We start from the raw sequence: 103,595 nt of genomic DNA, 5'->3' as shown, positions 1-103,595 counted from the left end.
TCTCCCAGTCTACCTTGTGGTGGCCCTTGCACTTCATTTGTCTACCTGCATTGCATTTTCTCTGTAAGTGTAACACTATATTCTGCATTCTGTTTCCTTTTTCCTACCCTGATGTACTTATGTATGGAATGATCTGTCTGGATGGCACACAAACAAAAGCTTTTCACTGTATCTTGGTACATGTGACAATAATAAACTAGGGTATAAATGCCGTGAAAATTAGCTTTATACAGCAGCACAGTATATTACCAACATGACAAACATAAATTTCATAAACTTAACTTAAAATAAACTATACATAACTTACACAACAAAAACAAAAGTAAGCATAACGACGTTAGTGCAAAGCCGAAGGAAATATAGTCCGAGGTAGAACTAGGGTTTTTCAGGTCAGTTTAAGAACCTGAAGGCAATGGGGAAGAAGCTGTTGTGGAACTTTCAGGTGTGTGTCTTCAGGCTTCTGTACCTCCTGCCTAATGGCAGTAATGAGAAGGAGGCATGGCCCATTTGGTGGGGTCCTTAATAACGGATGTCACCTTTCTGAGACTTCACCTCTGGTAGATGTCCTTGATGGTGGGGAGAGCTGTACCCAGTCCATCATTCTCTGTAGCCTCTTGTGTTCCTGTGCATTGGAGTTTCCATAATAACCAAAATCTTGGACAGATTGGTAGCATTTACGGAATGTTAAAGGAAGAGAGGAGTGGATTGTTTTAGGGAGGGATTTCCAGAGCTCAGTCAACTGAGTGCATGATTGTCAATAGTTTAAGAAATGGCAGGTAAATCAGCCAATTCAGTTCATGTGATGTCAAGAAATTCTGAGTCTATTGGTAAGCAAAGACAATGGACCCTGAAAATATCTGGCTGTGGTGCTAATGACATGCTTTATCTAGCCAAGCTGTTCCAGTACAGTTACAACATGGTATATCAAATGCACAGGTATGTGCTGTTCACAAAATACTCAATAAATCCAAAGCAGCCAGTTACCACCCCATCAGTCTGCTTCAGTCATCAGCAAGTGGATGGAAGATGTTGTTGACAGTGCTAACAAGGATCACTTATTCATTTGAAAAAAAATCTGTTCACCAATGCTCAGTTTGGGTACTGCTAGGACAGGTTTATTTTCAACCTCATTATAGCTTTGGATCAAACATGGACATAAAAGATGAATTTCAGAAGTGAGGTGAGGGTGACTGTTATTGATATCAAGGCAGGATTTGACCATGTATGGCATAAAAGAGAGTTAGCAAAGTAAAAATCATCAGGAAGCAGTTGGAAAAATCAAAATTTGATTTAAGTAATACTTCACATTTAAAGAAACTGATTATGATTGTTGGTGGCCAATCATCTCATCCCTAGGAACATTGTTTCTGGTGTTCCCCAGAGCAGTGTTCTGGATCCAATCATTTTTAGCTGCTTTATCAGTAATCTTTCCATCGTAAAGTCAGAAGCAGGGACAGATTCTAATTACGCAGTGTTCAGCATAAGTGCAGCTCCTTGGATAATGAAGCAATTCATGCCTGTACCTAGAACATTTAGATAAGTGCCATGTGACATTAGCATCACACAAGTTTCAACAATGGCATCTATCCAATAATGTGGAAAATTATCCAGGTATGTTTTGTTCACACAAAGTATGTTAAATCCAATCTGTCTATTTATTATTCAATCAGTCCACTCTTAATCATCAACAAAGTGATGAAAGGTGTCAGTGAGGGTGCTATCAAGCAAAACTAACTCACCAATAATGGCCAGTTTGGATGTTGCAAGGACTGTTCAGCTCCAGACTTCATCACTGGCATGGTCCAAACATAGACCAAAGAGTTGAATTCCAGAGATGAAGTGAGAGTGACTGCCTTGTACATCAAGGCAGCATTTGACTGAGTGTTGTATCAAGGAGACCTGGTAAAGATGATGTTATTGGTGGTTAAGGGAAAAAAAGCACTCCAATGGTTGGAGTTGTATTTTGCACAAAAGCTGGTAGTTATGATTGTCAGAGGTCAATCATTCCAGGCCCAGGACATCACTGAGGTAGTTCCTTGGGGCAGTGTTCTAGGCCCAACCATCTCAGCTGCTTCATCAATGACCTTCCACCATAAGGTCAGAAGTGGGAATGTTTGGTGATGATTGCACAATGCTCAGCTCCATTTGTGACTCCTCAGAAAATGAAGTAGTCCATAGCTGCATGCAGTAAGACACATACAATATTCAGGTATTGGCTGATAAATGATAAGTAATATTTGTGTTGCAAAAGTGCAAGAATATGACATTTCCAACAAGTGAGAACCTAATCAGCTAGCCTTGACATTCAGTGACATTACCCTGTCTGAGTCTCCCTCCATTAACATCCTGGTGGTCAAATGGACCAGCCACATAAATACTGTGCCAAGGAGCAGGTCAGAGGCTGGTGTCTTGTGGCATGTGAGTCACCTCCTGACACTCCATGGCCTTCTTAGCATTTACATGGCACAGGTAAAGAATGTGGTGAAATACTGTCTGCATGCTTAGGTACAGTAAGTGTGGTGAAAGGCTGTCTACATGCTTGGGTAAGTGCAGCTCTGGTAACTCTCTGGAGGTTCAACACTATCCAGGATAAAGCAGACTGGAACTCCTTCAACCATCCTAAACATTCTTTCCCCCTACCACCAGTGCACTATGACTGCAGTGGGGACAAGCTAGAAAGTGCAGTGCAGCTACTTGCCTAGGTCACTCTAACAACACCTCACAAGCCTTTACCACCAATGGCAGCAGGAACATGGGGATAACACCACCCTGCAGGTTCACCTCCATGTTGAACAATATCTGATTTGGAAATATATCACTGATCCATCATCGTTGCTGGGTCTGAATCCTGGAATTTCCTTCTATTCAGCACTGTGGGAATGCCTTTACTGAGTGGAGCGCAGCGGTTCTTGAAAGCAGCTCACCGTCACCTTCTTAAGAGCAATAAGGGCAATAAATGAACAGGTCTTTGGCTAGTTGGTCAGCTGCTCTCAGTCAGACTACCTATAGGACCTCCACATGATTCTACCCCTCTCTAATGACCTATCCTTACCATGTTATCTAACCCCACCCTATTAGCTGAATCAATTATCATTGTGTGCCTAGAAGTAATTTTGGTTTTGGTGGCCAAAAAAGAAATGCTGAAAAATATCTCCTTATGTTACAGTAAATATAATTCAACATCAATAATGCATAAAGATTCAACAGTAGTAGGAGATGAAAAGGTTACTTTTGGCCATAAACCAACCTGACTTGGCATAGTATACAGTAAACACTGTGGTACAGGGAACCATGCTGAATGAGGCTCCATCATGGCAGATTCCTGCAGTTCAACTTGAAAGTGAGCCTTATTCTCTGTTTCATAACCAGGTTAACTCTATTCTTAACCCTGTTCCACACTTTTTGATTCACATTCTTGCAACCTAATAGCAAAGTCTTCTTATCCTGACTACTTATCACCCAGCTGGTCAGTAAGAAAAACTTGTGTTCATATAGTTCCTTCACTGAAGCAAAACTTTCCATGGTGTTTCACAAGAGAGTTATCAACAAAATTTGATAGCGTGCCACATAAGGGATGGTAGGGCAGAGGACCAAAAGGAGTGGGTTTAAGGTGTAGAAGTAGGAATAAGCCATTTGACCTCTTGTGCTCTCTCTATCAAGGCTGATCTTTTACCTCTGCTGTTTTTTTTTTGCACTAACTCAATGTCCCTTGATTCCCTTAATATCCAAAAATCAGTTGATCTCTGACTTGAATATATTGATTGACTGAGCTTTCACTGCCATCATGAAGAGAAAATTTCAGAGATTCACTACTGTCTGGCTGAAGGAATGTTTTCATCTCAGTTCTGAATGGCCAACCCTTTACTTTGAAACTGTAAACCCTGGTTCTGAACATCCCATCTGGGGATACATCAATTTTGCAAGTAAACTGCCGCTTCCCATGAGAATGGAACAAGATGCATTTGCTAAGAAGCAGCTTAACATGGAACGGAGAGCTGGGGAAGCAAAAGGTTTTAGGAAATGAATTCCAGAGCTCAGGCTGTTTGTAGCTGAAGGCATGGCTGGCAATGATGGAACAATTAAATATGAGATCAACTTAAATGCTAGAAATGAAGAAATGTGGATTTCTTGGAGTCATATATATAGGGCCAGAGGAGATTACAGAGATAAAGACAGGCAAGCCTATTGAGGCTAATGAAAGCAAGGATGAGAATTTTTAAATCAAGTCTTTGCTCAGTGAAGGATCATTACAGGTCAGTGAATGCTGTGGGTGCTGTATTAAAACAGGACTCAGGTTCTTTTGGGTTCCTTTCGAATGACAGAATTGGTAATGAAAGACATCACAATTTCACGAAAAGTTTGAGTAACTTTATTTAACACAACTAAAAACAACTAAACACAAAGGAAACTACAGCTCTAACCACAAATCTAATCTAACCCAAGTTAAAAGAAACAAGACCAAAAATCCAAACTCTCACTTAACACTTCCCTGGTAAAATCGAGCTCACGTTTGCATGCAGTAATCAGTGATACTTATCGGCATCCAGTACTTAGCAATGTTGCATTCTCTGCCACTCAGTCTACCGCTGAAGTGGAACCCCGGAGTACTTCAGCAAGATTTTTTTTATAATTCAAAATAAACTTTACTCATAATAAAAGACAAACTATATACAATTACAAAACAGTGCAAACCTTTACATTCTTGTACAGATCATTTATTAGTGTTACCTTTTTATATATATAAAAAAAAGCACCAATGCCACACATGTGGCTTCTTGGGGGGGGGGGGGGGGGGGGTGGCTACCCGGTCCCGTATTTACAATATTTAGGGGCTTTCTCGCCTGTCCCCGCCCCTCCCTCTCCATTGGCAGAAGAACCCTAAACTGTAGCCGTTCCCCACCAAGTCTTTGCGTTGGCTGCACCCAGCTTCAGTGTGTTCTTCAGCACGTACTCCTACAGCCTGGAATTTGCCAGCTGGCAGCGTTCCCCTACGGACATCTCGAAGTGCTGGAAGACCAACAAGTTTCGGGCAGACCAAAGAGCGTCTTTCACCGAGTTGATGACCTTCCAGCAGCAGCTGATGTCCGTCTCTGTGTGTGTCCCTGGGAACAGCCCGTAGATCAGAGAATCCTCTGTTATGCTGCTGCTGGGGATGAACCGTGACAAGGACCCTTGCATCTTTTGCCACACCCTCCTCGCAAACCTACAGCCTGCAAAGAGGTGGGCGACCATCTCGTCCCCAGCGCAGTCCTCCCGGGGGCAGCGCGGGCTGGGATTGAGGTTCCAACCATACAGGAAGGATCTGACTGGGAGGGCCCCTCTCACTGCCAGCCAAGCGAGGTCTTGGTGCTTGTTGGTGAGTTCTGGCGATGAGACATTCTGCCAGATGGTCTGGACAGTCTGCTCAGGGAACCACCCCACAGTATCCATTGAGTCCTTCTCCTGCAGTGCCTGCAGGATGTTCCGTGCTGACTACTGCCTGATGGACTTGTGGTCAAAGGTATTGGTCTGGAAGAACTTTTCCACGAAGGACAGGTAGCGCGGCAGCGTCCAGCTGACTGGGACGCCGTGTGGCCATGGGGCCAGGCCTATTCTTCGCAACAGCAGGGACAGGTAGAACCTCGGTACGTAGTGACACTTGGTGCTCACATACTTGGGTTCCACGCACAGCCTGATGCAGCCACAGATGAAGGTGGTCATCAGGAGGAGGGCGACATTGGGGACACCTTTACCCCCATTGTCCAGGGACTTGTGCATGGTGGCCCGTCGGACCCGCTCCATCTTGGATCCCAAGATGAATCGGAAGATGGCGCGAGTGATTCCCAAGCCAGAGGAGCGAGGAACAGGAAATACCTGCGCCAAGTACAGCAGCCCTGAGAGCACCTCACACCTGATGACCAAGTTCTTCCCAGTTATCGATAGGGAGCGCTGTTCCCACAGTCCCAGTTCCTGCTTCACCTTCCCAATCCGTTCCCGCCAACGTGAAGGGGCTTGATAATCACCAGATGTTGGCTGCAAACCAACCCACTGGAGAAGCTCCAAAGGACTCTCTTGCGGGGCACATCTTTAAAGTCAAGGAGGGCTTTGTGCCCCATTTGGTCCCAGCATAACAAAGGATTCCACACCTTTGCTAAACTTTCCCGTTGTCTTCTAGAGTCTCATCAGTCATTAGTGCAGAAAAATTCCACTGTTAATGAACAAATAAAAATTCTGATCTTCTAGAGGGCGGGTGGCTCCATGAGTGTGCAGCCGAGAAAGGTTTGTGACAAAGCCCTGGGATCTTGTCTGATGGGGCAAATTAACAGTCCCCATTGTCTTGCTTGGCTGAAGCAAACCCTGATTGTTTTGCAAAGCTGTCCGTTTAACTGCACCCGATTAATGCTTGGGGCTACCTTCCACATTGATGTCTTGCTGTTTCACACGGTTTCAGTAACTCCTGGGAAAAACAAATAGTCCCAACAGAGAAAGATGCTTCGTTAACCCTTTGGTTACATCCAACAATTAGTAGCTGTTGCAACAGGGAAATAATTGATTATTTTTCATCTTACCACAGGTGCATGGGGCAGCAGAGTTTTGGGTGACATGTTTATGTAGAATGGAGGAGGATGGCTATGTTTGTTCTGGAGTGGTGAAGTGTAGTGATAACAAAGGCATGGACAAGGGTTTCAGCAACAGATGAGCTTTGAAGTCGAGGAGTTCAGAAATAGGTGGTCTATATAATGGTATTATGGTCCATTATCATTACTGGGACCTTGCACAGCATCAAACTTGCTAATGTTGCCAGGAAGATAGGTGGAGTTGGTGGTTAATGGATGGAATTAATGGAAGGAACTGTAGAAAATGACTTAGGTATTATCTGTTACTATGAACCTCACAACTTTTTGAGATCTCTGCCTTAAATTATGTATTCCTTTCAGCATTCGCGCGTCAGTTCTTAGCTCTCTCTCCACTGTAGTCTCCTCGCACGGGGTATCCCTGGAATGTCAAGACAAAAAGTGGACTTGCTGTTATCCAGCTTTTTTTTATTGTTTCCATTTTCATGGGAAAGCTATCAGTTCCACATGCACAATTATAATGTGCTTCTTTGTTCTGGAATGTTTCTCTTTGGAAATCACTTCATGCTAACATGCAAGAGCTGAGAAACAGCATTTCTGCATCTGCTTGGTAATTACTAATAAACTTTAATAAACCAACTCTAGTTCACCAGCTGGTCCCCTTGTTATCCTGTACTTTGCAAATGTTAATCACCTTCCCTATTACGCATGTGAGAAACTTCCCTAACTGTATGATCTCCAAATTTAGTGTTTTTTAAAGGTGTACAAGTAAGAGATTATGGCAATTAAAAAAGAGCTTTTGGCAACCGAGACGATCATCATATAAAATCTTCCTATTCCAAAACCTCTAACAAAGCTATAATCCCCACTGAAAATCTAAGAACCTCTGCTAACTACGGATGTGTGTCCGTTTGGATTGACACTGAAGCCATTGTTATAGAGATTGCGGTAATCATATTTTACTGATATTCTGCCCCACAATGTTCATTTTTAAATAAAATGTATACTTTTTTTTTGCTTTGCAATCAGTTCATCCACAGTTATCCCTGGATTCATTTTTACTGTTAAAATAGCAGATTCGACGTTATAATTCCAGTAAAATGTTAGAATTATTCGAACAGTCAATCACAATTTTTGACAGCTATACTGTCCCACTAAGCCAGTGCAACATTTTGAAATCGGGAACAGAAGCATAAAATGCCGGGAGTACTTAGCAGGTCAGGCAGGATCACTGGGGAGCGAAAGGAGTCAACGCCTTGCAATCAGTTCAAACGCGCGTTTGGTAGGGGGGCAATCTGACACCTGGATCTCGAAAAAGTTATATTCAATTCAAACACGTAACAGGGACCCAGGAGAACAATCCGACATGTAGCACTGAAACCACTCAGAAAGTACTCATAAAAAGTGAAGACAAATAAATTGGGAAAGTGAATAAAAAGTTACTGTAATGTTGAATAAAAATAATTTGACATTCAAAGTAAAATATTCCTGCTAGTTATAATCACACATCATGTGCGGGCCACATAGCAAGTTGAATGTGCTGGTAGCTGTATGAGAAAGCAATTGGGCCGAACAGCCGCGCACACTGCTGGAGGGTTTGTGCAAGTGACATCTCACACACATCTTCTACTGCGCCTCCTGCAGCCGGAGCAGTACCACAGTGGGATCTTCCCACACAGTGACCATGTCAACCAAAAGCAGAGCGGTTTTTCTGGCACTTCTGCTGTTCTTTTCCGCAAGGAGTCCGGGCCCAGAAGCTGCCAGGATCCTCGCCGTCCCCACGGACTGGAGCCACTGGATCATCATAAAATCCCTGCTCCTGGAACTGGTGCAGAGGGAGCACCAGGTCACGGTGCTGAGGAACAACGACTCGCTGAGGATTGAGGCGATCTCCGAAGATTTCACCGTGGAAACGATCCGCATTCCCGCAGGTCAGGCACGTAAAGCCCTTAGTCAAAGCGAAATCCATGACATTGTCTTCAACTATCTCTACGTGGAAGATGGTTTCCTCTCCAGTATCTCCGCTCTCCGCAGTTTGTGCGCCTTATTCTACATCAATATTGGAGTGACTATTCCGGCCGTTCGGGCAATGTTCGAGGATCGCGCACTGATGGGTCGACTCAAAGCTGGAGGTTTTGATCTGATTTTGGCCGATCCTTACCATGTAGCCGGTGTCATGATGGCCCATGTACTTGAGAAGCCGTTGGTGCTTTTTGGCAGGTGGATGATAGCCGGGGACCTCCACTTTAATTTAGCCCCGTCGCCACTTTCTTTTGTGCCCATGATAAGTTCACGCCTGAGCGACAGGATGTTGCTTTTGGACAGATTGAGGAACGTGTTGATATATGGAATATCGAGATACATGAACAACTTCCACATTTACCCAGTTTACAACAAACTGTGCCAGCTTTACCTCAATAGTGACATTACGGTGGAAGAACTTTATCAAAAGGCTGATATCGTGCTAATGAAGGTTGACTTTGCCTTTGAGTATCCTCGGCCGACCGTGCCAAACCTGGTTTACATCGGAGGTTTTCAGTGCAGCCGGGGTCGACCGCTCCCTGCTGAACTGCAGCGGTTCATGGACAGTTCTGGCGAGGATGGCGTGGTGATCTTCTCCTTAGGAAGTGTGGTGGGCTTCCTTCCACCAGAGCTGGCGAGTGAAGTCGCGGCGGGACTAGCCCGACTCCCTCAGAGGGTGATCTGGCGGTTTACTGGAAGACTGCCCTCAACCTTAGGGAACAACACTAAGATAATGAGCTGGCTTCCTCAAAATGATCTGCTGGGTCATCCGAAGACAAGAGCGTTCATCAGTCACGGTGGGGAAAATGGGATTTATGAGGCCATTTACCACGGGGTCCCCGTGGTTGGCATCCCAATCTTATTTGATCAATATGATAACCTTCTGCGTCTCAAAACCCGAGGAGCTGCGGTCATGTTAGATTTGGCTCACTTGAAAAGAGACGATGTTTTCCAGGCAGTCAAGACCGTCATCGAGACCCCTTCCTATGGGGAGAACATGAAACGAATATCTGCCTTGCACAGAGATGTTCCAGTGGAGCCAAAGGAGCTGGCTGTTTTCTGGGTTGAATACACAATAAGGCACCGAGGGGCTGCTCATTTTAGATCCGCGGGTAATGAGCTGCCATTCTATCAGTACTACTTACTGGATGTGTTTGTCATTGTTCTGGTTTTCGTGGGGCTTTTCCTTTATCTTGCATTTAAATTGCTAAAAACTTTACTTGTCAAAGTGTGCTCGGGGAAGAAGAGGAAACAGGACTAAATTAAAGAATGATTTGCACTAAGAATGAATTCGTTCGTTATGGGCAGCCCCTTTTACATCGCACCACACCTTTTTCTCTAATATTAATAGCCAAACACAACTTAATCAACAACCTCTCCCATCCACTGAATGTATCATAATCCTATTTCCAAGCCACCCACGTGTCACCTTAGTAAATGCATTTTGAAAATTGCTGATCACATGCTGTTCTCCAAGCATGTCTAAGATTTTCCTCAAATTGTCATTGGGAATAATCCTGCTGAACTCCGGGAAAATAAAAATCAATGAATTTTGTGGGTGTGAGGAGGTCCCTACCATTGCCACTCACTTACGCAATAAACCTGCCCTTACCTTGAGCAACTCTCACTGTGACAACTTCCTGACCAAAGCTAGTTCAGAAGTGATCACCAAGAGTTTATGTAGGACATGACCTTCTGGCTGCAGATCCAACAGAAATGCACCGGTACCCCAGCCAGTGCATCGCAACAGAATGACAATTCAGTGTAGCACTCTAAGTCTTCCAGTCCAAGCACTCACAAGCACAAGCCCCTGTTCTTTAACGCAGACATCTGCTCAGGCTGCACGCTACCAGATAGGGACCCAGAGCAAACCCTGTCCTCCCCTGGTGCTCTCACAGCTATGAAGTACCCACGGCTCGGTGTGGGGAGGCTGTCTGTGAGGCTGGGGTCGGGCAGTCTATGGGGAGGTGGAGCAGCAGTGCAGCACTAACGTGTGTGGCTCAGGCCTGCCCCTGGCTGGCACAGGCTATTGTTCGGTTTGGCAGTGGATGTTCTGCATGTTGAAAGACTGCCCAGATCCTACAGGCTCTCTCATCGCCCTCTGCTGGATGTGATGGGAGCTGCCTTCTCCTCTTCTCACTGTTCATCTGAACATTCTCCCCGGTCTGAACATTTCTCTGCGGTAACAAGCTTAAACACCAGTGTACATGTTTTTGGCAGAGCAACAGAGAGGGCAGGGTTCACGCCAGATTCCTGGCACAGCATCACAGTCAGTAATGCATCTCTCTTTATGTAATCCTGTGATATCCCCTTTTAATGTTGATTTTATTCGTGCCCTAGTTCCTGGCCATACACCCTGAGAACTAAGTGAGCTCCCAATGTACTTTGTCTGCCAGTTAAGCCACGCCTCGGGCTGAACTCGTGGTCAAATCTGTCAAACAGATTTACTAAAAACAAATAATAGAAACATCTTAAAAGCAATTTAATACGCTTAAAAGGTTTAAATCAACTATTAATTATTAAAAACCTGAAACTTTCCTCTCTCCCTTGCACCTGTTCCTCTCTATGCCAATGAAAGCGGTCACTGACCCTGAGAAGCAGTTCAGTCCCCAAATTTTCCACCATAATTGCTGAAAGGCTTCACCAGGTGGAGCCTAATGTTGGACAATTTGAATGGCAGCAGCATGGACCTATCAGGAAGCTGGGATTTCTGTGTTAGTCCTGAACTTTCCAACAGTTACATGGGAAAATTCCAACAGTTATATATGGAACTTTGGCATTTCTCAGGAAATCCAGGACATTATTACCTTGCGTACCATAAGAGGGAGGAACAGATCTCTGTCACTCAGGCTTTTGTTTATAGTGACCACCACAAAAGTATCCAAGATTGAAGAGGATGAGTGAAGGATTATGACACCAAAGCATTAAAGGTTAAACTTGAAAATAGCTTGCTTGCCTAGACTTGGTTTACATTGTTTACCATATGGAGGGTTAAGAAGTAATGTACTTGATAGTTCACATATCGTAGTCAATGGTGAGCCAACGGCGGTTGTTCCAAATGGAAAGAAAAGCTGCAGATGTTGAAAAGTTGAAATAAAAACAGGAAACATTCAGCAGGTCAGGCAGCATCTGTGGAAAAAGAAACAGAGTTGACATTTCAGGTCTGTGACCCTTCATAGGAGCTGGACAGATTGAGGTTGCTCAAAACCTCAATTAAAAGTTGCACACTTACCTTCAGCAATTCTCCAGCATGATCTTGGAAAAAAAGTCGGTTGACTATCTTTGATGTTGTTGTCCCGGGGGATTAAAAAAAGTAACATTATGTGTGGTGGTCAAATTAGCAACACCCACAAATTTATAATATAAAAATATTTGGATATATTTCAGAAACTTTATAAGTATTAAACATTTGCAAAAAAATTCTAATAACTCCAAATTAACAACCAATCAAAAAAATGTAAATAAATAAATAAGATGTAGGAAGATTATTAAAAAGGTCCTTTCAAATTAAATGCCAAGGGGAAAGATTTTTTTTAGGAAATCTCATTTAAATTAACAATGCTTTTTAAACAAAATCTTCTACCTGCAGCTGTATTGTTCCATTAGAAGCTTCTTCCTTTGTGGGAAAACACCTCTTGTGCCTTCTTTAAAACTGGGGCAAGACCTTTGTGTGATCTACTTTTGTAAATACAAGGAAAATGATGCAGGTTCTTGCTCCCTTGTTGATCATCATGACTATTTCAATGTCAGAGTACAGCCAACAGGTGGCGTGTTGAATCACTGATGGCAAATTCAAGATTTATGCATTGGGACTCATGGAAATCCCAAGTTGCTGACAATTTTAGGAAGTGATGAGAGCGAACACTAATTGTTTTTCTTCATTCTTATCACAAAATCCTGTCTGATGTGTTGAAGATGATAAAAGGATTTGATAGATAAGGCAAAATTGCTCCTTCACGTGGGTATCCAGACAAGGAACCCTGGCCACAAAATTCCAAATTCCAAATAGCAATCGAGAAATAATTTCAAGAAGCATCCCTTCATGCAGAGGCTAATTGGAATCTGGAAGTCTTTCCCCAGAAAAAAACTGTCGGAAATTTCAAAATTGAGATTGATAGATTTTTATCAAGCAAAAATATCACGAGAATTGGAATTAAGCGGGATAAAGGGAGTTAAGAGAGACACCTGTCAAGATGTAGTGGAACACAAAGCAGGCTTGAGATTCTGAATGAACCACTCTCCTTCCTTTGTTCTTATGTTTTGATGGCCATGAGATTGACAATCCTTGACCTTCCTTGGCTTCATTGTTGTAGTATTGATAATAAAAGGAAACAAATTCTCCTGGCTCTTATTTGAGATATATTACTGCTGACTGACCCAGCCCAGAAAGATGTGCAATTTCATTCGCCCATTCTTTTTAACTTTGCTTGATAATTAAGAACGTGTTCATTATATTTAATTTATTCACTAAATCAGAGTACATAGAACAGTACAGCACAGGAACAAGCCCTTCAGCCCACAATGTCTGTACTGAACACAATGCTAAATTAAACTAAATCTCTTTTGCCTGTACATGATCCATATCCTTCCACTCCCTGCATATTCATGTATCTAATAGCCTCTTAGATGCCACTATCATATCTGCTTCCACCAATCCCCCGGCAGCCTGTTCCAAGCACCTACCACCCTTTGTGTAAAAAACTTGCCCTGCACATCTCCTTTAAACTTCCCACCCCAACCTTAAATGAGTGACCTGTCGTGGGAAGATGATTCTGACTGTACATCCTATCTATGCCGCACATAATCTTATAAACTTCTATTGGGTCTTCCCTCAGCCTCTGCCGCTCCAGAGAAAACAACCCAAGTTTGTCCAACCTCTCCCAATAGCTCACACCCTCTAATCCAAATGGCATCCTTGTAAACCTCTTCTGTACCCTTTCCAAAATCTCCACATCCTTCCTGTAATGGGGAAACAAGAATTGCACACAATACACATAGTGTGGCCTAACCAAAGTTTTATAGAGCTGCAACATGACTTCCTGACTCTTATACTCAATGCCCCTACCAATGAAGGCAATCATGCCTTCTTCACCACCCTATCTACTTGCTTGGCCACTTTCAGTGAGCAATGGACTTGAATCCCAAGATCCTTCTGTACATCAATACTGTTAAGGGTCCTGCCATTCCAATACTCACCCCTTAGATTGGACCTCCCAAACTGCAACACCTCACACATGCTTAGATTAAATTTCATCTGCCATTTCTCTGCTCATATCTGTAACTGATATATATTCTGCTCTATCCTTTGGCACCCTCTGCACTGTCCTCAACTCTACCAATCTTTGTATTGTCTGCAAACTTACTAACCCACCCATCTACTTTGCATCCAAGTCTTTTATGTGTAATCACAAACAACAGAGGTCCCAGCACTCATCCCTGCAGATCATCACTGGTCACAGAGCTCCAATCAGAATAGCACTCTGCCACCACTACCCTCTGTCTTCTATGGGCAAGCCAATTCTGAATCCAAACTACCACGTCACTGTGGAACCCATGCATCTTAACCTTCTGAATCAGCCTACCATGAAGGACCTTGTCAAACATGTTACTAAAATCTGTGTAGAGAACATCCACTGCCCTACCCTCATCAATCACCTTTGTCAACTCCTCAATAAACTCAATGAAGTTTTTAAGACAGGACCTGCCCTACACAAAGCCATCTGACTGTCCCTAGTCAGGCCATGTTTTTCCAAATGTGCGTAAATTCTATCCTCTCCAGTAGTTTCCCTATCACTGAAGTGAGGCTCGCTGCCCGATAATTTCCTGGATTATCCCTATTTCACTTATTGAACAAAGGAACAACACTGGCTACTCTCCAGTCCTCCTGGACATCGGCTGTTGCTAGTGAGGATACAAAATCTTTGTCAAGGCCCCAGCAATCTCCTCTCTTGCCTCTTTCATAAATCTGGGATATATCCCATTGGGATCTGGGGACTTATCCACCTCGATGCTCTTCAAGTTCTTGTCACTAAATAAAGAAATCCTTTGAAAAAATAAATGGCAAGCAAATGTTGGAAAATATGAATGTAAGAAGTTGGAGTAGAAGTGAGCCACCCTATCCTTAAATCCACTGCACTTCTCATAAGGTCAGAGCTGAAGTTATGTGCTGTGTCCACATTCCCATATTCTTTGATTCCCTTTGAGCCCAAACTTGCATTGATTTTGAATATTCTCAATGCCTGAACATCCACTTCCCTCTGTGGTTCACACCTGAGTAAAGAAATTTCTTATTCTAAGAATGTACTCCCTAGTTCTACATTCTCAGCACCTACCCGATGAAGCCCTCACAGAATTTTATGTGTTTCATTGAGATCACTTATTCCTTTAAAATTGAGCAAGTATTGGCTCATCCTACCAATTTCTCCTACACTGTTTCCAAAACAACCATACCTTTCCCTTGGCACAAGGGTCCCCAAAAACCTTTACAATTGCAGCGAGCCTTCTTAACTTACGGGCATTATTCTCCATGTAATAGAGGCTGATATATCATGTACTTTCCTTACTGTGTGCTGTATGCGAGATATGGTGCTTAAAGTGCAAGGATAGCCAGATCTCTCTCAACACCAACATTTTGTTTCTATAATTCCTGCCAAAATGAATAGTGTCCTATTCCCCAACATTATACTCCATCTACCAACTTTTTCCCACTCATTTGATATGCCTAGACTCCATTGCAAACTTTATGTGTCCCTCATCCATCTTACTTGCCTACTAACTTCATTGTCAGTAAACTTGGATACTATATCTCAATAAAGACGTTAGTTAATAACTGATATTCCATAAGTAACAGGCAGCCAGCCAGTAAACGATCCACTTGTTATTGTTCATTGCTAGGGAATTGAATACAAAAGTAGGAAAGTTGTGCTTTTTAGATAAAATGTTGGTGAAGTCACATACAGAGCAATGTCTACATTCCTGACTGGCTTATTTGTAATGGAAGCATTTCAGTGGCATGGGTGGCCTGTCTTCAGAAGAAAGGTTGAACAGGCTAGGTTTGTAGCTGCTGAAGTTTAGAAGAGTGAGAAGGGTCTTGATTGAAACATAAAATCCTGGCAGGGCTTTTTGGGCGGATGTGGAGAGGATGTTTCCTCTTCTAGGAGAATCTAGCACTGGGGGTGACTAAGTAAAAATACAGGTTTGCCCAATTAAGATAGAGATGAGGTGAAGCTTTATCTCTCCGAAGGCTCTGACTCTTTGGGACTCTCTTCCTCAAAGCACGGCGGAAACAGAGGGAGATAGATATTTGATAAATGTGGTTAGTGGAGCTGAGGTTACCACCAAATCTTCCATAATCTTCTGCATATAAGCTCTTGCTCCTAATTCATATGTATTCCTGCTCTCTGTTTTACGTTTATTAACCATTCCTTATCTATGCCAGCACATTGCTCCAAGTCAATGAACCCGTAATTTATATAATTTAAGTTGTTTGGAAGTATGGATAGAGTCATAAGAGTCATAGAGCACTACAGCACAGAAACAGGCCCTTCAGCCCATCTAGTCCATGCCAGCCTGGTTTTCTGCCTAGTCCCATCTACCTGCACCCAGACCACAGCCCTCCATACCTCTCTCTCATCCATGTACCTATGCAAACTTCTCGTAAATATTACAATTGAACCCGTATACTCATTGGTTCCCCTTCATCAACACTATTTGTTCCATCCTCAAAAAACTATACTACGTTGGCCTAGAATAGTTTCCCTTTCATAAAAACAGGACGACTCTGCCTGATAATAATATATTCTGAATGCACATTGTCCTTCCCTAACAATCAACGCTAGAAACTCTTTGACAGTTGAGTTCAGATAACTTATCAGCAGTTCCATATTTTATCTCCGTCTCTTGCAGGATCATTACTAATACATCCCTTGGATAGTGGAAATGAGGTCCAAAAAATTGTGGGTTTTTAATCCCATTAATTTCTCCAATACATTTTCTTTACTGCTAATAATAAACTTCCTCCCTTTTACTTCGATCCTTGGTTCCTAATTTATCTTACTCAAAGAATTTTTCTTGTATTTCACTTTGTTCTTTATTCCCTTGTCTTTCCTAATATTCACTCAGCTATGCTGATGGAGGTGATCACCCTATTCATATTGCAATCAATGGATCCCCGACTCAGTGTGAATCCCTGTGCTACTGGTGCTGCACAATTCCGTGATCCTTGTCACTACCAACTGACTTCCAAGGGCATTTAAGCATTTGGTTGCTTAGTAGTGTCAACCTTCCATAACAGACTGGCCAGCAAACTGGTTCCTCCACTTCCTCTGCAGCAGAGCTGGCAGACGACCTCTGACTCCAACCAACTGTCACCAGCCCTGTCCACTTCACGCTCCAGTGAAGATTACTAATCATGATTTAAGACATAATGGCAGGACTGTGAGATATCGTGGGATATAATTGCAAGTTTGTTGTTGTAGGATTTGAAAATTAAGAAAGTAAAACGTGGGAACTTCAAAGCGATCAAACCTCAAGAGTTGAGGGATCAGCAGGAAGGCTGAAGGTAGAGCAGAGTATGCTATATCTCCCAGAAGAATGGAAAGCAGACAAGCTCAGGTTGATGAGCAGAGTAGCAACACTGGTGAAACCAGTGGGTCCTGGCAGAAGATACACCGTGGCTCAAGCCCCTCCCCCCCGAGAAGCAACAAAGGAGAGTCCGTAATGTCAAAGAGAGCAGGTGTGTAGTAATTACGAAGAATAAAGGAGCTAGGGAACTGAAAGTAGCAGCTACATGACTAAAAGAAGCCTCGGGGACAGACCTCACAAGGCCATACTTGAGCAATAGTTCCAAAACTGGCATCTGTTGTCCTTCACGATTATGCTGAAGCATCCTTTGTAATCCTAGGGTTTATCTATGTAAAGATGCTTTGCACAAAACTTATTTCTCTCTCTTGTATAAATGAGAGGACTTTGAGAACTCCTCAGAGTCCGCGGGTAATCCGATTTCGGCCTGTTGGACTCTCCGTGACATCACGAATAAAACCTCTTTGCCTGGAAGTCTGTATGGTGTGAGTTAGTTTTCTCTGACAATCTGGCAGGATCTCTATTGTACGGGATCCGAACATAAATGTTGAGTAAAAGTAAAGGAGAATTTGTATTAAAAGAGAGCACAGTGTTCCACCCGGCCGCTGACCCGCGTTGAGACGCCCTGATCCGATCCCGGAGAGACGGGTGGGCAAGACCACGCGAGGAAGAAGGAACCTGAAAATACCCTCCAGATAAAGTAACGATAAATGAACTGAGGACTTCGAGGACAGAGGAATAAGAGCTCTAGGGAAAAGGAATAGTGTTGTATGTTAAGTAGTAAAGTTAATCATTAGAATTTATGGTTTCGCGGTAAGAGGGACTATACGGAATTAACAAACTGTGAGAATGGGAAATAAGAATTCTATTCCAGATAAAGAGGAATTTCCGGTAAAATTGCAAAAGGAGAGCATCATGAAATTATCAAAGAGACACAAGTTAAGAAACAAATTGGGAGATCCTCTCGTGCCACCCGGATCACCCGCTGATAAGGTTTGGTTGGAAACCGGAGACAGCAGGTCCTCAGTAACAGTTTCCAGTGATCTCTACGGATGGTCCAACGGGGAATGGCCCCTGGGGGGTGGGGGTGGGGGGGGGGGATCGTTTGATTTAAAGAAAATCCTGTATTGGAAGAGCGATACCGAGTCGGGAGGGGAGACCCCACATGGGATTATAATTACATGATTAGTTGTTTTAATAAATGGCTGGAAATGGCGAAACGACACCAGCCTCCAAGAGAGAAGCCCAAAAAGAGCAATTTGGAAAGCGGAAGGACTGCTGGAAGCAGCAGTACTCCCAAAGAGCTATCAGCCCCCAGCGCCACCCCCCCCCCCCCCAACCCGGTGGGATTATATCCCAAACTCGAAACTCATCATACCGATCGTTCGTTTGATGATATTCTGGTGGCCACAGCAGTAAATCCTCCAGAAAGACCTCCCCCTGTATGGAAAGGGACCGCAAGTCCCGCAAACTTCGGGAGAAACAGGGGAGCCTAGTTCGAGCTCCCAGTTAGAGCTAAGGTCCCATATAACAAGCAGCAAGGTCAAGCAGACTGTTGAGGCTCACACCTGCTTCACCTGACTGCGCCATTCAACCTGAGGGCTTCTCAATCCATCGAATGGACCCTACGGAATCGTCAGGCAAAGTTAGGAGTGGAGGGGTCTGCTTCTTAAACAACAACTTGTGGTGCTCCGAGGTGACAGTCCTGGAGAGCTCCTGCTCACCCAGCCTGGAATATCTAATGGTAAAGTGTTGACCATTCTACCTGCCAAGAGTGTTCACTTTAGCTGTCCTGATGGCAGTCTACATCCCACCACAGACGGACATGAAGCCTGCACTCAATGAACTATACTCCGTGGTCAACAACCTTGAGACAGGATACCCTGAGGCCCGCTTCATTATAGCAGGTGACTTCAAACAGGCCAACCTCAAGAGTGTGTTAACAAAATACTACCAGCACATCTCCTGCTCCACCAGGGACCCAAACACCCTTGACCAATGCTATACAACCATCAAAGATACCGTCCGAGCCACCCCTCGTCCTCACTTTGGGAAATCGGACCACCAGGCTGTGCTCCTTCTCCCTGCATACAAACAGAAACTGAAACGGGAGGATCCAGTACAGAGAGTCGTGCAGTGCTGGTCTGAGGAAACAAATGAGTTTCTACGTGACTGCTTTGAGTCAGTGGACTGGTCCATGTTCAAAGACTCAGCTGCCAGCCTAGATGAGTATGTCACCACCATCACGCACTTTATCAGCAAGTGTGTGGAGGACTGTGTGCCGAAGAGGACAATACGGGTGTTCCCAAACAGGAAACCGTGGATGAACCGGGAGATCCACTCGCTACTGAAGTCAAGGACTACTGCACACAAGTCTGATGATCGTGACCTGTACAAGAAATCGAGATATGACCTTCGGAAAGTTATCAGGAATGCCAGGAGACAATACCGACTCAAAATAAAGTCCCAGTCCAGCTGTCAGTTATGGCAGGGCTTACGTGCCATAACAGGCTACAAGACGAAGATGGGCTGCGTAGTTAACAACAATGCATTCCTTCCTGATGAGCTTAACGCATTCTGTGCACATTTTGAACAGAAGGAAAGTGGATAGTCACCACGATAGCCTCTAATGCAACTGAACCCGTGGTCACCATTGAGGACTTAAGATCAGTCTTCCGGAGAGTGAACACGGGGAAAGCACCTGGCTGTGGTAGGAAAGGCCAGGGGTCAGATGACAGTGACAACACTACTGACCCCCATGTTCGGATGATAGCATTGCCTATCAGGTCGGAAGCTATACCACTGTCAATCAGGGGTCCGGCTCTGCCCCATTAGGTAAACACCTTTGTCTTGCTGGACCACTCGGATTGGCCTGTTTAAAGCACCTTTGTCCTTGCTGGGCTACCCAGCCCCCCAGCAGCATAAAAGTGCTGCATGTTTGGTTTTTCTTTCTCTTTTTCTGTGTCCTAGGATGTTGAGGTAAGCTGTGCACTACTTCAGGGCAGTTAGTTAAGGACTCCCGAGACCAAAGAGCCAATGTTTGTCCAGAATCAGGGTGTCCAAACATTGTATAGTTTATTCCTTGATCATTTGTACCCAGTTATTGTGTGTGTGTGTGCGCGCGTGCGTGCGTGCGTGCGTGTGTGTGTGTGTGTGTGTGTGTGTGAACCTCACCCTCTGTCGCGATTTCCCTCCACATTCATGATCTCATGCTTGAGAGTGTGTGTGTGCACCTGTTCCCATTCATTCTGTCCCGCTTTGTCTTTGATAATAAACCATTTTTAAATTACAAGGACTGTGTGTCCAGACCTTTATCTTTAAGATACCAAAAGAACCTTTCTCACAACACTGGCCCAGATGGTGTCCTTGGCTGTGTGCTCAGATCTTGTGCTGCTCAGCTGGCGGAAGTATTTGCAGACATATTTAACCTCTCCTGCTTCAATTACAGGTTCCCACCTGTTTTAAGAAGACCATTATCATCCCGGCCTATTGCCTAAACAGGTCTACAGCGGACACCATCTCCCTGGCCCTACACTCAGCTCTGGAGCATCTGGACAGTAAAGACACCTACATTAGATTATTGTTTATTGACTACAGCTCTGCCTTCAATACTATAATTCCAAGCAAACTCGTCACCAGACTCGGAGACCTGGGACTCAACACCTCCCTCTGTAACTGGATCCTTGACTTTCTGACCAACGGAACTCAGTCAGTGAGGATAGGCAGCAATACCTCCGGCACGATTGCTCTCAACACTAGTGCCCACAAGGCTGCGTCCTCAGCCCTCTACTCTACTCCCTATATACTCATGACTGTGTGGCCAGATTCTGCTCTAACTCCATCTACAAGTTTGCAGATGATACCACCGTTGTAGGCCGTATCTCAAACAACGATGAGTCGGGTACAGAAAGGAGATAGAGAGTTTAGTGGCATGATGTCATGACAACAACCTTTCCCTCAATGTCAACAAAACAAAAGAGATGGTCATTGACTTCAGGAAAGGGGGCGGTGTACATGCACCCGTCTATATCAACGGTGCTGAGGTCAAAAGGGTTGAGAGCTTCAAGTTTCTGGGAGTGAACATCATCAATAGCCTGTCCTGGTCAAATCACGTAGATGCCATGGCCAAGAAAGCTCACCAGTGCCTCGACTTCCTCAGGAGGCTAAAGAAATTTGGTATGTCCCCTTTGACACTCACCAACTTTTATCGATGCGCCATAGAAAGTATCCTATCTGGATGCATCACAGCTTGGTACAGCAACTGCTCTGCCCAGGACCGCAAGAAACTGCAGAGAATTGTAGACACAGCCCAGTGCATCACGGAAACCAGCCTCCCTTCCTTGGACTCTGTCATTACCTCTCGCTGCCTTGGTGAAGCAGCCAGCATAATCAAAGACCCCACCCACCTGGGTTATTCTCTCTTCTCTCTTCATCCATCAGGTAGAAGATACAGGAGCCTGAAGGCACATACCACCAGGCCTAAGGACGGCTACTATCCCACTGTGATAAGACTATTGAACGGTTCCCTTATACTTTGAGATGGACTCTGACCTCACGATCTACCTTGTTGTGATCTTGCACCTCATTGTCTACCTGCACTACACTTTCTCTGTAGCTGTGACACTTTACTCTGTACTGTTATTGTTTTTACCTGTACTACCTCAATGCACTCTGTACTAACTCAATGTAACTGCACTGTGTAATGAATTGACATGTACGATCGGTATGTAAGACAGGTTTTTCACTGTACCTTGGTACGTGACCATAATAAACCAATACCAATACCAAGGGTGACGAGGGCGGAAGTGCAGACAGTTCCTGGGACCGCCAACGGTGGTTTAATACAAGCACCGTGTATAATGGTAGGAAATGTTCCTGTAATCAAGCCTTGGACCCCTTTTGAGCTGAGCTCCAAACCCCCTTAAGAAACCTCTAGCCTTCCATAACTGGCTAGGACAGACATGTCAAATCTATAATTAATTACCTGGAGATGTAAATCTGCTCCTAAAGGTTGCCTACGGCACCTCATGAAACACGGTTACGCGTGGGTTCCAAGTCCTGGATTTGATGCGACGGGGGATTGGCGGTCCCCGGCGGTCAGAGAAAATGGCTAGCAGGACAGGGACAGGAAGCCATTCTACAAGCGGCAAGGCAGCATAATGAATTTGGGGAGGTGACTAGGTGTGTACAGAAGAGGGGCGAAAATGTAGTGGATTTTTTGGCTAGATTCAGGGATACTTGGGAATCTTCGGCCAGAATCGAGCTGAAGCAAAATTCACGCTTAGCCATTCAAACTTGCCTCGAACCTTCTGCTGTCCATGCCTACAAGTTGGCAAATTTGACCTGGCAAAGAAATGATTGGTCGGAAATTGTTACCTCCCTTGTTAACATGGACAGACAGGGACTTTTTACCCGAAGAAGTGACCCCAAAGGACAATTTCTACAGATGGGGAAGGGATAGTGGGGTGAGGCCGCGAGAGGTGAAGGGGACCTGGAGAGACAAGCAAAATGATGCTTGATGGAAGAAAGGACATTGGGCGCGGGAATGTCGATCAGAGGCCCCTGCTCAAGGCCCACCAGAATGAGCACCAGCGATCCGGCGCCCATTCTCTGTAAACAACCCTTTCCTCAAAACGAATAGGGGTGCCAGGGAGGATAGCGGTGCAGGCGGCCATGATCAGACTCTCGACCCAGCCAGAGGATGACCCTATAGTAATCATTTGAGGTGGGTGGAAGACTAGTGGACCTGTTGATCGATTCTGGAGCAACTCTTTCATCTGTACCCCCTTCATGACACTTTCATTTGAGCTCCCACAGGGTTTCTACCATTGGAGTTGCCGGAATCCCCGTGGTGGAACCTCTCTCCCAACCAGTCCCCATTACACTAGGGGGATTGGTAGTAGATGAGTTATTTGTGATAGCAGAAAATTCGTCTGTTAGTCTCCTTGGAAGACAGGCCCTCTGCAAATTGGGAGCCACAATTCACTGTACCCCACAAGGATTGTACCTCCAGCTGCCCGAGGCTTCCGTAGGAAGAGCGCACCAGATGTTGAGGCACAAAATAACGGCCCTGGAACAAAAAGCCGCAGTGCTCTACTCCTGGCAGTTGCCCTGTAATCCATTTGAGCGCGGCCTGATGTGGCTATCTGTCGCCTTCGGCAACTCTGCTGAAGGGTGCCTTTGCTATCTGCTCTACTTGATCCTTACGTGCAGGCTGTTGCAGCGTGTCCATTGTACCGCATCGTTTACCAACACCCAGGAGACCGGCGCATATGTATCCAAAGCCCATTCCTGCCTGAACATAACAGTAAGTTCAGCGGATGGATCTTCTTCTTCAGTCCCTTGGGAGTGGGGGCTGAGGTGGAGTTAATGCCAACCCAAGAAGCATTGTTCGTCATGGGACTAAAATCAGTCCCTCATGTCACCCTCGCCGTCATGCCACCAGCCACCCTGAGCAGATAAGCCCTATGGTAGAGTCCCTGCAGAAAGAGACGCCTCTCTACCTCACTACTGCGGGGACCCAGGCAGGCTCCTTTCACACAGGGGTGCTGCCTGCACACTCTGGATTTATTCAGAAAGCCCAAGGAGAGTGGGAGACAGAATTTTTGGGGTTCCAACCTCCCCCACCGACTGCTCCCCGCTCCTCCCCCGGGAATTACCTGATACCCTATGGGCAAAGCATAAAAACCATGTCGGCCTACTGGTCTCTGCAGCTCCACACCGGGTTAAAATGAAACACTGTGCGCCGTTGCCATGCATAAAACAGTATCGCCTGTCGGAAAAGGCTGAGGCAGGAACTAAACCGGTTATAACCGCCCTGCTAGAACAAGGCGTCTTATATCCAACCCAGAGTCCATGCAACACACCTATTTTGCCCATTCCCAAACTGCGACGCAAAGATGAATGGCGTTTCATCCAGGACCTTAGAGCCATCAACCAGATAGTGGTCCCGGTCACCCCTGTAGTCCCTGACACTAATTTTATTCTTTCCTCCCCTCCTCTGCTGATTTGACGTACGACACAGTAATTGACCTCTGCTCTGCGTTCTTCTCCATTCCCCTGCATTCGGCCAGCCAATATCTTTTTGCTTGCACCTACGGTGGCGGGCAGTACACACGGACCAGGCTTCCCGAGGGGTACACTGAGAGTCCGGGTGTTTACACTGCAGTGGTCCGGAGGGACTTGAGTGAGATCACCCTCCCAGGCAAAAGCACGGTGCTCCAGTACGCCGACGATCTGCTCATAGCCTCCCCGTCATATGACGATGGCCGGCGTGACACTGTAGCCCCGCTATGCCATCTAGCCAAGAAAGGACACCGGGTCTCTGCCGCCAAACCACAGTCCAGTGCTTGGGATATATCCTCGCTGATGGCACTCGCAGATGCCAGCCTCAAAGGGGTTAACGTTATACTACACTCAGCTCGACCCAAAACAGGAGAGAAATGCTGTCCTTTCTGGGTATGATGAACTATTGCCGACAATGGATACCCAAGTACCGCCAGATGGACTCTATCCTCCGACAGTCCACGCTCCAAATCGGGCCGACCAACATAGTATGGACCAAGGAGAGGGTCCAAGCTTATGGACTACTAAAGGAAGCCATTATGAAGACACCAGCCCTTGGAATCCCTGATTACAGAAAACTTTTTGCGCATTATGTGGGCGAAAAGGAGGGATTCGCCACTGGCATATTGACACAGGAGCACGGAGGCCGAAAGAGACCGGTAGCCTACTATTCAGTGCAACTTCTGCCAGTGGTTAGGGGAATGCCTGCGTGCCTTAGGACTGTAGCTGCCACCGCTGTAATGGTAGAAAAATCCACTCCCATTGTTCTGGGCCATCCCTGTGTTATTTGGGCACCACGTGCGTCTTGCTGCTACTCAATTCAGCAGCCACACAACATTTCACTGCTCTGCAAGACGAACAAGTATGAGGTCACGCTGTTATCCAAACCTAAACTTTCCTTCTGCCAAGCACCAGCCCTCAACCCCGCCACTCTCCTCCCCGAGTGGGAAGAGGAGAAGGAAGGAGGACATGTTGATTCTTGTTGATTCGGCCTCTTCCCCTCTCCTGGATGTTCAATCCACCCCCCTGGATAACCCAGACCTTGTGCTTTTCACTGACGGTGCTTCACATCGTCCCTATGACACCGCCACTATGGCCGGATACTCAGTGGTCACTCCATTCTGGAAGCTTGCGCACTGCCCCCCCAGAACATCCGCCCAGGCTGCGGAGATTTTGCACTCACCCGAGCATGTATACACTCCAAGGATAGAACAGCAAACATATATACCACTTCACAGTATGCCTTTGGGGTGGTACATGACTTCGGGGCTTCGTGGCAACATAGGGGGTTCATCACCAGTCCCGGGAAACCCATACAACATGTGGCCCTGTTTGCTAACCTGGTCAGTGTTAGAGTGGCCAGTGTTAGAGTTAGTGTTGGAGTGAGGAGTTGAGGCTTTGGTTTGAGAGGCTTTGGGGAGAAGAGGCGAAGGTAAGTCTCTGGTAAGTTTCTTTCTTTCTTTGATTTGGTGTTGCCTGTAGTGCAGAGCAGTGAGAATGGCTCCAGGGTCAGGTGTGTGTTCAGCTTGTGGGATGTGGGAGTTCTGGGAGACATCAGTCTCCCTGATAACTAGATCTGCACGAGGTGCATCCAGCTGCAGCTCCTTACAGACTGTGTTGGGGAACTGGAGCTGCAGCTGGACGACCTTCGGCTCCTACGGGATACCAAGGAGTACATAGACAAGAGCTACAGGGAGGCAGTCACTCCAAAGCTGCAGGAGGCAGGTAGCTGGGTGACTGTCGGGAGAAGGACGGAGAATAGGCAGGTAGTGCAGAGTACCCTTGTGGCCATTCCCCTCAATAACAGGCATACCGCTTTGGATACTGTTGGGGGGGGAATGGCCCAGCAGAGGAAAGCCGCAGAGACCAGGTCCCTGTCACTGAGCCTGGTCGTGTGGCGCAGAAGGGAAGTGGGGGGGAAGAGAAGGGTGGTAGTGATAGGGGATTCCATAGTAAGGGGGGCAGACAGGAGATTCTGTGGACGTGAAAGAGACTCCCGGATAGTATGTTGCCTTCCTGGTGCCAGGGTCAGGGACGTCTTGGATCGGGTCCACAACATTCTGAAGGGGGAGGGTGAACAGCCAGAGGTCGTGGTACATATTGGTACCAATGACATAGGTAGGAAAAGAGATGAGGTCCTGAAGAGGCAATATAGGGAATTAGGTAGGAAGCTAAAAAGCAGGACCTCAGGGTAATAATCGCTGGATTGCTGCCTGTGCCATGTGCCAGTGAGGGTAAGAATAGGATGATTTGGCAGATGAATGCCTGGCTGAGAAATTGGAACTTCAAGGAAATTAGCAATGGGGTCCGCACGCCTGTGGACTGTGCTCCTGATTTTTGGACTGATGGATTCTACTATTCCTTTCTGCGTCTCAGTTACGAGTACGCGTTGAGAACAAATCAGTCGAGCTGTTGGGTCTGTGCAAGGGGGCCCTCCCATTCTGGTGAAGATATCCCTCCTGAGCCAGCCCCTTTCACCTTCCCTGAGATGGAGGCTTGGAGGAAATTTAATAACGGATCAGGTAGAGTACAACAACGCCCCGTAAGAAAGGACGGGAATGGCGGAATGAGGGCCAGGGAGGGGAGGGGTGCAGGGACACCAAAAAGGTCGGTACCCATGATGGTCCCATGGCGAGCTAGGTCTATTCAGATACAAAAGAAGGATGATCCAAGTATCATTCGTCGCCAGATGGAGACCACCTTTGATGGGTGGTATCTGCCCCGGTACCTGGGATCCCCCCAACCTAGGAAAGGCCATGAGTGCATGTGTCAGCCAGACAGCCCACATGCTACACCCATGGGAAGCAGTAAGTATGAGTTTAATAATACCCGACCTAGCACCCTGCTGTGGGCATTTCATGAAACGTACTGAGTATGTGGTACTAAGGCCTATCCTTGGCTTCCCACGAACTGGACCAGTTGTTGCTATCCGGCCTATGTGGTACCCCATATGTGGTTTGTCTATGTAAAGATGCTTTGCAAAAAACTTGTTTTTTTCTCTTGTATAAATGAGAGGGTCTTTGAGAGCTCCTTAGAGTCCCCAGGTAATCCGATGTTGGCCTGTTGGACTTTCCGTGATATTGAGTCATATAGCACTGAAACAGGCCCTTTGGACCGACTGGTCCATACTGACCAAGATGCCCCATCCAAGCTAGTCCCACTTGCCAGCATTTGGCCCATAACCTTCTAACCCTTTGCAATCTATGTACCTGTCCAACTGGCTTTTAAAAGTTGTTACTGTACCTGCCTCAGCCACTTCCTCCTGCAGCTCGTTCCACATACGTACCACCCTTTGTGTAAAAAAGTTGCCCCTCATGTTCCTCTTAAATTTTTCCCCTCTCACCTTAAACCTATGGCCTCTAATTCTTGACAACCCAACTCTGGGAAAAAGACTGAATGTATTCACCTATCTATGCCCTTCGTGATTTTATACACCTCTGTAAGATCAATTCTCAGTCTCCTACACTTGAAGGAATAAAGTCCTAGCCTGTCCAACCTCTCCATATAACTCAGTCCCTCAAGCCCTGGCAGCATCCTTGTAAATCTTTTCTGCACTCTTTCTAAATTAATAATATCTTTCCTAAAGCAGGGTGACCAAAACTGAACACAATACTCCACGTGTGGCCTCACCAGCACCCTGTACAACTGCATCATGACCTCCCAACTACTATACTCAATGCCCTGACTGATGAAGGCCAGTGTGCCAAACGTCTTCTTGACCACCCTGTCTACCTGTGACCCCACTTCCAGTGAACCATGTACTTGTGCTCCAAGGTCCCTTTATTCTACAATACTCCCCAGGGCCCTGTCGTTCTGTGACAATGTGGCATTTCTTTAGTACTGGCCCTCTGACACTGAGGCACCCCTTCAGTACAGCTCCTCTGACAGTGAGACACTTGTTCAGTGATGACTCTCCAAGAGTGAGGCTCTCCCTCAGTACTGCCCCTCCAACAGTGAGGCACTCCCTCAGGTCCACCCCTCTGACAATACAATGCTCCTTAGACCTCCCCATTCCCACACCGACTTGTCTGTCCTTGGCCTCCTCCACTGCCAACTTGAGGCCAAACACAAACTGGAGGAACAACACCTCATATTCTGCCTGGCTAGTCTCCAACCTGGCGGCATGAACATTGAATTCTCCCTCCAACTTAACTGCTCCCCCTCTGTCCCTTTTCTCTTTTCCCTCTCCCAGGGGTGTGTGAGTGATGGGCAAATGGAGAAGGAGGGGGGATGGGAAAGAGACACAGTGATGGGGGCCAACTGGATCAGGAGGTGAGGGAAAAGTGGACAGACAGGTCGGTGCGGGAATGGGGAGGTCTAAGGAGCATTGTATTGTCAGAGGAGTGGACCTGAGGGAGTGCCTCATTGTCAGGAGGGCAGTACTGATGGACAGCCTCACTCTTGGAGACATCACTGAACAATTGCCTCACTGTCAGAGGAGCTGTATGAAGGGGTGCTTCGCTGTCAGAGGGCCAGTACTGAGGAAATGCTACATTGTCACAGAATGGCAGGGCCCTTGGGGGGTATTGTAGAATAAAGGGACCTTGGAGCACAGGTACATAGTTCCCTGAAAGTGGCAACACAGGTAGACAGGGTGGTGGTGAAGGGGTTTGGCACACTGGCCTTCATCAGTCAGGGCATTGAGTACAGGAGTTGGGACGTCATGGTGCAGTTGTACAGGGTGCTGGTGAGGCCGCACTTGGAGTATTGATATCACGAATAAAACCTCTTTGCCTCAAAGTTTGTATGGTGTGCATTAGTTTTTTTCTGACAGCACAACACTTATAGATTTCCATGGATGTATGGCAGAGATCATTCTGACTGGTTCCATCACTGCCTGGTATGTAGACTCAGCCAGCTCCATCACGGGCACAACCCTCCCAACCATCCAGGACATCTTCAAGAGGCGGTGCCTCAAAAAGGCAGCATCCATCACTAAGGGCCCTTACCATCCAGGACGTGCCCTCATTACTACCATCAGGGAGGAGGTACAGGAGCCTGAAGACCCACACTCAAAGTTTCAGGAACAGCGTCTTCCCCTCCCCTATCAGATTTCTGAACGGTCCATGAACCCATGAACACTTCTTCGTCATATCTTTATATTTGCACTTTAGTTATTTTGCAAGTTATGGTAATGTTATGCCTTTGCACAGAGCTGCTGCCGCAAATCAACAAATTTCACGTCATCCAAGTCAGTGATAATAAATCTGATTCTGATTCAGTTGCGTGATCTCGGTAAACTTAACAAATCGAAGTCTAAACAGGGGTATGTATTTTTAAGTTATGTCAGCCAAAAGCCACTGGGAAACACAACAAGGAAACCAGGGCGCGCATAATAGCACAAAACTTGTAAATACACTTGTACTTACAACTGTGAAGGTCAAATTTTTCTGTCAGAACGAAAAAGCATCCTGCCAGACATCAGAGTGTGAAAGATTCATGGGTCTGCTGGAGGGGATGGGAGGTGCGGCCTCCTCCAGGTTATCATAAGTGACAATCTCAGCAGTGACGATGCAGACCCCATTATTGGGCACAGAAGGCCCGAGGGTGCATAAGAAAATCACAAGAGGAGCAAGGTTCGCAGTAACGTTTTTGGAGTGACTTTCTCACAAGTAACTGGCATTGGCAGAAAATCAAGCTATTTTAATCTTTGCCTCGAACAAGTTTCGATCAGGTAGCTATTCAAAAGTAAATCGTGAGCTCATCCTTTGTACATTGGCGGGTGAGAAGCGACACACGAACAAGTCAGTTCGCCAGATGTGCATCATGAGAGCAGAGGACCACTGGCGAGCGCCGCTCCTCCGGAACCACGGTCTGTATTTCATTGTCGCCAGAGTAACTGAGGCCGCACGTTCCAAGAAACTGCAAAGACAATTGTCAGCTGGATCGTCCAGAATGAATCCATAATGCCGTTAACTTCCAAGGACATATGAAAAAACACACCCCCAACGCAGCTGTAGCGCCAAGGAATTTTTCTGTCTCGCCAGAGAACCGGTTTTAATGTATAAAACAACTCGTCTAGAATTTCCGTTAAACCTTTCATTTACATAACAACAAAAGTGGTTTTATTGACAGTTCAAATGTGAATTGTTTAGTGGTAGTCAACAAGAATATCTGATCAGGTAGTGTCATTTTACCCAAGCACTGTAAGATTCAGCATCGGGAAACAACCATTATTCTGGTTGAGATTCGTGGCCGAAAATGTCAACTAAAAGCAGAGCGGTTTTTCTGGCACTTCTGCTGTTCTTTTCCGCAAGGAGTCCGGGCCCAGAAGCTGCCAGGATCCTCGCCGTCCCCACGGACTGGAGCCACTGGATCATCATGAAATCCCTGCTCCTGGAACTGGTGCAGAGGGAGCACAGGTCACGGTGCTGAGGAACAACGACTCGCTGAGGATTGAGGCGATCTCCGAAGATTTCACCGTGGAAACGATCCGCATTCCCGCAGGTCAGGCACGTAAAGCCTTAGTCAAAGCGAAATCCATGACATTGTCTTCAACTATCTCTACGTGGAAGATGGTTTCCTCTCCAGTATCTCCGCTCTCCGCAGTTGTGCGCCTTATTCTACATCAATATTGAAGTGACTATCCGGCCGTTCAGGCAATGTTCGAGGATCGCGCACTGATGGGTCGACTCAAAGCTGGAGGTTTTGATCTGATTTTGGCCGACCCTTACCATGTAGCCGGTGTCATGATGGCCCATGTACTTGAGAAGCCGTTGGTGCTTTTGGCAGGTGGATGATAGCCGGGGACCTCCACTTTAATTTAGCCCCGTCGCCACTTTCTTTTGTGCCCATGATAAGTTCACGCCTGAGCGACAGGATGTTGCTTTTGGACAGATTGAGAACGTGTTGATATATGGAATATCGAGATACATGAACAACTTCCACATTTACCCAGTTTACAACAAACTGTGCCAGCTTTACCTCAATAGTGACATTACGGTGGAAGAACTTTATCAAAAGGCTGATATCGTGCTAATGAAGGTTGACTTTGCCTTTGAGTATCCTCGGCCGACCGTGCCAAACCTGGTTTACATCGGAGGTTTTCAGTGCAGCCGGGGTCGACCGCTCCCTGCTGAACTGCAGCGGTTCATGGACAGTTCTGGCGAGGATGGCGTGGTGATCTTCTCCTTAGGAAGTGTGGTGGGCTTCCTTCCACCAGAGCTGGCGAGTGAAGTCGCGGCGGGACTAGCCCGACTCCCTCAGAGGGTGATCTGGCGGTTTACTGGAAGACTGCCCTCAACCTTAGGGAACAACACTAAGATAATGAGCTGGCTTCCTCAAAATGATCTGCTGGGTCATCCGAAGACCAGAGCGTTCATCAGTCACGGTGGGGAAAATGGGATTTATGAGGCCATTTACCACGGGGTCCCCGTGGTTGGCATCCCAATCTTATTTGATCAATATGATAACCTTCTGCGTCTCAAAACCCGAGGAGCTGCGGTCATGTTAGATTTGGCTCACTTGAAAAGAGACGATGTTTTCCAGGCAGTCAAGACCGTCATCGAGACCCCTTCCTATGGGGAGAACATGAAACGAATATCTGCCTTGCACAGAGATGTTCCAGTGGAGCCAAAGGAGCTGGCTGTTTTCTGGGTTGAATACACAATAAGGCACCGAGGGGCTGCTCATTTTAGATCCGCGGGTAATGAGCTGCCATTCTATCAGTACTACTTACTGGATGTGTTTGTCATTGTTCTGGTTTTCGTGGGGCTTTTCCTTTATCTTGCATTTAAATTGCTAAAAACTTTACTTGTCAAAGTGTGCTCGGGGAAAAGGAAACAGGACTAAATTAAAGAATGATTTGCACTAAGAATGAATTCGTTCGTTATGGGCAGCCCCTTTTACATCGCACCACACCTTTTTCTCTAATATTAATAGCCAAACACAACTTAATCAACAACCTCTCCCATCCACTGAATGTATCATAATCCTATTTCCAAGCCACCCACGTGTCACCTTAGTAAATGCATTTTGAAAATTGCTGATCACATGCTGTTCTCCAAGCATGTCTAAGATTTTCCTCAAATTGTCATTGGGAATAATCCTGCTGAACTCCGGGAAAATAAAAATCAATGAATTTTGTGGGTGTGAGGAGGTCCCTACCATTGCCACTCACTTACGCAATAAACCTGCCCTTACCTTGAGCAACTCTCACTGTGACAACTTCCTGACCAAAGCTAGTTCAGAAGTGATCACCAAGATTTTATGTAGGACATGACCTTCTGGCTGCAGATCCAACAGAAATGCACCGGTACCCCAGCCAGTGCATCGCAACAGAATGACAATTCAGTGTAGCACTCTAAGTCTTCCAGTCCAAGCACTCACAAGCACAAGCCCCTGTTCTTTAACGCAGACATCTGCTCAGGCTGCACGCTACCAGATGGGGACCCAGAGCAAACCCTGTCCTCCCCTGGTGCTCTCACAGCTATGAAGTACCCACGGCTCGGTGTGGGGAGGCTGTCTGTGAGGCTGGGGTCGGGCAGTCTATGGGGAGGTGGAGCAGCAGTGCAGCACTAACGTGTGTGGCTCAGGCCTGCCCCTGGCTGGCACAGGCTATTGTTCGGTTTGGCAGTGGATGTTCTGCATGTTGAAAGACTGCCCAGATCCTACAGGCTCTCTCATCGCCCTCTGCTGGATGTGATGGGAGCTGCCTTCTCCTCTTCTCACTGTTCATCTGAACATTCTCCCCGGTCTGAACATTTCTCTGCGGTAACAAGCTTAAACACCAGTGTACATGTTTTTGGCAGAGCAACAGAGAGGGCAGGGTTCACGCCAGATTCCTGGCACAGCATCACAGTCAGTAATGCATCTCTCTTTATGTAATCCTGTGATATCCCCTTTTAATGTTGATTTTATTCGTGCCCTAGTTCCTGGCCATACACCCTGAGAACTAAGTGAGCTCCCAATGTACTTTGTCTGCCAGTTAAGCCACGCCTCGGGCTGAACTCGTGGTCAAATCTGTCAAACAGATTTACTAAAAACAAATAATAGAAACATCTTAAAAGCAATTTAATACGCTTAAAAGGTTTAAATCAACTATTAATTATTAAAAACCTGAAACTTTCCTCTCTCCCTTGCACCTGTTCCTCTCTATGCCAATGAAAGCGGTCACTGACCCTGAGAAGCAGTTCAGTCCCCAAATTTTCCACCATAATTGCTGAAAGGCTTCACCAGGTGGAGCCTAATGTTGGACAATTTGAATGGCAGCAGCATGGACCTATCAGGAAGCTGGGATTTCTGTGTTAGTCCTGAACTTTCCAACAGTTACATGGGAAAATTCCAACAGTTATATATGGAACTTTGGCATTTCTCAGGAAATCCAGGACATTATTACCTTGCGTACCATAAGAGGGAGGAACAGATCTCTGTCACTCAGGCTTTTGTTTATAGTGACCACCACAAAAGTATCCAAGATTGAAGAGGATGAGTGAAAGGATTATGACACCAAAGCATTAAAGGTTAAACTTGAAAATAGCTTGCTTGCCTAGACTTGGTTTACATTGTTTACCATATGGAGGGTTAAGAAGTAATGTACTTGATAGTTCACATATCGTAGTCAATGGTGAGCCAACGGCGGTTGTTCCAAATGGAAAGAAAAGCTGCAGATGTTGAAAAGTTGAAATAAAAAACAGGAAACATTCAGCAGGTCAGGCAGCATCTGTGGAAAAAGAAACAGAGTTGACATTTCAGGTCTGTGACCCTTCATAGGAGCTGGACAGATTGAGGTTGCTCAAAACCTCAATTAAAAGTTGCACACTTACCTTCAGCAATTCTCCAGCATGATCTTGGAAAAAAAGTCGGTTGACTATCTTTGATGTTGTTGTCCCCGGGGGATTAAAAAAAGTAACATTATGTGTGGTGGTCAAATTAGCAACACCCACAAATTTATAATATAAAAATATTTGGATATATTTCAGAAACTTTATAAGTATTAAACATTTGCAAAAAAAATTCTAATAACTCCAAAATTAACAACCAATCAAAAAATGTAAATAAATAAATAAGATGTAGGAAGATTATTAAAAAGGTCCTTTCAAATTAAATGCCAAGGGGAAAGATTTTTTTTAGGAAATCTCATTTAAAATTAACAATGCTTTTTAAACAAAATCTTCTACCTGCAGCTGTATTGTTCCATTAGAAGCTTCTTCCTTATGTGGGAAAACACCTCTTGTGCTTCTTTAAACTGGGGCAAGACCTTTGTGTGATCTACTTTTGTAAATACAAGGAAAATGATGCAGGTTCTTGCTCCCTTGTTGATCATCATGACTATTTCAATGTCAGGTACAGCCAACAGTGGCGTGTTGAATCACTGATGGCAAATTCAAGATTTATGCATTGGGACTCATGGAAATCCCAAGTTGCTGACAATTTTAGGAAGTGATGAGAGCGAACACTAATTGTTTTTCTTCATTCTTATCACAAAATCCTGTCTGATGTGTTGAAGATGATAAAAGGATTTGATAGATAAGCAAAATTGCTCCTTCACGTGGGTATCAGACAAGGAACCCTGGCCACAAAATTCCAAATTCCCAAATAGCAATCGAGAAATAATTTCAAGAAGGCATCCCTTCATGCAGAGGCTAATTGGAATCTGGAAGTCTTTCCCAGAAAAAAAACTGTCGGAAATTTCAAAATTGAGATTGATAGATTTTTATCAAGCAAAAATATCACGAGAATTGGAATTAAGCGGGATAAAGGGAGTTTAAGAGAGACACCTGTCAAGATGTAGTGGAACACAAAGCAGGCTTGAGATTCTGAATGAACCACTCTCCTTCCTTTGTTCTTATGTTTTGATGGCCATGAGATTGACAATCCTTGACCTTCCTTGGCTTCATTGTTGTAGTATTGATAATAAAAGGAAACAATTCTCCTGGCTCTTATTTGAGATATATTACTGCTGACTGACCCAGCCCAGAAAAGATGTGCAATTTCATTCGCCCATTCTTTTTAACTTTGCTTGATAATTAAGAACGTGTTCATTATATTTAATTTATTCACTAAATCAGAGTACATAGAACAGTACAGCACAGGAACAAGCCCTTCAGCCCACAATGTCTGTACTGAAACACAATGCTAAATTAAACTAAATCTCTTTTGCCTGTACATGATCCATATCCTTCCACTCCCTGCATATTCATGTATCTAATAGCCTCTTAGATGCCACTATCATATCTGCTTCCACCAATCCCCCGGCAGCCTGGTCCAAGCACCTACCACCCTTTGTGTAAAAAACTTGCCCTGCACATCTCCTTTAAACTTCCCACCCCAACCTTAAATGAGTGACCTGTCGTGGGAAGATGATTCTGACTGTACATCCTATCTATGCCGCACATAATCTTATAAACTTCTATTGGGTCTTCCCTCAGCCTGCTGCCGCTCCAGAGAAAACAACCCAAGTTTGTCCAACCTCTCCCAATAGCTCACACCCTCTAATCCAAATGGCATCCTTGTAAAACCTCTTCTGTACCCTTTCCAAAATCTCCACATCCTTCCTGTAATGGGGAAACAAGAATTGCACACAATACACATAGTGTGGCCTAACCAAAGTTTTATAGAGCTGCAACATGACTTCCTGACTCTTATACTCAATGCCCCTACCAATGAAGGCAATCATGCTTCTTCACCACCCTATCTACTTGCTTGGCCACTTTCAGTGAGCAATGGACTTGAATCCAAGATCCTTCTGTACATCAATACTGTTAAGGGTCCTGCCATTCCAATACTCACCCCTTAGATTGGACCTCCCAAACTGCAACACCTCACACATGCTTAGATTAAATTTCATCTGCCATTCTCTGCTCATATCTGTAACTGATATATATTCTGCTCTATCCTTTGGCACCCTCTGCACTGTCCTCAACTCTACCAATCTTTGTATTGTCTGCAAACTTACTAACCCACCCATCTACTTTGCATCCAAGTCTTTTATGTGTAATCACAAACAACAGAGGTCCCAGCACTCATCCCTGCAGATCATCACTGGTCACAGAGCTCCAATCAGAATAGCACTCTGCCACCACTACCTCTGTCTTCTATGGGCAAGCCAATTCTGAATCCAAACTACCACGTCACTGTGGAACCCATGCATCTTAACCTTCTGAATCAGCCTACCATGAAGGACCTTGTCAAACATGTTACTAAAATCTGTGTAGAGAACATCCACTGCCCTACCCTCATCAATCACCTTTGTCAACTCCTCAATAAACTCAATGAAGTTTTTAAGACAGGACCTGCCCTACACAAAGCCATCTGACTGTCCCTAGTCAGGCCATGTTTTTTCCAAATGTGCGTAAATTCTATCCTCTCCAGTAGTTTCCCTATCACTGAAGTGAGGCTCGCTGCCCGATAATTTCCTGGATTATCCCTATTTCACTTATTGAACAAAGGAACAACACTGGCTACTCTCCAGTCCTCCTGGACATCGGCTGTTGCTAGTGAGGATACAAAATCTTTGTCAAGGCCCCAGCAATCTCCTCTCTTGCCTCTTTCATAAATCTGGGATATATCCCATTGGGATCTGGGGACTTATCCACCTCGATGCTCTTCAAGTTCTTGTCACTAAATAAAGAAATCCTTTGAAAAAATAAATGGCAAGCAAATGTTGGAAAATATGAATGTAAGAAGTTGGAGTAGAAGTGAGGCCACCCTATCCTTAAATCCACTGCACTTCTCATAAGGTCAGAGCTGAAGTTATGTGCTGTGTCCACATTCCCATATTCTTTGATTCCCTTTGAGCCCAAACTTGCATTGATTTTGAATATTCTCAATGCCTGAACATCCACTTCCCTCTGTGGTTCACACCTGAGTAAAGAAATTTCTTATTCTAAGAATGTACTCCCTAGTTCTACATTCTCAGCACCTACCCGATGAAGCCCTCACAGAATTTTATGTGTTTCATTGAGATCACTTATTCCTTTAAAATTGAGCAAGTATTGGCTCATCCTAGACCAATTTCTCCTACACTGTTTCCAAAACAACCATACCTTTCCCTTGGCACAAGGGTCCCCAAAAACCTTTACAATTGCAGCGAGCCTTCTTAACTTACGGGCATTATTCTCCATGTAATAGAGGCTGATATATCATGTACTTTCCTTACTGTGTGCTGTATGCGAGATATGGTGCTTAAAGTGCAAGGATAGCCAGATCTCTCTCAACACCAACATTTTGTTTCTATAATTCCTGCCAAAATGAATAGTGTCCTATTCCCCAACATTATACTCCATCTACCAACTTTTTCCCACTCATTTGATATGCCTAGACTCCATTGCAACTTTATGTGTCCCTCATCCTCTTACTTGCCTACTAACTTCATTGTCAGTAAACTTGGATACTATATCTCAATAAGACGTTAGTTAATAACTGATATTCCATAAGTAACAGGCAGCCAGCCAGTAAACGATCCACTTGTTATTGTTCATTGCTAGGGAAATTGAATACAAAAGTAGGAAAGTTGTGCTTTTAGATAAAATGTTGGTGAAGTCACATACAGAGCAATGTCTACATTCCTGACTGGCTTATTGTAATGGAAGCATTTCAGTGGCATGGGTGGCCTGTCTTCAGAAGAAAGGTTGAACAGGCTAGGTTTGTAGCTGCTGAAGTTTAGAAGAGTGAGAAGGGTCTTGATTGAAACATAAAATCCTGGCAGGGCTTTTGGGCGGATGTGGAGAGGATGTTTCCTCTTCTAGGAGAATCTAGCACTGGGGGTGACTAAAGTAAAAATACAGGTTTGCCCAATTAAGATAGAGATGAGGTGAAGCTTTATCTCTCCGAAGGCTCTGACTCTTTGGGACTCTCTTCCTCAAAGCACGGCGGAAACAGAGGGAGATAGATATTTGATAAATGTGGTTAGTGGAGCTGAGGTTACCACCAAATCTTCCATAATCTTCTGCATATAAGCTCTTGCTCCTAATTCATATGTATTCCTGCTCTCTGTTTTACGTTTATTAACCATTCCTTATCTATGCCAGCACATTGCTCCAAGTCAATGAACCCGTAATTTATATAATTTAAGTTGTTGGAAGTATGGATAGAGTCATAAGAGTCATAGAGCACTACAGCACAGAAACAGGCCCTTCAGCCCATCTAGTCCATGCCAGCCTGGTTTTCTGCCTAGTCCCATCTACCTGCACCCAGACCACAGCCCTCCATACCTCTCTCTCATCCATGTACCTATGCAAACTTCTCGTAAATATTACAATTGAACCCGTATACTCATTGGTTCCCCTTCATCAACACTATTGTTCCATCCTCAAAAACTATACTACGTTGGCCTAGAATAGTTTCCCTTTCATAAAAACAGGACGACTCTGCCTGATAATAATATATTCTGAATGCACATTGTCCTTCCCTAACAATCAACGCTAGAAACTCTTTGACAGTTGAGTTCAGATAACTTATCAGCAGTTCCATATTTTATCTCCGTCTCTTGCAGGATCATTACTAATACATCCCTTGGATATGTGAAATGAGGTCCAAAAAATTGTGGGTTTTTAATCCCATTAATTTCTCCAATACATTTTCTTTACTGCTAATAATAAACTTCCTCCCTTTTACTTCGATCCTTGGTTCCTAATTTATCTTACTCAAGAATTTTTCTTGTATTTCACTTTGTTCTTTATTCCCTTGTCTTTCCTAATATTCACTCAGCTATGCTGATGGAGGTGATCACCCTATTCATATTGCAATCAATGGATCCCCGACTCAGTGTGAAATCCCTGTGCTACTGGTGCTGCACAATTCCGTGATCCTTGTCACTACCAACTGACTTCCAAGGGCATTTAAGCATTGGTTGCTAGTAGTGTCAACCTTCCATAACAGACTGGCCAGCAAACTGGTTCCTCCACTTCCTCTGCAGCAGAGCTGGCAGACGACCTCTGACTCCAACCAACTGTCACCAGCCCTGTCCACTTCACGCTCCAGTGAAGATTACTAATCATGATTTAAGACATAATGGCAGGACTGTGAGATATCGTGGGATATAATTGCAAGTTTGTTGTTGTAGGATTTGAAAATTAAGAAAGTAAAACGTGGGAACTTCAAAAGCGATCAAACCTCAAGAGTTTGAGGGATCAGCAGGAAGGCTGAAGGTAGAGCAGAGTATGCTATATCTCCCAGAAGAATGGAAAGCAGACAAGCTCAGGTTGATGAGCAGAGTAGCAACACTGGTGAAACCAGTGGGTCCTGGCAGAAGATACACCGTGGCTCAAGCCCTCCCCCCCGAGAAGCAACAAAGGAGAGTCCGTATGTCAAAGAGAGCAGGTGTGTAGTAATTACGAAGAATAAAGGAGCTAGGGAACTGAAAGTAGCAGCTACATGACTAAAAGAAGCCTCGGGGACAGACCTCACAAGGCCATACTTGAGCAATAGTTCCAAAACTGGCATCTGTTGTCCTTCACGATTATGCTGAAGCATCCTTTGTAATCCTAGGGTTTATCTATGTAAAGATGCTTTGCACAAAACTTATTTCTCTCTCTTGTATAAATGAGAGGACTTTGAGAACTCCTCAGAGTCCGCGGGTAATCCGATTTCGGCCTGTTGGACTCTCCGTGACATCACGAATAAAACCTCTTTGCCTGGAAGTCTGTATGGTGTGAGTTAGTTTTCTCTGACAATCTGGCAGGATCTCTATTGTAACGGGATCCGAACATAAATGTTGAGTAAAAGTAAAGGAGAATTTGTATTAAAAGAGAGCACAGTGTTCCACCCGGCCGCTGACCCGCGTTGAGACGCCCTGATCCGATCCCGGAGAGACGGGTGGGCAAGACCACGCGAGGAAGAAGGAACCTGAAAATACCCTCCAGATAAAGTAACGATAAATGAACTTGAGGACTTCGAGGACAGAGGAATAAGAGCTCTAGGGAAAAAGGAATAGTGTTGTATGTTAAGTAGTAAAGTTAATCATTAGAATTTATGGTTTCGCGGTAAGAGGGACTATACGGAATTAACAAACTGTGAGAATGGGAAATAAGAATTCTATTCCAGATAAGAGGAATTTCCGGTAAAATTGCAAAAGGAGAGCATCATGAAATTATCAAAGAGACACAAGTTAAGAAACAAATGGGAGATCCTCTCGTGCCACCCGGATCACCCGCTGATAAGGTTTGGTTGGAAACCGGAGACAGCAGGTCCTCAGTAACAGTTTCCAGTGATCTCTACGGATGGTCCAACGGGGAATGGCCCCTGGGGGGTGGGGGTGGGGGGGGGGGATCGTTTGATTTAAAGAAAATCCTGTATTGGAAGAGCGATACCGAGTCGGGAGGGGGAGACCCCACATGGGATTATAATTACATGATTAGTTGTTTTAATAAATGGCTGGAAATGGCGAAACGACACCAGCCTCCAAGAGAGAAGCCCAAAAAGAGCAATTTGGAAAGCGAAGGACTGCTGGAAGCAGCAGTACTCCCAAAGAGCTATCAGCCCCCAGCGCCACCCCCCCCCCCCCAACCCGGTGGGATTATATCCCAAACTCGAAAACTCATCATACCGATCGTTCGTTTGATGATATTCTGGTGGCCACAGCAGTAAATCCTCCAGAAAGACCTCCCCCTGTATGGAAAGGGACCGCAAGTCCCCGCAAACTTCGGGAGAAACAGGGGAGCCTAGTTCTAGCTCCCAGTTAGAGCTAAGGTCCCATATAACAAGCAGCAAGGTCAAGCAGACTGTTGAGGCTCACACCTGCTTCACCTGACTGCGCCATTCAACCTGAGGGCTTCTCAATCCATCGAATGGACCCTACGGAATCGTCAGGCAAAGTTAGGAGTGGAGGGGTCTGCTTCTTAAACAACAACTTGTGGTGCTCCGAGGTGACAGTCCTGGAGAGCTCCTGCTCACCCAGCCTGGAATATCTAATGGTAAAGTGTTGACCATTCTACCTGCCAAGAGTGTTCACTTTAGCTGTCCTGATGGCAGTCTACATCCCACCACAGACGGACATGAAGCCTGCACTCAATGAACTATACTCCGTGGTCAACAACCTTGAGACAGGATACCCTGAGGCCCGCTTCATTATAGCAGGTGACTTCAAACAGGCCAACCTCAAGAGTGTGTTAACAAAATACTACCAGCACATCTCCTGCTCCACCAGGGACCCAAACACCCTTGACCAATGCTATACAACCATCAAAGATACCGTCCGAGCCACCCCTCGTCCTCACTTTGGGAAATCGGACCACCAGGCTGTGCTCCTTCTCCCTGCATACAAACAGAAACTGAAACGGGAGGATCCAGTACAGAGAGTCGTGCAGTGCTGGTCTGAGGAAACAAATGAGTTTCTACGTGACTGCTTTGAGTCAGTGGACTGGTCCATGTTCAAAGACTCAGCTGCCAGCCTAGATGAGTATGTCACCACCATCACGCACTTTATCAGCAAGTGTGTGGAGGACTGTGTGCCGAAGAGGACAATACGGGTGTTCCCAAACAGGAAACCGTGGATGAACCGGGAGATCCACTCGCTACTGAAGTCAAGGACTACTGCACACAAGTCTGATGATCGTGACCTGTACAAGAAATCGAGATATGACCTTCGGAAAGTTATCAGGAATGCCAGGAGACAATACCGACTCAAAATAAAGTCCCAGTCCAGCTGTCAGTTATGGCAGGGCTTACGTGCCATAACAGGCTACAAGACGAAGATGGGCTGCGTAGTTAACAACAATGCATTCCTTCCTGATGAGCTTAACGCATTCTGTGCACATTTTGAACAGAAGGAAAGTGGATAGTCACCACGATAGCCTCTAATGCAACTGAACCCGTGGTCACCATTGAGGACTTAAGATCAGTCTTCCGGAGAGTGAACACGGGGAAAGCACCTGGCTGTGGTAGGAAAGGCCAGGGGTCAGATGACAGTGACAACACTACTGACCCCCATGTTCGGATGATAGCATTGCCTATCAGGTCGGAAGCTATACCACTGTCAATCAGGGGTCCGGCTCTGCCCCATTAGGTAAACACCTTTGTCTTGCTGGACCACTCGGATTGGCCTGTTTAAAGCACCTTTGTCCTTGCTGGGCTACCCAGCCCCCCAGCAGCATAAAAGTGCTGCATGTTTGGTTTTTCTTTCTCTTTTTCTGTGTCCTAGGATGTTGAGGTAAGCTGTGCACTACTTCAGGGCAGTTAGTTAAGGACTCCCGAGACCAAAGAGCCAATGTTTGTCCAGAATCAGGGTGTCCAAACATTGTATAGTTTATTCCTTGATCATTTGTACCCAGTTATTGTGTGTGTGTGTGCGCGCGTGCGTGCGTGCGTGCGTGTGTGTGTGTGTGTGTGTGTGTGTGAACCTCACCCTCTGTCGCGATTTCCCTCCACATTCATGATCTCATGCTTGAGAGTGTGTGTGTGCACCTGTTCCCATTCATTCTGTCCCGCTTTGTCTTTGATAATAAACCATTTTTAAATTACAAGGACTGTGTGTCCAGACCTTTATCTTTAAGATACCAAAAGAACCTTTCTCACAACACTGGCCCAGATGGTGTCCTTGGCTGTGTGCTCAGATCTTGTGCTGCTCAGCTGGCGGAAGTATTTGCAGACATATTTAACCTCTCCCTGCTTCAATTACAGGTTCCCACCTGTTTTAAGAAGACCATTATCATCCCGGCCTATTGCCTAAACAGGTCTACAGCGGACACCATCTCCCTGGCCCTACACTCAGCTCTGGAGCATCTGGACAGTAAAGACACCTACATTAGATTATTGTTTATTGACTACAGCTCTGCCTTCAATACTATAATTCCAAGCAAACTCGTCACCAGACTCGGAGACCTGGGACTCAACACCTCCCTCTGTAACTGGATCCTTGACTTTCTGACCAACGGAACTCAGTCAGTGAGGATAGGCAGCAATACCTCCGGCACGATTGCTCTCAACACTAGTGCCCCACAAGGCTGCGTCCTCAGCCCTCTACTCTACTCCCTATATACTCATGACTGTGTGGCCAGATTCTGCTCTAACTCCATCTACAAGTTTGCAGATGATACCACCGTTGTAGGCCGTATCTCAAACAACGATGAGTCGGGGTACAGAAAGGAGATAGAGAGTTTAGTGGCATGATGTCATGACAACAACCTTTCCCTCAATGTCAACAAAACAAAAGAGATGGTCATTGACTTCAGGAAAGGGGGCGGTGTACATGCACCCGTCTATATCAACGGTGCTGAGGTCAAAAGGGTTGAGAGCTTCAAGTTTCTGGGAGTGAACATCATCAATAGCCTGTCCTGGTCAAATCACGTAGATGCCATGGCCAAGAAAGCTCACCAGTGCCTCGACTTCCTCAGGAGGCTAAAGAAATTTGGTATGTCCCCTTTGACACTCACCAACTTTTATCGATGCGCCATAGAAAGTATCCTATCTGGATGCATCACAGCTTGGTACAGCAACTGCTCTGCCCAGGACCGCAAGAAACTGCAGAGAATTGTAGACACAGCCCAGTGCATCACGGAAACCAGCCTCCCTTCCTTGGACTCTGTCATTACCTCTCGCTGCCTTGGTGAAGCAGCCAGCATAATCAAAGACCCCACCCACCTGGGTTATTCTCTCTTCTCTCTTCATCCATCAGGTAGAAGATACAGGAGCCTGAAGGCACATACCACCAGGCCTAAGGACGGCTACTATCCCACTGTGATAAGACTATTGAACGGTTCCCTTATACTTTGAGATGGACTCTGACCTCACGATCTACCTTGTTGTGATCTTGCACCTCATTGTCTACCTGCACTACACTTTCTCTGTAGCTGTGACACTTTACTCTGTACTGTTATTGTTTTTACCTGTACTACCTCAATGCACTCTGTACTAACTCAATGTAACTGCACTGTGTAATGAATTGACATGTACGATCGGTATGTAAGACAGGTTTTTCACTGTACCTTGGTACGTGACCATAATAAACCAATACCAATACCAAGGGTGACGAGGGCGGAAGTGCAGACAGTTCCTGGGACGCCAACGGTGGTTTAATACAAGCACCGTGTATAATGGTAGGAAATGTTCCTGTAATCAAGCCTTGGACCCCTTTTGAGCTGAGCTCCAAACCCCCTTAAGAAACCTCTAGCCTTCCATAACTGGCTAGGACAGACATGTCAAATCTATAATTAATTACCTGGAGATGTAAATCTGCTCCTAAAGGTTGCCTACGGCACCTCATGAAACACGGTTACGCGTGGGTTCCAAGTCCTGGGATTTGATGCGACGGGGGATTGGCGGTCCCCGGCGGTCAGAGAAAAATGGCTAGCAGGACAGGGACAGGAAGCCATTCTACAAGCGGCAAGGCAGCATAATGAATTTGGGGAGGTGACTAGGTGTGTACAGAAGAGGGGCGAAAATGTAGTGGATTTTTTGGCTAGATTCAGGGATACTTGGGAATCTTCGGCCAGAATCGAGCTGAAGCAAAATTCACGCTTAGCCATTCAAACTTGCCTCGAACCTTCTGCTGTCCATGCCTACAAGTTGGCAAATTTGACCTGGCAAAGAAATGATTGGTCGGAAATTGTTACCTCCCTTGTTAACATGGACAGACAGGGACTTTTTACCCGAAGAAGTGACCCCAAAGGACAATTTCTACAGATGGGGAAAGGGATAGTGGGTGAGGCCGCGAGAGGTGAAGGGGACCCTGGAGAGACAAGCAAAATGATGCTTGATGGAAGAAAGGACATTGGGCGCGGGAATGTCGATCAGAGGCCCCTGCTCAAGGCCCACCAGAATGAGCACCAGCGATCCGGGCCCCATTCTCTGTAAACAACCCCTTTCCTCAAAACGAATAGGGGTGCCAGGGAGGATAGCGGTGCAGGCGGCCATGATCAGACTCTCGACCCAGCCAGAGGATGACCCTATAGTATCATTTGAGGTGGGTGGAAGACTAGTGGACCTGTTGATCGATTCTGGAGCAACTCTTTCATCTGTACCCCCTTCATGACACTTTCTTTGAGCTCCCACAGGGTTTCTACCATTGGAGTTGCCGGAATCCCCGTGGTGGAACCTCTCTCCCAACCAGTCCCCATTACACTAGGGGGATTGGTAGTAGATGAGTTATTTGTGATAGCAGAAAATTCGTCTGTTAGTCTCCTTGGAAGACAGGCCCTCTGCAAATTGGGAGCCACAATTCACTGTACCCCACAAGGATTGTACCTCCAGCTGCCCGAGGCTTCCGTAGGAAGAGCGCACCAGATGTTGAGGCACAAAATAACGGCCCTGGAACAAAAAGCCGCAGTGCTCTACTCCTGGCAGTTGCCCTATAATCCATTTGAGCGAGGCCTGATGTGGTTATCTGTCGCCTTCGGCAACTCTGCTGAAGGGTGCCTTTGCTATCTGCTCTACTTGATCCTTACGTGCAGGCTGTTGCAGCGTGTCCATTGTACCGCATCGTTTACCAACACCCAGGAGACCGGCGCATATGTATCCAAAGCCCATTCCTGCCTGAACATAACAGTAAGTTCAGCGGATGGATCTTCTTCTTCAGTCCCTTGGGAGTGGGGGCTGAGGTGGAGTTAATGCCAACCCAAGAAGCATTGTTCGTCATGGGACTAAAATCAGTCCCTCATGTCACCCTCGCCGTCATGCCACCAGCCACCCTGAGCAGATAAGCCCTATGGTAGAGTCCCTGCAGAAAGAGACGCCTCTCTACCTCACTACTGCGGGGACCCAGGCAGGCTCCTTTCACACAGGGGTGCTGCCTGCACACTCTGGATTTATTCAGAAAGCCCAAGGAGAGTGGGAGACAGAATTTTTGGGGTTCCAACCTCCCCCACCGACTGCTCCCCGCTCCTCCCCCGGGAATTACCTGATACCCTATGGGCAAAGCATAAAAACCATGTCGGCCTACTGGTCTCTGCAGCTCCACACCGGGTTAAAATGAAACACTGTGCGCCGTTGCCATGCATAAAACAGTATCGCCTGTCGGAAAAGGCTGAGGCAGGAACTAAACCGGTTATAACCGCCCTGCTAGAACAAGGCGTCTTATATCCAACCCAGAGTCCATGCAACACACCTATTTTGCCCATTCCCAAACTGCGACGCAAAGATGAATGGCGTTTCATCCAGGACCTTAGAGCCATCAACCAGATAGTGGTCCCGGTCACCCCTGTAGTCCCTGACACTAATTTTATTCTTTCCTCCCCTCCTCTGCTGATTTGACGTACGACACAGTAATTGACCTCTGCTCTGCGTTCTTCTCCATTCCCCTGCATTCGGCCAGCCAATATCTTTTTGCTTGCACCTACGGTGGCGGGCAGTACACACGGACCAGGCTTCCCGAGGGGTACACTGAGAGTCCGGGTGTTTACACTGCAGTGGTCCGGAGGGACTTGAGTGAGATCACCCTCCCAGGCAAAAGCACGGTGCTCCAGTACGCCGACGATCTGCTCATAGCCTCCCCGTCATATGACGATGGCCGGCGTGACACTGTAGCCCCGCTATGCCATCTAGCCAAGAAAGGACACCGGGTCTCTGCCGCCAAACCACAGTCCAGTGCTTGGGATATATCCTCGCTGATGGCACTCGCAGATGCCAGCCTCAAAGGGGTTAACGTTATACTACACTCAGCTCGACCCAAAAACAGGAGAGAAATGCTGTCCTTTCTGGGTATGATGAACTATTGCCGACAATGGATACCCAAGTACCGCCAGATGGACTCTATCCTCCGACAGTCCACGCTCCAAATCGGGCCGACCAACATAGTATGGACCAAGGAGAGGGTCCAAGCTTATGGACTACTAAAGGAAGCCATTATGAAGACACCAGCCCTTGGAATCCCTGATTACAGAAAACTTTTTGCGCATTATGTGGGCGAAAAGGAGGGATTCGCCACTGGCATATTGACACAGGAGCACGGAGGCCGAAAGAGACCGGTAGCCTACTATTCAGTGCAACTTCTGCCAGTGGTTAGGGGAATGCCTGCGTGCCTTAGGACTGTAGCTGCCACCGCTGTAATGGTAGAAAAATCCACTCCCATTGTTCTGGGCCATCCCTGTGTTATTTGGGCACCACGTGCAGTCTTGCTGCTACTCAATTCAGCAGCCACACAACATTTCACTGCTGCAAGACGAACAGGGTATGAGGTCACGCTGTTATCCAAACCTAAACTTTCCTTCTGCCAAGCACCAGCCCTCAACCCCGCCACTCTCCTCCCCGAGTGGGAAGAGGAGAAGGAAGGAGGACATGTTGATTCTTGTTGATTCGGCCTCTTCCCCTCTCCTGGATGTTCAATCCACCCCCCTGGATAACCCAGACCTTGTGCTTTTCACTGACGGTGCTTCACATCGTCCCTATGACACCGCCACTATGGCCGGATACTCAGTGGTCACTCCATTCTGGAAGCTTGCGCACTGCCCCCCCAGAACATCCGCCCAGGCTGCGGAGATTTTTGCACTCACCCGAGCATGTATACACTCCAAGGATAGAACAGCAAACATATATACCACTTCACAGTATGCCTTTGGGGTGGTACATGACTTCGGGGCTTCGTGGCAACATAGGGGGTTCATCACCAGTCCCGGGAAACCCATACAACATGTGGCCCTGTTTGCTAACCTGGTCAGTGTTAGAGTGGCCAGTGTTAGAGTTAGTGTTGGAGTGAGGAGTTGAGGCTTTGGTTTGAGAGGCTTTGGGGAGAAGAGGCAAAGGTAAGTCTCTGGTAAGTTTCTTTCTTTCTTTGATTTGGTGTTGCCTGTAGTGCAGAGCAGTGAGAATGGCTCCAGGGTCAGGTGTGTGTTCAGCTTGTGGGATGTGGGAGTTCTGGGAGACACCCAGTCTCCCTGATAACTACGTACATCTGCACAAGGTGCATCCAGCTGCAGCTCCTTACAGACCGTGTTAGGGAACTGGAGCTGCAGCTGGATGACCTTCGGCTCCTACGGGATACCAAGGAGTACATAGACGAGAGCTACAGGGAGGCAGTCACTCCGAAGCTGCAGGAGGCGGGTAGCTGGGTGACTGTCAGGAGAAGGACGGCAGGTAGTGCAGAGTACCCCTGTGGCTGTTCCCCTCAATAACAGGTATACCGCTTTGGATACTGTTGGGGGGGGAATGGCCCAGCAGAGGAAAGCCGCAGAGACCAGGTCCCTGTCACTGAGCCTGGTCGTGTGGCGCAGAAGGGAAGTGGGGGGGAAGAGAAGGGTGGTAGTGATAGGGGATTCCATAGTAAGGGGGGCAGACAGGAGATTCTGTGGACGTGAAAGAGACTCCCGGATAGTATGTTGCCTTCCTGGTGCCAGGGTCAGGGACGTCTTGGATCGGGTCCACAACATTCTGAAGGGGGAGGGTGAACAGCCAGAGGTCGTGGTACATATTGGTACCAATGACATAGGTAGGAAAAGAGATGAGGTCCTGAAGAGGCAATATAGGGAATTAGGTAGGAAGCTAAAAAGCAGGACCTCAGGGGTAATAATCGCTGGATTGCTGCCTGTGCCATGTGCCAGTGAGGGTAAGAATAGGATGATTTGGCAGATGAATGCCTGGCTGAGAAATTGGAACTTCAAGGAAATTAGCAATGGGGTCCGCACGCCTGTGGACTGTGCTCCTGATTTTTGGACTGATGGGATTCTACTATTCCTTTCTGCGTCTCAGTTACGAGTACGCGTTGAGAACAAATCAGTCGAGCTGTTGGGTCTGTGCAAGGGGGCCCTCCCATTCTGGTGAAGATATCCCTCCTGAGCCAGCCCCTTTCACCTTCCCTGAGATGGAGGCTTGGAGGAAATTTAATAACGGATCAGGTAGAGTACAACAACGCCCCGTAAGAAAGGACGGGAATGGCGGAATGAGGGCCAGGGAGGGGAGGGGTGCAGGGACACCAAAAAGGTCGGTACCCATGATGGTCCCATGGCGAGCTAGGTCTATTCAGATACAAAAGAAGGATGATCCAAGTATCATTCGTCGCCAGATGGAGACCACCTTTGATGGGTGGTATCTGCCCCGGTACCTGGGATCCCCCCAACCTAGGAAAGGCCATGAGTGCATGTGTCAGCCAGACAGCCCACATGCTACACCCATGGGAAGCAGTAAGTATGAGTTTAATAATACCCGACCTAGCACCCTGCTGTGGGCATTTCATGAAACGTACTGAGTATGTGGTACTAAGGCCTATCCTTGGCTTCCCACGAACTGGACCAGTTGTTGCTATCCGGCCTATGTGGTACCCCATATGCGGTTTGTCTATGTAAAGATGCTTTGCAAAAAACTTGTTTTTTTCTCTTGTATAAATGAGAGGGTCTTTGAGAGCTCCTTAGAGTCCCCAGGTAATCCGATGTTGGCCTGTTGGACTTTCCGTGATATTGAGTCATATAGCACTGAAACAGGCCCTTTGGACCGACTGGTCCATACTGACCAAGATGCCCCATCCAAGCTAGTCCCACTTGCCAGCATTTGGCCCATAACCTTCTAACCCTTTGCAATCTATGTACCTGTCCAACTGGCTTTTAAAAGTTGTTACTGTACCTGCCTCAGCCACTTCCTCCTGCAGCTCGTTCCACATACGTACCACCCTTTGTGTAAAAAAGTTGCCCCTCATGTTCCTCTTAAATTTTTCCCCTCTCACCTTAAACCTATGGCCTCTAATTCTTGATAACCCAACTCTGGGAAAAAGACTGAATGTATTCACTCTATCTATGCCCTTCGTGATTTTATACACCTCTGTAAGATCAATTCTCAGTCTCCTACACTTGAAGGAATAAAGTCCTAGCCTGTCCAACCTCTCCATATAACTCAGTCCCTCAAGCCCCGGCAGCATCCTTGTAAATCTTTTCTGCACTCTTTCTAAATTAATAATATCTTTCCTAAAGCAGGGTGACCAAAACTGAACACAATACTCCACGTGTGGCCTCACCAGCACCCTGTACAACTGCATCATGACCTCCCAACTACTATACTCAATGCCCTGACTGATGAAGGCCAGTGTGCCAAACGTCTTCTTGACCACCCTGTCTACCTGTGACCCCACTTCCAGTGAACCATGTACTTGTGCTCCAAGGTCCCTTTATTCTACAATACTCCCCAGGGCCCTGTCGTTCTGTGACAATGTGGCATTTCTTTAGTACTGGCCCTCTGACACTGAGGCACCCCTTCAGTACAGCTCCTCTGACAGTGAGACACTTGTTCAGTGATGACTCTCCAAGAGTGAGGCTCTCCCTCAGTACTGCCCCTCCAACAGTGAGGCACTCCCTCAGGTCCACCCCTCTGACAATACAATGCTCCTTAGACCTCCCCATTCCCACACCGACTTGTCTGTCCTTGGCCTCCTCTACTGCCAACTTGAGGCCAAACACAAACTGGAGGAACAACACCTCATATTCTGCCTGGCTAGTCTCCAACCTGGCGGCATGAACATTGAATTCTCCCTCCAACTTAACTGCTCCCCCTCTGTCCCTTTTCTCTTTTCCCTCTCCCAGGGGTGTGTGAGTGATGGGCAAATGGAGAAGGAGGGGGGATGGGAAAGAGACACAGTGATGGGGGCCAACTGGATCAGGAGGTGAGGGAAAAGTGGACAGACAGGTCGGTGCGGGAATGGGGAGGTCTAAGGAGCATTGTATTGTCAGAGGAGTGGACCTGAGGGAGTGCCTCATTGTCAGGAGGGCAGTACTGATGGGCAGCCTCACTCTTGGAGACATCACTGAACAATTGCCTCACTGTCAGAGGAGCTGTATTGAAGGGGTGCTTCGCTGTCAGAGGGCCAGTACTGAGGAAATGCTACATTGTCACAGAATGGCAGGGCCCTTTGGGGGGTATTGTAGAATAAAGGGACCTTGGAGCACAAGTACATGGTTCACTGAAAGTGGAGTCACAGGTAGACAGGGTGGTGAAGGAGGCGTTTGGCACACTGGCCTTCATCAGTCAGGGCATTGAGTATAGTAGTTGGGAGGTCATGGTGCAGTTGTACAGGGTGCTGGTGAGGCCGCACTTGGAGTATTGATATCACGAATAAAACCTCTTTGCCTCAAAGTTTGTATGGTGTGCATTAGTTTTTTTCTGACAGCACAACACTTATAGATTTCCATGGATGTATGGCAGAGATCATTCTGACTGGTTCCATCACTGCCTGGTATGTAGACTCAGCCAGCTCCATCACGGGCACAACCCTCCCAACCATCCAGGACATCTTCAAGAGGCGGTGCCTCAAAAAGGCAGCATCCATCACTAAGGGCCCTTACCATCCAGGACGTGCCCTCATTACTACCATCAGGGAGGAGGTACAGGAGCCTGAAGACCCACACTCAAAGTTTCAGGAACAGCGTCTTCCCCTCCCCTATCAGATTTCTGAACGGTCCATGAACCCATGAACACTTCTTCGTCATATCTTTATATTTGCACTTTAGTTATTTTGCAAGTTATGGTAATGTTATGCCTTTGCACAGAGCTGCTGCCGCAAATCAACAAATTTCACGTCATCCAAGTCAGTGATAATAAATCTGATTCTGATTCAGTTGCGTGATCTCGGTAAACTTAACAAATCGAAGTCTAAACAGGGGTATGTATTTTTAAGTTATGTCAGCCAAAAGCCACTGGGAAACACAACAAGGAAACCAGGGCGCGCATAATAGCACAAAACTTGTAAATACACTTGTACTTACAACTGTGAAGGTCAAATTTTTCTGTCAGAACGAAAAAGCATCCTGCCAGACATCAGAGTGTGAAAGATTCATGGGTCTGCTGGAGGGGATGGGAGGTGCGGCCTCCTCCAGGTTATCATAAGTGACAATCTCAGCAGTGACGATGCAGACCCCATTATTGGGCACAGAAGGCCCGAGGGTGCATAAGAAAATCACAAGAGGAGCAAGGTTCGCAGTAACGTTTTTGGAGTGACTTTCTCACAAATAACTGGCATTGGCAGAAAATCAAGCTATTTTAATCTTTGCCTCGAACAAGTTTCGATCAGGTAGCTATTCAAAAGTAAATCGTGAGCTCATCCTTTGTACATTGGCGGGTGAGAAGCGACACACGAATAAGTCAGTTCGCCAGATGTGCATCATGAGAGCAGAGGACCACTGGCGAGCGCCGCTCCTCCGGAACCACGGTCTGTATTTCATTGTCGCCAGAGTAACTGAGGCCGCACGTTCCAAGAAACTGCAAAGACAATTGTCAGCTGGATCGTCCAGAATGAATCCATAATGCCGTTAACTTCCAAGGACATATGAAAAAACACACCCCCAACGCAGCTGTAGCGCCAAGGAATTTTTCTATGTCTCGCCAGAGAACCGGTTTTAATGTATAAAACAACTCGTCTAGAATTTCCGTTAAACCTTTCATTTACATAACAACAAAAGTGGTTTTATTGACAGTTCAAATGTGAATTGTTTAGTGGTAGTCAACAAGAATATCTGATCAGGTAGTGTCATTTTACCCAAGCACTGTAAGATTCAGCATCGGGAAACAACCATTATTCTGGTTGAGATTCGTGGCCGAAAATGTCAACTAAAAGCAGAGCGGTTTTTCTGGCACTTCTGCTGTTCTTTTCCGCAAGGAGTCCGGGCCCAGAAGCTGCCAGGATCCTCGCCGTCCCCACGGACTGGAGCCACTGGATCATCATGAAATCCCTGCTCCTGGAACTGGTGCAGAGGGAGCATCAGGTCACGGTGCTGAGGAACAACGACTCGCTGAGGATTGAGGCGACCTCCGAAGATTTCACCGTGGAAACGATCCGCATTCCCGCAGGTCAGGCACGTAAAGCCCTTAGTCAAAGCGAAATCCATGACATTGTCTTCAACTATCTCTACGTGGAAGATGGTTTCCTCTCCAGTATCTCCGCTCTCCGCAGCTTGTGCGCCTTATTCTACATCAATATTGAAGTGACTATCCCGGCCGTTCAGGCAATGTTTGAGGATCGCGCACTGATGGGTCGACTCAAAGCTGGAGGTTTTGATCTGATTTTGGCCGACCCTTACCATGTAGCCGGTGTCATGATGGCCCATGTACTTGAGAAGCCGTTGGTGCTTCTTGGCAGGTGGATGATAGCCGGGGACCTCCACTTTAATTTAGCCCCGTCGCCACTTTCTTTTGTGCCCATGATAAGTTCACGCCTGAGCGACAGGATGTTGCTTTTGGACAGATTGAGGAACGTGTTGATATATGGAATATCGAGATACATGAACAACTTCCACATTTACCCAGTTTACAACAAACTGTGCCAGCTTTACCTCAATAGTGACATTACGGTGGAAGAACTTTATCAAAAGGCTGATATCGTGCTAATGAAGGTTGACTTTGCCTTTGAGTATCCTCGGCCGACCGTGCCAAACCTGGTTTACATCGGAGGTTTTCAGTGCAGCCGGGGTCGACCGCTCCCTGCTGAACTGCAGCGGTTCATGGACAGTTCTGGCGAGGATGGCGTGGTGATCTTCTCCTTAGGAAGTGTGGTGGGCTTCCTTCCACCAGAGCTGGCGAGTGAAGTCGCGGCGGGACTAGCCCGACTCCCTCAGAGGGTGATCTGGCGGTTTACTGGAAGACTGCCCTCAACCTTAGGGAACAACACTAAGATAATGAGCTGGCTTCCTCAAAATGATCTGCTGGGTCATCCGAAGACAAGAGCGTTCATCAGTCACGGTGGGGAAAATGGGATTTATGAGGCCATTTACCACGGGGTCCCCGTGGTTGGCATCCCAATCTTATTTGATCAATATGATAACCTTCTGCGTCTCAAAACCCGAGGAGCTGCGGTCATGTTAGATTTGGCTCACTTGAAAAGAGACGATGTTTTCCAGGCAGTCAAGACCGTCATCGAGACCCCTTCCTATGGGGAGAACATGAAACGAATATCTGCCTTGCACAGAGATGTTCCAGTGGAGCCAAAGGAGCTGGCTGTTTTCTGGGTTGAATACACAATAAGGCACCGAGGGGCTGCTCATTTTAGATCCGCGGGTAATGAGCTGCCATTCTATCAGTACTACTTACTGGATGTGTTTGTCATTGTTCTGGTTTTCGTGGGGCTTTTCCTTTATCTTGCATTTAAATTGCTAAAAACTTTACTTGTCAAAGTGTGCTCGGGGAAGAAGAGGAAACAGGACTAAATTAAAGAATGATTTGCACTAAGAATGAATTCGTTCGTTATGGGCAGCCCCTTTTACATCGCACCACACCTTTTTCTCTAATATTAATAGCCAAACACAACTTAATCAACAACCTCTCCCATCCACTGAATGTATCATAATCCTATTTCCAAGCCACCCACGTGTCACCTTAGTAAATGCATTTTGAAAATTGCTGATCACATGCTGTTCTCCAAGCATGTCTAAGATTTTCCTCAAATTGTCATTGGGAATAATCCTGCTGAACTCCGGGAAAATAAAAATCAATGAATTTTGTGGGTGTGAGGAGGTCCCTACCATTGCCACTCACTTACGCAATAAACCTGCCCTTACCTTGAGCAACTCTCACTGTGACAACTTCCTGACCAAAGCTAGTTCAGAAGTGATCACCAAGAGTTTATGTAGGACATGACCTTCTGGCTGCAGATCCAACAGAAATGCACCGGTACCCCAGCCAGTGCATCGCAACAGAATGACAATTCAGTGTAGCACTCTAAGTCTTCCAGTCCAAGCACTCACAAGCACAAGCCCCTGTTCTTTAACGCAGACATCTGCTCAGGCTGCACGCTACCAGATGGGGACCCAGAGCAAACCCTGTCCTCCCCTGGTGCTCTCACAGCTATGAAGTACCCACGGCTCGGTGTGGGGAGGCTGTCTGTGAGGCTGGGGTCGGGCAGTCTATGGGGAGGTGGAGCAGCAGTGCAGCACTAACGTGTGTGGCTCAGGCCTGCCCCTGGCTGGCACAGGCTATTGTTCGGTTTGGCAGTGGATGTTCTGCATGTTGAAAGACTGCCCAGATCCTACAGGCTCTCTCATCGCCCTCTGCTGGATGTGATGGGAGCTGCCTTCTCCTCTTCTCACTGTTCATCTGAACATTCTCCCCGGTCTGAACATTTCTCTGCGGTAACAAGCTTAAACACCAGTGTACATGTTTTTGGCAGAGCAACAGAGAGGGCAGGGTTCACGCCAGATTCCTGGCACAGCATCACAGTCAGTAATGCATCTCTCTTTATGTAATCCTGTGATATCCCCTTTTAATGTTGATTTTATTCGTGCCCTAGTTCCTGGCCATACACCCTGAGAACTAAGTGAGCTCCCAATGTACTTTGTCTGCCAGTTAAGCCACGCCTCGGGCTGAACTCGTGGTCAAATCTGTCAAACAGATTTACTAAAAACAAATAATAGAAACATCTTAAAAGCAATTTAATACGCTTAAAAGGTTTAAATCAACTATTAATTATTAAAAACCTGAAACTTTCCTCTCTCCCTTGCACCTGTTCCTCTCTATGCCAATGAAAGCGGTCACTGACCCTGAGAAGCAGTTCAGTCCCCAAATTTTCCACCATAATTGCTGAAAGGCTTCACCAGGTGGAGCCTAATGTTGGACAATTTGAATGGCAGCAGCATGGACCTATCAGGAAGCTGGGATTTCTGTGTTAGTCCTGAACTTTCCAACAGTTACATGGGAAAATTCCAACAGTTATATATGGAACTTTGGCATTTCTCAGGAAATCCAGGACATTATTACCTTGCGTACCATAAGAGGGAGGAACAGATCTCTGTCACTCAGGCTTTTGTTTATAGTGACCACCACAAAAGTATCCAAGATTGAAGAGGATGAGTGAAGGATTATGACACCAAAGCATTAAAGGTTAAACTTGAAAATAGCTTGCTTGCCTAGACTTGGTTTACATTGTTTACCATATGGAGGGTTAAGAAGTAATGTACTTGATAGTTCACATATCGTAGTCAATGGTGAGCCAACGGCGGTTGTTCCAAATGGAAAGAAAAGCTGCAGATGTTGAAAAGTTGAAATAAAAACAGGAAACATTCAGCAGGTCAGGCAGCATCTGTGGAAAAAGAAACAGAGTTGACATTTCAGGTCTGTGACCCTTCATAGGAGCTGGACAGATTGAGGTTGCTCAAAACCTCAATTAAAAGTTGCACACTTACCTTCAGCAATTCTCCAGCATGATCTTGGAAAAAAAGTCGGTTGACTATCTTTGATGTTGTTGTCCCGGGGGATTAAAAAAAGTAACATTATGTGTGGTGGTCAAATTAGCAACACCCACAAATTTATAATATAAAAATATTTGGATATATTTCAGAAACTTTATAAGTATTAAACATTTGCAAAAAAATTCTAATAACTCCAAATTAACAACCAATCAAAAAAATGTAAATAAATAAATAAGATGTAGGAAGATTATTAAAAAGGTCCTTTCAAATTAAATGCCAAGGGGAAAGATTTTTTTTCGGAAATCTCATTTAAATTAACAATGCTTTTTAAACAAAATCTTCTACCTGCAGCTGTATTGTTCCATTAGAAGCTTCTTCCTTTATGGGAAAACACCTCTTGTGCCTTCTTTAAAACTGGGGCAAGACCTTTGTGTGATCTACTTTTGTAAATACAAGGAAAATGATGCAGGTTCTTGCTCCCTTGTTGATCATCATGACTATTTCAATGTCAGAGTACAGCCAACAGGTGGCGTGTTGAATCACTGATGGCAAATTCAAGATTTATGCATTGGGACTCATGGAAATCCCAAGTTGCTGACAATTTTAGGAAGTGATGAGAGCGAACACTAATTGTTTTTCTTCATTCTTATCACAAAATCCTGTCTGATGTGTTGAAGAAGATAAAAGGATTCGATAGATAAGGCAAAATTGCTCCTTCACGTGGGTATCCAGACAAGGAACCCTGGCCACAAAATTCCAAATTCCAAATAGCAATCGAGAAATAATTTCAAGAAGCATTCCTTCATGCAGAGGCTAACTGGAATCTGGAAGTCTTTCCCCAGAAAAAAACTGTCGGAAATTTCAAAATTGAGATTGATAGATTTTTATCAAGCAAAAATATCACGAGAATTGGAATTAAGCAGGATAAAGGGAGTTAAGAGAGACACCTGTCAAGATGTAGTGGAACACAAAGCAGGCTTGAGATTCTGAATGAACCACTCTCCTTCCTTTGTTCTTATGTTTTGATGGCCATGAGATTGACAATCCTTGACCTTCCTTGGCTTCATTGTTGTAGTATTGATAATAAAAGGAAACAAATTCTCCTGGCTCTTATTTGAGATATATTACTGCTGACTGACCCAGCCCAGAAAGATGTGCAATTTCATTCGCCCATTCTTTTTAACTTTGCTTGATAATTAAGAACGTGTTCATTATATTTAATTTATGCACTAAATCAGAGTACATAGAACAGTACAGCACAGGAACAAGCCCTTCAGCCCACAATGTCTGTGCTGAACACAATGCTAAATTAAACTAAATCTCTTTTGCCTGTACATGATCCATATCCTTCCACTCCCTGCATATTCATGTATCTAATAGCCTCTTAGATGCCACTATCATATCTGCTTCCACCAATCCCCCGGCAGCCTGTTCCAAGCACCTACCACCCTTTGTGTAAAAAACTTGCCCTGCACATCTCCTTTAAACTTCCCACCCCAACCTTAAATGAGTGACCTGTCGTGGGAAGATGATTCTGACTGTACATCCTATCTATGCCGCACATAATCTTATAAACTTCTATTGGGTCTTCCCTCAGCCTCTGCCGCTCCAGAGAAAACAACCCAAGTTTGTCCAACCTCTCCTAATAGCTCACACCCTCTAATCCAAATGGCATCCTTGTAAACCTCTTCTGTACCCTTTCCAAAATCTCCACATCCTTCCTGTAATGGGGAAACAAGAATTGCACACAATACACATAGTGTGGCCTAACCAAAGTTTTATAGAGCTGCAACATGACTTCCTGACTCTTATACTCAATGCCCCTACCAATGAAGGCAATCATGCCTTCTTCACCACCCTATCTACTTGCTTGGCCACTTTCAGTGAGCAATGGACTTGAATCCCAAGATCCCTCTGTACATCAATACTGTTAAGGGTCCTGCCATTCCAATACTCACCCCTTAGATTGGACCTCCCAAACTGCAACACCTCACACATGCTTAGATTAAATTTCATCTGCCATTTCTCTGCTCATATCTGTAACTGATATATATTCTGCTCTATCCTTTGGCACCCTCTGCACTGTCCTCAACTCTACCAATCTTTGTATTGTCTGCAAACTTACTAACCCACCCATCTACTTTGCATCCAAGTCTTTTATGTGTAATCACAAACAACAGAGGTCCCAGCACTCATCCCTGCAGATCATCACTGGTCACAGAGCTCCAATCAGAATAGCACTCTGCCACCACTACCCTCTGTCTTCTATGGGCAAGCCAATTCTGAATCCAAACTACCACGTCTCTGTGGATCCCATGCATCTTAACCTTCTGAATCAGCCTACCATGAAGGACCTTGTCAAACATGTTACTAAAATCTGTGTAGAGAACATCCACTGCCCTACCCTCATCAATCACCTTTGTCAACTCCTCAATAAACTCAATGAAGTTTTTAAGACATGACCTGCCCTACACAAAGCCATCTGACTGTCCCTAGTCAGGCCATGTTTTTCCAAATGTGCGTAAATTCTATCCTCTCCAGTAGTTTCCCTATCACTGAAGTGAGGCTCGCTGCCCGATAATTTCCTGGATTATCCCTATTTCACTTATTGAACAAAGGAACAACACTGGCTACTCTCCAGTCCTCCTGGACCTCGGCTATTGCTAGTGAGGATACAAAATCTTTGTCAAGGCCCCAGCAATCTCCTCTCTTGCGTCTTTCATAAATCTGGGATATATCCCATTGGGATCTGGGGACTTATCCACCTCGATACTCTTCAAGTTCTTGTCACTGAATAAAGAAATCCTTTGAAAAAATAAATGGCAAGCAAATGTTGGAAAATATGAATGTAAGAAGTTGGAGTAGAAGTGAGCCACCCTATCCTTAAATCCACTGCACTTCTCATAAGGTCAGAGCTGAAGTTATGTGCTGTGTCCACATTCCCATATTCTTTGATTCCCTTTGAGCCCAAACTTGCATTGATTTTGAATATTCTCAATGCCTGAACATCCACTTCCCTCTGTGGTTCACACCTTCTGAGTAAAGAAATTTCTTATTCTAAGAACGTACTCCCTAGTTCTACGTTCTCAGCACCTACCCGATGAAGCCCTCACAGAATTTTATGTGTTTCATTGAGATCACTTATTCCTTTAAAATTGAGCAAGTATTGGCTCATCCTACCAATTTCTCCTACACTGTTTCCAAAACAACCATAACTTTCCCTTGGCACAAGGGTCCCAAAGAACCTTTACAATTGCAGCGAGCCTTCTTAACTTACGGGCATTATTCTCCATGTAATAGAGGCTGATATATCATGTACTTTCCTTACTGTGTGCTGTATGCGAGATATGGTGCTTACTGTGCAAGGATAGCCAGATCTCTCTCAACACCAACATTTTGTTTCTATAATTCCTGCCAAAATGAATAGTGTCCTATTCCCCAACATTATACTCCATCTACCAACTTTTTCCCACTCATTTGATATGCCTAGACTCCATTGCAAACTTTATGTGTCCCTCATCCATCTTACTTGCCTACTAACTTCATTGTCAGTAAACTTGGATACTATATCTCAATAAAGACGTTAGTTAATAACTGATATTCCATAAGTAACAGGCAGCCAGCCAGTAAACGATCCACTTGTTATTGTTCATTGCTAGGGAAATTGAATACAAAAGTAGGAAAGTTGTGCTTTTTAGATAAAATGTTGGTGAAGTCACATACAGAGCAATGTCTACATTCCTGACTGGCTTATTTGTAATGGAAGCATTTCAGTGGCATGGGTGGCCTGTCTTCAGAAGAAAGGTTGAACAGGCTAGGTTTGTAGCTGCTGAAGTTTAGAAGAGTGAGAAGGGTCTTGATTGAAACATAAAATCCTGGCAGGGCTTTTTGGGCGGATGTGGAGAGGATGTTTCCTCTTCTAGGAGAATCTAGCACTGGGGGTGACTAAGTAAAAATACAGGTTTGCCCAATTAAGATAGAGATGAGGTGAAGCTTTATCTCTCCGAAGGCTCTGACTCTTTGGGACTCTCTTCCTCAAAGCACGGCGGAAACAGAGGGAGATAGATATTTGATAAATGTGGTTAGTGGAGCTGAGGTTACCACCAAATCTTCCATAATCTTCTGCATATAAGCTCTTGCTCCTAATTCATATGTATTCCTGCTCTCTGTTTTACGTTTATTAACCATTCCTTATCTATGCCAGCACATTGCTCCAAGTCAATGAACCTGTAATTTATATAATTTAAGTTGTTTGGAAGTATGGATAGAGTCATAAGAGTCATAGAGCACTACAGCACAGAAACAGGCCCTTCAGCCCATCTAGTCCACGCCAGCCTGGTTTTCTGCCTAGTCCCATCTACCTGCACCCAGACCACAGCCCTCCATACCTCTCTCTCATCCATGTACCTATGCAAACTTCTCGTAAATATTACAATTGAACCCGTATACTCATTGGTTCCCCTTCATCAACACTATTTGTTCCATCCTCAAAAAACTATACTACGTTGGCCTAGAATAGTTTCCCTTTCATAAAAACAGGACGACGCTGCCTGATAATAATATATTCTGAATGCACATTGTCCTTCCCTAACAATCAACGCTAGAAACTCTTTGACAGTTGAGTTCAGATAACTTATCAGCAGTTCCATATTTTATCTCTGTCTCTTGCAGGATCATTACTAATACATCCCTTGGATAGTGGAAATGAGGTCCAAAAAATTGTGGGTTTTTAATCCCATTAATTTCTCCAATACATTTTCTTTACTGCTAATAATAAACTTCCTCCCTTTTACTTCGATCCTTGGTTCCTAATTTATCTTACTCAAAGAATTTTTCTTGTATTTCACTTTGTTCTTTATTCCCTTGTCTTTCCTAATATTCACTCAGCTATGCTGATGGAGGTGATCACCCTATTCATATTGCAATCAATGGATCCCCGACTCAGTGTGAATCCCTGTGCTACTGGTGCTGCACAATTCCGTGATCCTTGTCACTACCAACTGACTTCCAAGGGCATTTAAGCATTTGGTTGCTTAGTAGTGTCAACCTTCCATAACAGACTGGCCAGCAAACTGGTTCCTCCACTTCCTCTGCAGCAGAGCTGGCAGACGACCTCTGATTCCAACCAACTGTCACCAGCCCTGTCCACTTCACGCTCCAGTGAAGATTACTAATCATGATTTAAGACATAATGGCAGGACTGTGAGATATCGTGGGATATAATTGCAAGTTTGTTGTTGTAGGATTTGAAAATTAAGAAAGTAAAACGTGGGAACTTCAAAGCGATCAAACCTCAAGAGTTGAGGGATCAGCAGGAAGGCTGAAGGTAGAGCAGAGTATGCTATATCTCCCAGAAGAATGGAAAGCAGACAAGCTCAGGTTGATGAGCAGAGTAGCAACACTGGTGAAACCAGTGGGTCCTGGCAGAAGATACACCGTGGCTCAAGCCCCTCCCCCCCCGAGAAGCAACAAAGGAGAGTCCGTAATGTCAAAGAGAGCAGGTGTGTAGTAATTACGAAGAATAAAGGAGCTAGGGAACTGAAAGTAGCAGCTACATTGACTAAAAGAAGCCTCGGGGACAGACCTCACAAGGCCATACTTGAGTAATAGTTCCAAAACTGGCATCTGTTGTCCTTCACGATTATGCTGAAGCATCCTTTGTAATCCTAGGGTTTATCTATGTAAAGATGCTTTGCACAAAACTTATTTCTCTCTCTTGTATAAATGAGAGGACTTTGAGAACTCCTCAGAGTCCGCGGGTAATCCGATTTCGGCCTGTTGGACTCTCCGTGACATCACGAATAAAACCTCTTTGCCTGGAAGTCTGTATGGTGTGAGTTAGTTTTCTCTGACAATCTGGCAGCATCTCTATTGTACGGGATCCGAACATAAATGTTGAGTAAAAGTAAAGGAGAATTTGTATTAAAAGAGAGCACAGTGTTCCACCCGGCCGCTGACCCGCGTTGAGACGCCCTGATCCGATCCCGGAGAGACGGGTGGGCAAGACCACGCGAGGAAGAAGGAACCTGAAAATACCCTCCAGATAAAGTAACGATAAATGAACTTGAGGACTTCGAGGACAGAGGAATAAGAGCTCTAGGGAAAAAGGAATAGTGTTGTATGTTAAGTAGTAAAGTTAATCATTAGAATTTATGGTTTCGCGGTAAGAGGGACTATACGGAATTAACAAACTGTGAGAATGGGAAATAAGAATTCTATTCCAGATAAAGAGGAATTTCCGGTAAAATTGCAAAAGGAGAGCATCATGAAATTATCAAAGAGACACAAGTTAAGAAACAAATTGGGAGATCCTCTCGTGCCACCCGGATCACCCGCTGATAAGGTTTGGTTGGAAACCGGAGACAGCAGGTCCTCAGTAACAGTTTCCAGTGATCTCTACGGATGGTCCAACGGGGAATGGCCCCTGGGGGGTGGGGGTGGGGGGGGGGGATCGTTTGATTTAAAGAAAATCCTGTATTGGAAGAGCGATACCGAGTCGGGAGGGGGAGACCCCACATGGGATTATAATTACATGATTAGTTGTTTTAATAAATGGCTGGAAATGGCGAAACGACACCAGCCTCCAAGAGAGAAGCCCAAAAAGAGCAATTTGGAAAGCGGAAGGACTGCTGGAAGCAGCAGTACTCCCAAAGAGCTATCCGCCCCCAGCGCCACCCCCCCCCCCCAACCCGGTGGGATTATATCCCAAACTCGAAACTCATCATACCGATCGTTCGTTTGATGATATTCTGGTGGCCACAGCAGTAAATCCTCCAGAAAGACCTCCCCCTGTATGGAAAGGGACCGCAAGTCCCCGCAAACTTCGGGAGAAACAGGGGAGCCTAGTTCTAGCTCCCAGTTAGAGCTAAGGTCCCATATAACAAGCAGCAAGGTCAAGCAGACTGTTGAGGCTCACACCTGCTTCACCTGACTGCGCCATTCAACCTGAGGGCTTCTCAATCCATCGAATGGACCCTACGGAATCGTCAGGCAAAGTTAGGAGTGGAGGGGTCTGCTTCTTAAACAACAACTTGTGGTGCTCCGAGGTGACAGTCCTGGAGAGCTCCTGCTCACCCAGCCTGGAATATCTAATGGTAAAGTGTTGACCATTCTACCTGCCAAGAGTGTTCACTTTAGCTGTCCTGATGGCAGTCTACATCCCACCACAGACGGACATGAAGCCTGCACTCAATGAACTATACTCCGTGGTCAACAACCTTGAGACAGGATACCCTGAGGCCCGCTTCATTATAGCAGGTGACTTCAAACAGGCCAACCTCAAGAGTGTGTTAACAAAATACTACCAGTACATCTCCTGCTCCACCAGGGACCCAAACACCCTTGACCAATGCTATACAACCATCAAAGATACCGTCCGAGCCACCCCTCGTCCTCACTTTGGGAAATCGGACCACCAGGCTGTGCTCCTTCTCCCTGCATACAAACAGAAACTGAAACGGGAGGATCCAGTACAGAGAGTCGTGCAGTGCTGGTCTGAGGAAACAAATGAGTTTCTACGTGACTGCTTTGAGTCAGTGGACTGGTCCATGTTCAAAGACTCAGCTGCCAGCCTAGATGAGTATGTCACCACCATCACGCACTTTATCAGCAAGTGTGTGGAGGACTGTGTGCCGAAGAGGACAATACGGGTGTTCCCAAACAGGAAACCGTGGATGAACCGGGAGATCCACTCGCTACTGAAGTCAGGGACTACTGCACACAAGTCTGATGATCGTGACCTGTACAAGAAATCGAGATATGACCTTCGGAAAGTTATCAGGAATGCCAGGAGACAATACCGACTCAAAATAAAGTCCCAGTCCAGCTGTCAGTTATGGCAGGGCTTACGTGCCATAACAGGCTACAAGACGAAGATGGGCTGCGTAGTTAACAACAATGCATTCCTTCCTGATGAGCTTAACGCATTCTGTGCACATTTTGAACAGAAGGAAAGTGGATTGTCACCACGATAGCCTCTAATGCAACTGAACCCATTGAGGACTTAAGATCAGTCTTCCGGAGAGTGAACACGAGGAAAGCACCTGGCTGTGGTATGAAAGGCCAGGGGTCAGATGACAGTGACAACACTACTGACCCCCATGTTCGGATGATAGCATTGCCTATCAGGTCGGAAGCTATACCACTGTCAATCAGGGGTCCGGCTCTGCCCCATTAGGTAAACACCTTTGTCTTGCTGGACCACTCGGATTGGCCTGTTTAAAGCACCTTTGTCCTTGCTGGGCTACCCAGCCCCCCAGCAGCATAAAAGTGCTGCATGTTTGGTTTTTCTTTCTCTTTTTCTGTGTCCGAGGATGTTGAGGTAAGCTGTGCACTACTTCAGGGCAGTTAGTTAAGGACTCCCGAGACCAAAGAGCCAATGTTTGTCCAGAATCAGGGTGTCCAAACATTGTATAGTTTATTCCTTGATCATTTGTACCCAGTTATTGTGTGTGTGTGTGTGTGTGTGTGTGTGTGTGTGTGTGCGCGTGCGTGCGTGTGTGTGTGTGTGTGTGTGTGTGTGAACCTCACCCTCTGTCGCGATTTCCCTCCACATTCATGATCTCATGCTTGAGAGTGTGTGTGTGCACCTGTTCCCATTCATTCTGTCCCGCTTTGTCTTTGATAATAAACCATTTTTAAATTACAAGGACTGTGTGTCCAGACCTTTATCTTTAAGATACCAAAAGAACCTTTCTCACAACACTGGCCCAGATGGTGTCCTTGGCTGTGTGCTCAGATCTTGTGCTGCTCAGCTGGCGGAAGTATTTGCAGACATATTTAACCTCTCCCTGCTTCAATTACAGGTTCCCACCTGTTTTAAGAAGACCACTATCATCCCGGCCTATTGCCTAAACAGGTCTACAGCGGACACCATCTCCCTGGCCCTACACTCAGCTCTGGAGCATCTGGACAGTAAAGACACCTACATTAGATTATTGTTTATTGACTACAGCTCTGCCTTCAATACTATAATTCCAAGCAAACTCGTCACCAGACTCGGAGACCTGGGACTCAACACCTCCCTCTGTAACTGGATCCTTGACTTTCTGACCAACGGAACTCAGTCAGTGAGGATAGGCAGCAATACCTCCGGCACGATTGCTCTCAACACTGGTGCCCCACAAGGCTGCGTCCTCAGCCCTCTACTCTACTCCCTATATACTCATGACTGTGTGGCCAGATTCTGCTCTAACTCCATCTACAAGTTTGCAGATGATACCACCGTTGTAGGCCGTATCTCAAACAACGACGAGTCGGGGTACAGAAAGGAGATAGAGAGTTTAGTGGCATGGTGTCATGACAACAACCTTTCCCTCAATGTCAACAAAACAAAAGAGATGGTCATTGACTTCAGGAAAGGGGGCGGTGTACATGCACCCGTCTATATCAACGGTGCTGAGGTCAAAAGGGTTGAGAGCTTCAAGTTTCTGGGAGTGAACATCATCAATAGCCTGTCCTGGTCAAATCACGTAGATGCCATGGCCAAGAAAGCTCACCAGCGCCTCGACTTCCTCAGGAGGCTAAAGAAATTTGGTATGTCCCCTTTGACACTCACCAACTTTTATCGATGCACCATAGAAAGTATCCTATCTGGATGCATCACAGCTTGGTACAGCAACTGCTCTGCCCAGGACCGCAAGAAACTGCAGAGAATTGTAGACACAGCCCAGTGCATCACGGAAACCAGCCTCCCCTCCTTGGACTCTGTCATTACCTCTCGCTGCCTTGGTGAAGCAGCCAGCATAATCAAAGACCCCACCCACCTGGGTTATTCTCTCTTCTCTCTTCATCCATCAGGTAGAAGATACAGGAGCCTGAAGGCACATACCACCAGGCCTAAGGACGGCTACTATCCCACTGTGATAAGACTATTGAACGGTTCCCTTATACTTTGAGATGGACTCTGACCTCACGATCTACCTTGTTGTGATCTTGCACCTCATTGTCTACCTGCACTACACTTTCTCTGTAGCTGTGACACTTTACTCTGTACTGTTATTGTTTTTACCTGTACTACCTCAATGCACTCTGTACTAACTCAATGTAACTGCACTGTGTAATGAATTGACATGTACGATCGGTATGTAAGACAGGTTTTTCACTGTACCTTGGTACGTGACCATAATAAACCAATACCAATACCAAGGGTGACGAGGGCGGAAGTGCAGACAGTTCCTGGGACGCCACCGGTGGTTTAATACAAGCACCGTGTATAATGGTAGGAAATGTTCCTGTAATCAAGCCTTGGACCCCTTTTGAGCTGAGCTCCAAACCCCCTTAAGAAACCTCTAGCCTTCCATAACTGGCTAGGACAGACATGTCAAATCTATAATTAATTACCTGGAGATGTAAATCTGCTCCTAAAGGTTGCCTACGGCACCTCATGAAACACGGTTACGCGTGGGTTCCAAGTCCTGGGATTTGATGCGACGGGGGATTGGCGGTCCCCGGCGGTCAGAGAAAAATGGCTAGCAGGACAGGGACAGGAAGCCATTCTACAAGCGGCAAGGCAGCATAATGAATTTGGGGAGGTGACTAGGTGTGTACAGAAGAGGGGCGAAAATGTAGTGGATTTTTTGGCTAGATTCAGGGATACTTGGGAATCTTCGGCCAGAATCGAGCTGAAGCAAAATTCACGCTTAGCCATTCAAACTTGCCTCGAACCTTCTGCTGTCCATGCCTACAAGTTGGCAAATTTGACCTGGCAAAGAAATGATTGGTCGGAAATTGTTACCTCCCTTGTTAACATGGACAGACAGGGACTTTTTACCCGAAGAAGTGACCCCAAAGGACAATTTCTACAGATGGGGAAAGGGATAGTGGGTGAGGCCGCGAGAGGTGAAGGGGACCCTGGAGAGACAAGCAAAATGATGCTTGATGGAAGAAAGGACATTGGGCGCGGGAATGTCGATCAGAGGCCCTTGCTCAAGGCCCACCAGAACGAGCACCAGCGATCCGGGCCCCATTCTCTGTAAACAACCCCTTTCCTCAAAACGAATAGAGGTGCCAGGGAGGATAGCGGTGCAGGCGGCCATGATCAGACTCTCGACCCAGCCAGAGGATGACCCTATAGTATCATTTGAGGTGGGTGGAAGACTAGTGGACCTGTTGATCGATTCTGGAGCAACTCTTTCATCTGTACCCCCTTCATGACACTTTCTTTGAGCTCCCACAGGGTTTCTACCATTGGAGTTGCCGGAATCCTCGTGGTGGAACCTCTCTCCCAACCAGTCCCCATTACACTAGGGGGATTGGTAGTAGATGAGTTATTTGTGATAGCAGAAAATTCGTCTGTTAGTCTCCTTGGAAGACAGGCCCTCTGCAAATTGGGAGCCACAATTCACTGTACCCCACAAGGATTGTACCTCCAGCTGCCCGAGGCTTCCGTAGGAAGAGCGCACCAGATGTTGAGGCACAAAATAACGGCCCTGGAACAAAAAGCCGCAGTGCTCTACTCCTGGCAGTTGCCCTATAATCCATTTGAGCGCGGCCTGATGTGGCTATCTGTCGCCTTCGGCAACTCTGCTGAAGGGTGCCTTTGCTATCTGCTCTACTTGATCCTTACGTGCAGGCTGTTGCAGCGTGTCCATTGTACCGCATCGTTTACCAACACCCAGGAGACCGGCGCATATGTATCCAAAGCCCATTCCTGCCTGAACATAACACTAAGTTCAGCGGATGGATCTTCTTCTTCAGTCCCTTGGGAGTGGGGGCTGAGGTGGAGTTAATGCCAACCCAAGAAGCATTGTTCGTCATGGGACTAAAATCAGTCCCTCATGTCACCCTCGCCGTCATGCCACCAGCCACCCTGAGCAGATAAGCCCTATGGTAGAGTCCCTGCAGAAAGAGACGCCTCTCTACCTCACTACTGCGGGGACCCAGGCAGGCTCCTTTCACACAGGGGTGCTGCCTGCACACTCTGGATTTATTCAGAAAGCCCAAGGAGAGTGGGAGACAGAATTTTTGGGGTTCCAACCTCCCCCACCGACTGCTCCCCGCTCCTCCCCCGGGAATTACCTGATACCCTATGGGCAAAGCATAAAAACCATGTCGGCCTACTGGTCTCTGCAGCTCCACACCGGGTTAAAATGAAACACTGTGCGCCGTTGCCATGCATAAAACAGTATCGCCTGTCGGAAAAGGCTGAGGCAGGAACTAAACCGGTTATAACCGCCCTGCTAGAACAAGGCGTCTTATATCCAACCCAGAGTCCATGCAACACACCTATTTTGCCCATTCCCAAACTGCGACGCAAAGATGAATGGCGTTTCGTCCAGGACCTTAGAGCCATCAACCAGATAGTGGTTCCGGTCACCCCTGTAGTCCCTGACACTAATTTTATTCTTTCCTCCCCTCCTCTGCTGATTTGACGTACGACACAGTAATTGACCTCTGCTCTGCGTTCTTCTCCATTCCCCTGCATTCGGCCAGCCAATATCTTTTTGCTTGCACCTACGGTGGCGGGCAGTACACACGGACCAGGCTTCCCGAGGGGTACACTGAGAGTCCGGGTGTTTACACTGCAGTGGTCCGGAGGGACTTGAGTGAGATCACCCTCCCAGGCAAAAGCACGGTGCTCCAGTACGCCGACGATCTGCTCATAGCCTCCCCGTCATATGACGATGGCCGGCGTGACACTGTAGCCCCGCTATGCCATCTAGCCAAGAAAGGACACCGGGTCTCTGCCGCCAAACCACAGTCCAGTGCTTGGGATATATCCTCGCTGATGGCACTCGCAGATGCCAGCCTCAAAGGGGTTAACGTTATACTACACTCAGCTCGACCCAAAACCAGGAGAGAAATGCTGTCCTTTCTGGGTATGATGAACTATTGCCGACAATGGATACCCAAGTACCGCCAGATGGACTCTATCCTCCGACAGTCCACGCTCCAAATCGGGCCGACCAACATAGTATGGACCAAGGAGAGGGTCCAAGCTTATGGACTACTAAAGGAAGCCATTATGAAGACACCAGCCCTTGGAATCCCTGATTACAGAAAACTTTTTGCGCATTATGTGGGCGAAAAGGAGGGATTCGCCACTGGCATATTGACACAGGAGCACGGAGGCCGAAAGAGACCGGTAGCCTACTATTCAGTGCAACTTCTGCCAGTGGTTAGGGGAATGCCTGCGTGCCTTAGGACTGTAGCTGCCACCGCTGTAATGGTAGAAAAATCCACTCCCATTGTTCTGGGCCATCCCTGTGTTATTTGGGCACCACATGCGGTCTTGCTGCTACTCAATTCAGCAGCCACACAACATTTCACTGCTGCAAGACGAACAAGGTATGAGGTCACGCTGTTATCCAAACCTAAACTTTCCTTCTGCCAAGCACCAGCCCTCAACCCCGCCACTCTCCTCCCAGAGTGGGAAGAGGAGAAGGAAGGAGGACATGTTGATTCTTGTTGATTCGGCCTCTTCCCCTCTCCTGGATGTTCAATCCACCCCCCTGGATAACCCAGACCTTGTGCTTTTCACTGACGGTGCTTCACATCGTCCCTATGACACCGCCACTATGGCCGGATACTCAGTGGTCACTCCATTCTGGAAGCTTGCGCACTGCCCCCCCAGAACCTCCGCCCAGGCTGCGGAGATTTTTGCACTCACCCGAGCATGTATACACTCCAAGGATAGAACAGCAAACATATATACCACTTCACAGTATGCCTTTGGGGTGGTACATGACTTCGGGGCTTCGTGGCAACATAGGGGGTTCATCACCAGTCCCGGGAAACCCATACAACATGTGGCCCTGTTTGCTAACCTGGTCAGTGTTAGAGTGGCCAGTGTTAGAGTTAGTGTTGGAGTGAGGAGTTGAGGCTTTGGTTTGAGAGGCTTTGGGGAGAAGAGGCGAAGGTAAGTCTCTGGTAAGTTTCTTTCTTTCTTTGATTTGGTGTTGCCTGTAGTGCAGAGCAGTGAGAATGGCTCCAGGGTCAGGTGTGTGTTCAGCTTGTGGGATGTGGGAGTTCTGGGAGACACCCAGTCTCCCTGATAACTACGTACATCTGCACAAGGTGCATCCAGCTGCAGCTCCTTACAGACCGTGTTAGGGAACTGGAGCTGCAGCTGGATGACCTTCGGCTCCTACGGGATACCAAGGAGTACATAGACGAGAGCTACAGGGAGGCAGTCACTCCGAAGCTGCAGGAGGCGGGTAGCTGGGTGACTGTCAGGAGAAGGACGGCAGGTAGTGCAGAGTACCCCTGTGGCTGTTCCCCTCAATAACAGGTATACCGCTTTGGATACTGTTGGGGGGGGGAATGGCCCAGCAGAGGAAAGCCGCAGAGACCAGGTCCCTGTCACTGAGCCTGGTCGTGTGGCGCAGAAGGGAAGTGGGGGGGAAGAGAAGGGTGGTAGTGATAGGGGATTCCATAGTAAGGGGGGCAGACAGGAGATTCTGTGGACGTGAAAGAGACTCCCGGATAGTATGTTGCCTTCCTGGTGCCAGGGTCAGGGACGTCTTGGATCGGGTCCACAACATTCTGAAGGGGGAGGGTGAACAGCCAGAGGTCGTGGTACATATTGGTACCAATGACATAGGTAGGAAAAGAGATGAGGTCCTGAAGAGGCAATATAGGGAATTAGGTAGGAAGCTAAAAAGCAGGACCTCAGGGTTAATAATCGCTGGATTGCTGCCTGTGCCATGTGCCAGTGAGGGTAAGAATAGGATGATTTGGCAGATGAATGCCTGGCTGAGAAATTGGAACTTCAAGGAAATTAGCAATGGGGTCCGCACGCCTGTGGACTGTGCTCCTGATTTTTGGACTGATAGGATTCTACTATTCCTTTCTGCGTCTCAGTTACGAGTACGCGTTGAGAACAAATCAGTCGAGCTGTTGGGTCTGTGCAAGGGGGCCCTCCCATTCTGGTGAAGATATCCCTCCTGAGCCAGCCCCTTTCACCTTCCCTGAGATGGAGGCTTGGAGGAAATTTAATAACGGATCAGGTAGAGTACAACAACGCCCCGTAAGAAAGGACGGGAATGGCGGAATGAGGGCTAGGGAGGGGAGGGGTGCAGGGACACCAAAAAGGTCGGTACCCATGATGGTCCCATGGCGAGCTAGGTCTATTCAGATACAAAAGAAGGATGATCCAAGTATCATTCATCGCCAGATGGAGACCACCTTTGATGGGTGGTATCTGCCCCGGTATAATAGAACCCGGGATCCCCCCAACCTAGGAAAGGCCATGAGTGCATGTGTCAGCCAGACAGCCCACATGCTACACCCATGGGAAGCAGTAAGTGTGAGTTTAATAATACCCGACCTAGCACCCTGCTGTGGGCATTTCATGAAACGTACTGAGTATGTGGTACTAAGGCCTATCCTTGGCTTCCCACGAACTGGACCAGTTGTTGCTATCCGGCCTATGTGGTACCCCATATGTGGTTTGTCTATGTAAAGATGCTTTGCAAAAAACTTGTTTTTTTCTCTTGTATAAATGAGAGGGTCTTTGAGAGCTCCTCAGAGTCCCCAGGTAATCCGATGTTGGCCTGTTGGACTTTCCGTGATATTGAGTCATATAGCACTGAAACAGGCCCTTTGGACCGACTGGTCCATACTGACCAAGATGCCCCATCCAAGCTAGTCCCACTTGCCAGCATTTGGCCCATAACCTTCTAACCCTTTGCAATCTATGTACCTGTCCAACTGGCTTTTAAAAGTTGTTACTGTACCTGCCTCAGCCACTTCCTCCTGCAGCTCGTTCCACATACGTACCACCCTTTGTATAAAAAAGTTGCCCCTCATGTTCCTCTTAAATTTTTCCCCTCTCACCTTAAACCTATGGCCTCTAATTCTTGACAACCCAACTCTGGGAAAAAGACTGAATGTATTCACCCTATCTATGCCCTTCGTGATTTTATACACCTCTGTAAGATCAATTCTCAGTCTCCTACACTTGAAGGAATAAAGTCCTAGCCTGTCCAACCTCTCCATATAACTCAGTCCCTCAAGCCCTGGCAGCATCCTTGTAAATCTTTTCTGCACTCTTTCTAAATTAATAATATCTTTCCTAAAGCAGGGTGACCAAAACTGAACACAATACTCCACGTGTGGCCTCACCAGCACCCTGTACAACTGCATCATGACCTCCCAACTACTATACTCAATGCCCTGACTGATGAAGGCCAGGGTGCCAAACGTCTTCTTGACCACCCTGTCTACCTGTGACCCCACTTCCAGTGAACCATGTACTTGTGCTCCAAGGTCCCTTTATTCTACAATACTCCCCAGGGCCCTGTCGTTCTGTGATAATGTGGCATTTCTTTAGTACTGGCCCTCTGACACTGAGGCACCCCTTCAGTACAGCTCCTCTGACAGTGAGACACTTGTTCAGTGATGACTCTCCAAGAGTGAGGCTCTCCCTCAGTACTGCCCCTCCAACAGTGAGGCACTCCCTCAGGTCCACCCCTCTGACAATACAATGCTCCTTAGACCTCCCCATTCCCACACCGACTTGTCTGTCCTTGGCCTCCTCCACTGCCAACTTGAGGCCAAACACAAACTGGAGGAACAACACCTCATATTCTGCCTGGCTAGTCTCCAACCTGGCGGCATGAACATTGAATTCTCCCTCCAACTTAACTGCTCCCCCTCTGTCCCTTTTCTCTTTTCCCTCTCCCAGGGGTGTGTGAGTGATGGGCAAATGGAGAAGGAGGGGGGATGGGAAAGAGACACAGTGATGGGGGCCAACTGGATCAGGAGGTGAGGGAAAAGTGGACAGACAGGTCGGTGCGGGAATGGGGAGGTCTAAGGAGCATTGTATTGTCAGAGGAGTGGACCTGAGGGAGTGCCTCATTGTCAGGAGGGCAGTACTGATGGACAGCCTCACTCTTGGAGACATCACTGAACAATTGCCTCACTGTCAGAGGAGCTGTACTGAAGGGGTGCTTTGCTGTCAGAGGGCCAGTACTGAGGAAATGCTACATTGTCACAGAATGGCAGGGCCCTTGGGGGGTATTGTAGAATAAAGGGACCTTGGAGCACAAGTACATGGTTCACTGAAAGTGGAGTCACAGGTAGACAGGGTGGTGAAGAAGGTGTTTGGCACACTGGCCTTCATCAGTCAGGGCATTGAGTATAGTAGTTGGGAGGTCATGGTGCAGTTGTACAGGGTGCTGGTGAGGCCGCACTTGGAGTATTGATATCACGAATAAAACCTCTTTGCCTCAAAGTTTGTATGGTGTGCATTAGTTTTTTTCTGACAGCACAACACTTATAGATTTCCATGGATGTATGGCAGAGATCATTCTGACTGGTTCCATCACTGCCTGGTATGTAGACTCAGCCAGCTCCATCACGGGCACAACCCTCCCAACCATCCAGGACATCTTCAAGAGGCGGTGCCTCAAAAAGGCAGCATCCATCACTAAGGGCCCTTACCATCCAGGACGTGCCCTCATTACTACCATCAGGGAGGAGGTACAGGAGCCTGAAGACCCACACTCAAAGTTTCAGGAACAGCGTCTTCCCCTCCCCTATCAGATTTCTGAACGGTCCATGAACCCATGAACACTTCTTCGTCATATCTTTATATTTGCACTTTAGTTATTTTGCAAGTTATGGTAATGTTATGCCTTTGCACAGAACTGCTGCCGCAAATCAACAAATTTCACGTCATCCAAGTCAGTGATAATAAATCTGATTCTGATTCAGTTGCGTGATCTCGGTAAACTTAACAAATCGAAGTCTAAACAGGGGTATGTATTTTTAAGTTATGTCAGCCAAAAGCCACTGGGAAACACAACAAGGAAACCAGGGCGCGCATAATAGCACAAAACTTGTAAATACACTTGTACTTACAACTGTGAAGGTCAAATTTTTCTGTCAGAACGAAAAAGCATCCTGCCAGACATCAGAGTGTGAAAGATTCATGGGTCTGCTGGAGGGGATGGGAGGTGCGGCCTCCTCCAGGTTATCATAAGTGACAATCTCAGCAGTGACGATGCAGACCCCATTATTGGGCACAGAAGGCCCGAGGGTGCATAAGAAAATCACAAGAGGAGCAAGGTTCGCAGTAACGTTTTTGGAGTGACTTTCTCACAAGTAACTGGCATTGGCAGAAAATCAAGCTATTTTAATCTTTGCCTCGAACAAGTTTCGATCAGGTAGCTATTCAAAAGTAACTCGTGAGCTCATCCTTTGTACATTGGCGGGTGAGAAGCGACACACGAACAAGTCAGTTCGCCAGATGTGCATCATGAGAGCAGAGGACCACTGGCGAGCGCCGCTCCTCCGGAACCACGGTCTGTATTTCATTGTCGCCAGAGTAACTGAGGCCGCACGTTCCAAGAAACTGCAAAGACAATTGTCAGCTGGATCGTCCAGAATGAATCCATAATGCCGTTAACTTCCAAGGACATATGAAAAAACACCCCCCCCCCCCCAACGCAGCTGTAGCGCCAAGGAATTTTTCTGTCTCGCCAGAGAACCGGTTTTAATGTATAAAACAACTCGTCTAGAATTTCCGTTAAACCTTTCATTTACATAACAACAAAAGTGGTTTTATTGACAGTTCAAATGTGAATTGTTTAGTGGTAGTCAACAAGAATATCTGATCAGGTAGTGTCATTTTACCCAAGCACTGTAAGATTCAGCATCGGGAAACAACCATTATTCTGGTTGAGATTCGTGGCCGAAAATGTCAACTAAAAGCAGAGCGGTTTTTCTGGCACTTCTGCTGTTCTTTTCCGCAAGGAGTCCGGGCCCAGAAGCTGCCAGGATCCTCGCCGTCCCCACGGACTGGAGCCACTGGATCATCATGAAATCCCTGCTCCTGGAACTGGTGCAGAGGGAGCACCAGGTCACGGTGCTGAGGAACAACGACTCGCTGAGGATTGAGGCGATCTCCGAAGATTTCACCGTGGAAACGATCCGCATTCCCGCAGGTCAGGCACACGCAGCTCTTAATGAAGACGAAATCCATGACATTGTCTTCAACTATCTCTACGTGGAAGATGGTTTCCTCTCCAGTATCTCCGCTCTCCGCAGTTTGTGCGCCTTATTCTACATCAACATTGAAGTGACTATTCCGGCCGTTCAGGCAATGTTCGAGGATCGCGCACTGATGGGTCGACTCAAAGCTGGAGGTTTTGATCTGATTTTGGCCGACCCTTACCATGTAGCCGGTGTCATGATGGCCCATGTACTTGAGAAGCCGTTGGTGCTTTTTGGCAGGTGGATGATAGCCGGGGACCTCCACTTTAATTTAGCCCCGTCGCCACTTTCTTTTGTGCCCATGATAAGTTCACGCCTGAGCGACAGGATGTTGCTTTTGGACAGATTGAAGAACGTGTTGATATATGGAATATCGAGATACATGAACAACTTCCACATTTACCCAATTTACAATAAACTGTGCCAGCTTTACCTCAATAGTGACATTACGGTGGAAGAACTTTATCAAAAGGCTGATATCGTGCTAATGAAGGTTGACTTTGCCTTTGAGTATCCTCGGCCGACCGTGCCAAACCTGGTTTACATCGGAGGTTTTCAGTGCAGCCGGGGTCGACCGCTCCCTGCTGAACTGCAGCGGTTCATGGACAGTTCTGGCGAGGATGGCGTGGTGATCTTCTCCTTAGGAAGTGTGGTGGGCTTCCTTCCACCAGAGCTGGCGAGTGAAGTCGCGGCGGGACTAGCCCGACTCCCTCAGAGGGTGATCTGGCGGTTTACTGGAAGACTGCCCTCAACCTTAGGGAACAACACTAAGATAATGAGCTGGCTTCCTCAAAATGATCTGCTGGGTCATCCGAAGACCAGAGCGTTCATCAGTCACGGTGGGGAAAATGGGATTTATGAGGCCATTTACCACGGGGTCCCCGTGGTTGGCATCCCAATCCTTGGCGACCAGTATGATAACCTTCTGCGTCTCAAAACCCGAGGAGCTGCGATCATGTTAGATTTGGCTCACTTGAAAAGAGATGATGTTTTCCAGGCAGTCAAGACCGTCATCGAGAAGCCTTCTTATGGGGAGAACATGAAACGAATATCTGCCTTGCACAGAGATGTTCCAGTGAAGCCAAAGGAGCTGGCTGTTTTCTGGGTTGAATACACAATAAGGCACCGAGGGGCTGCTCATTTTAGATCCGCGGGTAATGAGCTGCCATTCTATCAGTACTACTTACTGGATGTGTTTGTCATTGTTCTGGTTTTCGTGGGGCTTTTCCTTTATCTTGTATTTAAATTGCTAAAAACTTTACTTGTCAAAGTGTGCTCGGGGAGGAAGAGGAAACAGGACTAAATTAAAGACACAAGAATGATTTGGAGTGAGAGTCACCATTGGCAGTTACTCTTGCATTGCATCAGTTTGTTTTCGATTAGCAATAGATAACCCCGCAGTTTTGTCTTTAACCGTTGCGTGCGCCATAATCCAATCACCCAGATTTGTCAAAAACCGTAGAAGATCTCCGCACACAGTATTCAGGAGAACTGCCCAGCGCTGCTGTTAAAATGCGGTAAAGGAGAAACAAGTGCCAGCATGTTCCCTTCACATTGTCAGAGGAGTAAAGGGATGTCGCGTATTCAGACTTTAGTTCCAGTTCATGACTCGTCTTATGTGGACGAACACTTGCTATCTTGCGATAAAAGTGATACGTTATGAAGAGAAGTTGTATAAACCTGGTTCGTAATTTCTCACATGGAAGATCAAGATGTGACTCTGGCGTTGAAGGTGGTAATAGGATGGATACAGCGCAAAAAAAAACAGAGGAATCTCATAGACACAAGAGGTTCTGAAGATGCTGGAATCTGGACGAACACACACAAAATGCTGGAGGAACTCAGCAGGTCAGGCAGCATCTATGGAGGGAAATGAATAGTCAACGTTACCGAGGGAAGTAAACAGTCGACGTTAAGGATCTCAGCCCGAAACATCGGCTGTTTATTTTCCTCCTTCGATAAGATATCTTTATTAGTAACATGTACATCGAAACATACAGTAATGTCCGTCTTTTGCGTAGAATGTTCTGATGGCAGCCCGCAAGATGCTGCCTGACCTGTTGAGTTCTCCGGCATTTTGTGAGAGGAAGGTCGTGAGGGTGTCCCGACCATCACCACGCCATGGGAGCAGAAACATTCCGGGAGAATAGTCAAGAAGCACTTCCTCATACAAAGGAAATAAAAATTGAACCTCTCTCTCCTCTCAAAAGCTGCGGAGTCTAGGACCAACCGAAAATGTCAAAACTGACATTTTTTTGTTAATTAATACTATTAAGGGATATGGAATCAATGAAGCGAAGGCACAGCCCAGCTGTGACCAAGCTGAATGGCAGAGCAGGATTGAAGTACCAAACGCCCTACACGTCTCCCTACCATCCACACAAGAGGATCTTGTGACAAACTATAAGGCGAAGATGGTTGGAAAATAAATCAAAACATTTTAAACCCATTATAAAAAAAGGTAGCATTGACATAAAACATCAGTCATATCACAGTCGCCATGTCAGAAATTAAACTGAATATTACAGGCAATGGAAGAAGTTTAATTTCTTCATGAATCATAAATAAACAATAACATCAAAGGGGATTAAACTTTCCTGCATTTTATTACCACTGCACGACCAGCCAAGACCCCAAAGCAGCCGGCAGGAAGTACTGAAAGCGCACCATTCACCACACTCAGTAAAGGCAAGGAAGAGTCGACATTCCCTACGATTGCTGTAGGTAATAGACTATTTGCATTTACAAGTATCAGCCCCCATGTCTGCATCAGGCAAACATTAGATTTTCTGATGCAGTCATGTCTTGCACGTGAGAGAATCAAATGTCCGAACACAGAAACGTCAGCAGTGACCCTGGGAGAATTACCATCGGAAGGAGGAAGAGGATTGATATTCCTCACACTAATGCTCTAGGAAAGAGTCAAGCCATCGCAGAGGCGCTGGTACAGTATCGCAGAAGTGGTGCTGTACCATTAGAATGGGCAAGGTCACAGCAGCTTGTGAGATTGTTGCTAAAACTGCGAGCTTAACAACCGTAAATTGGACAATAAACTGACAGGCGTATTATTTAATGCTATTAACATCTGAAAACACACACACGCGCGAGCATCTTCAGAGCATGGGGTGCAGTAGTTTAAGAAGAAAACATCATGAACTTCTCAAGGTTATCTGGGACTGATAATAGATATCTGATTTGTCAACAACACCCGAATACTGAGAATGGCAAAAACAAGATCCACAAAAATTGAACCTAAAATAAAGTTGTTAAAGGCATTAGCTTTGGGCTGGATGGAATATTACTTTGCAATAAGTAGAATGCTGATAACTTATCAGGTTCTACTTATAAGTTATATAAATAGAACCTTATAAGTTCTACAAGGTTATATAAGGCATCCAATAAGATTTGTAACTGCAGATTTTAATTTCACCACGGAGATACAAGAGACTGCAGATGCTAGATCCTTCAAGCAGTTGGCTTTCTTTTAAATTTTACTATCCTGTCTGCAATTTGTGTGATTTTGCTGGCCAGCTTTAAGATGCTGTTAATTAATGACTGTATTGATATCTTGTGAATTAATAAAGAGATGTCATGATTTGGTTTATTTGACAACCCGCCAAGAATAAATCATTTAATGTCAGTGTTCAGTCTGGAGAAGCGGTGGGATGGCGGAGGTTGAGGTTAAACTGGATAACGTATCACGTGATTTTTAGGAGCTAAGAACTCGGTGACGCGTATATGGGTTTGTGCATCGAGAGGGAAGCCAATTTGGGTAAACGGAGGGGAGGGTTGCTCACTACCAACCCCTGTAGGCTGGGCGCTTATGACATCAATCAGGATGCAATGGTGGTGTTGGCACTTGCATTTTTGAGCTTCAGACTCCAGCCAGCACCTTCCCTTAACCTCAGACAGCGGGACACTGAATGGCGTGGAGGACGCCTCCCCTATTGCTGCTTGAAGGCAACAAGAGATACATGCAGGTGAGAGGTTTACTTGTTATGCAATTGTACCCATTTTTGAAATATTTCTATGGACTGAAGTCTCTACAAGTCCTGCCTGATGGCGTGTCTTATTTGGCCTTTAAGATCTTGGGCTGGCAGTGGAAAGTGGGAGGGGTTTAATTGCCTTCTTCCTGAGAGGTGATGACAGGTTCCGTGGAGCCATTGCTCCTCTGTCTAGGTGGCACCTCAGTTTGTGAGGAAGCGGACGCGGTGGTATCCACAGCCATGATGGTGTCAATGTGAGCTTGCAAACAGAAGTGTGAGTTTCCTCCCAGACTGTTGATGCAAGTGTTCAGTGGAAACTGACAGAAACTCAATCATGGTGGGTTCTGTGGATGCACCTGATAAGAGCAGACCGCCATTCTATGTTGTAAACGATTGGCTCAGAGGTCTGCACCAACCCCTTTGCACAATTAGAGCTGGACAACTCCATTCTTCTTTTCATTGTGGATAGAACTACATGGTGTATCCTGTACTTGGTTATGTGCATCCATTTGCATTCTTTTCTAGGCTTGATCATCTTAGTCCTCTGTCTCACAGTTGGTGTGCAGACCCCAGTGCTGTCCTCTCCCTGAGTTAGCTCTGATACACTTGTGACTAGTAATCAGCACTTACAAATTCTTAACCTTGAAAACATAAGCAGGTGTTTGTAAGTGTGAGATTGAGTGCCAGTGTTCCCTCAACTTCACCATCTTCTTCCTGCTCTGATTGGGAAGGTTCCAGTTTTCAGGTATGTGAAATGAAAAGGTATCAAGAGTTGGATGTGGTGAGGGAGAAAGCGAATGTAAGAAATATGCGCTTGCTTATCACGTCTGGAGTCATAAGAAATTATGGAGTGAAGGGAAAGTGTGATGCGGAAAGGATGATTAGGTTTGCAGATACACTCATCACCAGTCACTTCTAAATCACCAATTGTTGCAACCTCAGGGAAGCCTCTTCCTAGAAAAGGTAGTGATTTGCACATGGGTTAAAACATGCAGGCATGCTTGTCATTCCCCACTTCTTTACTGCTGTATCCTACACCATGGAGTCCTGCAAGAAAGACATAAGTCTGTTAGTGAGAGTCATGTGATATCCTTGGGGAATGAGACTTTCATCGTTCAATGTCTGCCATTGTGTAAACAATGAATTGTGTAAGTATACAATTGTTTGTTTACAGTGTGAGTAAAATTACGCACCTGAAATTTAATAATGATAGTGAATGTCAGTAAGTAGCTGATAAGGGTGTGTTTATTTGAACAGTGTATAAAGCTAGTGGTGTAGTAGCAAGATAAAGCATTTGATGATTGAACTTATTCAATTCTCATTAAATGGTTTCCTGAATCTTATTCCTGTATATGGAGTTATGCCTCCACCACAACTCCTTTCCCCTGCCTCTTGAGCAATAATATGGCATTGTGCATGATACAACTCAATTTGCGCTGGAACATCACCAGATGGTAACATCGGTCTAAGGTGTTACTTCCTTCACTCCATCAGTTTCAGTGGAAGATGAGGACACTTGTAGCTCCAGCAAATGCTCATCTGTTTTAAAATGGCAATAAAGACTATAGCGCGGATGTTGAGTTAGCAGGTGTGGTGTTACAAGAAAGGATGACTTGTATTTCATTAAAGTCTTTCACAACTTTAGTGTGTCTTGTATTCCTTACAGATTATGAATTACTTTTGAAGTGTTATAACTGTTGTAATGCAGGACAAGGTAATGCAGATTGACTTCCCAGAGGGAAGAGTTGTATTCTGTCCAAGCTTCAGTAAGAGAAAATCTTTTTTTCAGGGGAGGCATTTCATTGATACCTACTACTGTGGGCAAAATCTTGATTCTATAGATGGCAATAGTACTGTTGAAGGAAGTTATACTCCCTGATTAAGTATTACTCTCTGTAATTCAACTATGCTGAGAAGAACAATTGCCAGTCAATACCAGAGTGCTTTTCACACTGCATGGACGGTGTCTCAAGTGAGGTATGAGGCACAATATTGGGATTAGTATCCAGTATAACTCTAGTGACATGCTCAAACATAGCTCAAGATCAGTTTATCTTCTCAATCTACACACATGCTCTCTCTAAGTCAATGGATGATGTACTGCAGAAAATGAGGAGCTCAATTCCCTTGACTTACAGTTAAGAGAACTTATTTATTCCTGGTGGTCATTTAACACAATTTGTGTTGAAAAATACCATTGGAGAACCATGATCACTTCAGAGAGGCATAGTTCACTGCTGTCAGTTTCCTGGTGTTCTGAGTACCTTCAGCTGAGGTGAGATCCCACCTGTGGCCTACACTGGATGGAGTGTGTCGACTCTACACTGGATGTAGAGTCGACACACTCCACCTATACCATCTGGTGTCAACTCTTTTCCCACGGAATTTCACATACTGGGGTAGTTTGCATTATGAGAGAAGCTTAGTGCCCTCTGCCCATAGGGAAGGATGAGTAATTGTACCTCCAGGAGTAGAGATCTTAGCAAAGATCTGACTTCCTTAAAACAGCAATGGATTGTGCGCTGGAAATCATCACTGGCTGCAAACCGTGCTTCTGTTTCAAAATCATAATTTTAATAAGTTCCAGTTTTGGCAACACCGCCTCACCCTATTGCACAAATATTCTACTTTATGCACCAGCTTTCTCATAATTGAACATTTTGTACTGTTTACCAGAACAATTTAATAATATGTTTTCTTTTCAGTTGAGCTATTCTCTTTCAAGCACATTGAAACAGGATAAGATTTCATTTGATTTGATGTTGATTTGTTCTGTAAATAATGTCATGGTTGCTGTTACTTAGGTATTTCATAACACTAACATTATCAACTTACTGCAATGCATTGCTCAGACCTCAATCCAGCATTACAACTTATATGGGTATATTTTTATGGCACTTAGGTGTGAAACATGAAAGAACAAAGTTCCCAGTCTGTTATACAATCAGACTGGATCACTGTAATTAAGTTAACAGGTTTGGGAGAAAAGACAACTCACTGGAATGTTCTTTTAAAATGGCAAAGTCACAGGGTTGTAGCAGTTCTTGTTGGAATATTCATGGCAGTTAGAGCTTTGGGTCCTCATAAGACTCTTTCAAGTAGGAAGAAACACCTTGAAATATCTAAGTATGACTTAGTTGACCTATTGGATCAAATGGAATGTTTTCTAATACATTAAGAGACCTGTTCCCAAAGAAATTAACGTCCCTGGGAATGCAGGAAGATGTGATAGTTTTGGAAACAGAGAGGAAATGTGGCTGCTGATAATAACAAGCATTGGATACAAATGACCCTTGAGGGGATGCAACATTGATTGATTCATTGCATCAAATGGATGTTTTTTATGATCAAGTACAATTCAGGGGCAGGGATCTCTGCTCTGCTTGGGCAGAAAATAATAGTTAAATGTTTATACATTGGTCAACAAAGTGCTCATCTATTCTAAGTGTAGAATTGGATGATACTGGTCATATGTAATTCTGCCAAGTGTATAATCATCACCGTACAAGTTGTGATGTGTTTACATCATCCTGAAAATCTGTATCTTGGTGACAAATATTGTTTGATGGTGCTCCTGTGAAGAGGCTTGAGATATTTATTGCTGCTATACACTAATCTAATTAAATAACATTAAATAAAAATAGACTTCCTCAGCCATAAAACGCATCTTCACAAAGGTATAAAACCTGTAAATTTGGATGGGGATGCAACATTCCTCTACTTTCTTCCTCATTTAAAATCTTAGCATGTATAATAACAGAAGACATTGTCAATGTCATGTCTTTTGCTACTCATATCTGTACTGCTTTCTGTTTATCCATAGAAGAAGGCAACATCACAAACATTCCATCATTGTATAGAATAGTTAATTATTTATGGAACTCAATAACTGACAGTTGTGATCTGATAAATTCTCCAGTTTTTACTTGCTGCTTATTGCAAAATTAGGGGACATGAGCATAAGATCACCACTAATAAATCAAATTAAAGTGACATTCCTTTATGCAGAGAGTGTTTAGAATGTCAATTTGACACCACAGGGAAGGGATAACACAGGTATTCAAGTGAAATGTAGATAACTACATAAGAGAGAAAGGGATGGAAAGATATGCTGAGAAGATATGTGGGAGAAGGCTTGTGTGAAGCATCAACACAGAATAAGGTGCCCAATTGACCCATTTCTGTGCCGTAACTTCTTGTAATTCCTTCACCACTAGGTGGGTAACTGCATGCTTGAGCTAGATGAAGGAATTGCAATAGATCATGCCGACTCTCAAAGTGCTCTGGGTTGTTCAATCATGCAAGTATCTGCTCACTTACACTGAGCAGGATGGCAGGTCTGCAATCCAATTGTTGGCAGCATCGGGGACAGTGCAAATTGAACTTGCCATTCCTAGCTGTTGGAGATAGCAGAAAGAATATTTCAACAAGGTTTCCATTTTAGGTTAGAGGTGCCTACTGGTTTTGAGTACATGTGGATAACCAGTTTGAGCTTTGTCACTATAGCCACCCACCCAGAACAGTCAGAAAATAATTAAAATCAGTATTCCATGACCCTACTCTTTGCCCCATCATCCACTTTTTCCCACTCCTACCCTGTAAATCAATGGTCATTGTATTTTTCCAGGATTGAAAGAGAGATTTCACAAGGGTGCCAAATCAGCCTAAAGGTAATGGTGTAAGAGGCCAGACAATAGCATGATGTTGCTTTTAATCTGTATTTGCTGTATTAGACATTTGCTTTGAAATGATGTTGAAAAATAATTTTAAACTTCTGATAACATTCAGAAAATACAATAATATTTGAGACAAAGCCGTATCATGAAAGATCTTTCAACAAATACTCCAAACACTGGAATTGTGTTGCTGTGGGTAAAAGTTAAACTTCCACAGAACAGCCAGTTTTGGCATAGTTGATTAAGCTGTTAGATTTCAAATTGTCTTAAGACATCATTTATGATTGACTGTTCTGTGTGATTGGTGAGTCATGCAGTGAGGAAGGAGGATGTTTCATCCTTTGTGCCCGCGCTAGCTTTTTGCAAGAGTTATCCAATTAAATCTATCATATGGTGCCTTTCCTTGGCTTTGCAAATGTTTTCCTTATCCAACTTCCTTTTGAAAGTTACCATTAATTTTGTTGCCACCACTGAATGCAATTGAAGAAAGGGATGAAATGCAGCATTAACAAAATCCAACCTTTGTATTTTTTCTGCAATTGTAAATTAGTTCAAATAAAATTACAATTATAACAGTTTTCCTCCTTTTAAAGAGTGATCCCACCAATCAATTTGTTCAACTTCCAACATGGGTCTGATCAATCCTGACCTAATTGAATTATAGAGTTGGACTTCAAGTGTCATGACACATATATTGGAGTGTAAACAGACTTCATTAACCGAGCAGATAATTCTTGATTGTCATTTGAACAGTTCCCCCCCCCACCCGATATCCAATAATTTTATCATAAATCGATAAAAATGTTCAATGAATAATATCTTTGCAAATGCCACTATGACTTTTTCCCCAGTTAGCAAACAGCAGTGTTCTAGAAATTAATCTTAGTTAATAGAGTCTCCAGAACAATCTCAAAGGGGTGTCAAGAATACCAATATTCCCATTGCAGGAAAGTCTGAACAAGTACAAGTTTGTAGCATTGTGGTTATGTTAGTTGCCTAATAATTTGAATATGGAGTTATTATGTCACATTTGTGATCTCAGAAGTAATTAATTGATTATCTCACCACAGAAGTTAATTCATTTTATTTCATTTTTTTTAAAATTGAGAAGGTATATATAACTATGACGCTATTCCTGCAAAATCCCAGCTAACCCACCAGTGTTCCTTGGTCTCGGATTTTTGTAGTTCTAGTCCTGCATTAACATGGTTACAATTTAACTGTCTCTGAACTACCATAGATAAGGATACTTATCCAGCTTTTGGATTAACCATTCAGTCACCCTTTGCCCTGTAGCTTCTCTTTGTTTATTCTGCCGTTGTTCTTAATAGATGAACGGCAGATACCAGGTCCTCATAATAACATAAACTATGTGGACATCAAGAGATCTGCAGATGCTGGAAACTGGAAACAAAAATAAAAATATACTGGAAATACTCAGCAGACCAGGCAGCATCTGTGGAGATAGAAAGAGTTAATATTTCAGTTCAATGACTTCTCATCAGAACCTGGAAAGAGAGGAAATAAGTTTGTTTTAAGTTGCAGAGAGGGTGTGGCGGGATGAATGGAATGTCTGTGAAATAGAATTGGTTTATTATTGTCACATGTACCAAGGCACAGTGAAAAACTTGTCTTGCATACTGTTCATACAGATCAATTCAGTACACAATGCGTTGAGGTAGTACAAGGTAAAACAATAACAGAATGCAGAATAAAGTGTAACACTACAGAGAAAGTGCAGTGCAGGTAGACAATAAGGTACAAGGTAATAATGAGGTAGATTGTGAGATCAAGAGTCCATCTTATCATACTAGCGAACTGTTCAATAGTCTTTTAACAGTAGGATAGAAGCTGTCCTTGAGCCTGGTGGTATGTGCTTTCAGGCTTTTGTATCTTCTGCCTGATGGGAGAGGGGAGAAGAAAGAATGTCTGGGGCGGGTGGGGTCTTTGATTATGCTGGCTGCTTTACTGAGGCAGCGATAAGTTTAGACAGAGACTGTGGAGGGGAGGCTGGTTTCCGTGATGTGCTGAGCTGTGTCCACAACCCTCTGCAGTTTCTTGCAGTCCCGGACAGAGCAGTTGCCATACCAACCTGTGATGATCTGGATAGGATGCTTTCTGTGGTGCATCAATTAAAAATTGGTGAGGGATCGATGGGGACATGCCAGATTTCATTAGCCTCCTGAGGAAGTAGAGGCACTGGTGAGCTTTCTTGGCTGTGGCATCTATGTGGTTAGATCAGGACAGGCTATTGGTGATGTTCACTCCTAGGAACTTGAAGCTCTCAACCCTCTCAACCTCAGCATTGTTGATGTAGCCAGGAGCATGTGCACTGCCCCCCCCTTCCTGAAGTCAATGCCCATCTCTTTTGTTTTGCTAACATTGAGGGAAAGGTTATTGTCATGGCACCATGTCACTAAGCTCTCTATCTCCTTCTTGTACTCTGATGCATCGTTATTTGAGATACTGCCTACTACGGTGGTATCATCTGCAAACTTGTAGATGGAGTTAGAGCAGAATCTGGCCATGCAGTCATAAGTGTACAGGGAGTAGAGTAGGGGGCTGAGGACACAGCCTTGAGGGAAATTAGTGATGAAAATAATTGTGCTGGAGGTCTTGCTACCTATCCTTACTGATTGCAGTCTGTTGGTCAGGAAGTCAAGGTTCCAGTTGCAAGGGGAATTGTTCAGTCCCAGGTTTCAGAGTTTGGAGATGAGTTTGCTTGAAATTATAGTATTGAAGGCAGTGCTGTAGCCAATAAATAATAGTCTAACGTAGGCGTCTTTACTGTCCAGATCAGGGAGATGATGTCCGCTGTAGACCTATTTTGGCGGTAGGCGAATTGCAATAGGTCGAGGTTGCCTGGGAGGCTGGAATTAATGTGTGCCGTGACCAGCCTCTTGAAGCACTTCATGATGGTGGATGTCAGAGCAACTAGGCGGTAGTCATTAAGGCACGTTATCTTGTTTTTCTTAGTTTCCGGGATGATAGAGGTCTTCTTAAAGCAGGTGGGAACCTCGGATTGAAGCAGGGAGAGGTTAAAAATGTCTGCATCACAGCTGATCAGTGTAGGATCTAAGGATTCAGCCAGGGACATCATGGGTTCTTCTGGAAGACCGATCTTACGTCCACAATGGTGACTCTGGGTTCAGGTGCATTGGAGGCTGTTGGGGCGGGTGGTGACATTTCGATTCCCTTCTGTTCCAAATGTGCATAGAATGCATTAAGGTCATTGGGAAGGGATGTGCTGTTGTCGGTGATGCTTCCTGAATTAGTTCTGTAGCCCGTTATAGCATGTAAACCCTGCCACAACTGACAGCTGGTCTGGGACTTGATTTTGGACTGGTATTGTCTCTTGGCATCTTTACGGAGGTCAGGGTTGCCATGGAGATAAGTTGCAAAGTCTTCTTACCAATCAGCTAATGGGGTCAGTTAGAGAGTGAGGATACAAACAAAGTAGCATTAGAGATTGCAATACTCAGGACTGTAGGACATGCCCATGAAATACATGACTAGATTACCACTCTACATCTGGCTGCAATATGGACTTATTCCACCAGATGGTGCATTGGAGCTGATGTGGCAGACCTGTTGCATGCTTTGGAATTATGCATGAGAACTGCAAAATGTCTTAAGAAAGAAGACTTGCATTTATATAAGAGTCTTCACAGTATGAAACCAACCTGAAGTGAATGAAATACTTCTGAAGTGTTATTAACTTGTATAAAGTCGGAAATGTGCAGATGCTGCAATCTGGAGTGAAACAAAAAAAGCTGCTGGAGGAACTCAGCAGGTCAGGCAGCCTCTTTGGAAGGAAATAGGCGACATCTCAGGGCGAAACCCTTCATCCCACTCCTCCCACTTGGTCCTCTCTCCCCTCCTCCCACTGTTCCCATGAGCCCACCGTGCCTCCCTTGTTTGATTCCATGCTTTGCCTTCCTTTCTTATTGGATTCCAGAGTTTGCAGCCCTTTGCTGCCTCCACTTATCATCTCCCAGCCCCGTCGCTGTCTCCACCCTTCCATCCCCCACCATCTCCATCTGCCAATCAACTTGGATCCATCTATTGCCTGTTAGCTCTTGCCCCACTCCTCCCCCTCATCTCTCTATACTGGCCAGCTCCCCTCTACTCTTTCAGTCCAGATGAAAGGTCTCAACTTGAAACATCAACTGTCCATTGCCCCTCCAGAGATGCTGCCTGACCCACTGAGCTCCCCTCAATACTATATTGGTGTGGCCGTCTAGATACCTGTGGTCTGGTCTCTGGGTTGAAACATGAACTGACAATCTTTTGGCTTGAGGTGAGAGCTACTGAGTCACTGCTGATCTTTAACCAGAAAAACAACAAAAGAGCTGTTCTCTGCATGTTCTTGAAGAGCTGCACCCATCCTGCTATTCACCAGGGCCCAACCCCTGTCATACATCATAATTTTTTTGATTCACTGGATTATTTTCATTTCAATAGCTTTGAGATGGACTTGGGCCAAGTAAAAATATTGCAGTGTATTTGGAATCTCACACCAGCATATTACACATGCACTGGATTTTAAAATTAGATATGATGAGTAAAGGAATATCTAATCATATCAGAAAATGCTGTAAACAATCAGCAGGTCTGTGGAAAGAAAAACAGAGTTAATGTTAATGGTCAAGGTCCTTCATCAGAACTGGGAGAAGAAACAAGTTTGTTTTATGTTGCAGGGAGGATTGGGAGAGGGATGGATAGGACATCTGATTGAATGGGGTCAGGGTTGCTGTGGGGATAAATTGGAGATGAGGTCATCCAGTTGATGGTATAATGGGGATAGTTAACTCAGGTGATGGTATAATGTGGACAGGTACAAGTGAGAGGTAACATAAAGGAAAGTAAAAATTGCGAAATGGAAGGATATCAGCCAGGACAGAATTCCCCTGGTCTTCACCTTCTGCTCCATCAGCCTATGTAGTCAACAAGTCATTCTTTGCAAAATCCACCAATTTCAATGAGATTCCGCCAATAAAAACATCTTCTCCCCTTTCAGCGTTTCAAAGGAACCCTCCTTTTTGCAACTCCCTGGTCCACTCTTCTGGCTCCACCAATTGCTTCTCTCCCTACAGCACTCTCCCGTGCAACTGCAGGAGCCTCTTCCTTTCCCATTATCCAGGGTCCCAAACAATCCTTCAAAGGGAAACAGTGATTCACGTGCACTTCTTCCAATCTAGTTTATGCATTTGGTCTTTATAATGTAGTCCCATCTACATTGGAGAAACCAAACACAGTTTTGGTAGCTGCTTTGCTGAGCACCTGGATTCAGTCCTGTTTCCTGCCATTTTGATTTCCATCCCATTTGCCTCTGAATTATCTATCTGTACCCTCCTCCACTGTAGAAGTACAGCACCTTATCTTTTGTCTGGGTATGTTGCAGTCTTCCAGACTGAATATCAATCTCTACAACTTCAGATAACTCACTTTCTGTATCTATATCAGAACTGGCCACTTTTGCTGTAGATCATTCATCCATGATGTTGCTTCAGTTTTTCTCTGTCCATCAGTACAGCCTTATGTACAGGACATGTCCTATAACCTTGCATTTTGTAACTTTTACACTTCTTTGTTCATGTTCCCTTTCTCTAACTTTCCACATAAACCCATCAACTGGATGACATTGTCTATAATTTATGCCCATGGTAACCATGGCCATGCCCTATCAAAAATATTCTGTGTTCAGTCAAGTTGAGTTTATGGTACAATGAAAAACCTGCTTGAAACAGCATTATCCATTTCTTCCCACCCTCTCTACAACTTAAAATTAACTTGTTTTCCCTCTTTCCCAGTTCAGACAATGAGTCATTGATCCAAAACATTAACACTCTTTCCACAGATGTTGTCCAAACAGCTGAGTGTTTCCACTATTATTTTGTTCTTATTTCAGATTTCCAGTGTCAGCTGCTGTTTGAGTTTCAATATCTGTCAATTGTTAAGTTTCCGCTAAAAGACAACCGGTAAGAGTCAAAATCATGTTATAAATATGGAATTTGACTTTTTTCTTAATTGTAGATTAGAGTGTTCCTGTAATTACATTTTATTTAAGTTTCTGTAATAAGGAACTATGATTTAAATGAAATCAACCAGTAAAATATAAATGCATTCTATTCTACACTTTGAATTGATCACATTTGCTTGTTCTTGTTATATTTAATATCTCACAATCAGGGGCAAGTGCAAATAGCCTATCTGTTCCTACTCCATTCATTGTTTTGCAAATGGTTCACCTTTTTTGGGACTTCAAGAGGTTCACCTTAATTCTCTCTTGGCAAGGAGTTATGTTTACTTCCTACAGTGACTAGAGTTCAGAAGTAATTGGCTGTAAAGTGCTTTGGAGTGAACAACTGTCTTATAAGATGGTACATAAATGGAAGTCTTTCTTTGACCTACTGAAGATTGTATTAGAATAACAGTGAATGATTGTATCGAAAAAGGATAATGCAAATCCAAACAATTTTCAGATTTCTGTGCATTGGATAAGATTCACTTTGAAAAGCTTGCAGGTGCAATACAAATCTTTAATATGTCAAGCTAGGGAGCAGTGTTAAATGCCTCGAAGGTCTCAGAAAAAACAGAAGGTTGTTGAAATGTAGTGGCCAATTCTCCAAATTTGCTGCCATTTAGGTGCTGAGAGTTCAAGTTTATTGTCATGGGCATATATACCCAAGGTATAAATGCCATGAAAATGAGCTTTGTGCAGCAGTAGCACAGTACACTGCAAACATGACAAACATAAATTACATTAAATTAATGTAAATTATACATAATTTACACAACACAATAAACAAAAAAATAACTTAATGAAATTAGTGCAAGTTGAGGGAAATATAGTCCAAGGTAGAATTAGAGTAGTTTACAGAGAGATATTGATAGGGTGAGGGAGTGGGCAAAAGGTTGACAATTAGGAATATATTAAGTTGTTCACTATGGAAGGAAGAATGATAAAATAAATCATTATTTAAATGGAGAAAGACTGCAGAAAGCTACAGCACAAAGTGATTTGGGGATTTATACATGGAACATGGAAAGCTAGTATAGATGATCGAGAAGGCTGATGGAATGCTGGCTTTTATTTCAAGGGAGATTGGTGTATACAAGTTTGGAAGCCTTACTGCACTGTACCAGACATCTGGAATACTATGTACATTTTTGATACTCTTATTCAAAAAAAGATATATTACTATTAGAGGCTGTTCAGAGAAGGTTCACAAGGATGATCCCAAGTGTGGGGGGATTGCTTTTCCTGAGGAAAGGTTGAACCGGCTGGGTCTGTGCCCACTGGAGTTTGGAAGAATCAGAGAGGTTCTATTGAAACATAAAGGATTTTGAGGGGTCTTGACAGGGTAAATACTGGGAGGATATTTCCCTTCATGAGTCTGGGACTAGAAGGCATGGCCTCAGAATAAGGAGACACCTATTTAAGATTGAAATGAGGAAGAAGTTCTTCTCTAAAAGTATTGTGAGTCTTTGGAATTCCTTGCCCCTGAGACTTGTGGAGACTGAATCCTTGAATATTTTCAAACCTTAGGAAGATTTTTAATCGGTAACAGTATCGAGGGTTGTGGGGATAAGGCAGGGATGTGGACGAGGGAATTTGGATCTTAATGAATAGCAAGCAGTCTCAAGGGGCCAAATGGCCAACTACTGTTCCTATCTCTTATGGTCTAATATCAAATTCTCTGCCTCTGAATTTATGAAATGGATAAAGTCTGAGTGCTAGCACCTCAAAAACATCCAGTTCCAGAAATGTTGATTGATATGCACATTTGAAAACATAACTTTTCAGGAATTTCTGATGATCAATTTCACTGCAATAGGCACAGGTCCAAGAGTTGCTATGTTTCTTGGAGACACATAGGACTGTAGATGCTGGAACCTGGAGCAACAAATAATCTGCTGGAGGAACTCAACGGGTCAAGCAGCATCTGTGGGAAGAAAGGAATGATCAAAACCTGAAACGTTGACAACTCCTTTCCTCCCACAGACGTTGCTTGATCTGCTTAGTTCCTCCAGCAGATCATTTGTAGCAATGTTCCTCGCCATCTCTGTGGCTTACTTTGAAAACTGCATTGTTAGAGCTATTGGCACCAGACTTCAGGAAATTAAAAATGACCATATCCTCTGAATCAGAAAATAGTAAGGAACTGGGATGAATAGGTAGGCATGTGTGACCCTTTCAATTCTCTTGTCTGGGGCTAACCAGACTATAACCCACAATAACAATTAAATCAGCTGATGGTTTTAAGCAACAGGACCAGACGTGAAAATTTGGCCTTTGTTGCAGTATTGACCTAATACCTTCATTACGCAGTGGTGCCTTTTAGCAGGTTGGCAGCAAAAAAGTGTAACACACACAATAGCAAAATAGATCCACTGATAATTCATAATATTTCAAATTCCTTGACTTATTCTGTAGTTACTACATTTGGACCTTGATGTTCAGATCCCTCCATTGGCTCACCCCTTCCTGTGCTGTAACTTTTCCCTGCTCTACAATCTTCCCCAATTTCTGCATTCCTTCAATGGTTTCCACTAATGTATTCTCCCTTTCTTTCCTCCAACATCCACCCTGCATCCCCGTCCCTTCCCCTCTGCTGGTAGCCATGCCTTCTACTGATTGGCCCTTAAATTGGAATCCCAGTGTGAAAGCTCTCAAGCTCTCTAAACCTATCATGTCTTTTAAGACTCTCTAGACTGTCCATGGTTTCTGTCACATTATTATTTCTTTTAAGCCCAGTGTCATACATTATCTGTTAAAATTTCTGTGAAACTTGTTGGGACATTGCATGATGCTAAAGGTGCAGAGTAATTGCCAGTCATTCTTTCTGTTCTAATTGACGTTTGCTATCACAGAAGCAGCAACAGGTCAAAGCTGGAGAAGTAAGAAATACATGGATTAAAAGCAAGGATGCTGGTGGAAAGAGTGCCACTGAGAAACTACTAAAGACATAAGTTAAAAGTAACTCCAAGTGCCTTCATTTTCAAATTATTTAAAAAAGGAAGACAGTAACATATCACACATTTAACAATGGGCTAGAATTCGCTGCCAGTGGTGAACTGCCACATTAGCTTCTGATCCACAATGTGAGTACAAATGGACCTACTACACATCTGAAACCAACTTGATCATTAACAGTGACGTCTTTCATGGTAGCAGGACCATGTGAACCTAAATACCATCATGTGGAAGTGTCGTATCGAGCCCTGCTCTGCATAGGTGCAGAGAAATTTGCCTTGAGTTCACATATCACTGTTGGGCTCCATAAAGAGTCCAAAGTGAAGTGCTATTGAGAAATCACTACTGGTGGGTGACCAGCAATTTCAGGACTTTTGTATTCACATGGAAGTCTTCAAAATGGCAACTTTTATGTGGGTTTACTGAAAGATCTGGCCCAATATTTATTAACTTCTGGGTCTTCATACTGGCAGGTGCCCTTGGGGTGTGTGTGGGGATAGATGGGTGGGTTGTATTGATTGTGGAGGGAAGTGATGAGGTAAAGTTAGAGAGGGTCGCAATTGTGAAAACAACTAGATTTATTTAATGTTTTTAGTTGGAAATGAGAATATAAGGTTACAGGAGGTTAGGTAAGCATTTCTCTCTGAAGTAAATCTTCAGTAAATATTTTACCTCAGCATGTTTCTACAAAGTAAAGTCAACTGATATTTCCTGAAGTTGTGAAAGGTGATATGTAAGTCACAGCTATTTACTCTTCCCAAAGTTTTACACATAGCACATACAACCTGTAGTTGCAGATATGTCATATCAAATTGTGTCCATCATTCCAGGGAGTTAATATTAAGTTTCGAGGTACATAAGCAGAACTAAGATTGCATTACAATAACAGAGACCCATTGTTTAGAACATAGTTAATGTTCATCCAAATTACTTACAGAAATGTGATTACAACATGTTATTGCCTTTGAAAAATACAATCAGAAGTGTTAAAAGGTGGCTTAAGTGTAATGCATGGTTGAATGAGGGATCCCAAATGCCTCAAAGGTTTCAGAACTCACAATATTGCCAGTATAATGTTAACAGCAAGGAAGTTCTCATAATTTCTAGCATTGCCATTTTAACTTGCATCATTGCACATGGAGATGTCAAAAAGTTACTATCAACAGACTTTCCTTGATTCTCTTGAAATTATTAGTAGCGGAGTCCTTGGAGAACATCACACTTATCTCATGAGGCAGTACACTAAAAATGAAATGAATCCTTCAGCTTTCAGCAGTCGCAGTGAGACAAATTCTTCCCTTTTCCCCTTTAATGCTATTTTCCAATTATTCATTTCTTTTTCTTACATGTCAGCTTCTAGTTGCTGATATTTCCTTTGTATCCCAAAACGTTTCATTTTAAAATATTACATGGTATTTATCCATTGTCTGGTTTCCTGTTTGAAAGTTTTTTTCTTTTCTAAGTGACTCGCAGGCGATGGTATAGTGACAGTGAGCATGGTGAGGTAGTGGGGAACCAATTGAGGGTCAGTTACTTTCTTGAACTTCTGTGACTGCCTTTTATTCTGGGTTCAAGTCACTCCCAGCCCTGACAGCTTGCAACATCCTCTTCACAAGGATCTGGAGGCTGGCATAAAACTGGGAGAAACGTCCCCTAGACTAGTCAAGCAACAGCCTGAAATCGTTGTACTCCCAGAATCATACCTTCACAGAAAACATGCTAGACTCCTCCATCGCTGTCCTTGGGCATGTCCTGTTCCACTGGCAGAGATGTTGGTACAGTGATATACAGACAGATGGGTGTAGCCCTGGAAGTCCTCAGCCTTGACTGAAGAGCCCTTGAAGTCTCATGGCTTCAGGTCAAACATGAGCAAGGAAACCACCCTCTGCTTGGCAACCTAATCGATAAGTGTTCCTCTGTGCTCTGTGTTGAATCACCTAAAAGAAACACTCGAAGTAGCATGGGCATAGTATGTAGTCTGGGTGGTTAACTTCGCTGTTCCTACCAAGTGTGCTTTGGAATCACCAGTACTAGTTCTGGCCAAAATGTAACTATCAGATTAGGTCTACAGAGAGTAGAGAATGAACCAGCATGAGGGATAGATGCAATCTCCCAGTATACATGTGGGAGATTGCATCTATTTGTGACAAGGCTTAGTTCTGTCAAGGCAGCAGCACAATGGCACAATCTGTTGGCTCTTGGCTTGGCAGAGCAAAAGAGAATGAAGGAAGATTTAAATGAGGTGTATAAAATTATGAGAGGTCAAAGCATTAGGATCATAAAGGGTCTATATTCTTAGCAGAGAGAGTGATAACTCAGTGACATAAAGTTAATTTGTAGAGGATTAGAGGGGAGTTCACCCAAAGGGTAGTGGAGGTCATGAATTCAGTGCCTGGAAGTGTGGGGGAGCTAGAAATTCTTACTGCGTTCAAAATAAAGCCGGATGAGCATTTGAAGAGCTGTAACATACAAGGCTCAGGACCAAGGGCTCTGAACTGGCAATAATTAAATAATAGAACTTTTTGCCTCCATGGGTACTGAATCTGTGCCACAGCTTTCCATGATTTTACAATCAGCAGTACTATCTTGAATGTTATCAAGTGATTTTTATTTCTACCTGAGATAACTGGTAGGTTTGGCATCCCATTTAAAGGATAACATATAAAACAACTCTGCACCCTTTCAGGAATGCATAATGGTGCTCTGCACCACATTATCTATTTGCATCTTTGGAATGGGGCTTAACCTAGAACCTTCTGACTTAGAATTGAGAAACATGAAGTTGAGATTGAGCCTGACATTGGAGATAATTGAGTCAGGTGAGAGAGAGAGAAAGAGAGAGTCTTTGACCATAAGCATTAAATGGGTGCTAGAATATTGGTGCCTGTTGTTATCTCCATCTAATGCTCTATTCCATTGAAGTCAATGGAAAATTCATTTCTACCCCATATCCTCTGGCATAGCATCTGGTATCCTACAGAGGGTTGCTATCTTTGTTGGCTATTTAAAGTCCTGAAATTATTTATTTTCCAATTCTTCAGGGAATGCTATTTTTCAAATCATGCAGTCTCAGTGCATGAATGTTACAGGGGCTTTGTGAAATTTGGTCAAAACACCATTTAAAAACAACTTTAGTGCTAGCCCTTGGAGACACAAGAGACTCTGCAGATGCTGGAATCTGGAGCAATGCACACAAAATGCTGGAGGAACTCGGCAGGTCAGGCAGCATCTACGGAAGGAAATAAATAGTTGACATTTTGGATTGAGACCCTTCATCAGGACCGGAGAGGAAGAGGGCAGAAGCCAGGATAAGAAGGTCAAGCGAGGGGGAGGAGCACAGGCTGGCTGGCGGTGACCGCTTCGTCGAGCACCTTCACTCCGTCCGCCGCAAAAGCAAGGATCTCCCGTTCGCCAGCCGCTTCAATTCCACATCCCACTCCCATACTGACATGTCTATATGAGGTGTTGTTCCTCCAACCTGCATCCTCTTCTGTTACCTTGAGGCCAGATGCAGGGTGGAGGAACAACACCTCATATTCCGCCTTGGGAGTCTCCAACCTGATGGGCTCAACACTGATTTCTCTAATGTCTGGTAATCCCTCCCCTTTTCCCCTCCCCCCACCTTCCACACTTCATTCCAGTGGCCCCCTCACCCCTTCTCTTTCTCCTCCCCCATCCTCATGACCTGCCCATCTATTCTTCACCTCCCTCCCTTCCATGGTCCACTGCCCTCTCCTACCGGATTCTTTCTTCTTCAGCCCTTTGTCTCTTCTACCTATCACCTCTCAGCTTCTTACATCTCCCCCCTCCCCCACGCACCTACCTTCCCCCTCTCGCCTGAACTCACCTATCACCTGCCAGCCTGTGCTCCTCCCCCTCCCCTGACCTTCTTATTCTGGCTTCTGCCCTCTTCCTTTCCAGTCCTGACGAAGGGTCTCGAATCGAAACATGGACTGAATTCCTCCGGCATTTTGCTTATGTTAGTGCTAGCCCCTGCTCATTAAACATGCTCTGCCTGTTTGGAGTTTTAGGCCTTAGGCTGGGGTGTTGTTCTCTGTGTTGCAACTAAAATAATAAATCCCACAAGATAAACAAGTGTCTCATGAACGGAGCACTGCAGACCCAAGCAAGAAAACTTATTTCAGTCCACAAACCAGCGGACAATTGTAAAGTCTTCTGACTGCATTGTGACACAACAAATATTCACAACAGTTTCTTTTCTTTTCAATCTTTTTATCGAATTTTAAATTGATTTCAAATTAATATACATAACATTAGTGATTATACACATGGTGCGAAGAGATCGGGATGACAATAATAACAGTTAATATATGCACTCACAGGGAATAAAATATATAATCAGAACCTCCCAATCTCTTACTAAGTGAGCATGATACAAAAAAAATTTGAAAAGAAATTTAATTATGAAGCGAGAATCCCCAAATTAAAAAGAATAATAATAAACAAAAGCAAACCAAAAACTTCAAAAAAAACTGGACTGATATTTCTTCGGTTTAAAAAAAAACATTATTATGTTGTTAGCTCCGCTCCTCTATATTCAAAGGTTATTGAAAGGGATTCGAAAAAGGTCTGCTTATATCATATGGAAATACTGAATAAATGGATTCCAAACTTCCTCAAATTTAAGCGAAGGATCAACAGTACCACTCCTAATTTTTTCTAAGTTTAAACATGTTATAGTTTGAGAAAACCATTGCAATGTGGTAGGAGGTGTAGGATCCTTCCATTTAAATAGAATGGATCTCTTGGCCATTAATGTAACAAAAGCAATCATACGACAAACAGAAGTGGATAAATGGGCAGAATCCATCACTGGTAACCCAAAATTTGCAGTAATAGGATGGGGTTGTAAATCAATATTCAATACAGTTGAAATAATTTTAAAAATGTCTTTCCAATATTTTTCCGAAAGAGGGCAGGGCCAAAACATATGTGTCAGGGAAGCCACCTCCGAATTACATCTGTCACATATAGGATTTATATGGTGATTAAAAACGGGCTAACTTGTCCTTAGACATATGGGTCCTGTGAAACACCTCGAACTGTATCAAAGAGTGTCTGGCACACATTGAAGATGTATTAACTAATTGGAGAATTTTCTTACATGTCTCTGTGGGTAAAAGTATCTGGAGTTCTCTTTCCCATTCATTCTTACTTTTATCAAGTGTCTCTGGACGTATTTTCATAATCAGATCATAAATTATTGCTATCAAGCCCTAAAATTTTTTCCATAATTTCAATGTTTTATGGTATCAGAAAAGTAGGTAAGATAACTTAAAAAATTTCTTATCTGTAAATATCGAAAAAAATATGATCTTGGCAAATTGTATTTATTAGACAATTGTTCAAAAGACAAAAAACACTTATCAATTAATAAATCATGAAAGCATGTTATTCCCTTCATTTTCCATAAAGAAAAAGCTAAATCAATTCTGGATGGTTGAAAGAAAAAATTGGATTGGATAGGACTCGATAAAATGAATTTATTCAATCCAAAAAATTTACGAAATTGAAACCATATTGTTTGTGTAACTATTGGGTTCATCGTTTGTTTACTCAATTTAATAAGTGCAAAAGGGAGTGAGGCTCCCAAAATAGAAGCTAATGAAAATCCTTGCACAGACTCATACTCAAGATATACCCATCGGGGACATTGAATTACATCTAAATCTTGTGTCCAAAAAATTAAATATCTAATATTAATTGCCCACTAGTAAAATTAAAGTTAGGCAAAGCCATACCACCATCCTTTTTTAATTTTTGTAAATATTTCTTACTTTACCTTGGGTTTTTATTCTGCCAAATATATGAAAGAATTTTAGTATCAATAGTATCAAGAAAGGATTTTGAGATGGAACCACCTGAAATAAATACAGAAATTTTGGTAAAATATTCATCTTAACTGCATTAATTCGACCAATCAATGATAGAGACAATAGGGACCACTTAGCAAACAATTGTTTAACATGATCGATTAAGGGTAAAAAGTTAACTTTGATTAAGTCCTTGTGCTTCTTGGTAATTTTAACACCCAGATACGTAAAATAATCGGTCACTAATCTAAATGGTAATTGTCTATAAATTGGGATTTGCATATTTAATGAGAAAAATTCACTCTTGTTAAGATTTAATCTATAACCAGACAAAACACTAAACTGAGCAAGCAGTGATAATGCTGCAGAGATAGATTTCTCCAGGTTAGAGATATAGAGTAACAGGTCATCTGCATTTAGTGATATCTTATAGGTCCCCTTTCCACGAGTGATACCAAATATGTTAGAAGAGTCCCGAAAGGCAATTGCCACGGGTTCCAAGGCAATATCAAATAATAAAGGACTTAAAGGGCAGCCCTGTCTAGTGCCTCAAAAAAGCCTGAAAAAGGGGGATCTCTGATTATTAGTAAGTATTGAAGCCAAAGGTGTATGGTATATCAATTTAATCACGGATATAAAATTTGGGCTAAAATTAAATTTCTCAAGCCCCTCCCCCTTCCCCCTCTCTCTCCCCTTCTCCCCCCTCCCCTCTCCCCCTCTCCCCCTCTCCCAGCTCTCTCCCCCTCTCTCTTCCCCCTTCTCTTCCCCCTTCTCTTCCCCCTTCTCTCTCTCCCCCTTCTCTCTCTCCCCCTTCTCTCTCTCCCCCTTCTCTCTCTCCCCCCCTTCTCTCTCTCTCCCCCCCTTCTCTCTCTCTCCCCCCTTTGTCTCTCTCTCCCCCCCTCTCTTGTTTTCGTCCTTGCTTTGTACCAGTTACACCTCTGTATTGACCTTTCTTTCAACTCCTAATTTAGTTGCTGGATGTCACATTCTTTAACTCTCCCTCTATTCGAGATAATCCACACCCTTTCTATTTCTGACTCATCCTTCTCATTTTCATTCTTTACCTTACAGCTCTAGAACTCTTCAGCTTCTTAATTATACCCTGCCCTTCAAACGTGAAGCCTCTTATATCCAGGTTTGTTGTTGAAATTCATTGATTTTGAAGCATAGCCAGTTTATTCACCAGCAACTACAAAGAGAGACATTCTTGTACACAGTGATGGAAAATCAGTTGATTGAAAAATAATCCTGCAGAAGAAATAATTAGAAGCTGGAGATAAGTATAAAATGCTAAAGACTTAAAATTTCCATTTAACCCCATCAAATTTTTTACTAAGACTTCAAAGTAGTTGAACTTCTGATCCTCATCAATTGTTCCTTTCCTGTTACGGAGGTCAGGATTAAAAACCCAAGTGTTGCCTTGCCTCATCTCACAATCCTGATGTAATTGGAAATCTCTTTATTCTCTGCATCCTGGATGACTGACCATGTCCTGGCCTCATCTTCTCCTTAAAAGATAAAGAACATGTGTTTGGATTTTGCTGGAAGCTTATGATGGGGATGCAATATCTATTTAACCATGAATTTTCGACCCAGTGCAGTTCTGGCACAGATTTCATGCATGGTCAGTATCATGATTTTGGTGAACAGCTGATGCTGTTTATTGTCTTAATTCATTACCATTTGGTTCCCTTTGGAACCTAAATTGCCCTGACTGAAACTAACCTATATCTTCTGAAGAGGAGTGGCTGTAGCAAGTGGTGGATGTCATTCCAAAAATCTTGAGAAAGATGACAGAATATAAATCGCAGATTTTCCAGTACCCTGGTTCCGTTTCCTCACATGAGGATGTCACCCGTGACTTCCACAGGATATTTGAATAAAAACTTTGATGTGTCTGCCTACGTGAGAAGACTCGTGGCTCTGTGCAATGAAATTCTTGATGTGGTGTCAGGTCTACCAGGAAGGACATGAATAAATTTAAAATGCACCAAACATGCACAGCGCTCTGTGTGGAGCTTGCAAACCGTCCTTTCCAACATGTCAGTGCTGGTCAGCTCCATTTCACCACTGGTGACACTGACATGTATCAGTGCCTGGTGTCCAAAGTCACAGCTTTCATTGCAACACAGGCAAAGGCCATTGTACTGTATCTGAGTACTTCAGTGGAAACTTAGATCCTTGCCACAACACGCTTAGGTTGCAACCATCATGGCTTTGGGCTCTGATGTGGATCCCAGCAAACAGCCTTCAAGGAGACGATTGGGACTCTTGAGACAAGGAATGACAGACTGCATGAATCTGCTGTCCTCTCTTGGGATGAGAGTTAGTTTGATCTTGCCACTGCCACTCTGCCAGTGCCCTTGCTTGTTTCCCATTTTCAAGCCAGCCTAGACTGCTGCCATTCAGGGTGAATGTCCAAAGGCAGGCTTCTGATTTTCTTCCAAGCTCATCTCATGGCCAAGTCTTGCCCACTGAAAGTAAGCAGTGTCAGATCCGGTTATCTTCGAATCTGCAGGTTCTTTCAGGAGTCCAAGAAAACAACTTGGTGCTTCACAAAGTTTTATTGGAAAAGTTTAAAACAAAGAAACAGTCACAGAGCACATGGCACTAGCTTTACTATGAGGAGATGAGCCGAGACAAAGGAACTAAAGTGAGCTAGAGGGAGGGGGAAGAGAGCAAGAGAGTGATTAACAAAAAAACGACAGCTTTTATGCCTGAGATAAGAGGTACTCCTTAGATAACAATAGTCCAATCAGAAAACCTATTAGGTACCTGTGGAAGAATCAACCAATGAGAAAACACATATTCACCTGATGGACAAACCAATAAGTTAAGAAGCAGTTATACCTCGTACAGCCACTTGAGGTGTATTAAACACTATACATGTTAAAAACTACTTAAAACAGTTGAATCCAACAGCAATCCTTCTTGAGCCATACTCTAACTGATGGGAAGATAATGGCACTGGAGTACTGGAACTAATTCAGTTTTGTTTTTATCTCTCAACCTTGGTCTTCATCCCATCAAAGCCATTCCCTTTGTTCTCTCCACCTCTCTCCCTCTCCCCCTCGCTGCAGCTTAACACATGTATTTTTGACTTTTAAAGCTCTGTTGAAGGGTCATTGACCTAAATGTTTGACTGTTTCCTTCTCCACAGCTGATGCCTAACCTGCTGAGTATTTTCAGCACTTCGTCCAGCATTTGCAGCCTTTGGCTTTACAAAGTCACATGGAAGTCTGGCACAGTGGTGCAGTTCAGAGAGCTGCTGTCTCATAGTGTCATCGACCCGGGCTCTATCCTGCTGTCTGTGTGGAGTTAGCTCGTTCTATCTGTGACTACATGGGTTTCCTCCAGGTGCTCCTGTTTCCTCTCAGATGCCAACGATGTGCAGGTTTGGAGGTTAATTGGCCATTGTAAGTTGCCCTGAGTGTGGCTGGATGGTAGAATTGATGGGAATGGAGAGATATCAGGTTACAGGGAAAATTAGTGGGGGAATGGGAGCTGGCATAGACTGGATGGGCCAAGGGGCCTCCTCCTGTGACATAAGGCAATGTGGTAATTGGTTGATGTTGATAAGTTTTTGTCTGTATAAATCTGCTCAAAAGCTTGTATAAATATTGTTTGTATCATTGGTTTGGTATTGGTTATTTTTTGTTGTTGAGGTCAAACAGATGTTAAAATATTCAGCAGCAGAGAAAGAACATAAGAAATAGGAGCAGGAGTAGGCCATCTGGCCTGTCAAACCTGCTCTTCCATTCAATAAGATCATGGCTGATCTGGCCGTGGACTCAGATCCACCTACCTGCCTTTGCCCCATAACCCTTAATTCCCCTACTATGCAAAAATCTATCTAAATATACTTAATGAGGTAGCCTACTTCTTCTACTACTTCCCTGGGCAGAGAATTCCACAGATTCACTACTCTCTGGGAAAAGCAGTTTCTCCTCATCTCTGTCCTAAGAGGAGTGAGAACAGACACAATCAATGGTCCTGTTAATCACTCTGAATAATCTTTCGTTGATGAAAGAGTAATATCTGTTAGAAACACTTTTTGGAAAGTAGGATTGTCAAAACGGATGTGGCAGACGCAGAGAAATTGGAATAGATAAGATAAGATATCTTTATTTGTCACATGTACATCGAAACACACTGTGAAATGCATCTTTTGCGTAGAGTGTTCTGGGGGCAGCCCACAAGTGTCGCCACGCTTCCAGAGCCAACATAGCATGCCCACAACTTCCTAACCCATATGCCTTTGGAATGCGGGAGGAAATCGTAGCACCCAGAGGTAATCTGTGGGAAAAGCAGTTTCTCCTCATCTCCATCCAAAATCTATTCCCCGGAATCTTGAGGCTATGTCCTCTAGTTTTAGTCTCACCTACCAGTGGAAACAACCTTCCTGCCTCTATCTTATCTATCCCTTTCATAATTTTGTGTGTTTCTATAAGTTCCCCTCTCATTCTTCTGAATTCCAGCGAGTATAGACCTGGGTGGCTCAATCTCTCCTCATAGGCCAATGCCCTCATCTCCGGAATGAACCTGGTGAACCTCCTCTGCACGGCCTCCAAAGCCAGTATATCTTTCCTCAAGTAAGGAGACCAGAACTGCATGCAGTGTTCCAGGTGCGGCCTCACCAGTACCCTGTACAGTTGCAGCATAACCTCCCTGCTCTTAAATTCAATCCCTCTAGCAATGAAGACCAACATTCCATTTGCCTTCTTGATAACATGTTGCGCCTGCAAACCAACCTTTTGCAATTCATGCACAAGCACTCCCAAGTCCCTCTGCACAACAGCATGCTGCAATCTTTCACCATTTAAATAACAATCTGATCTTCTATTTTTCCTTCCTACCTCGCATTTACCAACATTGTACTCCATCTGCCAGACCCTTGCCCACTCACTTAACATATCTATATCTCTCTGCAGACTCTTCACATCCTCTGCACAATTTGCTTTTCCACTCAATTTAGTGTCATCAGCAAACTTAGATACG

At 45.0% G+C, this 103,595-nt stretch overlaps 4 protein-coding genes across 4 annotated transcripts; all 4 read left to right on the top strand.

Annotated features, from left to right (window-relative positions):
- Window positions 1-8,643: 8,643 nt before the first annotated feature.
- Window positions 8,644-9,837, top strand: LOC127573275 (UDP-glucuronosyltransferase 2C1-like). The gene has a single exon (XM_052021325.1). It carries the CDS (start codon window positions 8,644-8,646, stop codon window positions 9,835-9,837), a length of 1,194 nt encoding a protein of 397 aa, XP_051877285.1.
- Window positions 9,838-30,823: 20,986 nt separating this feature from the next.
- Window positions 30,824-32,012, top strand: LOC127573271 (UDP-glucuronosyltransferase 2C1-like). The gene is given in 3 exon segments (XM_052021319.1): window positions 30,824-30,944; window positions 30,947-31,044; window positions 31,047-32,012. Coding segments are annotated over 3 exon segments (1,185 nt in total).
- A 12,831-nt stretch (window positions 32,013-44,843) lies between these two features.
- Window positions 44,844-54,205, top strand: LOC127573270 (UDP-glucuronosyltransferase 2C1-like). Its single transcript, XM_052021318.1, has 4 exons — window positions 44,844-44,947; window positions 46,408-47,059; window positions 48,777-48,844; window positions 52,663-54,205. Exons 1-4 carry the CDS (start codon window positions 44,844-44,846, stop codon window positions 54,203-54,205), a joined length of 2,367 nt encoding a protein of 788 aa, XP_051877278.1.
- A 20,620-nt stretch (window positions 54,206-74,825) lies between these two features.
- LOC127573269 (UDP-glucuronosyltransferase 2C1-like) lies at window positions 74,826-76,424 on the top strand. The gene has a single exon (XM_052021317.1). It carries the CDS (start codon window positions 74,826-74,828, stop codon window positions 76,422-76,424), a length of 1,599 nt encoding a protein of 532 aa, XP_051877277.1.
- The last annotated feature ends 27,171 nt before the right edge of the window (window positions 76,425-103,595 follow it).

The sequence above is a fragment of the Pristis pectinata genome, chromosome 8, assembly GCF_009764475.1.
Source record: "Pristis pectinata isolate sPriPec2 chromosome 8, sPriPec2.1.pri, whole genome shotgun sequence".
NCBI classification, from domain to species: Eukaryota; Metazoa; Chordata; class Chondrichthyes; order Rhinopristiformes; family Pristidae; genus Pristis; species Pristis pectinata.
Note: the sequence above shows the minus strand (reverse complement) of the source record. Positions and strands in the feature narration are given on the sequence as shown.

What these genes read in the sequence shown, in the direction of transcription:
- LOC127573270 (XM_052021318.1), top strand. Translation starts at nt 44,844, where the DNA reads ATGATGCTTGATGGAAGAAAGGACATTGGGCGCGGGAATGTCGATCAG. An exon ending in CGATCCGGGCCCCATTCTCT is followed by an intron (nt 44,948 to 46,407) that starts GTAAACAACCCC and finishes GCATTCGGCCAG; the next exon opens with CCAATATCTTTTTGCTTGCA. An exon ending in AAGGGGGCCCTCCCATTCTG is followed by an intron (nt 48,845 to 52,662) that starts GTGAAGATATCC and finishes CTTTTCCGCAAG; the next exon opens with GAGTCCGGGCCCAGAAGCTG.
- LOC127573275 (XM_052021325.1), top strand. Translation starts at nt 8,644, where the DNA reads ATGTTCGAGGATCGCGCACTGATGGGTCGACTCAAAGCTGGAGGTTTT.
- LOC127573269 (XM_052021317.1), top strand. Translation starts at nt 74,826, where the DNA reads ATGTCAACTAAAAGCAGAGCGGTTTTTCTGGCACTTCTGCTGTTCTTT.